We start from the raw sequence: 144,179 nt of genomic DNA, 5'->3' as shown, positions 1-144,179 counted from the left end.
TCCCGTATTTGAATTCCTCGTAGTCCTTCTCAGTCCACTGCCATCTAATGCAGACTCACTTTCCTCACTTCAAATATCTATTTTTTTATATTATGCATACATGGCTTGTGGGCGTCATTGGCTTTTTCCAGCATTTATTTTCCATTCCTAATTGCCCTGGAGAAGGTGGTGGTGAGCTGCCTTCTTGAATCGCTGTAGTCCATGTGGGGTAGGTACATCCAAAGTGCTGTTAGGAAGAGATTTCCAGAATTTTGACCGCGCAGCATTGACGGAACGGCTATATAGTTCTACGTCAGAATGGTTTGTGACTTGGAGAGGAAGTTCCCATGCATGTGCTGACCTCGGCCTTCTAGTTGGTCGAGATTGCCTGTCTGTCAGGTACTGTCAAAGGAGCCTTGGTGCATTGTTGCGGTGCATCTTGTAGATGGTACACACTGCTCTCACTGTGTGTCAATGGTGGAGGAATTGAATGTCTGTGGCTGGAATACCAATCAAGCAGGCTGCTTTCTCCTGGATGGTGGCGAGCTTCTTGAGTGTTGTTGGAGCTGCACCCATCAAAGCAAGTGGAGATTACTTCATCAAACTCTTGACGTGTGCCTTGTAGATGGTGGAACGGATTTGGGGAGTCTGCAGGTGAGTTACTCGCCACCTGATTCCTAGCCTCTACCTGCTCTTGCAGCTATTGTATTTATATGGCTACTCTATTTTACTTTATTGTCAATGGCAAACCCCAGGATGTTGACAGTGGGGGATTAAGCGATCGTAATGCCATTGAATGTCAAGGGGAGATGGTTAGATTCTCTCTTGTTAGAGATGGTCATTGCCTGGCAATTGTGTGGCGTTTATGTTACTAGCCACCGATAACCACAAGGCTGTATATTGCCCATGTCTTCCTGCGTTTCTACACGGGTCGCTTCAGTATCTGAGGAGTTAGGAATGGTGCTGAACATTGTGCAATCATCAGCGAACATCCCCACTTCTGACCTTAGGATTGAAGGAAGGTCATTGATGAAGCAGCTGAACGTGGTTGGGCCGAGGCCACTACCCTGAGGAACTCCTGGAGCTGAGATGATTGACCTCCAACAACCACAACCATTTTTCTTTGCGCTCGTTGTTACTCCAACCAGCGGAGAGTTTTCCCCCGATTCACATTGACTTCACTTTTGCTAGGGCTCCTTGCTGCCATACTCGGTCAAATGCTGCCTTGATGTCAAGGGTAGTCACATTTACCTCACCTCTTGAGTTCAACACTTTTGTCCATGTTAGGACCAAGTGTGTAATGAGGTTAGGAGCTGAGTGGCCCTGGCGGAACCCAAACTGAGCGTCACTGAGCAGGTTATTGCTAAGCAAATGCCGCTTGATAGCTTTGCTGATGACACCTTCCATCACTTTACTGATGATTGAGAACAGACTTGTGGGGCAGTAATTGGCTGTTTGAACTTGTCCTGATTTTTGTGTACAGGATGTACCTGGGCAATTTTCTACTTTTATAGGTAGAGGACAATTTGCAGCAGTACTGGAACAGCTTGGCTAGGGGTGTGGCAAGTTATGGAGGACAGGTCTTCAGTTCTATTGCCGGTATATTGTCAGGGCCTATAGCCTTTGCAGTATCCATAGCCTTCTGTCGTTTCTCCATATCATGCAGAATGAATAAAATTGGCTCAAGTCTGGCATCTGTGATGCTGGGGACTTCATTAGAAGGCCGACATGGATTATCAACTCGGCACTTCTCGCTGGAGATGGTTGCAAATGCTTCAGCCTTATCTTTGCACTGATGTGCTGGGTTCGCCCATCATTACGAATGCTGATATTTGTGGAGCCACCACCTCGGGCTTTTTGTTTATTTGTCCACCATCATTCACAGCTGGATGTGGCAGGACTGCATCTGATCCATTGGTCATGGGATCGCTTAGCTCTGTCTATCGCATGCTGCTTACACAGTTTCGCACACAAGTCGTCCTTTGTTGCAGCTTCACCAGATTGACACCCCATTTTGAGATATGCCTGGTACTGCTCCTGGCACGCCCTCCTGCACTCTTCATTGAACCAGGGTTGGTCTGCTGGCTTGATGGTAATTGTCGATTGGGAATAAGCCAGCCATGAGGTTACAGATTGTGGTAGAGTACAATTCTGCTGCTACTGATGGCCCAAAGCGCATCATGGATGCCCAGTTTTGCACTGCTAGATCTGTTTCAAATCTTTCCCATTTCGGACGGTGTTTGTGCCACACAACACGATGGGGTTTATCCTCAATGTAAAGGCATGCTTTTGTCTCCACAACGACTGTGCGATGGTCAGTCCTACCAATAGTGTCATGGACAGATACATCTGCAGCAGGCAGATTGGTGAGGACAGGTCAAGTATGTTTTTCTTCAAGTTATCCTCATAACTGAAATTCCTCATCACTGGAATCATTCTCATGAATCTTTTCTTTCCTCGCTCCAATGCTCTCATGTCTTTCCTAATGTGCGGCTTCCAGAACTGGACGCAATATTCGAGCTGAGGCTGAACGAGTGTCTTATCCACGTTCAGCATAACTTCCTTCCTCTTGTGCCCTATGCCCGTATTCATGCCCAGGATACTGTATGCTTTATTAACTGCTCTCTCAACCTGCCCTGCCACCTGCAATGACTTATGCACGTATACACCTAGGTCGTTCTGCCCCTGCACACTCTTTAGAATTGTACATTTTATTTAATATTGTCTCCCCATGTTCTACCTACCAGCATGAATCACATCCCATTTCTGTGCATTTCACTTCATCTGCCACCTGTCTTCTCATTCCACCAATGTATCTATCTCCTTTCGGAGTTCTACACAAACCTCCTCAGTTATGTTATGTGTGAACAGTTATTTTAAGACTGCATAAGGTATTTAGTGAGGATCCCCAGTGGTCAGTGTTGGGATGCCTGCTTTTCATGACCTGCATTAATGACCTAGACTTTGTTGTGCAGGGCACAATTTTTCAAAAAAAGTTGAGCATGAAAAAGGACTTGCTAGTATTGTGAACCATGAGGAGGATAGTGATAATCTTCAACAGGATATAAACAGGCTGATGGTATAGGCTGACAAGACAATAACGAGGAGATTTGATATCATGAGGGGTCTGGACAGAATATACACGGGATACGGAGAAATTCAAAGATTGGGTCAAGGATCCAGGACTAGAGGATCGAGAACGTAAGAAAGGCGACTTAATGTGAAGTGCAAAAGATGAAGCAGTGACATGCGGAAAACTTTGTTTTATGGAACAAGTGCTTAGGATCTGGAATTCAGTGACTGGCAGTGCGGTCGAGACAAGTTCAATTGGGGCCTTCAGAAGTGTACTGACTAATTATCTGAAGATTAATAAAAACAATGAAGGGCTACAGAAAAAAAAACAGGGGAGTGGGACTAGGTGAGTTGCTCTTTAAGAAAACGGTCACTGACACGGCTTGCCAAATGCCTCCTTCGATGCTGTAACCATTCTATTATTCTTTGACTGTACCTTAGTCTGTCCCCGTTGACTGTATCAAACATCTCGGAGAGTTCTACAAAAGAAGAGTACATGCCTATGTTGTATTCTCCACTTTTCTCCTGGACCTGTCTCAGCACAAAAATCATACCTAAAGTTCCTTATTGGGTCTGAATCTTCACAGACTCTCACGGATCCTCTCTGCATCTATTGTCGGAAAACGTTTAGTTCGAATCAAAATGGTCAAGATTTTGCCTGCACTAGACAGTAAACTTCCGTAATAAAAGCAAAATACTGCGGATGCTGGAAATCTGAAAAAAAACAAGAAATGCTGGATTCACTCAGCAGGTCTGGCAGCATCTGTGGAAAGAGAAGCAGAGTTAACGTTTCGGGTCAGTGACCCTTCTTCGGAACTGACAAATATTAGAAATGTCACAGATCATAAACAAGTGAGGTGGGGGTTGGGCAAGAGATAACAAAGGAGAAGGTGCAGATTGGACCAGGCCACATAGCTGACCAAAAGGTCACGGAGCAAAGGCAAACAATATGTTAATGGTGTGTTGAAAGACAAAGCATCAGTACAGATTAGGTGTGCATATACTGAATATTGAACATCAGCAAGTGCAAACCTGAAGAAAAACAACCTGAAAAAAAAAGTGGGTAAGCAAACTGAACAAACTAAGATGAAATGAAATAAATGCAAGAAAAGATTGTAAAAAATGTAAAAAGGAATGCAAAAAAAAGGAAGAAAAAATAACTAAAAATGACTAAAAATGAAAGTAAAGTGGGGGGCTGTCATGCTCTGAAATTATTGAACTCAATGTTCAGTCCGGCAGGCTGTAGTGTGCCTAATCGGTAGATGAGATGCTGTTCCTCGAGCTTGCGTTGATGTTCACTGGAACACTGCAGCAATCCCAGGACAGAGATGTGAGAATGAGAGCAGGGGGGAGTGTTGAAATGGCAAGCAACCGGAAGCTCAGGGTCCTGCTTGCGGACTGAGTGGAGATGTTCCGCAAAGCGGTCACCCAGTCTGTGCTTGGTCTCCCCAATGTAGAGGAGACCACACTGTGAGCAGCGAATACAGTATACTACATTGAAAGAAGTACAAGTAAATCGCTGCTTCACCTGAAAGGAGTGTTTGGGGCCTGGGATAGTGAGGAGAGAGGAGGTAAATGGGCAGGTATTACACCTCCTGCGATTGCAAGGGAAGGTGCCCTGGGACGGGGACGAGGTGGTGGGGGTAATGGAGGAGTGGACCAGGGTGTCGCGGAGGGAACGATCCCTTCGGAATGCTGACAGGGGAAGGGAGGGGAAGATGCGACTGGTAGTGGCATCACGCTGGAGGTGGCGAAAATGGCGGAGGATGATCCTTTGGATATGGAGGCTGGTGGGATGAAAAGTGAGGACAAGGGGAACCCTGTCACGGTTCTGGGAGGGAGGGGAAGGGGTGAGGGTAGAGGTGCGGGGAATGGGTCGGACACGGTTGAGGGCCCTGTCAACCACAGTGAGGGGAAATCCTCGGTTGAGGAAAAAGGAGGTCATATCAGAAGCACCGTCATGGAAGGTAGCATCATCAGAGCAGATGCGTCGGAGACGGAGAAACTGGGAGAATGGAATGGTGTCCTTACAGGAGGTAGGGTGTGAAGAAGTGTAGTCGATGTAGCTGTGGGAGTCAGTGGGCTTATAATGGATATTAGTAGACAGCCTATCCCCAGAGATGGAGACAGAGAAGTCGAGGAAGGGAAGGGAAGTGTCAGAGATGGACCATGTAAAGGTGAGAGAAGGGTGGAAATTGGAAGCAAAGTTGATAAAGTTTTCTAGTTCGGGGCGGGAGCAGGAAACGGCACCGATACAGTCATCAATGTACCGGAAAAAGAGTTGGGGGAGGGGGCCTGAGTAGGACTGGAACAAAGAATGCTCGACATATCCCACAAAAAGACAGGCACTCCATTCCATTCTCCCAGTTTCTCCGTCTCCGACGCATCTGCTCTGATGATACTACCTTCCATGACGGTGCTTCTGATATGACCTCCTTTTTCCTCAACCGAGGATTTCCCCTCACTGTGGTTGACAGGGCCCTCAACCCTGTCCGACCCATTCCCCGCACGTCTACCCTCACCCCTTCCCCTCCCTCCCAGAACCGTGACAGGGTTCCCCTTGTCCTCACTTTTCATCCCACCAGCCTCCATATCCAAAGGATCATCCTCCGCCATTTTCGCCACCTCCAGCGTGATGCCACTACCAGTCGCATCTTCCCCTCCCTTCCCCTGTCCAGCCCGCTTCTACCTCCTTCCCAAAATCCACAAACGGGACTGTCCCGGCAGACCCATTGTGTCAGCCTGCTCCTGCCCAACTGAACTTATTTCTTCCTATATAGACTCTATCTTTTCTCCGCTGGTCCAGTCTCTTCCCACCTACATCCGTGACTCTTCTGACGCCCTACGTCATTTTGACAATTTCCAGTTTCCTGGTCCCAACCGCCTCCTCTTCACTATGGACGTCCAATCGCTCTACACCTCCATCCCCCACCAGGATGGTTTGAGGGCTCTCCGCTTCTTCCTGGAACAGAGGCCCAACCAGTCCCCATCCACCAACACCCTCCTCCGCCTGGCTGAACTTGTTCTCACATTGAACAACTTCTCCTTCAACTCCATGTTTTCCTTCAAGTAAAAGGTGTCGCTATGGGTACCCGCATGGGTCCTAGTTATGCCTGTCTTTTTGTGGGATATGTCGAGCATTCTTTGTTCCAGTCCTACTCAGGCCCCCTCCCCCAACTCTTTTTCCGGTACATTGATGACTGTATCGGTGCCGTTTCCTGCTCCCGCCCCGAACTAGAAAACTTTATCAACTTTGCTTCCAATTTCCACCCTTCTCTCACCTTTACATGGTCCATCTCTGACACTTCCCTTCCCTTCCTCGACTTCTCTGTCTCCATCTCTGGGGATAGGTTGTCTACCAATATCCATTATAAGCCCACTGACTCCCACAGCTACCTCGACTACACTTCTTCACACCCTACCTCTTGTAAGGACTCCATTCCATTCTCCCAGTTTCTCCGTCTCCGACGCATCTGTTCTGATGATGCTACCTTCCATGACGGTGCTTCTGATATGACCTCCTTTTTCCTCAACCGAGGATTTCCCCTCACTGTGGTTGACAGGGCCCTCAACCGTGTCCGACCCATTCCCCGCACCTCTACCCTCACCCCTTCCCCTCCCTCCCAGAACCGTGACAGGGTTCCCCTTGTCCTCACTTTTCATCCCACCAGCCTCCATATCCAAAGGATCATCCTCCGCCATTTTCGCCACCTCCAGCGTGATGCCACTACCAGTCGCATCTTCCCCTCCCTTCCCCTGTCAGCATTCCGAAGGGATCGTTCCCTCCGCGACACCCTGGTCCACTCCTCCATTACCCCCACCACCTCGTCCCCGTCCCAGGGCACCTTCCCTTGCAATCGCAGGAGGTGTAATACCTGTCCATTTAACTCCTCTCTCCTCACTATCCCAGGCTCCAAACACTCCTTTCAGGTGAAGCAGCGATTTACTTGTACTTCTTTCAATGTAGTATACTGTATTCGCTGCTCACAGTGTGGTCTCCTCTACATTGGGGAGACCAAGCGCAGACTGGGTGACCGCTTTGCGGAACATCTCCGCTCAGTCCGCAAGCAGGACCCTGAGCTTCCGGTTGCTTGCCATTTCAACACTCCCCCCTGCTCTCATGCTCACATCTCTGTCCTGGGATTGCTGCAGTGTTCCAGTGAACATCAACGCAGCTCGAGGAACAGCATCTCATCTACCGATTAGGCACACTACAGCCTGCCGGACTGAACATTGAGTTCAATAATTTCAGAGCATGACAGCCGCCCACTTTACTTTCATTTTTAGTCATTTTTAGTTATTTTTTCTTCCTTTTTTTTTTGCATTCCTTTTTACATTTTTTACAATTTTTTTTGCATTTATTTCATTTCATCTTAGTTTGTTCAGTTTGCTTACCCACTGTTTTTTTCAGGTTGTTTTTCTTCAGGTTTGCACTTGCTGATGTTCAATATTCAGTATATTCACACCTAATCTGTACTGATGCTTTGTCTTTCAACACACCATTAACATATTGTTTGCCTTTGGTCCGTGACCTTTTGGTCAGCTATGTGGCCTGGTCCAATCTGCACCTTCTCCTTTGTTATCTCTTGCCCAACCCCCACCTCACTTTTTTAAAATCTGTGACTTTTCTAATATTTGTCAGTTCCGAAGAAGGGTCACTGACCCGAAACGTTAACTCTGCTTCTCTTTCCACAGATGCTGCCAGACCTGCTGAGTGAATCCAGCATTTCTTGTTTTTGTGTAGTAAACTTCCGTAGTTTGAATAGTCAGAACTCTCTCCCTTGTTTCTGTTTTTGTTGTTGAGGTAGACAGTCACTGCACCTGGAAGGTTCTGAAGCAATGTACTTTTCTTCCAGCATGCTGAAAGCCCATCTGTAAGCCTATCAAGGTTCACATATCTTCCCTGTTTATAAACCTTGGCTGGAATCCCATCTATTCCAGGGGCTTTAGTGATTTTAATTGTGCTGCAGCGGTCTTGATCTTTTCATGTGTGGTGGTCCATCCAGCTCGCATTTCACTTCCCTCTTCGAGATCATTGCGATGGACGTCTCCTACACCATCTGAGCGTCATCAAATAGGCTCTCATAGTAATCTGACTACTTGTTGCCAAGATAACATCAGTGTCTTTCGGCATTGTTGTTCCATCCGAAGACTTTAATGGTGCCTGCACATGGTGGAAGGTCCATATACAGATCTCAAGGCTTCTGAGTGGAATTTCATATCTCCCGTAGCTGCATACATCTGTGCCTTCTCAATGACCACTGTTCGTGAATTTCTTTGGTTGGCATGGAGGTTGGTTTGCAGAGGGATGCAGGCTTCCCTATATGCAGCTTTTGTAGCCTGCTCATCAGTACATGCAAGTTATCAATTGAGACAGATGTGTTTCTTCTGAAGAAGCTCTTGCATTTCAATATAATTTTTCTCGAAAATAATCTTGGCTTCTTCTGGTTGAGAAGCCAACCAGCTCTGCAGTTTCTTTTCAACCTTAAAGGACGGAGTTCAACTGTCCCCACTGCTTTGCTGGATTAATATCACTATCCAGAGTCGCTTCACTGCAGAGGCTCTGTTCAAACTTGCTCTGGGAACGGTTTTCCTCCTGTAATTAGAATTCATGGACTTGCATTTTCCTTGTTTGTGGCTCTTTTTTTCTTTTGGGCAATGGTCTGATTGTGAAGGCAAGATTGAGTCGAAACAGTATGTGGCTGCTATCGCAGTCAGGACTTGGCATCACACGACTGTGTAGCACGTCCCATATTTTTCGTTGCTGCACCAGAATATAACCCAATAAGTGCTCGTGCTTTGAGCCTGGATGCCTTCAGCTGATTTGAAATCCGGCTTTCTGATGGAATCAGAATTAGTAAATCTGAGTCCGTACTCCATACATAATTCCAGCATAATTCGACCATATTTTCATTACATTTGCCAATACCATATCTTCCCCAGACAGTTTGTCAATGCTCTTGGTCAGGCCCAACTCATGCATTGAAATCTCGAAATCTGGTGAACTTATCATTCGAGTCAAACGTCAGTAGAAGATTATGCAGCTCACGGTAGAAGCTTTCTTTCATCACCATATCGGCTTGTAGGGTAGGTGAATATATGCTGATAATGGTAGCGAATTGATCGTCCTGGACTGATAATCGTGAGGATATGAGGCGTTTAGAAAAGCCCATGGGGAGGTTCTTACACATGCTAGCAATATATGTTTTAGTCACAAATTCCTTAAGAGGGATCACTCAACTTTAATTTTCTCTGCCCAGAAAAGCCTGCGCCATGTTCTGTTATTGATCCCTGCTCTGCAAAGTAAACTTCACAGAATGATGTGATGTCAATGTCCAGATGGGCATGCTCACTGGCTATTCGTGTGGAAGATCTTTCATGGAGTCTGTAATCATCTTAATCTGACATTGTGTGAATAATCCAGCCCGCAAGCTTCAAGATTTTTATTTCTCATTTGCTTTTTTTTTTTGCATTTATATGTGTTACTTCATTCTTTTGCACTGCTATACGAGATGCCCGTTGGCTACGGTTCGCCAACAAGGAGAGTTGAGACAAGGATTGTCTGGGACATCTTTTTAGGCCCATCCCCATTCGGAACAAGCAGTATTATTCCGAGAGAATACTGCTTCGTCACTCAGAGTGTTGCCAGATGATGTTGTTGTCTCAGCTCAACAGTCAAATAACTCATCATGCTGAACCACTTGCATGCAGAATTGAAGCTGAATCTGCCAGTGCCACCTTGCACCTGCCATTGTCGCCTCTCCCCATCGCTGTCTGGTACACTTCCTGACTGTGGTAACTGTTTAAAGTGGAAACCAGCTAGTGCAGCCGAATCCCATTCTTCAGGCTGTGTCATTCTATTCAGTGTCGCAGCAGGCTGAAACAGCTGAAGCAATTGAAACGATGCATTTGCTGTGGCAGAGGTGCATTAGTGTTAAATATGATGGTGGTTTATTGCTGAAACTTGGGTTCAATAGAAATACTTTAGTGCTGATTTTTGGGGGGATTGGGCGGCGGCGGTGGGAGGAAGTGAACAAGTGCTGCAAGATGGCGATGGCAAAGAAGAAGCAAAGTCTGTGGATGTTGCTGTGAGCGGACGAACCACAACCCTACGCAAATCTCAATGGGGCCTGCACTTTACTCCATCAACTAACAGGTAGAGGTTAGCACTGAGATTGTTTCAGCAGAAGGTTATGCCTCAGGTTTGGTGACTGTTCGGATTAAGGTTGTGCTTTGTTTCATAGTTAGTGTTACATTTAGTGTTGCGGTTTGCAGAGAGCTCGATTTAGGGTTAGGTTCAGTTTAGCAATTTGTGTTAAGGTTCTGGTTTGCGACTGGTTCATTTTACAGTATGTGTTGGGTTAGTTATAGCGTTAGGTTTAGATTAGGAATACAATTTGAGTAAGGGCTAGATTTAGCATTCGGGTTAGTTTGGGGTTAGTCTTGCAGTTAGATTTATGGTCAGGTTGACAGTTTGGTTAAGCATTGATTTGAGGTTCAACATTATGGTTGCACTTAGGCTTCGGCATACCGTTAGCATAGAGTTGTTATCTCTGGGTTGTTGCCCGTGCCACGTGCTAGCGAAGCGAGGAATAGGGAGAGAGAGGAGGTGAACACGTGGCTGCAGGGATGGTGTAGGAGGGAGGGTTTTGGTTTCCTGGATAATTGGGGCTCTTTCTGGGGTAGGTGGGACCTCTACAAACGGGGTGGTCTTTACCTAAACCAGAGGGGTACCAATATCCTGAGGGGGACATTTGCTAGTGCTCTTCGGGGGTTTAAACTAATTCAGCAGGAGGTTAGGAACCTAAATTGTAGTTCCAGTGTACAGGATGTTGAGAGTAGTGAGGTAGGGGATAAGGTTACAGGGACGCAAGAGGGCACTGGCAAGCAAGAACTTGGTTGAAAGTGTGTCTGCTTCAACGCCAGGAGCATCCAGAATAAGGTGGGTGAGGTTGCAGCATGGGTTGGCACCTGGGATCTCGATGTTGTGGCCATTTCGGAGACATGGGTAGAGCAGGGACAGGAATGGATGTTGCAGGTTCCGGGATTTAGATGTTTCAGTAAGAACAGAGAAGATGGTAAAAGAGGGGGGGGGGGTGGGGTGAGGGTGTGGCATTGTTCATCAAGGAGAGTATTACGGTGGCAGAAAGGACGTTTGAGGACTCATCTGCTGAGGTAGTATGGGCCGAGGTTAGAAACAGGAGAGGAGAGGTCACCCTGTTGGGAGTTTTCTAGACCTCCGAATAGTTCCAGAGATGTAGAGGAAAGGATAGCGAAGATGATTCTCGACAGGAGCGAGAGTAACAGGATAGTTGTTATGGGGGACTTTAACTTTCCAAATATTGACTGGAAATACTATAGTTCGAGTACTTTAGATGGGTCAGTTTTTGTCCAGTGTGTGCAGGAGGGTTTTCTGACACAGTATGTAGACAAGCCAACCAGGGGCGATGCCACATTGGATTTGGTACTGGGTAATGAACCCGGCCAGGTTTTATATTTAGACGTAGGTGAGCACTTTGGTGACAGTGATCACAATTCGGTTAGGTTTACCTTAGCGATGGGCAGGGACAGGTATATACCGCAGGGAAAGAATTATAGCTGGGGGAAAGGAAATTATGATGCGATTAGGCAAGATTTTGGATGCGTAGGATGGGGAAGGAAACTGCAGGGGATGCGCATAATCGAAATGTGGAGCTTATTCAAGGAGCTGCTACTGCGAGTCCTTGATAAGTATGTACCTGTGAGGCAGGGAGGAAGTTGTCGAGCGAGGGAGCCGTGGTTTACTAAAGAAGTTGAAGCGCTTGTCAAGAGGAAGAAGAAGGCTTATATTAGGATGAGACGTGAAGGCTCAGTTAGGGCGCTTGAGAGTTACAAGCTAGCTAGGAATGATCGAAAGGGAGAGCTTAGAAGAGTGAGGAGAGGACACGAGAAGTCATTGGCGGATCGGATCAAGGAAAAACCTAAGGCTTTCTATAGGTATATCAGGAATAAAAGAATGACTAGAGTTAGATTAGGGCCAATCAAGGATAGTAGTGGGAAGTTGTGTGTGGAATCAGAGGAGATAGGGGAAGCGTTAAATGAATATTTTTCGTCAGTATTTACAAGAGAGAAAGAAAATGTTGTCGAGGAGAATACTGAGATACAGACTACTAGGCTAGATGGGATTGAGTTTCACAAGGAGGAGGTGTTATCAATTTTGGTAAGTGTGACAATAGATAAGTCCCCTGGGCCAGATGGGATTTATCCTAGGATTCTCTGGGAAGCCAGGGAGGAGATTGCAGAGCCTTTGTCCTTGATCTTTCTGTCGTCATTGTCGACAGGAATAGTGCCAGAAGACTGGATGATAGCAAATGTTGTTCCCTTGTTCAAGAAGGGGAGTAGAGACAGCCATGGTAATTTTAGACCTGTGAGCCTTACTTCGGTTGTGGGTAAAATGTTGGAAAAGGTTGTAAGAGATAGGATTTATAATCATCTTGAAAAGAATAATTTCATTAGCGATAGTCAGCACGGTTTTGTGAAGGGTAGGTCGTGCCTCACAAACCTTATTGAGTTTTTTGACAAGGTGACCAAACAGGTGGATGAGGGTAAAGCCGTGGATGTGGTGTATATGGATTTCAGTAAGGCGTTTGATAAGGTTCCCCATGGTAGGCTATTGCAGAAAATACGGATGTATGGGGTTGAAGGTGATTTAGAGCTTTGGATCAGAAATTGCTAGCTGAAAGAAGACAGAGGGTGGTGGTTGATGGCAAATGTTCATCCTGGAGTTTAGTTACTAGTGGTGAACCGCAAGGATCTGTTTTGGGGCCACTGCTGTTTGTCATTTTTATAAATGACCTGGATGAGGGTGTAGAAGGGTGGGTTAGTAAATTTGCGGATGACACGAAGGTTGGTGGAATAGTGGATAGTGTCGAAGGGTGTTGTAGGCAACAGAGGGACATAGATAGGCTGCAAAGCTGGGCTGAGAGATGGCAAATGGAGTTTAATGCGGGGAAGTGTGAGGTGATTCACTTTAGAAGGAGTAACAGCAATGCAGAGTACTGGGCTAATGGGAAGATTCTTGGTAGTGTAGATGAGCAGAGAGATCTTGGTGTCCAGGTACATAAATCCCTGAAAGTTGCTACCCAGGTTAGTAGGGCTGTTAAGAAGGCATATGGTGTGTTAGCTTTTATTAGTAGGGGGATCGAGTTTCGGAGCCACGAGGTCATGATGCAGCTGTACAAAACTCTGGTGAGACCGTACCTTGAGTATTGCGTGCAGTTCTGGTGACCGCATTATAGGAAGGATGTGGAAGCTTTGGAAAGGGTGCAGAGGAGATTTACTGGGATGTTGCCTGGTATGGAGGGAAGGTCTTACGAGGAAAGGCTGAGGGACTTGGGGTTGTTTTCGTTCGAGAGAAGGAGGAGGAGAGGTGACTTAATAGAGACATACAAGATAATCAGAGGGTTAGATAGGGTGGATAGTGATAGTCTTTTTCCTCGGATGAGGATGGCAAACACGAGTGGACATAGCTTTAAGTTGAGGGGTGAAAGATTTAGGACAGATGTCAGAGGTAGTTTCTTTACGCAGAGAGTAGTAGGGGCGTGGAACGCCCTGCCTGCAACAGTAGTAGACTCGCTAACTTTAAGGGCATTTAAGTGGTCATTGGATAGATATATGGATGTAAATGGAATAGTGTAGGTCAGATGATCGGCGCAACATCGAGGGCCGAAGGGCCTGTACTGCGCTGTAATATTCAAAAGAATTCTAATTCTTAATTGCCCCTAGTGTAGGTAGGTGGTAGGAGAATGGTGGGGATGTGGTATGGAATATGGGATTAATGTCGGATTAGTATAAATGGGTGGTTTAATAGTCAGCACAGACTCGGTGGGCCGAAGGGCCTGTTTCAGTGCTGCATCTCCAAGTAAATAAATTGAGCAGCTACATTTCCTGTGATAAATTGAGCAGCGCCATCTTTCATCCTGGCAGCTGCCTGGAACGTCTCAGACAGTGACGTTTCAGTGGAAGAAGCTGCATTTGCGCATGTGCTAGTACTGTGCCACCTAGTGGTTGCGTTGTCAGCAAACGCAGCGGGAAGTTTAAAGTGTTGATGTTTTCTCTGTTCTTGTGATGCTTCCTTTGCTTCAGTCCCTCTGATTTACATCCTTCCTTTTCAACTGGCTCCATTTCACTCACAAAGCACCAAGTACTAATCTTTCTGCTTGTCTACTTTACAAAGCCGCTCCCTCGCAGCTAACCTGTTTCTCTGTCGCCTCCCGTCCACCCCTGGCAGCCCTTCCTCTGAGCAAAGATACTATCCCCATTTGTGTTGTTCCTTCACTATTCTCTGTTTTACTTTGTCTGTGAAGGGAAAGAGCGGAGCTGCTCGACTGGACACGGATGTTGCCCCGACCTGCACCTCTCCCGATCGCTCCCGCATCGCACGCTGACCCTGACGGCGAGAAGCGGGAGGGAGCTGCCTTCGCCACCCCCCGCGGAGGGACTGGGCCGAACACCCCGGCGGAGCCAGCGGCTGGCCCCAGGGATCATTAGCGGGTGTCTCTGACGGTGAGGGGCGACAAGCCCAGCAGCGGCCCCCCTCTCCCTCGCAGGACGACCAGGCTGGAAAACCTGTCAGAGACATTTTGTTTTAAGGCTTTGATTGTGAATCGAGCAGCAAACAAAAAAAAAACAAAAGCTTGGTGGAGATGCCAGCGAGCTGCCGGGACTGTGCTGATAGTATTGCTGGAGGAGGCTGGTGATCTGATCAAGGGGGGACGGAAATAAGGGACAGGGATGTTAAGCAGTCACATCCTAGTCAAACTGCCGCAGAATTGGCAACGCTACACCAATCCTGATAAGGGGCAATGAGATGACTTGGGCCTGTGGTTAAAAAGTGCCAGAACACCCCCCTGGTAGTTGTGGGTGGAAGAGGACAGCACCATAGAACTGGGAGAGTGTGGGGGGAGGGGGGTTGGGGAGTTGGCGGTCTTGTGCAACAGATTTACTATTTCATCAAACAGTAGAAGGTTTCTTCCCCGTGTCCTGATCAATAGTTGTCCCTCGACCAGTAACCTGTAAACTCATGATCACATTATCACATTGCAGTTTCTGGGAACTTGATGTGCCCGAATTTGCTGTCAGGAAGAGAGATGAGGTTCCTCAAAGTGAAAATAGGGAGTTAGGCAGAAGGTTAAAAAGCAGGACCTCTAGGGTTGGAATCTCAGGATTTACTCCCTGTGCCACGTGCCAGTGAGGGTAGAAATAGCAGGATAAGGCAAATGAATGCGGGGCTGAAGAGCTGGTGTAGGCGGGAGGGCTTCAGCTGCTTTGATCATTGGGATCTCTTCTGGTGCAGAGGTGACCTGTACAAGAGGGACGGGTTGCATCTAAACTGGAAGGGGACCAATTTCCTTGTGGGGAGGTTTGCTGGTCCTACTCGGGAGGGTTTAAACTAGTCTTGCGGGGGGCGGGGTCGTGGGACCCAAAGTAGAAGTCTCTCAGATGAGATAGTTGAGGCAAATGGGTTTTTAAAAGGACAATTTGGTAAATTCACCATTACTGTGAGAAACTGTTAATTCCAGATTTATTTCATTAATTGTATTTGAATTCCCCAGCTTCTGTGGTGGGGTTGACATCTGCGTCTCGGGATGAGTCTGGGCCTCTGGATTACTAGCGCCACACTGTTGCTCAAGGTGACCCTCCTCAGACACACTCAATCCCCCTTACTGTCACCAATACTAGCCATCTATGTGGACTGCGGTGGAAAGGGCAGGGTAGTGGGACTAGATAGATAGCTCTTGCAGGAGGGAGCTAGTATGGGTTGGACGGGCAGAATGGCCGCCTTCTGTGCTCTAGATGATTATATTGGACAGTTGCAATACTCAGGGACACTCTCCATTTCGGACTGTGATGCCTTTCTGGATGGTCACTCACTTCCCTCTTTCCACTAAGCCCCTGTCCCTGCACCTTCTTTCTGTGTGAGCTCCAGGTCCTTGACCGAGAGCTGGACATTGATCAGAGCAGAAATTAAATGTTGAAGTATTTTGTTAACGTCCCTGCGTCCATTCACTTTCTTATTCAAGATGTTGCATCTTCTGCCCTGTTTGAACCTTCAGTTGTGGTGGTGACAGGCATTCTCAGATTCTGATGCTCTGTAATAAATAGGAGGATTAGATGGAAATATTAATATGATAAGGAGAGCATTGCTTTGTAAGGCACGTGGTCAGTCCCATCTCCCTCAACAGTATAACAGTTGTTGGCTCGGAGATCAAGCAATTCCCAAGTGCTGCGATCAACCCTCCACATCAGGTTTAACACAGACAGCTGCCCAGGGCAATGCAACAAGTCCTGCTGATCTCGACAACCTAGTTCTGGACGCATTCCCATTGGCTGAGTCTCTACACGGACAGTGCCCATTGGCAAGAGTTATTCAAACAGTGCAGGGCAAATCCAGACTTACTCCTGAAAGAGAGAATATGCAGTTTGGCAACATGAAGCAGGGCAATCATTGGTGAATTAAATGATTCTTCACTCAGGTTTTATTCAGCATGAAAATTCGTTAAAAATATGAGCAAATCTTTCGCTAAATAATTTCGATTTGCTGAGTTTTAATATAAAATTCTGCTACTTTATCAATGAACACAATATCTAGAGAGGTATGATTTCTCTGTTCTCCATCTTCATGCAGATGTGCCCTGGTTAGTGCATCTATTTGAATATATTTATTATATTTCTCACTGTACCAGCACCTGACTAGTGAACACTGCAGGAGCGGAGGATATTTCCCACTGTTCCACTAATATTAACACTCGTGTAATGTTGTGATTATAATAAATTGCAAAAGAGGCACCAAAACCTGCGGAACGGGCATACAATTGCCAAATCAATTTCAACACATATAAAAGTGAGTTATTACATTCACTAAGAAATATTAAGTCACTTATTACTTGTAAAATAAGAATCTAAATGGGGTACAAATACACTAAAAGGTAGAGATGCAAGTTAATAAGGCCAGATAAAAAAAGACAAATCATGCACCAGTGTTTATTTCTAGAGAGACATCATTGAAAAGTCGAGAAGTCATGTGAAGCTTGTATCACACCTTGGTTTGCCCACACTTGGAGTACTGTGCACAGTTCTGGTCACCATATTACGAAAGTGATATAGAGGCACCAGGGAGAGTGCAAGAAAGATTTACAAAAGATAATACCAGAAATGAGAAGTTGTAGCTATCAGGAAAGGATTAATATGTCAGTTCTCTTATTTTGAAAAAAAGAGAAGGGTTGGGGTAACCAAATACTAATAACACAGGAAGAAAAAAGGAAAATCTGCAGGCAGATTTGAGAGAGCTCAGAAATAAATTAACAAGCTGGACTTCAGATGCATAAATTTCCAGAATACTCACAGTGCCAAGCGCTGGTGAATAGGAGGATAGAGCAGATGAATGTGTGGCTGGAGAGAGAGGAGGGAGGGCTTTAGATTCCTGGGACATTGGGACAGGTTCTTGGGGAGATGGGAGCTGTACAGGCCACATTAATGGCACCAGAACAGAGCTGGGACCAATGTCCTTGCGGGACAGTTTGCTAGTGCTATCGGGAGGGTTTAAACTAACAAGAGGGGGAGTGGTGGGAATCAGGAGGTAACATTAGAGAGGAAAAGCAAGGTGCACAAAGAATTGAGAGCGATAGCTAGCACTAGCATAAGAAATAATAAGGCATTAGGTGGGTTCAGAGTGTGAGAGAATGCAGTAAGATCTAAATTAGGTTTACAGTGCATGGATGTGAATGCACAGAGTGTGGTAAATATGATTAGTGAGCTGCAGGTGTCGACAGTCACTTGGGAATATGGCGTTGAGATGATAACGGAGACCTGGTTCAAAATAGGGCAAGACTGGGCACTAACTATTCCTAGATACAAGGTATTGAGGAAAGATTGGGAAGGAAAGAAAGGACAAAGGGTGACATGTGAAAAAAGAGGGAAATATTGACAAATATTGTGAACTGGTGTCCCACATCACCACAGTCCTGTTGTTCATTTGTACATTGCTGTTTCCTCCCTCTGCCCCAGGACAAAGCCCGTCCTGTGCTCATTGTCTCCTCACAGCAGCACCTCAGTTCCCAGCAAACCGCATTGTGTTCTCTAAATCACCAGTTAGTTTACTGCAAAGTCCAGTGCAGGAACTGCCAGCTGTTTATTAGATGGAGCTGAATTCACAGCGACACCACCCAGTCATCCCAGTGATATATTTCCTGTTTATCTTAACACACTGTCCTGTTGAACAAGCAGTTTATGGCACACCATGGTTCTCTGCAGTTGGCAGCAGGAAATCTATTGTTGCACAGAATCACTGAATGGTGACAGCACAGAATGAGGCCATTCAGCCAGTCCATTATGTGCCAGTTCTCTGCAAGAGCAATTTAGCTCCTCCCACTCCCCTGCATGTTCCCTGTACCCCTGCAATTCCTCCCTCACTCCCCCCCCCCTCCTCAAACCCCATTTCAGGTACTTATCCAATTCTCTTTTGAAAGCTATGATTGAATCTATCTCCACATTTTTAGACAGTGCATTCCAGATTATAACCACTCGCTGTGTAAAAGTTTTTCATGTGGCCATGTGTCCTATAGTTCTCGGATCTTCCACCAATGGGAACAGTTTCTCTCTATCTACATTGTCCAGACACCTCATGATTTTGAACACCTCGATCAAATCTCCTCTCAAACTTTCTCTTCACCAAAGAGAACAATTTCAGCTCCTCCAATCTATCCACGCAGCTGAAGTCTGCCATCCCTGGAATCATTCATTTAAATCTTTTGCAACACCTTCTGTAAATCCTTCACATCCTTGCGGGAGTGTGATGCCCTGAATTGGGGCTGAAGGGAGTGGTGTGAGAAAGAGGGGTTCCATTTCATGGGGCATTGGCATCAGTTTTGGAACCGGGGGGATCTGTACCGATGGGACGGTCTCCACCTGAACAGATCTGGAACCAGTGTTCTAGCGAAGCGGATAAATAGGGTGGTCTCTAGGACTTTAAACTAGCGACTCGGGGGGAAGGGAAAGGGAAAGGGAAAACGACAGGGTGTATGATGATAAATAAAAAGGTAAGCAGCAGGCTAACGTGTGCAGGAGGGTTTAAGTTCAAGGCAGACTATGATAGAAGCAGAAAGGAAGGATAACTCAGGAGTTATTATTAGAGATGTTGGGAATCATGAGGGTAAGAAAGCTAGCATAAAGGCACTTTTCCTGAATGTTCGTAGCATTCGTAACAAGGTTGATGAGTTAACGGCACAAATCATCGTGAATGAATATGATTTGGTAGCCATTACGGAGACATGGTTACAGGTTGGTCACGACTGGGAGTTAAATATCCAGGGGTACCAGACTATTCGGAAGGACAGACAGGAAGGTAAGGGAGGTGGTGTAGTTCTGATACTCAAGGACGACATCAGGGCGGTGCTGAGAGATGATATAGGTTCTATGGAGAATGAGGTTGAATCCATTCGGGTGGAAAATAGAAACTCTAAAGAAAAAGGCATTGATAGGCGTAGTCTATAGGCCACCAAATAATATCACATTGGGGCGGGCAACAAACAAAGAAATAACCAATGCCTGTAAAAATGGTATGGCAATTATCATGAGGGATTTTAATCTACATGTAGATTGGTCGAACCAGCTCAGTCAGGGTAGCCTTGAGAAGGAATTCTTTGAGTGTATCCCTAATTGATTTCTTGAACAGTATGTAATGGGAGCAAGCTATCCTAGATCTAGTCCTGTGTAATGAGACATGAATAATTAATGACCTCATAGTTAGGGATCCTCTTGGAAGGAGTGATCACAGTATGGTTGAATTTAGAATACAGATGGAGAGTGTGAAGGTAAAATCCAATACCAGGGTCCTGCACTTGAACAAGGGGGACTACAATAGAATGAGGGAGGACTTGGCTAAAGTAGACTGGAAACAAAGATTTTATGGTGGGACAGTTGACGAGCAGTGGAGGATTTTCAAAGCAATTTTTCAAAGTGCTCAGCAAAAGTATATTCCAGTGAAAAGGAAGGACTGGAAGAAAAGGGGTAATCTGCCATGGGTGTCTAAGGAAATAAGGGAGGCTATCAAATTGAAAAAGAAGGCATACAAAGTGGCCAAAAGCAGCATGAAACTAGAAGATTGGGAAAACTTTAAAGGTCAACAGAAAGCTACAAAAAGAGCTATAAAGAAACGTAAGATGGAACATGAGAAAAATCTAGCACAGAATATAAAGACAGATAGCAAAAGTTTCTATAAATATATAAAACGAAAAAGAGTGGCTAAAGTAAACGTTGGTCCTTTAGAGGATGAGAAGGGGAATTTAGTTATGGGATATGATGAAATGGCCGAGGCATTGAACAGGTATTTTGTATCAGTCTTCACAGTGGAGGACATTAATAACATGCCAGTAATTGACGAAGAGACGAACGTAGGTGAGGACCTGGGAACAATCATTATTATGGAAGAAGTAGTGTTGGGCAAGCTAATGGAGCTAAGGATTGATAAGTCTCCTGGCCCTGATGGAATGCATCCCAGGGTACTAAAAGAGATGGTGGGAGAAATAGCAGGTGCACTGGCGGAAATTTTCCAAAATTTGCTGGACTCTGGGGTAGTCCCAGCTGATTGGAAAACAGCAGATGTGACACCACTGTTTAAAAAGGGAGGTAGACAAAAGATTGGGAATTATAGACCGGTTAGCTTAACTTCTGTAGTGGGGAAGATGCTTGAGTCTATTATCAAGGAAGAAATAGCAGGGCATCTCGATAGAAATTGTCCCGTTTGGCAGACGCAGCACGGGTTCATGAAGGGCAGGTCATGCTTGACAAATCTTTTGGAATTCTATGATGACATTACGAGCAAGGTGGACAATGGGGACCCAGTGGATGTGGTGTACACTAGATTTCCAAAAGGCCTTCGACAAGGTGCTGCACAAGAGGCTGCTGCATAAGATAAGGATGCATGGCGTCAGGTGTAAAGTTATTAGCATGGATAGAGGATTGGTTGACTAACAGGAAGCAGAGAGTGGGGATAAATGAGTGCTATTCTGGTTGGCAATCAGTCACTAGTGGTATGCCTCAGGGATCAGTGTTGGGACCGCAATTATTTACAATTTATATAGATGATTTGGAGTTGGGGGCCACGTGTAGGGTGTCAAAGTTTTCAGATGACACTAAGATGAGTGTGCAGATGACTGTGAAACTTTGCAGAGGAACATAGATACATTGAGTGAGTGGGCAAAGGTCTGGCAGATGGAATGCAATGTTAATAAATGTGAAGTCATTCATTTCGGTAGGAGTAAGATGAAAAAGGATTATTACTGGAATGGTAAAAAGTTGCAGCATGCTGCTATGCAGAGGGACCTCGGTGTCCTTGTGCATGAATCGCAGAAGGTTGGTCTGCAGTACAGCAAGTATTTAGGAAGGCAAATGGAATTTTGTCCTTCATTGCTAAAGGGATTGAGTTTAAAAGCAGAGAGGTTATGTTGCAGCTGTATAAGGTACTGGTGAGGCCGCACCTGGAGTACTGTGTGCAGTTTTGGTCTCCTTACTTGAGAAAGGATGTACTGGCACTGGAGGGGGTGCAGAGGAGGTTCACTAGGTTGATTCCGGAGTTGAGGGGGTTGGCTTATGAGGAGAGACTGAGTAGATTGGGATTATATTCAATGGAATTCAGAAGAATGAGGGGGGATCTTATAGAAACATATAAAATCATGAAGGGAATAGATAAGACACAAGTAGAGAGGATGTTTCCACTGGCAGGTGAAGCTAGGACAAGAGGGCATAGCCTCCAGATTAGAGGGAGCAGATTTAGGACTGAATTAAGAAGGAACTTCTTCACCCAGAGGGTTGTTAATCTATGGAATTCCTTGCCCAGTGAAGTAGTTGACGCTACTTCAGTAAACGTCTTTAAAGCTAAGGTAGATATATTTTTGAACAATAAAGGAAGTAAGGGATGTGGTGGGAGCGCGGGTAAGTGGATCTGAGTCCACGAAAAGATCAGCCATGATCTTATTGAATGGCGGAGTAGGCTCGAGGGGCCGGACAGCCTACTCCTGCTCCTAGTTCTTATGAACCAATGTTTTAGAGAAGGTTCATCATAACTTCTTTGCTTTGTACTCTGTGACTCTCTTTATAAAGCCTAGAACCCCACATATTTATTCAATGACTTTCTCAACCTGCCCAGTCACCTTCAACAATTTGTTCACATACACTCCCAGGTCTTTCTGCTCATGCCGACCCCTGGGGAACACCACTGCATACCTTCATCCAGTCTGAAAAATAATCGTTCACCATTACTCATTGTTTGTCATTCAGCCAACTTGGTATCCATGCTGCCAACGTCCTTTTCATTCCATGGGCTTCAAATTTGCTGATAAAGTCTATTACGTGGCACAGTCTCAGTCTTGAATAAACTCATCTACTGAGTGTCCACAGCAATCTGGGCTAGAGAGTTCCAAAGATTTACAACACTCGGATCGAAGAGGTTTCTGCTCATCTCAGTCCTAATGGACTACCCCTTACCTTGCTACTATGACTACTCGTTCTGAACTCTCCAGCTGGGGGAAACAGTCTCAACTTCTACCCTGTCAAGCCCTCGGAGAATGTTATAAATTTCTACGAGATCACCTTTCATTCTTCTAAACACCAAAGAGCATAGGCCTATTCTACTCAATCACTCCCCATAGGACAGTGCACCCATCACAGGAATCAACCCAGTGAACCTTCAATCCACCCCCTAAGGCTAGTATATCTCGATCCCCCAATCCCTTAGACTACAATGTTTACCAGTCTTTCACCTCTAAAAAAAAGACTGCTTTTCAATTCTTCTGCCCATAGTGAACAATTGCTTGCCCAAACACTTAAGGGGTCTACATTCCTTTGTCGCATCTTTGCGTCCTCTTCAGTTTACATTCCCACCTGGCTTTCTATCGGCAGAACTTGGTCCTCTTGTCCAAGTCATTGATATAGATTGTAAGTAGCTGAGGCCCAAAGACTGATCCTTGCAGTGCTCCCTGAGTTACAGCCAACCCTGAAGTGTTTCACTTACTCTTACTTGGTCTTCAGCCTGTTATGCAATATTCAATCCGTGCTAATATATTCTCCCTAATCCCAGAAGCCCTAATATTGTACAACAATCTCCTGTGTGGTATCGTGTCAAATACCTTCTGAAAATCCAATTAGACTACATCCACTGATCTCCCTTATCCACCCTACCAGTGACACCCTCAAAAAAAAACTTAGTCAAGCATAACGTACGTTCCAAATATCCATGTTTACTTTGCCTCATCATATGATTCTCTCTTTCCCCCCTCCGCACAGTTACAATTGCTACCTTCTAATCTGAGGAAACCATTTTAACTTTTACCCAACTTCTGTCTCAGATTTGCCGCACTTTTGCAACATTTAAAGTAACTTTGCGCAGTCTACTGCCCTCCGCCCACCACTGCTGTGATTGAGACCTCAGTCCCCAGCCTGCTGCAGTTTTCCAGTGGACATCAACGCAAGCTCGAGGAACAGCATTTAATTTACCGATTGGGCACTCTACAGCCTTCCGGACTCAATATTGAGTTCAATAATTTGAGACCATGAGCCCCATTATTTTTTGAGATATACATATATAAACAAAATAATGCAAACTATAAATATATTTAACCATATGCTCGCCAAACTTATTTTTCATGTTTTTGCTTTTGTACAGAGCTGTTCATTATTCTGCCATTAACACTGTCTCTGAACTCGCGCTGTCTTTTTGTACAACTATGTCGCACTCAATTTGCATTCTGTTCCATAAAATCTGTAATTTAATCTCTCTCTCCCCCTCCATCCTTTCACAGTCCTTCCTTCTTGTCCGTCTTGTCTCCTGCTGACTCTGTGGCTGGTCGCTGGCTATACTGGTTTATCAGCTTCAGTCGGATTGTTGGCTGGAATATCACTCACCTGGGTTTTAATGGAGTCCTCCAACTTTGCCATCACCTTTTCATCCTGCAACTGACTCTGTAAACCTCCAGAGGATCTCCATTCCTAGGAAATACCTGTATCTATGCATCCTGATACTCTATCTTCAAACTTGCTTTATCTGTCTCCAAACTCACAGAACAGCTCATTGATGCTCCATGCTGATTCCAACCATTCCAAGTCATCATTATTCCACCACAGGTTCTCAGACTAACTCTGAACTCCTTCCTAATATCCCCATCTAATTCCCCGTTACTATCATGTTTTCATGCAACTAGACTGATTTAACTTGAGCTCTCCCGGTGTCCATTTTAGCTGCCATCCAAATTCAAGCCGATCAATCTATTTCCACTTTGGCTCTTTCCCTTAAACTTCTTTTCTCTTTACCCCTCCAAAAGCTCTTGTATTGCCATCCCTCTTTTCACTTCCCCACTCTCACACACACTGCACTCCCGACCCCAACCCTTCAGGACTCAACGTTCCTGTCGTCCCAGGCTCGAGTCCCATTCCGATAAGCCGGCAGCTCAGCACAGTACTTCTCTTGGCATCCTCTGATGACCTCACTGAGGCATCGGGTGCTTCCTCATTAGAAGCAGCAACCCAAGTGTCCATCCCACTCTCCTCTCCCTTCCCATCCAGTGTGACCACTAGGGACTGATCATACCAATTTTCACCATGTTCAACTCACTGCTGACCCTGTGGACTGACCGTTCTCACCACTCCATCTACACATTTTCCTCCAGAATGTCCGTTCACGTGTCATCCGTGACCTTACTGGCGTCGACATCATGGCCTTAAAGGAAAGCTGGCTGAGGGGTGATGACACCACGCCACTTAATGAAGCCTCCCCGCCTGGTTACATCCTCCATCACCTGCCCCGCTAACACCATCGCTGTGGCTGTGTCGCTCTCATCGCCAGATCACACCTTGGAAGGACACTCCCCGCCCCCCCCCCTCCCAACCACCACCACCACCCCACTCCTCTGGCCCTTTCTCCTCCTTTGAGCATCTCACCTTGTTCCACCCCATCACCTCTCGATCAAAACCATTGTTCTGTACTGCCTTCAATTCCAATAAAGAGTTTTATCATGGAGATACCTTCACTGCTTTTCTCCCTCAGCCTCTGCGCTGAAAGAATTCTCATCCTCAGTGATTTCAATCTCCATCTCAGCTCATCATTTTCTCACTCTCTCCTGAGTTCATGGCCCTCTTATCCTCTCTCAATCTCGCTCTTCACGGAAATAGCCAAACCCGGCCATTTTCACGGCCACCCCCTCGACCTTGCCGACTGACGTGACCTTGCTACTCCCACTGCACAAGTTACAGAAAAGGCCATCTCATGATCACTTCCTTGTCTCACTCTGCACCCACATCCCTTTCCCACACTCCAACTCCACCTCCTTCCGTATCCATCCCTGGATAAATACAATCCCCCTATTTACTTACAACTACACTTTCAAATTCTCAACGATCTACCCTTTGGCCCTCAGACATTTTCGGTAGCTACTGATTTGCACAACTCACCTCCACCTTTGTCCCCAGTAAACAGATCAATCTCTCACCCTGGCCCTGCCCCCTGGTACAGCCCTAATCTCCACTGCCTTATGTCTAAGGGATGCAGACGTGAATGGACATGGCAAACAACTGGTTTAGCCATCCAGCTGGACAACCTAAAACACCATCAGGTCCTGCTCTCATCGACAAAAACTGTTCATCCTGGATTGCAAGGATAACCCCTGGCTTCCTTTCTCTATTACAAACTGTCTTCTTAAACCCCTCTAACCTCACCTCTGACAATAAATGTGAGCAACTCACAGACTTCTTTGTCACTAAGATCAAGACCTGCCTATCAGCTGCCCCTGCCATTTCCTTCTTCTCATTAGCCCAATGGCCAAACTTCCTATAACGCTGCCTCCTTCCCTCGCCCTGAACTCACACCCATCTCCCCTCATGCCCTGTCTGAACTCATCTTGTCTACAAGACCCACCTCCTGTCCCCTCGATCCTATTCCCTACAATCAGGTTTCCACAACCGCCATAGTACTGAAACACTTCCTATCAAGTCACAATGACATCCACTGTGACTGTGACTGTGGTACACGTTCCCTCCTCCTCCATCTCGATCTGACTGCACCCATCCTCCTCTAACACCTCTCCACTGTCGTCCAGCTGGGTGGGACTGCTCTCACTCTTATTTATCTCATTGCAACCAGAGAATCACTTATAATGGCTCTCTTCCTGCTCCTGCACTGTTACCTCTGGTGTCTATCCGATCTATCCTTGGCCCCCCTCCTAATGCTAATCTGCATGCTGCCCCTCGGCGACATCGAAAAGCATAGCTTTAGTTTTCATAACGTATGCTGATGACACCGAGCTCTACCTCGCCAGTTCCCTCCAGTCCGCCACTGTTGCGAAATTATCAAACTCATTCTCAGACATCCAGAATGAGAGAAATGTCCTCCAATCAAATATCAGGAACACTGAAACCGTTGTTGCAAACTCTGTTCATTAGCTACTGACCCTCCCCCTGGTCACAGTCCAAGATTATGCCAGTCTATTCACACCGTTGGTGTCCCATCACGCCACCACTAAGACCACCTATTTCCATTTCGAGAGCATCACCCAACTTTGCCCCCGTCTCAGCACATCTGCTGCTGAAACCCTCATTCTTGCCTTCGTTCCCTCTCGACTTGATTATTCCAACACACTCCTGGCTGGTTTCCCACATTCCACTCTGTAAACCTGAGATTACTACCTTTGAGGTCCGACTTCTTAAATTTATGTCCGAACTCCCTATATTCAGCTCGTAGGACCTCATTCCCTTTTTTAAAAAACCTATGTCGTTGATACCAATATGTACCAAGACAACTGGCTGCTTGCGCTCCCCCCTCAGCATTCCCTGCAGTCGAGACATCCTTGACCCTAGCACCAGGGAGACAACATACCATCCTGGAGTCTCTTTTGTGATCACAGAAACGCCTGACTGTTCCCCTTACGATTGAATCCCCAATCACTAAATCCCTGCCACTCTTCTTCCTTCCCTCTTGTGCGACAGAGCCACACATGGTGCCATGAACTTGTCCGTTGCTGCTATCCCCTGAGCCATCTCCCCCAACAGTATTCAAAGCGGTATATCTGTTAGAGAGAAAAGGTTGGCCACAGGGGACTCCTCCACTAACTGCCTTCCTCTACTCCGCCTGCTGGTCACCCACTTCCTTTCTTCTTTTGCAGCATTTTCCTGCAGTGACCACCTCGCTAAACGTGCTATCCATGACGTTTTAAGCATCGCGGATGCTCCACAGTAAAACCACCCAGAGCTCCAGCTCCGTAATGCTGGTAGCCAGTAGCTGCAGATGGATACACATCCTGCACACACGGACATCAGGGACACTGGAAGCGTCCCTGATTTCCCACATAGCGGAGGAGGAGCAGATCACGGGGCTGAGCTCTCCTGTCATGACTTACCCTCAGATTGATTAGTTAATCCCTGAATTAAAAAATACTAATCACGCTAGGGGCCTTGTTCTACTCCAAACATTACCCACTACAATCTAAAGTCCTTACCTTTACTTTTGAAGTTGCTGATAAATCCTACTAAAAATTAATATAGTTCACTAGTTAACATAAATCTCACTCAAAAAACGTTACTCACTTGTTCCTTATTATTAAACTTTTTACTGCACGAACCCGGCTATTTAGGAGTTATTCCCACAGCATTTACTCAGCAATCACCCTGCATCTTTCCTGTTACATCACTGCTCACTTTGTTTTCCAACTCTGGCGTGCTTGGACTCCTCTCCCGGAAGGCAAGTGCTCCAGAAACCTCCAACATATCTGTGCTGCCCAAATTCTGGCCTCTTATGCATCCCTGATTTTAATCGCTCCACCATTGCTGGCTATGTTTTCAGTTGCCTCAGACCCAAGCTCTGGAAGCGCCTCCCTGCATCTCTTCAACTCTCTGCTTTGCTCTTTTAAGACACTTTTTAAAAAACCTACCTCCTTGACCAAGCTTTTTGTCATTTAACCCTCCTTTTGTGGCTTGGTGTTATCCTTTGTTTTATAATGCTCCGGTGAAACACCTTGGGATGTTTTATGAAATTAAAGGCGCTGGAAAATACAAGTTGTTGTTGGAAGTCTGGAAGATCAAAACCTGTGTGTCCACGATCACTGCAGCAAGCTCCTTGAATCCAGCAGGGGACAGGCCCTCTGGTCCAGGGCATGTGTCAGCTTCCATTAGTACCCCAGACTGTATTCTTACCCGGTTCGGTCCGTTCACTGGAGTTTCTATCCCAGACCAGCCCCTGTATTCTGACCCGGTTCGGTCCATTCCCTGGGGTTTCTATCCTGGTGCAGCCTCTGTATTCTGACCCAGTTCAGTCCATTGGCTGGAGTTTCTATCCCGGACCATCCACTGTATTCTTACCCGGTTCGGTCCGTTCCCTGGGGTTTCTATCCTGGTGCAGCCCCTGTATTCTGACCCGGTTCGGTCCATTCCCTGGGGTTTCTATCCCGGACCAGCCCCTGTATTCTGACCCGGTTCAGACCATTCCCTGGGGTTTCTATCCCGGACCATCCCTCGTATTCTGATCCGGTTCAATCCATTCCCTGGGGTTTCTATCCCGTACCAGCCCCTGTATTCTGACCCGGTTCAGTCCATTCCCTGGGGTTTCTATCCCGGACCATCCCCTGAATTCTGATCCGGTTCAGTCCATTCCCTGGGGTTTCTAACCTGTACCAGCCCCTGTATTCTGACCCGGTTCAGTCTATTCCCTGGGGTTTCTATCCCGGACCATTCCCTGTATTCTGATCCAGTTCAGTCCATTCCCTGGGGTTTCTATCAAGGACCATCCCCTGTATTCTGATCCAGTTCAGTCCATTCCCTGGGGTTTCTATCCCGGAGCAGTTCCTGTATTCTGACCCGGTTTGGTCCATTCCCTGGGGTTTCTATCCCGGACCATCCCCTGCATTCTAACCCAGTTTGGTCCATTCCCTGGGGTTTCTAACCCGGACAATCCCCTGTATTATCATCCAGTTCAATCCATTCCCTGGGGTTTCTATCCCGTACCAGCCCCTGTATTCTGATCCGGTTCAGTCCATTCCCTGGGGTTTCTATCCCGGACCATCCCCTGTATTCTGATCCGGTTCAGTCCATTCCCTGGGGTTTCTATCCCGTACCAGCCCCTGTATTCTGACCCAGTTCAGTCTATTCCCTGGGGTTTCTATCCCGGACCATCCCCTGTATTCTGATCCAGTTCAGTCCATTCCCTGGGGTTTCTATCCCGGACCATCCCCTGTAATCTGATCCAGTTCAGTCCATTCCCTGGGGTTTCTATCCCGGAGCAGTTCCTGTATTCTGACCCGGTTTGGTCAATTCCCTGGGGTTTCTATTCCGGACCATCCCCTGCATTCTAACCCAGTTTGGTCCATTCCCTGGGGTTTCTAACCCGGACAATCCCCTGTATTCTGACCCAGTTCAGTCATTCCCTGGGGTTTCTATCCCGGAGCAGTTCCTCTATTCTGACCCAGTTCAGTCCATTCCCTGGGGTTTCTAGACTGGACCGGACCCTGTAATCTGACCCGGTTCGGTCCATTGCCTGGGGTTGCTATTCTGGACCAGCCCCTGTATTCTGACCTGGTTCGGTCCATTGCAAAGGATTGCTATTCTGGACCAGCCCCTGTATTTTGACCCAGTTCTGTCCATTCCCTTGGGTTACTATCCTGGACCAGCCCCTGTCTTCTGACCCAGTTCAGTCCATTCCCTGGGGTTACTATCTTGGACCAGCCCCTGTATTATGACCCAGTTCAGTTCAGTCCATTCCCTGGGCTTACTAACCTGGACCAGCCCCTGTATTCTGATCAAGTTCAGTCCATTCCATGGGGTTACTATCCTGGACCAGCCCCTGTATTCTGACACAGTTCAGTTCAGTCCATTCCCTGGGGTTACTATCCTGGATCATCCCCTGTATTCTGACCCAGTTCAGTTCAGTCCATTCCCTGGGTTTACTATCCTGGACCAGCCTCTGTATTCTGACGCAGTTCAGTTCAGTCCATTCACTGGGGTTACTATCCTGGACCAGTCCCCGTATTCTGAACCAGTTCAGTCCATTCCCTGGGGTTACTATCCTGGACCAGCCCCAGTATTCTGACCCAGTTCAGTCCATTCCCTGGGGTTACTATCCTGGACCAGTCCCTGTATTCTGACCCAGTTCGGTCCATTCCCTGTGATTACTATCCCGGACCAGCCCCTGTATTCTGATCCAGTTCGGTCCATTCCCTGGGGTTACTATCCAGGACCAGCCCCTGTATTCTGACCCAGTTCGGTCCATTCCCTGGTGTTACTATCCTGGAGCAGCCCCTGTATTCTGACCCAGTTCGGTCCATTCCCTGGGGTTACTATCCAGGACCAGCCCCTGTATTCTGACCCTGTTCGGTCCATTCCCTGGGGTTACTATCCTGGACCAGCCCCTGTATTCTGACCCAGTTTGGTCCATTCCCTGGGGTTACTATCCTGGAGCAGCCCCTGTATTCTGACCCAGTTCGGTCCATTCCCTGGGGTTACTATCCTGGACCAGCCCCTGTATTCTGACCCAGTTCAGTCCATTCCCTGGGGTTACTATCCTGGACCAGCCCCTGTATTCTGACCCAGTACAGTCCATTCCCTGGGGTTACTATCCTGGACCCGCCCCTGTATTCTGACCCAGTTCAGTCCATTCCCTGGGGTTACTATCCTGGACCATCCCCTGTATTCTGACCCAGTTCAGTTCAGTCCATTCCCTGAGGTTACTATCCTGGACCAGCATCTGTATTCTGACGCAGTTCAGTTCAGTCCATTCCCTGGGGTTACTATCCTGGACCAGTCCCCGTATTCTGAACCAGTTCAGTCCATTCCCTGGGGTTACTATCCTGGACCAGCCCCAGTATTCTGACCCAGTTCACTACATTCCCTGGGGTTACTATCCTGGACCAGCCCCTGTATTCTGACCCAGTTCGGTCCATTCCCTGGGGTTACTATCCTGGACCAGTCCCTGTATTCTGACCCAGTTCGGTCCATTCCCTGGGATTTCTATCCCGGACCAGCCCCTGTATTCTGATCCAGTTCGGTCCATTCCCTGGGGTTACTCTCCCGGAGCAGCCCCTGTATTCTGACCCAGTTCGGTCCATTCCCTGGGGTTACTATCCAGGACCAGCCCCTGTATTCTGACCCAGTTCGGTCCATTCCCTGGGGTTACTATCCTGGAGCAGCCCCTGTATTCTGTCCCAGTTCAGTCCATTCCCTGGGGTTACTATCCAGGACCAGCCCCTGTATTCTGACCCAGTTCGGTCCATTCCCTGGGGTTACTATCCTGGACCAGCCCCTGTATTCAGACCCAGTTCGGTCCATTCCCTGGGGTTACTATCCTGGAGCAGCCCCTGTATTCTGTCCCAGTTCGGTCCATTCCCTGGCGTTACTATCCTGGACCAGTCCCTGTATTCTGACCCAGTTCAGTCCATTCCCTGGGGTTACTATCCTGGACCAGCCCCTGTATTCTGGACCAGTACAGTCCATTCCCTGGGGTTACTATCCTGGACCCGCCCCTGTATTCTGACCCAGTTCAGTCCATTCCCTGGGGTTACTATCCTGGTCCCGCCCCTGTATTCTGATCCAGTTCAGTCCATTCCCTGGTGTTACTACCCTGGACGAGCCCCTGTATTCTGACACAGTTCAGTTCAGTCCATTCCCTGGGGTTACTATCCTGGATCATCCCCTGTATTCTGACCCAGTTCAGTTCAGTCCATTCCCTGGGTTTACTATCCTGGACCAGCCTCTGTATTCTGACGCAGTTCAGTTCAGTCCATTCACTGGGGTTACTATCCTGGACCAGTCCCCGTATTCTGAACCAGTTCAGTCCATTCCCTGGGGTTACTATCCTGGACCAGCCCCAGTATTCTGACCCAGTTCAGTCCATTCCCTGGGGTTACTATCCTGGACCAGTCCCTGTATTCTGACCCAGTTCGGTCCATTCCCTGTGATTACTATCCCGGACCAGCCCCTGTATTCTGATCCAGTTCGGTCCATTCCCTGGGGTTACTATCCAGGACCAGCCCCTGTATTCTGACCCAGTTCGGTCCATTCCCTGGTGTTACTATCCTGGAGCAGCCCCTGTATTCTGACCCAGTTCGGTCCATTCCCTGGGGTTACTATCCAGGACCAGCCCCTGTATTCTGACCCTGTTCGGTCCATTCCCTGGGGTTACTATCCTGGACCAGCCCCTGTATTCTGACCCAGTTTGGTCCATTCCCTGGGGTTACTATCCTGGAGCAGCCCCTGTATTCTGACCCAGTTCGGTCCATTCCCTGGGGTTACTATCCTGGACCAGCCCCTGTATTCTGACCCAGTTCAGTCCATTCCCTGGGGTTACTATCCTGGACCAGCCCCTGTATTCTGACCCAGTACAGTCCATTCCCTGGGGTTACTATCCTGGACCCGCCCCTGTATTCTGACCCAGTTCAGTCCATTCCCTGGGGTTACTATCCTGGACCATCCCCTGTATTCTGACCCAGTTCAGTTCAGTCCATTCCCTGAGGTTACTATCCTGGACCAGCATCTGTATTCTGACGCAGTTCAGTTCAGTCCATTCCCTGGGGTTACTATCCTGGACCAGTCCCCGTATTCTGAACCAGTTCAGTCCATTCCCTGGGGTTACTATCCTGGACCAGCCCCAGTATTCTGACCCAGTTCACTACATTCCCTGGGGTTACTATCCTGGACCAGCCCCTGTATTCTGACCCAGTTCGGTCCATTCCCTGGGGTTACTATCCTGGACCAGTCCCTGTATTCTGACCCAGTTCGGTCCATTCCCTGGGATTTCTATCCCGGACCAGCCCCTGTATTCTGATCCAGTTCGGTCCATTCCCTGGGGTTACTCTCCCGGAGCAGCCCCTGTATTCTGACCCAGTTCGGTCCATTCCCTGGGGTTACTATCCAGGACCAGCCCCTGTATTCTGACCCAGTTCGGTCCATTCCCTGGGGTTACTATCCTGGAGCAGCCCCTGTATTCTGTCCCAGTTCAGTCCATTCCCTGGGGTTACTATCCAGGACCAGCCCCTGTATTCTGACCCAGTTCGGTCCATTCCCTGGGGTTACTATCCTGGACCAGCCCCTGTATTCAGACCCAGTTCGGTCCATTCCCTGGGGTTACTATCCTGGAGCAGCCCCTGTATTCTGTCCCAGTTCGGTCCATTCCCTGGCGTTACTATCCTGGACCAGTCCCTGTATTCTGACCCAGTTCAGTCCATTCCCTGGGGTTACTATCCTGGACCAGCCCCTGTATTCTGGACCAGTACAGTCCATTCCCTGGGGTTACTATCCTGGACCCGCCCCTGTATTCTGACCCAGTTCAGTCCATTCCCTGGGGTTACTATCCTGGTCCCGCCCCTGTATTCTGATCCAGTTCAGTCCATTCCCTGGTGTTACTACCCTGGACGAGCCCCTGTATTCTGACACAGTTCAGTCCATTCCCTGGGGTTACTATCCTGGACCAGCCCCTGTGTTCTGATCCAGGTCAGTCCATTCCCTGGGGTTACTATCCTGACCAGCCCCTGTATTCTGACCCAGTTCAGTCCATTCCCTGGTGTTACTATCCAGGACCAGCCCCTGTGTTCTGATCCAGTTCAGTCCATTCCCTGGGGTTTACTATCCTGGACCAGCCCCTGTTTTCTGTTCCAGTTCAGTCCATTCCCTGGGGTTACTATCCTGGACCAGCCCCTGTATTCTGACCCAGTTCGGTCCATTCCCTGGGGTTACTATCCAGGACCAGCCCCTGTATTCTGACCCAGTTCGGTCCATTCCCTGGGGTTACCTTCCTGGACCAGCCCCTGTATTCTGACCCAGTTCAGTCCATTCCCTGGGGTTACTATCCTGGAGCAGCCCCTGTATTCTGACGCAGTTCGGTCCATTCCCTGGGGTTACTATCCTGGAGCAGCCCCTGTATTCTGACCCGGTTTGGTCCATTCCCTGTGGTTTCTATCCCGGACCATCCCCTGTATTCTGACCCGGTTTGGTCCATTCCCTGGGGTTTCTATCCCGGACAATCCCCTGTATTCTGACCCAGTTCAGTCCATTCCCTGGGGTTTCTATCCCGGAGCAGTTCCTGTATTCTGACCCAGTTCAGTCAACTCCCCTTTTCAGGCAGTGACTTTCAGACCATCACCATCCTCTGGGTGAAAAGGTTTTTCCTCATCTCACCTCTAATCTTTCTTCCGATTACTTTAAATCTATGCTCCCACCTCCCCCATCACTGACCTCTCTGCTAAGGTGAATAGACCCTTCACCTCCACTCTATCCATGTCCCTCACAATTTTGTACATTTCAATCTGATCTCTCCTCAGCCTTCTCTGTTCCAAGGAGAACAACCCCAGCTTATCCAATCTTTCCTCATAGCTGCATTTTCCAGTCCAGACAACATCCTGGTAAATATCCTCTGCACCCTCTCTGGTGCAATTCCATCATTTCTGTAATGAGGTGACCAGAATTACACACAGTACTCAAGTTGTGGCCCAACCAATGAGTTATACAGTTCCAGCAGAACCTCCCTGCTCTTGTATTCGAGACCTCAGTTAATAAAGGAAAGGATTCTATATGCCTTCTTCACCACCTTACCGACCTGTCCTGCTACCTTCAGGGATCTGTGGACATTCACTCCAAGGTCCCTCACCTCCTCTACACTTATCAGTATTTTCCCATTAATCGTGTATTCCTTTGCCTTGTTTGACCTCCCCAAATGCATCACCTCACACTTCTCCAGGTTGAATTCCATTTACCACTTTTCTGCACATCTGACCACACCATCAGTATCTTCCTGTAGCCTACAGCTATCCTCCTCGCTATCTACCACACAGCCAATCTTTGCGTCATCTGCAAACTTCTTAATCATGCCCCCAACATTTACGTCCAAATCGATAATATATACCACAAAAAGCAGGGGACCCAGTACTGAGCCCTGTGGAACGTCACTGGAAACAGCTGTCCAGTTACAAACAAACCCATCAACAATTACTTTTTGTTTCCTGCCATTGAGCCAATTTTGTATCCACCTTGCTGCATTTCCCTAGATACCATGGGATTTTATTTTTTTAACCAGTCTGCCATGTGGGACCTTGTCAAAAGCCTTGCTAAATTCCGTGTATACCACATCAACTGCATAACCCCCATCTATCTTCCTTGTTACTTCTTCAAAACATTTGATCAAGTTGGTCAAACAAAATCTTCCCTTAACAAATCCATGCTGACTATCCATGATTCATCTGTGCCTTTCTAAGTGACAGTTTACCCTGTCTCTCAGAATAGATTCCAATAATTTGCCCACTACTGAGGTTAGACTGACTGGCCTGTAATTATTCGGTCTATCCTTCGATCCCTTTTTAAACAGAGGTACAACGTTAGCAATTCTCCGACACCACACCTGTGTCCAGTGAGGACTGGAAAATGATGGTCAGACCCTCTGCTATTTCCTCTCTTGCTGCTTTTAACAGTCTAGGATACATTTCATCTGGCTCTGGTGGTTTATCAACTTTCAAGGATGCTACTCCTATTAATACTTCCCCTCTCCCTATGTTTATCTCATCCAATGCTTCACACTCTTCCTCCTTAACTATAATATCTGCAACGCACCCCTGTTTTGTGAAGACAGACGCAAAGTATTCATTATGAACCATACCAATATCTTCCACTCCTACACATAGGTTACCTTTTTGGTCTTTTATGGGCCCTACTCTCCCCTTAGTTACTCTTAATGTATTGATAAAACATCTTTGGGTTCATCTTGATTTTGCTTGCCAATATTCTTTCATGCCCTCTGTTTGCTTTTCTAATTTCCTTTTTGATTTCACCCCTCCACTTTTTATCCTCCTGCCGGCTTTCTGTAGTATTGAGTTCTCGGTGTTGGACATAAGCTTTCCTTTTCTGCCTTATCTTACCCTGTAGGCTCCTTGCCATCCATAGGGCTCTAGATTTGGCCGCCTCACCCTTTTTCTTTGTAGGAACATGTTTACCCTGAACCCCTTGAATCTCCCCTTTGAATGCCTCCCACTGTTCTGACACTGATTTACCTTCAAGTATCTGATTCGGTCCACTTTCACTAAATCACTCCTCAGTTTAGTCAAATTGGATTTGCCCAATTGAGAACTCTAACTCCTGTTCTATCTGTGTCCTTTTCCACAATTATGTTGAAACTGACTGAATTATGATCACTATCACCAAAATGCTCTCTCTCCCACTGCCAATCCTGCCATCTGCCCATCTTCATTTCCTAAAACTAAGTCTCAAACTGCGCCCTCTCTTGTTGGACTTACTACATACTGGGCAAAAAAGTTCTCCTGAAAGAATTCTGCTCCCTCAATTCCTTTCACATTAAAACTATCCCGGTTAATATTGGGGGAGTTAAAATCGCCTACTATTACTGCCCTATTGATCTTGAACTTCTCAGAGATTTGCCTACATATCTGCTCTTCTATCTCCCTCTGACTGGGGGTCTATAGTACACTCCTAGCAGTGTCATTGCCCCTTTTTTGTTCTTTCGCTCAATCCATATGGTCTCATTTGATGAACCTTCCAACATATTATCCCTCCTCACAATAGTTTCTTTGACCTAAAATGCCACTCCTCCTCCTTTCTTATCCCCCTCCCTATCGCATCTGAAAAGCCTGTAACTATCAGCTGCCATTCCTGTCCCTCCTTAAGCCATGTTTCTGTAATAGCTATGATATCATGCTGCCACTTGTCTATTTCTGCCCTCAGCTCATCTGCTTTATTTGCTATACTTCTTGCATTGAAGTAGATACCCTGAGCACTGCCAAATTTATTTATTTTCTAACCCTCATTTCCTCTGTCTTCCAGACCCATCCATTAATTTTCCACCTTCCATTTTCATTTCTGATTTTGTCCCAACTGAGTCGACCCTCAGGTCCCCGTCCCCCTGCCAAACTAGTTTAAACCCTCCCCAACAGCACTGGCAAAACGTCCCGTAAGGAACTCAGTCCCGGCTCTGTTCAGGTGCAACCCGTCCAGCCTGTACAGGTCTGATCTCCCCCCACAGCCGGTCCTATTGTCCCAGGAATCTGAAGCCCTCCCTTATGCACCATCTTTCCAGCTACGCATTCATCTGTCTTATCCTTCTATTTCTATACTCACTAGCACGTGGCACTGGGAGTAATCTGGGGTTTACTACTTTTGAGGTCCTGCTTGCTAATTTCTTACCAAGCTCCCTAAATTCTGACTGCAGGACCACATCCCTCTTTCTACCTGTGTCGTTGCTTCCGATGTGGGCCATGACTGCTGGCTGTTTACCCTCCCCCTTCAGAATTCTCAGTGACCCTAGCACCAGGGAAGCAACACACCATCCTGGATTCATGTTTGCGGCCACAGAAACGCTGGTCTGTTCCCCTGACTATTGAATCACCTATCACTATGGCTCTTCTAGTCTTCCCTGTACCCCCCTGTGCAGCTGAGCCACCCATGGTGCCATGGACTTGATTCTGGCTGCACTCCCCAGGTGAAGCATCACTTTCCTCAGTTTTCAGAACTGAATACCTGTTGGAGAGCGAGATGAACTCAGGGGTTTCCTGCACTACCTGCCTGATTCTTTTTGACTGTCTGGTGGTCACCCATTCCCTCTCTCCCTGCAAACTCATGGCTGTGGGGTGACCACATCTATAAAAGTGCGATCCACGTAGATCTCATCCTCATGAATACACTGCGGTGTCGCTAGCTGCTGCTCATGTTCCAAAACCCGGAGCTCAAGCTGCTTCAATTGACGAGACTTCCTGCACAAATGTTTCTCCAGGATATGGGAACCGTCATGGAGCTCCCACATAGCACAGGAGGTGCACTCTTGAGGTTGTAGCAACCCTGCCATACCTTTTATTTATAAGTTGACCCTTTACTATTGCTTAAAAAAAACCTTGCTAATACTATAACAGCTTAGAATTATTAATAAACCTTACGAGAACTGATAAATCCTACTAAAAATCAATGCAATTCACTAGTTAAAATAAACCGAACTCAAAAAAAGAAGCAGCTACTCACATGTTCCTTATTATTAAGTTATTTACACACACACACCTGAACAGTAGTGTCCTATCCCAACTAGTTCGAGTTATTCCCACAGCAGTTGCTCACCTTGCAGCTTTCCTGCAACGTCACTGCTCACTTTGTTTTCAAACTCTGATGTGCCTGGACTCCTCTCCACTGCTCTCCCGGAAGGTAAGTTCTCTCGGCCGCAATCCTCAGACTCTATTTATTGGCTCCCCATTCCGTGCTCTTCCCGCAGGCCCGCTGCTCTCCCGGAAGGTAAGTGCTCGAGGCCACGATCCTCAGGCTGTATTTATCGGCTCCCTCCTCGTGCTCTCCTGGAAGGTATGTGCTTTCTATTATTAGGGGATGCTTTTAGTGTGTTCCACTGTGAAGACAGATACAAAGTATTTGTTCAAAGTCTCTGCCATTTCCTTCTTCCCATTACTTATTCCCCAGTCTCAATCTTTATCATGACCAGGTCCACATTTCCCTGCAGAATATTCTCTACCTCAGGCTGCATTGTGTTAATAAATCTCATCAATGAATGCTCCCAGTGCGGAGTCTCGGCCAATGGGATCCTGTCTGCAAATGGGTTCAAGAGATCAGCAGGTTCACTAGATTTCACTGAGCAGCCTCTGATGTGGAGAGTTGATCATAACACCTGGGAAAGGCTTGGCCTCAGAACTAACAGCTGCTGTGCTGATGGAGGGCGAAGGACTGATACCATATTTAACAAGGCAACGGTCTCCTTCTAATATTGCCGTTCCACCCTCTTATTAATATTGTATTTATTACAGAACGTCAGGATCTTGGAACGTCTGTCACCACCATGGCCGAAGGTCCAAGCGGAGGAGCAGATCTAACACCTTCAAGAATGAGATTGAGCACAGGTAAGTTCACAAATCTGTTCAAATACAAACTCTGCCCTGACAAATGGTCCTACGCTCCTTGAAGAATCTTCAGCTCATACAAGCAGAGCACACAGTACAGGGGTTTAATAGGAAGAGGGGCATCACACAGCTGGAGGGAACCCCTGAGCACCAGAACAGAGCAATAGATATCTGGTACTGGGGACTGTAAACTGGGTAGAGGCAGTCATTCAGTGAAGAATATGTTTCTGAGCAAAAGTGTGACCGCAAAGAGCAGGAAGCCACCCAACGCTGGACAGGATGAGAAAAAGGTGAGGCACAGGAATAGGTGAAAGATCAAGGTGAGATATTGTGTATTCGGTGGAACAGAAAATATCCTCTGTTGCCCTGAGCAGGCCCTGAATGGGATGTTGAGTTGCTGGTGCCAGAGGGAAGAGGCTGTTGATGAAAGTAACAGTCAGTAAGATCAATGTTCAGATCCACTCTGAAACCCCATACACTCCTGGCAGGATCCTGATACACTGTGAAAGCCCATACACACCTGGCAGGATCCTGATCCACTGTGAAACCCCATACACACCTGGCAGATCCTGACACACTGTGAAACCCCCATACACACCTGGCAGGATCCTGATCCACTGTGAAACCCCATACACACCTGGCAGATCCTGATACACTGTGAAACCCTCAAATACACCTGGCAGATCCTGATACACTGTTAAACCCCCATACACACCTGGCAGGATCATGATCCACTGTGAAACCCCACACACACCTGGCAGATCATGATACACTGTTAAACCCCCATACACACCTGGCAGGATCATAATCCACTGCGAAACCCCATAAACACCTGGAAGATCCTGATACACTGTGAAAACCCATACACACCAGGCAGGATCCTGATACACTGTGAAAACCCCAGACACACCTGGAAGATCCTGTTACACTGTGAAAACCCCCGACACACCTGGCAGGATCCTGTTACACTGTGAAAACCCCAGACACACCTGGAAGGATCCTGATACACTGTGAAAAACCCATACACACCTGGCAGGATACTGATACACTGTGAAAACCCCATTCAAACCTGGCAGATCCTGTTGCACTGTGAAACCCCCATACACACCTGGCAGGATCCTGATACACTGTGAAACACCCACAAACACCTGGCAGGATCCTGATACACTGTGAAACCCCCATGCACATCTGGCAGGATCCTGATACACTGTTAAACCCCCAAACACATCTGGCAGGATCCTGATCCACTGTGAAACCCCATACACACCTGGCTGATCCTGATACACTGTGAAACCCCCATACACACCTGGCAGGATCCTGATACACTGTGAAACCCCATACACACCTGGCAGGATCCTGATGCACTGTGAAAACCCCAGACACACCTGGCAGGATACTGATTAACTGTGAAAACCCCATTCACACCTGGCAGATCCTGTTGCACTGTGAAACCCCCATACACACCTGGCAGGATCCTGATACACTGTGAAAACCCCATACACACCTGGCAGATCCTGTTACACTGTGAAAACCCATACACACCCGGCAGGATCCTGAGACACTGTGAAAACCCCATACACATCTGGCAGGATCCTGAGACACTGTGAAAACCCCATACACACCCGGCAGGATCCTGATACACTGGGAAAAACCATACACACCCGGCAGGATCCTGATACATTGTGAAAACCCCATACACCCGGCAGGATCCTGATCCACTGGGAAAAACCATACACACCCGGCAGGATCCTGATACATTGTGAAAACCCCATACACCTGGCAGGATCCTGATACACTGTGAAACCCATGCACACCTGGCAGGATACTGATACATTGTGAAAACCCCATACACAGGATGCTCCGGTTTCCTCCCACATGCCAAAGACTTGCAGGTTGATATGTTAATTGGCCATCATAAATTGCCCCTAGTATAGGTAGGTGGTACGGAAATATATAGGGATAGGTGGGGATGTGATAGGAATACGGGATTAGTGTAGGATTAGTATAAATGGGTGGTTGATGGTCGGCACAGACTCGGTGGGCCGAAGGGCCTGTTTAAGTGCTGTATCTCTCAACTAAACTAAATACGGACACCTAGTGTCACTGACACCCAGTGACACAAACAAACACACACTGACACCCAGTCGCACAGAGAAACATTGATACACTGACACCAAGTAACACAGACACACACTGACACCCAGTAACAAAGACATACACTGATACCAAGTCACAAAGACATACACTGATACCCAGTAACACAAACAAACACACACTGACAACCAGTAGCACAGAGAAACACTGATACACAGTAACAATGACATACACTGACACCAAGTAACACAGACACACACTGACACCCAGTAAAAAAGACATACACTGACACCAAGTCACAAAGACATACACTGATACCAAGTCACAAAGACATACACTGATACCCAGTAACACAGACACACACTGACACCAAGTAACAAAGACATACACTGACACCAAGTAAAAAGACAGACAATTACACCAAGTAACAAAGACATACACTTACACGAAGTATTTTGACATACACTGACACCAAGTAACAAAGACATACACTGATACCCAGTAACGCAGACACACACTTACACCAAGTAACAATGACATACACTGACACCAAGTAACAAAGACATACACTGATACCCAGTAACGCAGACACACACTTACACCAAGTAACAATGACATACACTGACATCAAGTAACAAAGACATGCACTGACACCAAGTCACAAAGACATACACTGACACCCAGTAACACAAACAAACACACACTGACACCCTGTAACACAGAGAAACACTAATAAACAGTAACAAAGACATACACTGACACCAACTAACACATTCACACACTGACAACCAGTAACAAAGACATACACTGACACCAAGTCAAAAAGACATACACTGATACCAAGTCACAAAGACATACACTGATATCCAGTAACACAGACACACACTGACACCAAGTAACAAAGACATACACTGACACCAAGTAACAAAGACATACACTTACACCAAGTAACAAAGACAGACAATTACACCAAGTATGTTGACATACACTGACAACAAGTAACAAAGGCATACATGATACCCATTAACACAGACACACACTTACACCAAGTAACACAGACATACACTGACACCAAGTAACAAAGACATGCACTGATACCCTGTAACACTGACACACACTTACACCAAGTAACAAAGACAGACACTGATACCCAGTAACACAGACACACACTTACACCAAGTAACAAAGACATACACTGACACCAAGTAACAAAGACATACACTGACACCCAGTAAAACAGACACACACGGACACCGAGTAACAAAGACATACACTTACACCAAGTAACACAGACACACACTGACACCCGGTAACAATGACATACACTGATACCAAGTCACAAAGACATACACTGACACCAAGTAACAAAGAGATACACTGATACCCAGGAACACAGACACACACTTACACCAAGTAACAAAGACATACACTTACACCAAGTAACACAGACATACACTGACACCAAGTAACAAAGACATACAATTACACCAAGTAACAAAGACACACACTTACACCAAATAACAATGACATACACTGACACCAAGTAACAAAGACAGACACTGACACCCAGTAACAAAGACATGCACTGACACCAAGTCACAAAGACATACACTGACACCCAGTAACACAAACAAACACACACTGACAACCAGTAGCACAGAGAAACACTGATACACAGTAACAATGACATACACTGACACCAAGTAACACAGACACACACTGACACCCAGTAAAAAAGACATACACTGACACCAAGTCACAAAGACATACACTGATACCAAGTCACAAAGACATACACTGATACCCAGTAACACAGACACACATTGACACCAAGTAACAAAGACATACACTGACACCAAGTAAAAAGACATACACTGACACCAAGTCACAAAGACAGACACTGATACCAAGTCACAAAGACATACACTGATACCCAGTAACACAGACACACAATTACACCAAGTAACAAAGACATACACTTACACGAAGTATTTTGACATACACTGACACCAAGTAACAAAGACATACACTGATACCCAGTAACGCAGACACACACTTACACCAAGTAACAATGACATACACTGACACCAAGTAACAAAGACATACACTGATACCCAGTAACGCAGACACACACTGACACCAAATAACAATGACATACACTGACATCCAGTAACAAAGACATGCACTGACACCAAGTCACAAAGACATACACTGACACCCAGTAACACAAAGAAACACACACTGACACCCTGTAACACGGAGAAACAGTAATAAACAGTAACAAAGACATACACTGACACCAACTAACACATTCACACACTGACAACCAGTAACAAAGACATACACTGAGACCCAGTAACACAGACACACACTGACACCAAGTAACAAAGACAGACACTGACACCAAGTAACAAAGACATACACTTACACCAAGTAACAAAGACTGACAATTACACCAAGTATGTTGACATACACTGACACCAAGTAACAAAGACATACATGATACCCATTAACACAGACACACACTTACACCAAGTAACACAGACATACACTGACACCAAGTAACAAAGACAGACACTGATACCCAGTAACACAGACACACACTTACACCAAGTAACAAAGACATACACTGACACCAAGTAACACAGACACACACTGACACCCGGTAACAATGACATACACTGATTCCAAGTCACAAAGACATACACTGACACCAAGTAACAAAGAGATACCCTGATACCCAGGAACACAGACACACACTTACACCAAGTAACAAAGACATACACTTACACCAAGTAACACTGACATACACTGACACCAAGTAACAAAGACATACAATTACACCAAGTAACAAAGACACACACTTACACCAAATAACAATGACATACACTGACACCAAGTAACAAAGACATACACTGACACCCAGTAACACAGACACGCACGGACACCAAGTAACAAAGACATACACTTACACCAAGTAACACAGACTCACACTGACACCCGGTAACAATGACATACACTGATACCAAGTCACAAAGACATACACTGACACCAAGTAACAAAGAGATACCCTGATACCCAGGAACACAGACACACACTTACACCAAGTAACAAAGACATACACTTACACCAAGTAACACTGACATACACTGACACCAAGTAACAAAGACATACAATTACACCAAGTAACAAAGACACACACTTACACCAAATAACAATGACATACACTGACACCAAGTAACAAAGACAGACACTGACACCCAGTAACAAAGACATGCACTGACACCAAGTCACAAAGACATACACTGACACCCAGTAACACAAACAAACACACACTGACACCCTGTAACACCGAGAAACACTAATATCCAGTAACAAAGACATACACTGACTCCAACTAACACATTCACACACTGACACCCTGTAACAAAGACATACACTGACACCAAGTCACAAAGACATACACTGATACCAAGTCACAAAGACATACACTGATACCCAGTAACACAGACACACACTGACACCAAGTAACAAAGACATACACAGACACCAAGTAACAAAGACATACACTTACACCAAGGAACAAAGACAGACAATTACACCAAGTATTTTGACATACACTGACACCAAGTAACAAAGACATACATGATACCCATTAACACAGACACACACTTACACCAAGTAACACAGACATACACTGACACCAAGTAACAAAGACATGCACTGATACCCTGTAACACTGACACACACTTACACCAAGTAACAAAGACAGACACTGATACCCAGTAACACAGACACACACTTACACCAAGTAACAAAGACATACACTGACACCAAGTAACAAAGACATACACTGACACCCAGTAACACAGACACACCGACACCAAGTAACAAAGACATACACTTACACCAAGTAACACAGACACACACTGACACCCGGTATCAATGACATACACTGATACCAAGTCACAAAGACATACACTGACACCAAGTAACAAAGAGATACACTGATACCCAGGAACACAGACATACACTGACACCAAGTAACAAAGACATACAATTACACCAAGGAACAAAGACACACACTTACACCAAGTAACACAGATATGCACTGACACCAAGTAACAAAGACATGCACTGACACCCAGTAATACAGAGACACACGAACACCAAGTAACAAAGGCACTCACTTACACCAAGTAACACAGACACACACTGACACCCAGGAACACAGACACACACTTACACCAAGTAACACAGACACACACTTACACCAAGTAACAAAGACAGACACTGATACCCAGAAACACAGACACACACTTACACCAAGTAACAAAGACATACACTGACACCCAGTAACACAAACAAACACACACTGACACCCAGTAACACAGAGAAACACTAATAAACAGTAACACAGACATACACTGACACCAAGTCACAAAGACACACACTGACACCCAGTAACAAAGATATACACTGACACCAAGTCACAAAGACATACACTGATACCCATGAACACAGACACACACTGACACCCAGTAACAAAGACATACTCTGATACCAAGTCACAAAGACATACACTGATACCCAGTAACACAGACACACACTGACACCCAGCAACAAAGACATACGCTGATACCAAGTCACAAAGAAATACACTGATACCCAGTCACACAGACACACGCTGACAACCAGTAACACAGACATACACTGATACCAAGTCACAAAGACATACACTGATACCCAGTAACACAGACACACACTGACACCAAGTAACAAAGACACACACTGACACCAAGTAACAAAGACATACACTTACAACAAGTAAGAAAGACACACAATTACACCAAGTCACAAAGACATACAATTACACCAAGTAACAAAGACAGACAATTACACCAAGTAACAAAGACATACACTTACACCAAGTATTTTGACATACACTGACACCAAGTAACAAAGACATACAATGATACCCAGTAACACAGACACACACTTACAACAAGTAACAAAGACATACACTGACACCAAGTCACAAAGACACACTCTGACACCCAGTAACAAAGACATACACTGATACCAAGTCACAAAGACATGCACTGAGATCCAGTAACACAGACACACACTTACACCAAGTAACACAGCCATACACTGTCACCAAGTAACAAAGACATACACTGATACTCAGTAACACAGAAACACACTTACACCAAGTAACAAAGACAGAAACTGACACCCAGTAACACAGACACACACTTACACCAAGTAACAATGACATACACTGACACCCGGTAACAAAGACATACATTGACACCCAGTAACACAGACAAACATTTACACCAAGTAACACAGACACACACTTACACAAAGTAACAAAGACATACACTTACACCAAGTAACACAGACATACACTGACAGCAAGTAACAAAGACATGCACTTCCACCAGGTAACACAGACACACACTGACACCCAGTAACACAGACACAAACTTACAAAAAGTAACACAGACATGCACTGACACCAAGTAACAAAGACATACACTGATACCCAGTAACACAGACAAACACTCACACCAAGTAACACAGACATACACTGACACCAAGTAACAAAGACATACACTGATACCCAGGAACACAGACACACAGTTACACCAAGTAACACAGACACACACTTGCACCAAGTAACAAAGACATACACTTACACCAAGTAACACAGACATACACAGACACCAAGTAACAAAGACATACACTGATACCCAGGAACACAGACACACAGTTACACCAAGTAACACAGACACACACTTGCACCAAGTAACAAAGACACACACTTACACCAAGTAACAAAGACAGACACTGATACCCAGTAACACAGACACAAACTTACACCTAGTAACAAAGACATACACTGACACCCAGTAACACAAAAAAACACACGGACACCCAGTAACACAGAGAAACACGAATAAACAGTAACAAAGACATACACTGACACCAGGTAACACAATCACACACTGACACCCAGTAACAAAGACATACACTGACACCAAGTCACAAAGACATACACTGATACCAAGTCACAAAGAAATACACTGATACCCAGTAACACAGACACACACTGAAACCAAGTAACAAAGACATACACTGACACCAAGTAACAAAGACATACACTTACACCAAGTAACAAAGACAGACAATTACACCAAGTAACACAGACATACACTGACACCAAGTAACAAAGACATACACTGATAATCAGTAACACAGAAACACACTTACACCAAGTAACAGAGACAGACACTGATACCCAGTAACACAGACACACATTTACACCAAGCAACAAAGACATACACTGACACCCGGTAACAAAGACATACACTGACACCCAGTAACACAGACACACACTTACACCAAGTAACAAAGACATACACTTACACCAAGTAACAAAGACATACACTGACAGCAAGTAACAAATACATACAATTACACCAAGTAACAAAGACACTCACTTACACCAAGTAACACAGATATACACTGACACCAAGTAACAAAGACATGCACTGAAACCCAGTAACACAGACACACACTTGCAACAAGTAACACAGACATACACTGACAAGAAGTAACAAAGACATACACTGATAACCAGGATCACAGACACACACTTACACCAAGTAACAAAGACATACACTGACACCAGGTAACAAAGACATACACTGATACCCAGGAACACAGACACACACTTGCACCAAGTAACACAGACACACACTTGCACCAAGTAACAAAGACATACACTAACACCAAGTAACACAGACATACACTGACACCAAGTATCAAAGACATTCAATTACACCAAGTAACAAAGACACACACTTACACCAAGTCACAAAGACATACACTGACACCCAGTAACACAAAAAAACACACACGGACACCCAGTAACACAGAGAAACACTAATAAACAGTAACAAAGACATACACTGACACCAAGTAACACAGTCACACACTGACACCCTGTAACAAAGACATACACTGACACCAAGTCACAAAGACATACACTGATACCAAGTCACAAAGACATACACTGATACCCAGAAACACAGACACACACTGACACCCAGTAACAAAGACATACACTGACACCAAGTAACAAAGACATACAGTTACACCAAGTAACAAAGACAGACAATTACACCAAGTAACAAAGACATCCACTTGCACCAAATATTTTGCCATACACTGACACCAAGTAACAAAGACATACACTGATACCCAGTAACACAGACACACACTTGCACCAAGTAACAAAGACATACACTGACACCAAGTCACAAAGACACACACTGACACCGAGTAACAAAGACATACACTGACACCAAGTCACAAAGACATACACTGATACCCAGTAGCACAGACACACACTTACACCAAGTAACACAGACATACACTGACACCCAGTAACACAGACACACACTTACACCAAGAAACAAAGACATACACTTACACCAAGTAACACAGACATACACTGACAACAAGTAACAAAGACATTCAATTACACCAAGTAACAAAGGCACACACTTACAACAAGTAACACAGATATACACTGACACCAAGTAACAAAGACATGCACTGACACCCAGTAACACAGACACACACGGAAACCAAGCAACAAAGACACACACTTACACCAAGTAACACAGACACCCACTGACACCCAGTAACAAAGACACACACTTACACCAAGTAACACAGACATACACTGACACCTAGTAACAAAGAAATACACTGATACCCAGGAACACAGACACACACTTACACCAAGTAACACAGCCACACACTTACACCAAGTAACAAAGACATACACTTACACCAAGTAACAAAGACATACACTGATACCCAGGAACACAGACACACACCTCCACCAAGTAACACAGACACACACTTGCACCAAGTAACAAAGACATACACTAACACCAAGTAACACATACATACACTGACACCAAGTATCAAAGACATACAATTACACCAAGTAACAAAGACACACACTTACACCAAGAAACAAAGAAACACACGGAAACCCAGTAACACAGAGAAACACTAATAAACAGTAACAAAGACATACACTGACAACAAGTAACACAGTCACACACTGATACCAAGTCACAAAGACATACACTGATACCCAGAAACACAGACACACACTGACACCCAGTAACAAAGACGTATACTGACACCAAGTAACAAAGACATCCACTTACACCAAGTAACAAAGACAGACAATTACACCAAGTAACAAAGACATCCACTTGCACCAAATATTTTGCCATACACTGACACCAAGTAACAAAGACATACACTGATACCCAGTAACACCGACACACACTTACACCAAGTAACAAAGACATACACTGACACCAAGTCACAAAGACACACACTGACACACAGTAACAAAGACATACACTGACACCAAGTCACAAAGACATACACTGATACCAAGTAGCACAGACACACACTTACACCAAGTAACACAGACATACACTGACACCCAGTAACACAGACACACACTTGCACCAAGAAACAAAGACATACACTTACACCAAGTAACACAGACATACACTGACAACAAGTAACAAAGACATTCAATTACACCAAGTAACAAAGACACACACTTACAACAAGTAACACAGATATACACTGACACCAAGTAACAAAGACATGCACTGACACCCAGTAACACAGACACACACGGACACCAAGGAACAAAGACACACACTTACACCAAGTAACACAGACACACACTGACACCCAGTAACAAAGACACACACTTACACCAAGTAACACAGACATACACTGACACCAAGTAACAAAGACATACACTGATACCCAGGAACACAGACACACACTTATTCCATGTAACGCAGACACACACTGACACCAAGTAACAAAGACATACACTGATACCCAGTAACACAGACACACACTTACACCAAGTAACACAGACATACACTGACACCAAGTAACAAAGACACACACTTACACCAAGAAACAAAGAAACACACGGAAACCCAGTAACACAGAGAAACACTAATAAACAGTAACAAAGACATACACTGACAACAAGTAACACAGTCACACACTGATACCAAGTCACAAAGACATACACTGATACCCAGAAACACAGACACACACTGACACCCAGTAACAAAGACGTATACTGACACCAAGTAACAAAGACATCCACTTACACCAAGTAACAAAGACAGACAATTACACCAAGTAACAAAGACATCCACTTGCACCAAATATTTTGCCATACACTGACACCAAGTAACAAAGACATACACTGATACCCAGTAAGACCGACACACACTTACACCAAGTAACAAAGACATACACTGACACCAAGTCACAAAGACACACACTGACACACAGTAACAAAGACATACACTGACACCAAGTCACAAAGACATACACTGATACCAAGTAGCACAGACACACACTTACACCAAGTAACACAGACATACACTGACACCCAGTAACACAGACACACACTTGCACCAAGAAACAAAGACATACACTTACACCAAGTAACACAGACATACACTGACAACAAGTAACAAAGACATTCAATTACACCAAGTAACAAAGACACACACTTACAACAAGTAACACAGATATACACTGACACCAAGTAACAAAGACATGCACTGACACCCAGTAACACAGACACACACGGACACCAAGGAACAAAGACACACACTTACACCAAGTAACACAGACACACACTGACACCCAGTAACAAAGACACACACTTACACCAAGTAACACAGACATACACTGACACCAAGTAACAAAGACATACACTGATACCCAGGAACACAGACACACACTTATTCCATGTAACGCAGACACACACTGACACCAAGTAACAAAGACATACACTGATACCCAGTAACACAGACACACACTTACACCAAGTAACACAGACATACACTGACAACAAGTAACAAAGACATACACTGATACCCAGGAACACAGACACACACTTACACCAAGTAACACAGACACACACTTACACCAAGTAACAAAGTCAGACACTTACACCAAGTAACAAAGACACACACATACACCAAGTAACAAAGACAGACACTGATACCCAGTAACACAGACACACACTTACACCAAGTAACAAAGACATACACTGACACCCAGTAACACAAACAAACACACACTGACACCCATTAACACAGAGAAACACTAATAAACAGTAACAAAGACATGCACTGACACCAAATACCGCAGACACACAGTGACACCCAGTAACAAAGACATACACTGACACCAAGTCACAAAGACATACACTGATACCAAGTCACAAAGACATACACTGATACCCAGTAACACAGACACACACTATCACCAAGTAACAAAGACAAACACTTACACCAAGTATTTTGACATGCACTGACACCAAGTAACAAAGACATGCACTGACACCCAGTAACACAGACACACACGGACACCAAGTAACAAAGACACACACTTACACCAAGTAACACAGACAAACACTGACACCCAGTAACAAAGACACACATTTGCACCAAGTAACAAAGTCAGACACTGACACCAAGGAACAAAGACATACACTGATACCCAGTAACACAGACCCACACTTACACCAAGTAACACAGACATACACTGACACCAAGTAACAAAGACATACACTGATACCCAGGAACACAGACACACACTTACACCAAGTAACACAGACACACACTTACACCAAGTAACAAAGACATACACTTCCACCAAGTAACAAAGACACACACTTACACCAAGTAACAAAGACAGACACTGATTCCCAGTAACACAGACACACACTTACACCAAGTAACAAAGACATACACTGACACCCAGTAACACAAACAAACACACACTGGCACCCAGCAACACAGGGAAACACTAATAAACAGTAACAAAGACATACACTGACACCAAATATCGCAAACACACCCTGACGCCCAGTAACAAAGACATACACTGACACCAAGTCACAAAGACATACACTGATACCAAGTCACAAAGACATACACTAATACCCAGTAACACAGACACACACTGACACCAAGTAACAAAGACATACACTGACACCAAGTAAAAAAGACATACACTGATACCCAGTAACACAGATACACCCTTACACCTTGTAACAAAGACATACATTGACACCAAGTCACAAAGTCAGACACTGACACCAAGGAACAAAGACATACACTGACACCCAGTAACACAGACACACAGAGACACCAAGAAACAAGGACACCGACTTACACCACGTAACACAGACACAAACTGACACCCAGTAACACAGACGCACACTTACACCAAGTAACAAAGACATACACTGATACCCAGTCACACAGACACACACGTACGCCAGGTAACAAAGACATACACTGACACCCAGTAACAAAGACATACACTGACAGCCAGTAACACAGACACACACGGACACCAAGTAACAAAGACACAGACTTACACCAAGTAACACAGACACAAACTGACACCCAGTAACACAGACACACACTTACACGAAGTAACAATGACATACACTGACACCAAGTCACAAAGACACACACTGACACCCAGTAACAAAGACATACACTGACATCAAGTCACAAAGACATACACTGATACCCAGTAACACAGACACACATTTACACCAAGCAACAAAGACAGACACTGATACCCAGTAACACAGACACACACTTACACCAAGTAACAAACACATACACTGACACCAAGTAACAAAGACATACACTGACACCCAGTAACACAGACACACACGGACAGCAAGTAACATAGACAAACACTGACACCCAGTAACAAAGACATACACTGATACCAAGTCACAAATACATACACTGATACCCAGTAACAGACATACACTGACACCCAGTAACAAAGACATACACTGATACCAAGTCACAAAGACATACACTGATACCCAGTAACACAGACACACACAGACACCAAGTAACAAAGACATACACTTACACCAAGTATTTTGACATACCCTGACACCAAGTAACAAAGACATACACTGATACCCAGTAGCACAGACACACACTTACAACAAGTAACAAAGACAGACACTGACACCAAGTCACAAAGACACACACTGATACCCAGTAACAAAGACATACACTGACACCAAGTCACAAAGACATACACATACACCCATTAACACAGACACACACTTACACCAAGTAACAAAGACATACACTGATACCAAGTCACAAAGACATACACTGACACCCTGTAACACAGACACACACTGACACCAGTAACAAAGACATACACTGATACCAAGTCACAAAGACATACACTGATACCCAGCAACACAGACACACACTGACACCAAGTCACAAAGACATACACTGATACCCAGTAACACAGTGATACACTTACACCAAGTAACAAAGGCAGTCAATTACACCAAGACACAAAGACACACACTTACACCAAGTATATTGACATACACTGACACCATGTGACAAAGACATACACTGATACCCAGTAACACAGCCGCACACTTACAACAAGTAACAGAGACATATACTGACACCAAGTCACAAAGACACACACTGTCACCCAGTAACAAAGACATACACTGATACCAAGTCACAAAGACATACACTGACACCCAGTAACACAGACACACACTTGCACCAAGTAACAAAGACATACACTGACACCAAGTAACAAAGACATACATTGATACCGTGTAACACAGACACACACTGACACCAAGTCACATAGACATACACTGATACCCAGTAACACAGTGATACACTTACACCAAGTAACAAAGGCAGTCAATTACACCAAGACACAAAGACACACACTTACACCAAGTATATTGACATACACTGACACCATGTAACAAAGACATACACTGATACCCAGTAACACAGCCGCACACTTACAACAAGTAACAAAGACATATACTGACACCAAGTCACAAAGACACACACTGTCACCCAGTAACAAAGACATACACTGACACCAAGTCACAAAGACATACACTGACGCCCAGTAACACAGACACACACTTGCACCAAGTAACAAAGACATACACTGACACCAAGTAACAAAGACAAACATTGATACCGTGTAACACAGACACACACTTACACCAAGTAACAAAGTCAGACACTGATACCCAGTAACACAGACACACACTTACACCAAGTAACAAAGACATACACTGACACCCAGTAACAAAGACATACACTGACACCCAGTAACACAGACACACACGGACACCAAGTAACATGGACACACACTTACACCAAGTAACACAGACACACACTGACACCCAGTAACAGAGACACACATTTACACCAAGCAACACAGACATGCAATGACACCAAGTCACAAAGACGTACACTGATACCCAGTAACACAGACATACACTGATACCCAGTAACACAGTGATACAATTACACCAAGTAACAAAGACAGGGAGTTACACCAACGAATAAAGTCATACACTTACACCAAGTACTTTGACACACACTTACAACAAGTAACAAAGACATACACTGACACCAATTCACAAAGACACACACTGACACCCAGTAAGAAAGACATACACTGACACCAAGTCACAAAGACATACACTGACAGCCAGTAACACAGACACACACTTAAACTAAGTAACAAAGACAAACACTGACACCAAGTAAAAAAGACAGACACTGATACCCAGTAATACAGACACAGACTTACACCAAGTAACAAAAACATACACTGACACCCAGAAACAAAGACGTACACAGACAACCAGTAACACAGACACACACGGACACCAAGTAACAACGACACACACTAGCACCAAGGGACACAGACACACACTGACACGCAGTAACACAGACACACACTTACACCAAGCAACACAGACATACAATGACACCAAGTAACCAAGACAAACACTGACACCCAGTAACAAAGACATACACTGATACCCAGTAACACAGACACACACTTACAACAAGTAACAAAGACATACACTGACACCAAGTAAAAAAGACAGACACTGATACCCAGTAACACAGACACAGACTTACACCAAGTAACAAAAACATACACTGACACCCAGAAACAAAGACATACACTGACAGCCAGTAACACAGACACACACTTAAACCAAGTAACAAGGACAAACACTGACACCAAGTAAAAAAGACAGACACTGATACCCAGTAATACAGACACAGACTTACACCAAGTAACAAAAACATACACTGACACCCAGAAACAAAGACGTACACAGACAACCAGTAACACAGACACACACGGACACCAAGTAACAACGACACACACTAGCACCAAGGGACAGAGACACATACTGACACCCAGTAACACAGACACACACTTACACCAAGCAACACAGACATACAATGACACCAAGTAACCAAGACAAACACTGACACCCAGTAACAAAGACATACACTGATACCCAGTAACACAGACACACACTTACAACAAGTAACAAAGACATACACTGACACCAAGTCACAAAGACACACACTGACACCCAGAAACAAAGACATACACTGACACCAAGTCACAAAGACATACACTGACAACCAGTAACACAGACACACACTTAAACCAAGTAACAAAGACATACACTGACACCAAGTAACAAATACAGACACTGATACCCAGTAACACAGACACAGACTTACACCAAGTAACAAAAACATACACTGACACCAAGTCACAAAGACACACACTGACACCCAGTAACAAAGGCATACACAGATACCAAGTCACAAAGACATACACTGATACCCAGTAACACAGACACACACTTACACCAAGAAACACAGACATACACTGACACCAAGTAACAAAGGCATCCACTGATACCCAGTAACACAGACATACACTTACACCAAGTAACAAAGACAGACACAGATACCCAGTAACACAGACACACACTTACACCAAGTAACAAAGACATGCACTGACACCCAGTAACAAACACATACACTGACACCCAGTAACACAGACACACAAGGACACAAAGTAACAAAGACACGCACTTACATCAAGTAACACAGACACACACTGACACCCAGTAACACAGACATACACTGATACCCAGTAACACAGACACACACTTAGACCAAGTAACAAGGCAGACACTGATACCCAGTAACACAGACACACACTTACACCAAGCAACACAGACATACACTGACACCAAGTAACAAAGACATACACTGACACCAAGTAACAAAGACACATACTGACACCAAGTAAAAAGACAGACAATTACACCAAGTAACAAAGACATACACTTACACCAAGTATTTTGACATACACTGACACCAAATAACAAAGACATACACTGATACCCATTAACGCAGACACACACTTACACCAAGTAACAAAGACACACACTGACACCAAGTCACAAAGACACACACTGACACCCAGTAACAAAGACATACACTGACACCAAGTCACAAAGACATACATTGATACCCAGTAACACAGACATACACTTACACCAAGTAACACAGACAGACACTGACATCCAGTAACAAAGACATACACTGACACCCAGTAACGCAGACACACACGGACACCAAGTAACAAAGACACAAACTTACACCAAGGAACACAGACACAAACTGACACCCAGTAACACAAACAAACACACTGACACCAGGTAACGCAGACATACACAGACACCAAGTAACACAGACTCACACTTACACCAAGCAACACAGACATACACTGACACCAAGTAACAAAGACATACACTGATACCCAGTAACACAGACACACACTTACACCAAGTAACACAGACATGCACTGACACCAAGTAACAAAGACACACACTGATACCCAGGAACACAGACACACTCTTACCCCAAGTAACACAGACACACACTTACACCAAGTAACAAAGACATACAATTTCACCAAGTAACACAGACACACACTTACAGCAAGTCACACAGACACACACTGACACCAAGTAACAAAGACACACACTTACACCAAGTAACACAGACATACACTGACAACAAGTAACAAAAACATACACTGATACCCAGTAACACAGACACACAATTACACCAAGTAACAAAGACAGACACTGATACCCAGTAACACAGACACACACTTACACCAAGCAGCACAGACATACACTGACACCAAGTAACAAAGACATACACTGATACCCTGTAACACAGACGCACACTTACACCAAGTAACACAGACATACACTGACACCAAGTAACAAAGACATACACTTACACCAAGTAACACAGACATACACTGACACCAAGTAACAAAGACATACAATTAAACCAAGTAACAAAGACACACACTTACACCAAGTAACAAAGACACACACTTACACCAAGTAACAAAGACAGACACTGATACCCAGTAACACAGACACACACTTACACCAAGCAACACAGACATACACTGACACCAAGTAACACAGACATGCACTGATACCCAGTAACACAGACACACACTTACACCAAGTAACACAGACATGCACTGACACCAAGTAACAAAGACATACACTGATACCCAGGAACATAGACACACACTGACACCAAGTAACACAGACACACACTTGCACCAAGTAACAAAGACATACAATTACACCAAGTAACACAGACACACACTTACACCAAGTCACACAGACACACACTGACACCAAGTAAAAAAGACACACACTTACACCAAGTAACACAGACACACACTGACACCCAGTAACACAGACACACACTTACACCAAGTAAGACAGACATACACTGACACCAAGTAACAAAGACATACACTGACACCCAGTAAAACAGACACACACTTACAGCACTAACAAAGACAGACACTGATACCCAGTAACAGAGACACACACTTGCAGCAAGCAACACAGACATTCACTGACACCAAGTAACAAAGAGATACAATTACACCAAGTAACAAAGACACACACTTACACCAAGTAACACAGACATACACTGACACCAAGTAACAAAGACATACAATTACACCAAGTAACACAGACACACGCTTACACCAAGTCACACAGACACACACGGAAACCAAGTAACAAAGACACACACTTACACCAAGTAACACAGACACACACTGACACCAAGTAACAGAGACATACACTGATACCCAGTAACACAGACACAAACTTACACCAAGTAACACAGACATATACTGACACCAAGTAACAAAGACATACACTGATACCCAGGAACACAGACACACATTTACACCAAGTAACACAGACATACACTGACACCAAGTAACAAAGACAGACAATTACACCAAGTAACAAAGACATACACCTACACCAAGTATTTTGACATACACTGACACCAAGTAACAAAGACATACACAGATACCCAGTAACACAGACACACACTTACACCAAGTAACAAAGACATACACTGACACCCAGTAACAAAGACATACACTGACACCAAGTAACAAGGACATACACTGATACCCAGTAACACAGACACACACTTACACCAAGTAACACAGACACACACTTGCACCAAGTAACAGAGACATACACTAACACCAATTAACACAGACAGACACTGCCACCAAGTAACAAAGACATACAATTACACCAAGTAACAAAGACACACACTTACACCAAGTAACAAAGACAGACACTGATACCCAGTAACACAGACACACACTTACACCAAGTAACAAAGACATACACTGACACCAACTAACACAGTCACACACTGACACCCAGTAACAAAGACATACACTGACACCAAGTCACAAAGACATACACTGATACCAAGTCACAAAGACATATACTGATACCCAGTAACACAGACACACACTGACACCAAGTAACAAAGACATACACTGACACAAAGTAACAAAAACATACACTTAAACCAAGTAACAAAGACAGACAATTACACCAAGTAACAAAGACACCCAGTTACACCAAGTAATTTGACATACACTGACACCAAGTAACAAAGGCATACATGATACCCATTAACACAGACACACACTTACACCAAGTAACACAGACATACACTGACACCAAGTAGCAAAGACATGCACTGATACCCTGTAACACAGGCACACACTTGCACCAAGTAACAAAGACAGACACTGATACCCAGTAACACAGACACACACTTACACCAAGTAACAAAGACATACACTGACACCAAGTAACAAAGACATACACTGACACCCATTAACACAGACACACACTTACAACAAGTAACAAAGACATACACTTACAACAAGTAACACAGACACACACTGACACCCAGTAACAATGACATACACTGATACCAAGTCACAAAGACATATACTGATACCCAGTAACACAGACACACACTGACACCCAGTAACAAAGACATACACTGATACCAAGTCACAAAGACATACACTGATACCCAGTAACACAGACACAGACTTACACCAAGTTACAAAAACATGCACTGACACCCAGTAACAAAGACATACACAGACACCCAGAAACACAGACACACACGGACACCCAGTAACACAGACATACACTGATACCCAGTAACACAGACACACACTTGCACCAAGTAACAAAGACAGACACTGATACCCAGTAACACAGACACACACTTACACCAAGCAACACAGACATACACTGACACCAAGTAACAAAGACATACACTGATATCCAGTAACACAGACACACACTGACACCATGTAACACAGACACACACTTACACCAAGTAACAAAGACATACACATACACCAAGTAACACAGACATACACTGACACCAAGTAACAAAGACATAAAATTACACCAAGTAACAAAGACACACACTTACACCAAGGAACACAGACATACACTGACACCAAGTAACAAAGACATAGAATTACACAAAGTAACACAGACACACACTTACACCAAGTCACACAGACACACACGGACACCAAGTAACAAAATCACACACTTACACCAAGTAACACAGACACACACTGACACCCAGTAACACAGACACACAATTACACCAAGTAACACAGACAAACACTGACACCAAGTAAAAAAGACATACACTGATACCCAGTAACACAGACACACACTTACACCAAGTAACAAAGACAGACACTGACACCCGGTAACACAGACACACACTTACAACAAGCAACACCGACATACACAGACACCAAGGAACAAAGACATACACTGATACCCAGTAACACAGACACACACTTACACCAAGTAACACATACATACACTGACACCAAGCAACAAAGACATACACTGATACCCAGGAACACAGACACACACTGACACCATGTAACACAGACACACACTTAAACCAAGTAACAAAGACATACACTTACACCAAGTAACACAGACATACACTGACACCAAGTAACAAAGACATAAAATTACACCAAGTAACAAAGACACACACTTACACCAAGTAACACAGACATACACTGACACCAAGTAACAAAGACATAGAATTACACAAAGTAACACAGACACACACTTACACCAAGTCACACAGACACACACGGACACCAAGTAACAAAGACACACACTTACACCAAGTAACACAGACACACACTGACACCAAGTAAAAAAGACATACACTGATGCCCAGTAACACAGACACACACTTACACCAAGTAACAAAGACAGACACTGACACCCGGTAACACAGACACACACTTACAACAAGCAACACAGACATACACTGACACCAAGTAACAAAGACAAACACTGATACCTAGTAACACAGACGCACACTTACACCAAGTAACACAGACATACACTGACACCAAGTAACAAAGACATACACTTACACCAAGTAACACAGACATACACTGACACCAAGTAACAAAGACATACAATTACACCAAGTAACAAAGACACAAACTTACACCAAGTCACACAGACACACACGGACACCAAGTAACAAAGACACACACTTACACCAAGTAACACAGACACACACTGACACCCAGTAACACAGACACACAATTACACCAAGTAACACAGACATACACTGACACCAAGTAAAAAAGACATACACTGATACCCAGTAACACAGACACACACTTACACCAAGTAAGAAAGTCAGACACTGATACACAGTAACACAGACACACACTTACACCAAGTAACAAAGACATACACTGACACCAACTAACACAGTCACACACTGACACCCAGTCACAAAGACATACACTGATACCAAGTCACAAAGACATATACTGATACCCAGTAACACAGACACACACTGACACCATGTAACAAAGACATACAATTACACCAGGTAACAAAGACGTACACTTACACCAAGTAACAAAGACAGACAATTACACCAAGTAACAAAGACACCCACTTACGCCAAGTATTTTGACATACTCTGACACCAAGTAGCAAAGGCATACATGATACCCATTAACACAGACGCACACTTACACCAAGTAACACAGACATACACTGACACCAACTAACAAAGACATGCACTGATACCCTGTAACACAGGCACACACTTACACCAAGTATCAAAGACAGACACTGATACCCAGTAACACAGACACACACGTACACCAAGTAACAAAGACATACACTGACACCAAGTAACGAAGACATACACTGACACCAAGTAACACAGACACACACGGACACCAAGTAACAAAGACATACACTTACACCAAGTAACACAGACACACACTGACACCCAGTAACAAAGACATACACTGTTACCAAGTCACAAAGACATACACTGATACCCACGAACACAAACAAACACACACTGACTCCCAGTAACACAGAGACACACTGACACCCAGTAAAGAAGACAGACACTGACACCAAGTCACAAAGACACACACTGCGGGGGGGGGGGGGGGGGGGGTGGGGGTTGGGGGGGGGGGAACATTGGCGCATTGGTTAGCACCGCAGCCTCACAGCTCCAGGGACCCGGGTTCGATTCTGGGTACTGCCTGTGCGGAGTTTGCAAGTTCTCCCTGTGTCTGCGTGGGTTTCCTCCGGGTGCTCCGGTTTCCTCCCAATTGCTAAAGACTTGCAGGTTGATATGTTAATTGGCCATCATAAATTGCCCCTAGTAGAGGTAGGTGGAAGGGAAATATATAGTTGATAGGTGGGGATGTGATAGGAATACGGGATTCGTGTAGGATTAGTATAAATGGGTGGTTGATGGTCGGCACAGACTCGGCGGGCCGAAGGGCCTGTTTAAGTGCTCTATCTCTAAGCTAAACTAAATACTGACACCTAGTGTCACTGACACCCAGTAAAACAAACAAACACACACTGACACCCAGTCACACAGAGAAACACTGATACACTGATACCCAGTAACACAGACACACACTGACACCAAGTAACAAAGACATACACTGACTGCAAGCAACAAAGGCATACACTGACACCAAGTATTTTGACAGACACTGACACCAAGTAACAAAGACATACACTGATACCCAGTAACGCAGACACACACTGACACCAAGTCACAAAGACACACACTGACACCCAGTAACAAAGACATACACTGACACCAAGTCACAAAGACATACACTGATACCCAGTAACACAGACACACACATACTCCAAGTAACACAGTCATACATTGACACCCAGAAACAAAGACATACACTGACACCCAGTAACGCAGACACATACGGACACCAAGTAACAAAGACACAGACTTAAACCAAGTAACACAGACACACAATGACACCCAGTAACTCAAACAAACACACTGACACCAGGTAACACAGACGTACACTGACACCAAGTAACAAAGACAGACAATTACACCAAGTAACAAAGACATACACTTACACCAAGTATTTTGACAGACACTGACACCAAGTAACAAAGACATACACTGATACCCGGTAACATAGACACACACTGTCACCCATTAACACAGACACACACTTACACCAAGTAACACAGTCATACACTGACACCAAGTAACAAAGACATACACTGATCCCCAGTAACACAGACACACACTTACACCAAGTAACAAAGACATATACTGACACCAAGTAACAAAGACATACACTGATACCCAGGAACACAGACACACACTGACAACAATTAACACAGACACACACTTACACCAAGTAGCAAAGACATACACTAACACCAAGTAACACAGACATACACTGACACCAAGTAACAAAGATATACAATTACACCAAGTAACAAAGACACACACTTACACCAAGTAACAAAGACAGACACTGATACCCAGTAACACAGACACACACTGACACCCAGTAACAAAGACATACACTGACACCAAGTCACAAAGACATACACTGATACCAAGTCACAAAGACATATACTGATACCCAGTAACAAAGACACACACTGACACCAAGTAACAAAGACATACAATTACACCAAGTAACAAAGACGTACACTTACACCAAGTAACACAGACAGACAATTACACCAAGTAACAAAGACACCCACTTACACCAAGTATTTTGACAGACACTGACACCAAGTAACAAAGACATACACTGATACCCAGTAACATAGACAAACACTGTCACCCAATAACACAGACACACACTTACACCAAGTAACACAGACATACACTGACACCAAGTAACAAAGACATACACTGATACCCAGTAACACAGACACACACTTACACCAAGTAACAAAGACATATACTGACACCAAGTAACAAAGACATACACTGATACCCAGGAACACAGACACACACTGACAACAAGTAACACAGACACACACTTACACCAAGTAGCAAAGACATACACTAACACCAAGTAACACAGACATACACTGACACCAAGTAACAAAGACATACAATTACACCAAGTAACAAAGACACACACTTACACCAAGTAACAAAGACAGACACTGATACCCAGTAACACAGACACACACTTACACCAAGTAACAAAGACATACACTGACACCAACTAACACAGTCACACAGTGACACCCAGTAACAAAGACATACACTGACACCAAGTCACAAAGACATACACTGACACCAAGTAACAAAGGCAGACACTGGTAACCAGTAACACAGACACACACTTACACCAAGCAACAAAGACATCCACTGACACCAAGTAACAAAGACATCCACTTACACCAAGTAACACAGACATACACTGACACCAAGTAACAAAGACAGACAATTACACCAAATAACAAAGACACACACTTACACCAAGTAACACAGACCTACACTGACACCAACTAACAAAGACATGCACTGTTACCCAGTAACACAGACACACACTTACACCAAGTAACACAGACATACACTGATTCCAAGTAACACAGACACACACTTACACCAAGTAACACAAACACTCACTTGCACCAAGTAACAAAGACACACACTGACACCAAGTCACAAAGACATACACTGACACCCAGCAACAAAGACATACACTGACACCAAGTCACAAACACATACACTGATCCCCAGTAACACAGACACACACTGACACCAAGTAACAAAGACATACAATAACACCAAGTAACAAAGACACACACTTACACCAAGTAACACAGACATACACTGACACCATGTAACAAAGACATGCGCTGAAACCCAGCAACACAGACATACACTGACACCAAGTAACAAAGACATACACTGACACCAAGAAACAAAGACATACACTGATACCCAGTAACACAGACACACACTTACAACAAGTAACAAAGACATACATTGACACCCAGTAACAAAGACATACACTGACACCAAGTAACAAAGACAAACACTGACACCAAGTAACAAAGACATCCACTGACACCAAGAAACAAAGACGTACACTTACACCAAGTAACACAGGCACACACTGGCACCCAGTAACACAAACAAACACACACTGACACCCAGTAACATAGAGAAACACTGACACACAGTAACAAAGACATACACAGACAGACACTGACACAAAGTAACAAAGACTAACAGAGACACACTCTGACACAAAGTCACAAAGACATACACTGACACCCAGTAACATAGTCATACACTGACTCCATGTCACAAAGACATACACTGATACCCAGTAACACAGACACACACTTCCACAATGTAACAAAGACAAACACTGACACCAAGTAACAAAGACAAACACTTACACAAAGTAACACAGACATACACTGACACCAAGTAACAAAGACATACACTTACACCAAGTAACAAAGACACACACTTACACTATGCAACACAGACATACACTGACACCAAGTAACAAAGATATACACTGACACCCAGTAACACAGACACAAACATACACCAAGTAACAACGACATACACTTACACCAAGTAACAAAGACATACACTGATACCCAGGAACACAGACACACTCTTACACCAAGTAACAAAGACACACACTTACACCAAGTAACACAGATAAACACTGACACCAAGTAAGAGAGACATACACTGACACCAAGTAACAAAGTCATAAACTGACACCCCGTAACAAAAACATACACTGAGACAAAGTTACAAAGACATACAGTGACACCCAGTAACAAAGACATACACTGACACCAATTCACAAAGACATACACTGACACCAAGTAACAAAGGCAGACACTGGTAACCAGTAACACAGATACACACTTACACCAAGCAACAAAGACATCCACTGACACCAAGTAACAAAGACATCCACTTACACCAAGTAACACAGGCATACACTGACACCAAGTAACAAAGACAGACAATTACACCAAATAACAAAGACACACACTTACACCAAGTAACACAGACATACACTGACACCAAGTAACAAAGACATGCACTGTTACCCAGTAACACAGACACACACTTACACCAAGTAACACAGACATACACTGATTCCAAGTAACACAGACACACACTTACACCAAGTAACACAAACACTCACTTGCACCAAGTAACAAAGACACACACTGACACCAAGTCACAAAGACATACACTGACACCCAGTAACAAAGACATACGCTGACACCAAGTCACAAAGACCTACTCTGATACCCAGAAACACAGACACACACTTACACCAAGTAACAAAGACATACACTGACACCCAGTAACAAAGACATGCACTGAAACCAAGTCACAAACACATACACTGATCCCCAGTAACACAGACACACACTTACACCAAGTAACAAAGATATACAATAACACCAAGTAACAAAGACACACACTTACACCAAGTAACACAGACATACACTGACACCATGTAACAAAGACATGCGCTGATACCCAGCAACACAGACATACACTGACACCAAGTAACAAAGACATACACTGACACCAAGAAACAAAGACATACACTGATACCCAGTAACACAGACACACACTTACAACAAGTAACAAAGACATACATTGACACCCAGTAACAAAGACATACACTGACACCAAGTAACAAAGACAAACACTGACACCAAGTAACAAAGACATCCACTGACACCAAGAAACAAAGACGTACACTTACACCAAGTAACACAGGCACACACTGGCACCCAGTAACACAAACAAACACACACTGACACCCAGTAACATAGAGAAACACTGACACACAGTAACAAAGACATACACAGACAGACACTGACACAAAGTAACAAAGACTAACAGAGACACACTCTGACACCAAGTCACAAAGACATACAATGACACCCAGTAACATAGACATACACTGACTCCATGTCACAAAGACATACACTGATACCCAGTAACACAGACACACACTTCCACAATGTAACAAAGACAAACACTGACACCAAGTAACAAAGACAAGCACTTACACAAAGTAACACAGACATACACTGACACCAAGTAACAAAGACATAAACTTACACCAAGTAACAAAGACACACACTTACACTATGCAACACAGACATACACTGACACCAAGTAACAAAGACATACACTGACACCCAGTAACACAGACACACACATACACCAAGTAACAACGACATACACTGACACCAAGTAACAAAGACATACACTGATACCCAGTAACACAGACACACTCTTACACCAAGTAACAAAGACACACACTTACACCAAGTAACACAGAGAAACACTGACACCAAGTAACAGAGACATACACTGACACCAAGTAACAAAGTCATAAACTGACACCCAGTTACAAAAACATACACTGAGACAAAGTTACAAAGACATACAGTGACACCCAGTAACAAAGACATACACTGACACCAAGTCACAAAGACATACACTGACACCAAGTAACAAAGACATCCAGTAACACAGACACATACTTACACCAAGCAACAAAGACATCCACTGACACCAAGTAACAAAGACATCCACTTACACCAAGTAACACAGACATACACTGACACCAAGTAACAAAGACAGACAATTACACCAAATAACAAAGACACACACTTACACCAAGTAACACAGACATACACTGACACCAAGTAACAAAGACGTGCACTGTTACAAAGTAACACAGACACACACTTACACCAAGTAACACAGACATACACTGATTCCAAGTAACACAGACACACACTGAAACCAAGTAACACAAACACTCACTTGCACCAAGTAACAAAGACATACACTGACACCAAGTAACAAAGACATACAATTACACCAAGTAACAAAGACACACATTTACACCAAGGAACACAGACATAAACTGACACCAAGTAACAAAGACATACACTGTTACCCAGTAACACAGAGAAACACTAATAAACAGTAACAAAGACATGCACTGACACCAAATATCGCAGACACACAGTGACACCCAGTAACAAAGACATACACTGACACCAAGTCACAAAGACATACAATGATACCAAGTCACAAAGACATACACTTACACCAAGTATTTTGACATACACTGACACCAAGTAACAAAGACATGCACTGACACCCAGTAACACAGACACACACGGACACCAAGTAACAAAGACACACACTTACACCAAGTAACACAGACAAACACTGACACCCAGTAACAAAGACACACATTTGCACCAAGTAACAAAGTCAGACACTGACACCAAGGAACAAAGACATACACTGATACCCAGTAACACAGACCCACACTTACACCATGTAACACAGACATACACTGACACCAAGTAACAAAGACATACACTTCCACCAAGTAACAAAGACACACACTTACACCAAGTAACAAAGACAGACACTGATTCCCAGTAACACAGACACACACTTACACCAAGTAACAAAGACATACACTGACACCCAGTAACACAAACAAACACACACTGGCACCCAGCAACACAGAGAAACACTAATACACAGTAACAAAGACATACACTGACACCAAATATCGCAAACACACCCTGACACCCAGTAACAAAGACACACACTGACACCAAGTCACAAAGACATACACTGATACCAAGTCACAAAGACATACACTAATACCCAGTAGCACAGACACACACTGACACCAAGTAACAAAGACATACACTGACACCAAGTAAAAAAGACATACACTGATACCCAGTAACACAGATACACCCTTACACCTTGTAACAAAGACATACACCGACACCAATTCACAAAGACACACACTGACACCCAGTAACAAAGACATACACTGACACCCAGTAACACAGACACACAGAGACACCAAGTAACAAGGACACCGACTTACACCAAGTAACACAGACACAAACTGACACCCAGTAACACAGACACACACTTACACCAAGTAACAAAGACAGACACTGATACCCAGTAACACAGACACACACTTACGCCAGGTAACAAAGACATACACTGACACCCAGTAACAAAGACATACACTGACACCCAGTAACACAGACACACACGGACACCAAGTAACAAAGACACAGACTTATACCAAGTAACACAGACACAAACTGACACCCAGTAACACAGACACACACTTACACCAAGTAACAAAGACATACACTGATACCCAGTAACACAGACACACACTTACACCAAGTAACAATGACATACACAGGCACCAAGTCACAACGACACACACTGACACCCAGTAACAAAGACATACACTGATACCCAGTAACACAGACACACATTTACACCAAGCAACAAAGACATGCACTGATACCCAGTAACACAGACACACACTTACACCAAGTAACAAACACATACACTGACACCAAGTAACAAAGACATACACTGACACCCAGTAACACAGACACACACGGACAGCAAGTAACAAAGACACACACTTACACCAAGTAACACAGACACACACTGACACCCAGTAACACAGACACACACTTACAACAAGTAACACAGACATACACTGACAAGAAGTAACAAAGACATACACTGATACCCAGTTACACAGACACACACTTACACCAAGTAGCACAGACATACACTGACACCAAGTAACAAAGACATACACTGATACCCAGGAACACAGACACACACTTACAACAAGTTACACAGACACACACTTGCACCAAGTAACAAAGACATACACTAACACCAAGTAACACAGACATACACTGACACCAAGTATCAAAGACATACACTTACACCAAGTAACAAAGACAGACAATTACACCAAGTAACAAAGACATCCACTTGCAGCAAATATTTTGAGATACACTGACACCAAGTAACAAAGACATACACTGATACCCAGTAACAAAGACACACACTTACACCAAGTGACAAAGTCATACACTGACACCAAGTCACAAAGACACACACTGACACCCAGTAACAAAGACATACACTGACACCAAGTAACACAGACATACACTGACACCCAGTAACACAGATACACACTTACACCAAGAAACAAAGACATACACTTACACCAAGTAACACAGACATACACTGACAACAAGTAACAAAGACATTCAATTACACCAAGTAACAAAGACACACACTTACAACAAGTAACACGGATATACACTGACACCAAGTAACAAAGACATGCACTGACACCCAGTAACACAGACACACACTTACACCAAGTAACAAAGACATGCACTGATACCCTGTAACACAGACTCACACTAACACCAAGTAACAAAGACAGACACTGATACCCAGCCACACAGACACACACTTAAACCAAGTAACAAAGACATACACTTACACCAAGTAACAAAGGCCTACACTGACACCCAGTAACACAGACACACACGGACAGCAAGTAACAAAGACACACATTTACACCAAGTAACACAGAAACACACTGACACCCAGTAACAAAGACATACACTGATACCAAGTCACAAAGACATACACTGATGCCCAGTAAGACAGACACACACTGACACCAAGTAACAAAGGCACACACTGCGGGGGGCACATTGGCGCATTGGTTAGCACCGCAGCCTCACAGCTCCAGGGACCCGGGTTCGATTCAGGGTACTGCTTGTGCGGAGTTTGCAAGTTCTCCCAGTGTCTGCGTGTGTTTCCTCCAGTTGCTCCGGTTTCCTCCCACATGCCAAAGACTTGCAGGTTGATAGGTTAATTGGCCATCATAAATTGCCCCGAGTATAGGTAGGTGGTAGGGAAATATATAGGGATAGGTGGGGATGTGATAGGAATACGGGATTAGTGTAGGATTAGTATAAATGGGTGGTTGATGGTCGGCACAGAGTGCTGCATCTCTAAACAAAACTATTTAATGACACCTAGTGTCACAGACACACACTGACACCCAGCAACACAGAGAAACACTGACAAACAGTAACAAAGACAAACACTGACACCAAGTAACATAGACATACACTGAAACCCAGTAACAAAGACATACACTGATACCAAGTCACAAAGACATACACTGATACCCAGTAACAGACATACACTGACACCCAGTAACAAAGACATACACTGATACCAAGTCACAAAGACATACACTGATACCCAGTAACACAGACACACACTGACACCAAGTAACAAAGACATACACTTACACCAAGTATTTTGACATACCCTGACACCAAGTAACAAAGACATACACTGATACCCAGTAGCACAGACACACACTTTCAACAAGTAACAAAGACAGACACTGACACCAAGTCACAAAGACACACACTGACACCCAGTAACAAAGACATACACTGACACCAAGTCACAAAGACATACACTTACACCCAGTAACACAGGCACACACTGACACCAGTAACAAAGACATACACTGATACCAAGTCACAAAGACATACACTGATACCCAGTAACACAGACACACACTGACACAAAGTCACAAAGACATACACTGATACCCAGTAACACAGTGATACACTTACACCAAGTAACAAAGGCAGTCAATTACACCAAGACACAAAGACACACACTTACACCAAGTATATTGACATACACTGACACCATGTAACAAAGACATACACTGATACCCAGTAACACAGCCGCACACTTACATCAAGTAACAAAGACATATACTGACACCAAGTCACAAAGACACACACTGTCACCCAGTAACAAAGACATACACTGACACCAAGTCACAAAGACATACACTGACACCCAGTAACACAGACACACATTTGCACCAAGTAACAAAGACATATACTGACACCAAGTAACAAAGACATACATTGATACCGTGTAACACAGACACACACTTACACCAAGTAACAAAGACAGACACTGATACCCAGTAACACAGACACACACTTACACCAAGTAACAAAGACATAAACTGACACCCAGTAACAAAGACATACACTGACACCCAGTAACACAGACACACACTTACACCAAGTAACAAAGACATACACTGACACCCAGTAACACAGACACACACGGACACCAAGTAACAAGGACACACACTTACACTGAGTAACACAGACACACACTGACACCCAGTAACAGAGACACACATTTACACCAAGCAACACAGACATGCAATGACACAAAGTCACAAAGACATACACTGATACCCAGTAACACAGACATACACTGATACCCAGTAACACAGTGATACAATTACACCAAGTAACAAAGACAGGGAGTTACACCAACGAATAAAGTCATACACTTACACCAAGTACTTTGACATGCACTGACACCAAGTAACAAAGACATACACTGATACCCAGTAACACAGACACACACTTACAACAAGTAACAAAGACATACACTGACACCAATTCACAAAGACACACACTGACACCCAGTAAGAAAGACATACACTGACACCAAGTCACAAAGACATACACTGACAACCAGTAACACAGACACACACTTCAACCAAGTAACAAAGACAAACACTGACACCAAGTAAAAAAGACAGACACTGATACCCAGTAACACAGACACAGACTTATACCAAGTAACAAAAACATACACTGACACCCAGAAACAAAGACGTACACAGACAACCAGTAACACAGACACACACGGACACCAAGTAACAACGACACACACTAGCACCAAGGGACACAGACACACACTGACACCCAGTAACACAGACACACACTTACACCAAGCAACACAGACATACAATGACACCAAGTAACCAAGACAAACACTGACACCCAGTAACAAAGACATACACTGATACCCAGTAACACAGACACACACTTACAACAAGTAACAAAGACATACACTGATACCAAGTCACAAAGACACACACTGACACCCAGAAACAAAGACATACACTGACACCAAGTCACAAAGACATACACTGACAACCAGTAACACAGACACACACTTAAACCAAGTAACAAAGACATACACTGACACCAAGTAACAAATACAGACACTGATACCCAGTAACACAGACACAGACTTACACCAAGTAACAAAAACATACACTGACACCCAGTAACAAAGACATACACAGACACCCAGTAACACAGACACACACGGACACCAAGTAACAACGGCACACACTAGCACCAAGGGACACAGACACACACTGATACCGTGTAACACAGACACACTCTTACACCAAGTAACAAAGACAGACACTGATACCCAGTAACACAGACACAGACTTACACCAAGTTACAAAAACATGCACTGACACCCAGTAACAAAGACATACACAGACACCCAGAAACACAGACACACACGGACACCAAGCAACAACGACACACACTAGCACCAAGGAACACAGACACACTCTGACACCCAGTAACACAGACACATACTTACACCAAGTAACATAGATACACACTTACACCAAGCAACGCAAACATACAATGACACAAAGTAACCAAGACATACAGTGATACCCAGTAACACAGACACACACTTACACCAAGTAACACAGACATACACTGACACCAAGTAACAAAGACATACACTGATACCCAGGAACACAGACACACACCTACACCAAGTAACACAGACACACACTTACACCAAGTAACAAAGACATACAAATACACCAAGTAACAAAGACACACACTTACACCAAGTAACACAGATATGCACTGACACAAAGTAACAAAGACATGCACTGACACCCAGTAACAGAGACACACACGGACACCAAGTAACAAAGACACACACTTACACCAAGTAACACAGACACACACTGACACCCAGTAACACAGACACACACTTATACCAAGTAACACAGACATACACTGACACCAAGTAACAAAGACATACACAGATATCCAGTAACACAGACACACACTTGCACCAAGTAACACAGACACACACTTACACCGAGTAACAAAGACATACACTGACACCACGTAACACAGACATACACTGACACCAAGTAACAAAGACATACAATTACACCAAGTATCAAAGACACACACATACACCAAGTAACAAAGACATACACTGACACCACGTAACACAAACAAACACACACTGACACCCAGTAACACAGAGAAGCACTAATAAACAGTAACACAGACATGCACAGACACCAAGTCACAAAGACAGACACTGACACCCAGTAACACAGACACACACTTACACCAAGTAACAAAGACATACACTGACACCCAGTAACACAAACAAACACACACTGACACCCAGTTACACAGAGAAGCACTAATAAACAGTAACACAGACATACACTGACACCAAGTCACAATGACATACACTGACACCAAGTAGCAAACACATACACTGACACCAAGTAACAAAGACATATACTTACACCAACTAACAAAGACAGACAATTACACCAAGTAACAAAGACATACACTTTCACCAAGTATTTTGACATACACTGACAACAAGTAACAAAGACATACACTGATACCCAGTAACACAGACACACACTTACACCAAGTAACAAAGACATACACTGACACCAAGTCACAAAGACACACACTGACACCCAGTAACAAAGGCATACACAGATACCAAGTCACAAAGACATACACTGATACCCAGTAACACAGACACACACTTACACCAAGAAACACAGACATACACTGACACCAAGTAACAAAGACATACACTGATACCCAGTAACACAGACATACACTTACACCAAGTAACAAAGACAGACACAGATACCCAGTAACACAGACACACACTTACACCAAGTAACAAAGACATGCACTGACACCCAGTAACAAACACATACACTGACACCCAGTAACACAGACACACAAGGACACAAAGTAACAAAGACACGCACTTACACCAAGTAACACAGACACACACTGACACCCAGTAACACAGACATACACTGATACCCAGTAACACAGACACACACTTATTCCAAGCAACAAGGCAGACACTGATACCCAGTAACACAGACACACACTTACACCAAGCAACACAGACATACACTGACACCAAGTAACAAAGACATACACTGACACCAAGTAACAAAGACACATACAGACACCAAGTAAAAAGACAGACAATTACACCAAGTAACAAAGACATACACTTACACCAAGTATTTTGACATACACTGACACCAAATAACAAAGACATACACTGATACCCATTAACGCAGACACACACTTACACCAAGTAACAAAGACACACACTGACACCAAGTCACAAAGACACACACTGACACCCAGTAACAAAGACATACACTGACACCAAGTCACAAAGACATACATTGATACCCAGTAACACAGACATACACTTACACCAAGTAACACAGACATACACTGACATCCAGTAACAAAGACATACACTGACACCCAGTAACGCAGACACTCACGGACACCAAGTAACAAAGACACAAACTTACACCAAGGAACACAGACACAAACTGACACCCAGTAACACAAACAAACACACTGACACCAGGTAACGCAGACATACACAGACACCAGGTAACACAGACACACACTTACACCAAGCAACACAGACATACACTGACACCAAGTAACAAAGACATACACTGATACCCAGTAACACAGACACACACTTACACCAAGTAACACAGACATGCACTGACACCAAGTAACAAAGACACACACTGATACCCAGGAACACAGACACACTCTTACCCCAAGTAACACAGACACACACTTAAACCAAGTAACAAAGACATACAATTTCACCAAGTAACACAGACACACACTTACAGCAAGTCACACAGACACACACTGACACCAAGTAACAAAGACACACACTTACACCAAGTAACACAGACATACACTGACAACAAGTAACAAAGACATACACTGATACCCAGTAACACAGACACACAATTACACCAAGTAACAAAGACAAACACTGATACCCAGTAACACAGACACACACTTACACCAAGCAGCACAGACATACACTGACACCAAGTAACAAAGACATACACTGATACCCTGTAACACAGACGCACACTTACACCAAGTAACACAGACATACACTGACACCAAGTAACAAAGACATACACTTACACCAAGTAACACAGACATACACTGACACCAAGTAACAAAGACATACAATTAAACCAAGTAACAAAGACACACACTTACACCAAGTAACAAAGACACACACTTACACCAAGTAACAAAGACAGACACTGATACCCAGTAACACAGACACACACTTACACCAAGCAACACAAACATACACTGACACCAAATAACAAAGACATGCACTGATACCCAGTAACACAGACACACACTTACACCAAGTAACACAGACATGCACTGACACCAAGTAACAAAGACATACACTGATACCCAGGAACACAGACACACACTGACACCAAGTAATACAGACACACACTTGCACCAAGTAACAAAGACATACAATTACACCAAGTAACACAGACACACACTTACACCAAGTCACACAGACACACACTGACACCAAGTAAAAAAGACACACACTTACACCAAGTAACACAGACACACACTGACACCCAGTAACACAGACACACTTACACCAAGTAAGACAGACATACACTGACACCAAGTAACAAAGACATACACTGACACCCAGTAAAACAGATACACACTTACAGCAAGTAACAAAGACAGACACTGATACCCAGTAACAGAGACACACACTTGCAGCAAGCAACACAGACATACACTGACACCAAGTAACAAAGAGATACAATTACACCAAGTAACAAAGACACACACTTACACCAAGTAACACAGACATACACTGACACCAAGTAACAAAGACATACAATTACACCAAGTAATACATATACACGCTTACACCACGTCACACAGACACACACAGAAACCAAGTAACAAAGACACACACTTACACCAAGTAACACAGACACACACTGACACCAAGTAACAGAGACATACACTGATACCCAGTAACACAGACACAAACTTACACCAAGTAACACAGACATATACTGACACCAAGTAACAAAGACATACACTGATACCCAGGAACACAGACACACATTTACACCAAGTAACACAGACATACACTGACACCAAGTAACAAAGACAGACAATTACACCAAGTAACAAAGACATACACCTACACCAAGTATTTTGACATACACTGACACCAAGTAACAAAGACATACACAGATACCCAGTAACACAGACACACACTTACAACAAGTAACAAAGACATACACTGACACCCAGTAACAAAGACATACACTGACACCAAGTAACAAGGACATACACTGATACCCAGTAACACAGACACACACTTACACCAAGTAACACAGACATATACTGACACCAAGTAACAAAGACATACACTGATACCCAGGAACACAGACACACACTTACACCAAGTAACACAGACACACACTTGCACCAAGTAACAGAGACATACACTAACACCAATTAACACAGACAGACACTGCCACCAAGTAACAAAGACATACAATTACACCAAGTAACAAAGACACACACTTACACCAAGTAACAAAGACAGACACTGATACCCAGTAACACAGACACACACTTACACCAAGTAACAAAGACATACACTGACACCAACTAACACAGTCACACACTGACACCCAGTAACAAAGACATACACTGACACCAAGTCACAAAGACATACACTGATACCAAGTCACAAAGACATATACTGATACCCAGTAACACAGACACACACTGACACCAAGTAACAAAGACATACACTGACACCAAGTAACAAAAACATACAGTTAAACCAAGTAACAAAGACAGACAATTACACCAAGTAACAAAGACACCCAGTTACACCAAGTAATTTGACATACACTGACACCAAGTAACAAAGGCATACATGATACCCATTAACACAGACACACACTTACACCAAGTAACACAGACATACACTGACACCAAGTAGCAAAGACATGCACTGATACCCTGTAACACAGGCACACACTTACACCAAGTAACAAAGACAGACACTGATACCCAGTAACACAGACAAACACTTACACCAAGTAACAAAGACATACACTGACACCAAGTAACAAAGACATACACTGACACCCAGTAACACAGACACACACTTACAACAAGTAACAAAGACATACACTTAGACCAAGTAACACAGACACACACTGACACCCAGTAACAATGACATACACTGATACCAAGTCACAAAGACATATACTGACACCCAGTAACACAGACACACACTGACACCCAGTAACAAAGACATACACTGATACCAAGTCACAAAGACATACACTGATACCCAGTAACACAGACACAGACTTACACCAAGTTACAAAAACATGCACTGACACCCAGTAACAAAGACATACACAGACACCCAGAAACACAGACACACACGGACACCCAGTAACACAGACATACACTGATACCCAGTAACACAGACACACACTTGCACCAAGTAACAAAGACAGACACTGATACCCAGTAACACAGACACACACTTACACCAAGCAACACAGACATACACTGACACCAAGTAACAAAGACATACACTGATATCCAGTAACACAGACACACACTGACACCATGTAACACAGACACACACTTACACCAAGTAACAAAGACATACACATACACCAAGTAACACAGACATACACTGACACCAAGTAACAAAGACATAAAATTACACCAAGTAACAAAGACACACAGTTACACCAAGGAACACAGACATACACTGACACCAAGTAACAAAGACATAGAATTACACAAAGTAACACAGACACACACTTACACCAAGTCACACAGACACACACGGACACCAAGTAACAAAATCACACACTTACACCAAGTAACACAGACACACACTGACACCCAGTAACACAGACACACAATTACACCAAGTAACACAGACAAACACTGACACCAAGTAAAAAAGACATAAACTGATACCCAGTAACACAGACACACACTTACACCAAGTAACAAAGACAGACACTGACACCCGGTAACACAGACACACACTTACAACAAGCAACACCGACATACACAGACACCAAGTAACAAAGACATACACTGATACCCAGTAACACAGACACACACTTACACCAAGTAACACATACATACACTGACACCAAGCAACAAAGACATACACTGATACCCAGGAACACAGACACACACTGACACCATGTAACACAGACACACACTTACACCAAGTAACAAAGACACACACTTACACCAAGTAACACAGACATACACTGACACCAAGTAACAAAGACATAGAATTACACAAAGTAACACAGACACACACTTACACCAAGTCACACAGACACACACGGACACCAAGTAACAAAGACACACACTTACACCAAGTAACACAGACACACACTGACACCCAGTAACACAGACACACAATTACACCAAGTAACACAGACAAACACTGACACCAAGTAAAAAAGACATACACTGATGCCCAGTAACACAGACACACACTTACACCAAGTAACAAAGACAGACACTGACACCCGGTAACACAGACACACACTTACAACAAGCAACACAGACATACACTGACACCAAGTAACAAAGACAAACACTGATACCCAGTAACACAGACGCACACTTACACCAAGTAACACAGACATACACTGACACCAAGTAACAAAGACATACACTTACACCAAGTAACACAGACATACACTGACACCAAGTAACAAAGACATACACTGACACCAAGTAACAAAGACACAAACTTACACCAAGTCACACAGACACACACGGACACCAAGTAACAAAGACACACACTTACACCAAGTAACACAGACACACTCTGACACCCAGGAACACAGACACACAATTACACCAAGTAACACAGACATACACTGACACCAAGTAAAAAAGACATACACTGATACCCAGTAACACAGACACACACTTACACCAAGTAAGAAAGACAGACACTGATACACAGTAACACAGACACACACTTACACCAAGTAACAAAGACATACACTGACACCAACTAACACAGTCACACACTGACACCCAGTAACAATGACTTACACTGACACCAAGTCACAAAGACATACACTGATTCCAAGTCACAAAGACATATACTGATACCCAGTAACACAGACACACACTGACACCAAGTAACAAAGACATACAATTACACCAGGTTACAAAGACGTACACTTACACCAAGTAACAAAGACAGACAATTACACCAAGTAACAAAGACACCCACTTACGCCAAGTATTTTGACATACACTGACACCAAGTAACAAAGGCATACATGATACCCATTAACACAGACGCACACTTACACCAAGTAACACAGACATACACTGACACCAAGTAACAAAGACATGCACTGATACCCTGTAACACAGGCACACACTTACACCAAGTATCAAAGACAGACACTGATACCCAGTAACACAGACACACACTTAGACCAAGCAACAAAGACATACACTGACACCAAGTAACGAAGACATACACTGACACCAAGTAACACAGACACACACGGACACCAAGTAACAAAGACATACACTTACACCAAGTAACACAGACACACACTGACACCCAGTAACAAAGACATACACTGATACCAAGTCACAAAGACATACACTGATACCCACGAACACAAACAAACACACACTGACTCCCAGTAACACAGAGACACACTGACACCCAGTAAAGAAGACAGACACTGACACCAAGTCACAAAGACATACACTGATGCCCAGTAACACAGGCACACACTGACACCAAGTAACAAAGGCACACACTGCGGGGGTGGGGTGGGGTGGGTGGGGGGGGGAACATTGGCGCATTGGTTAGCACCGCAGCCTCACAGCTCCAGGGACCCGGGTTCGATTCTGGGTACTGCCTGTGCGGAGTTTGCAAGTTCTCCCTGTGTCTGCGTGGGTTTCCTCCGGGTGCTCCGGTTTCCTCCCACATGCTAAAGACTTGCAGGTTGATATGTTAATTGGCCATCATAAATTGCCCCTAGTATAGGTAGGTGGAAGGGAACTATATAGTTGATAGGTGGGGATGTGATAGGAATACGGGATTCGTGTAGGATTAGTATAAATGGGTGGTTGATGGTCGGCACAGACACGGCGGGCCGAAGGGCCTGTTTACGTGCTGTATCTCTAAACTAAACTAAATACTGACACCTAGTGTCACTGACACCCAGTAACACAAACAAACACACACTGACACCCAGTCACACAGAGAAACACTGATACAATGACACCAAGTAACACAGACACACACTGACACCCAGTCACAAAGACATACACTGACACCAAGTCACAAAGACATACACTGATACCCAGTAACACAGACACACACTGACACCAAGTAACAAAGACATACACTGACTGCAAGCAACAAAGGCATACACTGACACCAAGTATTTTGACAGACACTGACACCAAGTAACAAAGACATACACTGATACCCAGTAACGCAGACACACACTGACACCAAGTCACAAAGACACACACTGACACCCAGTAACAAAGACATACACTGACACCAAGTCACAAAGACATACACTGATACCCAGTAACACAGACACACACTTACTCCAAGTAACACAGTCATACATTGACACCCAGAAACAAAGACATACACTGACACCCAGTAACGCAGACACATACGGACACCAAGTAACAAAGACACAGACTTAAACCAAGTAACACAGACACACAATGACACCCAGTAACACAAACAAACACACTGACACCAGGTAACACAGACGTACACTGACACCAAGTAACAAAGACAGACAATTACACCAAGTAACAAAGACATACACTTACACCAAGTATTTTGACAGACACTGACACCAAGTAACAAAGACATACACTGATACCCAGTAACATAGACACACACTGTCACCCAGTAACACAGACACACACTTACACCAAGTAACACAGTCATACACTGACACCAAGAAACAAAGACATACACTGATCCCCAGTAACACAGGCACACACTTACACCAAGTAACAAAGACATATACTGACACCAAGTAACAAAGACATACACTGATACCCAGGAACACAGACACACACTGACAACAATTAACACATACACACACTTACACCAAGTAGCAAAGACATACACTAACACCAAGTAACACAGACATACACTGACACCAAGTAACAAAGATATACAATTACACCAAGTAACAAAGACACACATTTACACCAAGTAACAAAGACAGACACTGATACCCAGTAACACAGACACACACTTACACCAAGTAACAAAGACATACACTGACACCAACTAACACAGTCACACACTGACACCCAGTAACAAAGACATACACTGACACCAAGTCACAAAGACATACACTGATACCAAGTCACAAAGACATATACTGATACCCAGTAACAAAGACACACACTGACACCAAGTAACAAAGACATACAATTACACCAAGTAACAAAGACGTACACTTACACCAAGTAACACAGACAGACAATTACACCAAGTAACAAAGACACCCACTTACACCAAGTATTTTGACAGACACCGACACCAAGTAACAAAGACATACACTGATACCCAGTAACATAGACAAACACTGTCACCCAGTAACACAGACACACACTTACACCAAGTAACACAGACATACACTGACACCAAGTAACAAAGACATACACTGATACCCAGTAACACAGACACACACTTACACCAAGTAACAAAGACATATACTGACACCAAGTAACAAAGACATACACTGATACCCAGGAATACAGGCACACACTGACAACAAGTAACACAGACACACACTTACACCAAGTAGCAAAGACATACACTAACACCAAGTAACACAGACATACACTGACACCAAGTAACAAAGACATACAATTACACCAAGTAACAAAGACACACACTTACACCAAGTAACAAAGACAGACACTGATACCCAGTAACACAGACACACACTTACACCAAGTAACAAAGACATACACTGACACCAACTAACACAGTCACACACTGACACCCAGTAACAAAGACATACACTGACACCAAGTCACAAAGACATACACTGACACCAAGTAACAAAGGCAGACACTGGTAACCAGTAACACAGACACACACTTACACCAAGCAACAAAGACATCCACTGACACCAAGTAACAAAGACATCCACTTACACCAAGTAACACAGACATACACTGACACCAAGTAACAAAGACAGACAATTACACCAAATAACAAAGACACACACTTACACCAAGTAACACAGACATACACTGACACCAACTAACAAAGACATGCACTGTTACCCAGTAACACAGACACACACTTACACCAAGTAACACAGACATACACTGATTCCACTAAACACAGACACACACTTACACCAAGTAACACAAACACTCACATGCACCAAGTAACAAAGACACACACTGACACCAAGTCACAAAGACATACACTGACACCCAGTAACAAAGACATACACTGACACCAAGTCACAAAGACCTACACTGATACCCAGAAACACAGACACACACTTACACCAAGTAACAAAGACATACACTGACACCAAGTAACAAAGACATACACTGACACCCAGTAACACAGACACACACTTACAACAAGTAACAAAGACATACACTTACACCAAGTAACACAGACACACACTGACACCCAGTAACAATGACATACACTGATACCAAGTCACAAAGACATGTACTGATACCCAGTAACACAGACACACACTGACACCCAGTAACAAAGACATACACTGATACCAAGTCACAAAGACATACACTGATACCCAGTAACACAGACACAGACTTACACCAAGTTACAAAAACATGCACTGACACCCAGTAACAAAGACATACACAGACACCCAGAAACACAGACACACACGGACACCCAGTAACACAGACATACACTGATACCCAGTAACACAGACACACACTTGCACCAAGTAACAAAGACAGACACTGATACCCAGTAACACAGACACACACTTACACCAAGCAACACAGACATACACTGACACCAAGTAACAAAGACATACACTGATATCCAGTAACACAGACACACACTGACACCATGTAACACAGACACACACTTACACCAAGTAACAAAGACATACACATACACCAAGTAACACAGACATACACTGACACCAAGTATCAAAGACATAAAATTACACCAAGTAACAAAGACACACAGTTACACCAAGGAACACAGACATACACTGACACCATGTAACAAAGACATAGAATTACACAAAGTAACACAGACACACACTTACACCAAGTCACACAGACACACACGGACACCAAGTAACAAAATCACACACTTACACCAAGTAACACAGACACACACTGACACCCAGTAACACAGACACACAATTACACCAAGTAACACAGACAAACACTGACACCAAGTAAAAAAGACATACACTGATACCCAGTAACACAGACACACACTTACACCAAGTAACAAAGACAGACACTGACACCCGGTAACACAGACACACACTTACAACAAGCAACACCGACATACACAGACACCAAGTAACAAAGACATACACTGATACCCAGTAACACAGACACACACTTACACCAAGTAACACATACATACACTGACACCAAGCAACAAAGACATACACTGATACCCAGGAACACAGACACACACTGACACCATGTAACACAGACACACACTTACACCAAGTAACAAAGACACACACTTACACCAAGTAACACAGACATACACTGACACCAAGTAACAAAGACATAGAATTACACAAAGTAACACAGACACACACTTACACCAAGTCACACAGACACACACGGACACCAAGTAACAAAGACACACACTTACACCAAGTAACACAGACACACACTGACACCCAGAAACACAGACACACAATTACACCAAGTAACACAGACAAACACTGACACCAAGTAAAAAAGACATACACTGATGCCCAGTAACACAGGCACACACTTACACCAAGTAACAAAGACAGACACTGACACCCGGTAACACAGACACACACTTACAACAAGCAACACAGACATACACTGACACCAAGTAACAAAGACAAACACTGATACCCAGTAACACAGACGCACACTTACACCAAGTAACACAGACATACACTGACACCAAGTAACAAAGACATACACTTACACCAAGTAACACAGACATACACTGACACCAAGTAACAAAGACATACACTGACACCAAGTAACAAAGACACAAACTTACACCAAGTCACACAGACACACACGGACACCAAGTAACAAAGACACACACTTACACCAAGTAACACAGACACACACTGACACCCAGTAACACAGACACACAATTACACCAAGTAACACAGACATACACTGACACCAAGTAAAAAAGACATACACTGATACCCAGTAACACAGACACACACTTACACCAAGTAAGAAAGACAGACACTGATACACAGTAACACAGACACACACTTACACCAAGTAACAAAGACATACACTGACACCAACTAACACAGTCACACACTGACACCCAGTAACAAAGACTTACACTGACAACAAGTCACAAAGACATACACTGATACCAAGTCACAAAGACATATACTGATACCCAGTAACACAGACACACACTGACACCAAGTAACAAAGACATACAATTACACCAGGTTACAAAGACGTACACTTACACCAAGTAACAAAGACAGACAATTACACCAAGTAACAAAGACACCCACTTACGCCAAGTATTTTGACATACACTGACACCAAGTAACAAAGGCATACATGATACCCATTAACTCAGACGCACACTTACACCAAGTAACACAGACATACACTGACACCAAGTAACAAAGACATGCACTGATACCCTGTAACACAGGCACACACTTACACCAAGTATCAAAGACAGACACTGATACCCAGTAACACAGACACACACTTACACCAAGTAACAAAGACATACACTGACACCAAGTAACGAAGACATACACTGACACCAAGTAACACAGACACACACGGACACCAAGTAACAAAGACATACACTTACACCAAGTAACACAGACACACACTGACACCCAGTAACAAAGACATACACTGATACCAAGTCACAAAGACATACACTGATACCCACGAACACAAACAAACACACACTGACTCCCAGTAACACAGAGACACACTGACACCCAGTAAAGAAGACAGACACTGACACCAAGTCACAAAGACATACACTGATGCCCAGTAACACAGGCACACACTGACACCAAGTAACAAAGGCACACACTGCGGGAGTGGGGTGGGGAACATTGGCGCATTGGTTAGCACCGCAGCCTCACAGCTCCAGGGACCAGGGTTCGATTCTGGGTACTGCCTGTGCGGAGTTTGCAAGTTCTCCCTGTGTCTGCGTGGGTTTCCTCCGGGTGCTCCGGTTTCCTCCCACATGCTAAAGACTTGCAGGTTGATATGTTAATTGGCCATCATAAATTGCCCCTAGTATAGGTAGGTGGAAGGGAACTATATAGTTGATAGGTGGGGATGTGATAGGAATACGGGATTCGTGTAGGATTAGTATAAATGGGTGGTTGATGGTCGGCACAGACACGGCGGGCCGAAGGGCCTGTTTAAGTGCTGTATCTCTAAACTAAACTAAATACTGACACCTAGTGTCACTGACACCCAGTAACACAAACAAACACACACTGACACCCAGTCACACAGAGAAACACTGATACACTGACACCAAGTAACACAGACACACACTGACACCCAGTCACAAAGACATAAACTGACACCAAGTCACAAAGACATACACTGATACCCAGTAACACAGACACACACTGACACCAAGTAACAAAGACATACACTGACTGCAAGCAACAAAGGCATACACTGACACCAAGTATTTTGACAGACACTGACACCAAGTAACAAAGACATACACTGATACCCAGTAACGCAGACACACACTGACACCAAGTCACAAAGACACACACTGACACCCAGTAACACAGACACACACTTACTCCAAGTAACACAGTCATACATTGACACCCAGAAACAAAGACATACACTGACACCCAGTAACGCAGACACATACGGACACCAAGTAACACAGATAAACACTGACACCAAGTAACAAAGACATACACTGACTGCAAGCAACAAAGGCATACACTGACACCAAGTATTTTGACAGACACTGACACCAAGTAACAAAGACATACACTGATACCCAGTAACGCAGACATACACTGACACCAAGTCACAAAGACATACACTGATACCCAGTAACACAGACACACACTTACTCCAAGTAACACAGTCATACATTGAGACCCAGAAACAAAGACATACACTGACACCCAGTAACGCAGACACATACGGACACCAAGTAACAAAGACACAGACTTAAACCAAGTAACACAGACACACAATGACACCCAGTAACACAAACAAACACACTGACACCAGGTAACACAGACGTACACTGACACCAAGTAACAAAGACAGACAATTACACCAAGTAACAAAGACATACACTTACACCAAGTATTTTGACAGACACTGACACCAAGTAACAAAGACATACACTGATACCCAGTAACATAGACACACACTGTCACCCAGTAACACAGACACACACTTACACCAAGTAACACAGTCATACACTGACACCAAGAAACAAAGACATACACAGATCCCCAGTAACACAGACACACACTTACACCAAGTAACAAAGACATATACTGACACCAAGTAACAAAGACATACACTGATACCCAGGAACACAGACACACACTGACAACAATTAACACAGACACACACTTACACCAAGTAGCAAAGACATACACTAACACCAAGTAACACAGACATACACTGACACCAAGTAACAAAGATATACAATTACACCAAGTAACAAAGACACACATTTACACCAAGTAACAAAGACAGACACTGATACCCAGTAACACAGACACACACTTACACCAAGTAACAAAGACATACACTGACACCAACTAACACAGTCACACACTGACACCCAGTAACAAAGACATACACTGACACCAAGTCACAAAGACATACACTGATACCAAGTCACAAAGACATATACTGATACCCAGTAACAAAGACACACACTGACACCAAGTAACAAAGACATACAATTACACCAAGTAACAAAGACGTACACTTACACCAAGTAACACAGACAGACAATTACACCAAGTAACAAAGACACCCACTTACACCAAGTATTTTGACAGACACCGACACCAAGTAACAAAGACATACACTGATACCCAGTAACATAGACAAACACTGTCACCCAGTAACACAGACACACACTTACACCAAGTAACACAGACATACACTGACACCAAGTAACAAAGACATACACTGATACCCAGTAACACAGACACACACTTACACCAAGTAACAAAGACATATACTGACACCAAGTAACAAAGACATACACTGATACCCAGGAACACAGACACACACTGACAACAAGTAACACAGACACACACTTACACCAAGTAGCAAAGACATACACTAACACCAAGTAACACAGACATACACTGACACCAAGTAACAAAGACATACAATTACACCAAGTTACAAAGACACACACTTACACCAAGTAACAAAGACAGACACTGATACCCAGTAACACAGACACACACTTACACCAAGTAACAAAGACATACACTGACACCAACTAACACAGTCACACACTGACACCCAGTAACAAAGACATACACTGACACCAAGTCACAAAGACATACACTGACACCAAGTAACAAAGGCAGACACTGGTAACCAGTAACACAGACACACACTTACACCAAGCAACAAAGACATCCACTGACACCAAGTAACAAAGACATCCACTTACACCAAGTAACACAGACATACACTGACACCAAGTAACAAAGACAGACAATTACACCAAATAACAAAGACACACACTTACACCAAGTAACACAGACATACACTGACACCAACTAACAAAGACATGCACTGTTACCCAGTAACACAGACACACACTTACACCAAGTAACACAGACATACACTGATTCCAAGTAACACAGACACACACTTACACCAAGTAACACAAACACTCACATGCACCAAGTAACAAAGACACACACTGACACCAAGTCACAAAGACATACACTGACACCCAGTAACAAAGACATACACTGACACCAAGTCACAAAGACCTACACTGATACCCAGAAACACAGACACACACTTACACCAAGTAACAAAGACATCCACTGACACATAGTAACAATGACATGCACTGAGACCAAGTCACAAACACATACACTGATCCCCAGTAACACAGACACACACTTACACCAAGTAACAAAGACATACAATAACACCAAGTAACAAAGACACACACTTACACCAAGTAACACAGACATACACTGACACCATGTAACAAAGACATGCGCTGAAACCCAGCAACACAGACATACACTGACACCAAGTAACAAAGACATACACTGACACCAAGAAACAAAGACATACACTGATACCCAGTAACACAGACACACACTTACAACAAGTAACAAAGACATACATTGACACCCAGTAACAAAGACATACACTGACACCAAGTAACAAAGACAAACACTGACACCAAGTAACAAAGACATCCACTGACACCAAGAAACAAAGACGTACACTTACACCAAGTAACACAGGCACACACTGGCACCCAGTAACACAAACCATCACACACTGACACCCAGTAACATAGAGAAACACTGACACACAGTAACAAAGACATACACAGACAGACACTGACACAAAGTAACAAAGACTAACAGAGACACACTCTGACACCAAGTCACAAAGACATACACTGATACCCAGTAACACAGACACACACTTCCACAATGTAACAAAGACAAACACTGACACCAAGTAACAAAGACAAACACTTACACAAAGTAACACAGACATACACTGACACCAAGTAACAAAGACATACACTTACACCAAGTAACAAAGACACACACTTACACTATGCAACACGGACATACACTGACACCAAGTAACAAAGACATACACTGACACCCAGTAACACAGACACACACATACACCAAGTAACAACGACATACACTTACACCAAGTAACAAAGACATACACTGATACCCAGGAACACAGACACACTCTTACACCAAGTAACAAAGACACACACTTACACCAAGTAACACAGATAAACACTGACACCAAGTAACAGAGACATACACTGACACCAAGTAACAAAGTCATAAACTGACACACAGTAACAAAAACATACACTGAGACAAAGTTACAAAGACATACAGTGACACCCAGTAACAAAGACATACACTGACACCAAGTCACAAAGACATACACTGACACCAAGTAACAAAGGCAGACACTGGTAACCAGTAACACAGACACACACTTACACCAAGCAACAAAGACATCCACTTACACCAAGTAACACAGGCATACACTGACACCAAGTAACAAAGACAGACAATTACACCAAATAACAAAGACACACACTTACACCAAGTAACACAGACATACACTGACACCAAGTAACAAAGACATGCACTGTTACCCAGTAACACAGACACACACTTACACCAAGTAACACAGACATACACTGATTGCAAGTAACACAGACACACACTTACACCAAGTAACACAAACACTCACTTGCACCAAGTAACAAAGACACACACTGACACCAAGTCACAAAGACATACACTGACACCCAGTAACAAAGACATACACTGACACCAAGTCACAAAGACCTACACTGATACCCAGAAACACAGACACACACTTACACCAAGTAACAAAGACATACACTGACACCCAGTAACAAAGACATGCACTGAAACCAAGTCACAAACACATACACTGATCCCCAGTAACACAGACACACACTTACACCAAGTAACAAAGATATTCAATAACACCAAGTAACAAAGACACACACTGACACCAAGTAACACAGACATACACTGACACCATGTAACAAAGACATGCGCTGATACCCAGCAACACAGACATACACTGACACCAAGTAACAAAGACATACACTGACACCAAGAAACAAAGACATACACTGATACCCAGTAACACAGACACACACTTACAACAAGTAACAAAGACATACATTGACACCCAGTAACAAAGACATACACTGACACCAAGTAACAAAGACAAACACTGACACCAAGTAACAAAGACATCCACTGACACCAAGAAACAAAGACGTACACTTACACCAAGTAACACAGGCACACACTGGCACCCAGTAACACAAACAAACACACACTGACACCCAGTAACATAGAGAAACACTGACACACAGTAACAAAGACATACACAGACAGACACTGACACAAAGTAACAAAGACTAACAGAGACACACTCTGACACCAAGTCACAAAGACATACACTGATACCAAGTAGCGCAGACACACACTTACACCAAGTAACAAAAACATACACTGATACCAAGTAGCGCAGACACACACTTACACCAAGTAACAAAGACATACACTGATACCCAGTGACACAGACACACACATACACCAAGTAACAAAGACACACACTTGCACCAAGTAACACAGACATACACTGACACCAAGTAACAAAGACACACACTTACACCAAGTAACAAAGACATACACTGACACCAAGTAGCAAAGACATACACTTACACCAAGTAACACAGAGATACACTAACCCCAAGTAACAAAGACATACAATTACACCAAGTAACAAAGACAAACACTTACACAAAGTAACACAGACATACACTGACACCAAGTAACAAAGACATACACTTACACCAAGTAACAAAGACACACACTTACACTATGCAACACAGACATACACTGACACCAAGTAACAAAGACATACACTGACACCCAGTAACACAGACACACACATACACCAAGTAACAACGACATACACTTACACCAAGTAACAAAGACATACACTGATACCCAGGAACACAGACACACTCTTACACCAAGTAACAAAGACACACACTTACACCAAGTAACACAGATAAACACTGACACCAAGTAACAGAGACATACACTGACACCAAGTAACAAAGTCATAAACTGACACACAGTAACAAAAACATACACTGAGACAAAGTTACAAAGACATACAGTGACACCCAGTAACAAAGACATACACTGACACCAAGTCACAAAGACATACACTGACACCAAGTAACAAAGGCAGACACTGGTAACCAGTAACACAGACACACACTTACACCAAGCAACAAAGACATCCACTGACACCAAGTAACAAAGACATCCACTTACACCAAGTAACACAGGCATACACTGACACCAAGTAACAAAGACAGACAATTACACCAAATAACAAAGACACACACTTACACCAAGTAACACAGACATACACTGACACCAAGTAACAAAGACATGCACTGTTACCCAGTAACACAGACACACACTTACACCAAGTAACACAGACATACACTGATTGCAAGTAACACAGACACACACTTACACCAAGTAACACAAACACTCACTTGCACCAAGTAACAAAGACACACACTGACACCAAGTCACAAAGACATACACTGACACCCAGTAACAAAGACATACACTGACACCAAGTCACAAAGACCTACACTGATACCCAGAAACACAGACACACACTTACACCAAGTAACAAAGACATACACTGACACCCAGTAACAAAGACATGCACTGAAACCAAGTCACAAACACATACACTGATCCCCAGTAACACAGACACACACTTACACCAAGTAACAAAGATATTCAATAACACCAAGTAACAAAGACACACACTGACACCAAGTAACACAGACATACACTGACACCATGTAACAAAGACATGCGCTGATACCCAGCAACACAGACATACACTGACACCAAGTAACAAAGACATACACTGACACCAAGAAACAAAGACATACACTGATACCCAGTAACACAGACACACACTTACAACAAGTAACAAAGACATACATTGACACCCAGTAACAAAGACATACACTGACACCAAGTAACAAAGACAAACACTGACACCAAGTAACAAAGACATCCACTGACACCAAGAAACAAAGACGTACACTTACACCAAGTAACACAGGCACACACTGGCACCCAGTAACACAAACAAACACACACTGACACCCAGTAACATAGAGAAACACTGACACACAGTAACAAAGACATACACAGACAGACACTGACACAAAGTAACAAAGACTAACAGAGACACACTCTGACACCAAGTCACAAAGACATACACCGATACCAAGTAGCGCAGACACACACTTACACCAAGTAACAAAAACATACACTGATACCAAGTAGCGCAGACACACACTTACACCAAGTAACAAAGACATACACTGATACCCAGTGACACAGACACACACATACACCAAGTAACAAAGACACACACTTGCACCAAGTAACACAGACATACACTGACACCAAGTAACAAAGACACACACTTACACCAAGTAACAAAGACATACACTGACACCAAGTAGCAAAGACATACACTTACACCAAGTAACACAGAGATACACTAACCCCAAGTAACAAAGACATACAATTACACCAAGTAACAAAGACAAACACTTACACAAAGTAACACAGACATACACTGACACCAAGTAACAAAGACATACACTTACACCAAGTAACAAAGACACACACTTACACTATGCAACACAGACATACACTGACACCAAGTAACAAAGACATACACTGACACCCAGTAACACAGATAAACACTGACACCAAGTAACAGAGACATACACTGACACCAAGTAACAAAGTCATAAACTGACACCCAGTAACAAAACATACACTGAGACAAAGTTACAAAGATATACAGTGACACCCAGTAACAAAGACATACACTGACACCAAGTCACAAAGACATACACTGACACCAAGTAACAAAGGCAGACACTGGTAACCAGTAACACAGACACACACTTACACCAAGCAACAAAGACATCCACTGACACCAAGTAACAGAGACATCCACTTACACCAAGTAACACAGGCATACACTGACACCAAGTAACAAAGACAGACAATTACACCAAATAACAAAGACACACACTTATACCAAGTAATACAGACATACACTGACACCAAGTAACAAAGACATGCACTGTTACCCAGTAACACAGACACACACTTACACCAAGTAACAGAGACATACACTGATTACAAGTAACACAGACACACACTTACACCAAGTAACACAAACACTCACTTGCACCAAGTAACAAAGACACACACTGACACCAAGTCACAAAGACATACACTGACACCCAGTAACAAAGACATACACTGACACCAAGTCACAAAGACCTACACTGATACCCAGAAACACAGACACACACTTACACCAAGTAACAAAGACATACACTGACACCCAGTAACAAAGACATGCACTGAAACCAAGTCACAAACACATACACTGATCCCCAGTAACACAGACACACACTTACACCAAGTAACAAAGATATTCAATAACACCAAGTAACAAAGACACACACTTACACCAAGTAACACAGACATACACTGACACCATGTAACAAAGACATGCGCTGATACCCAGCAACACAGACATACACTGACACCAAGTAACAAAGACAAACACTGACACCAAGAAACAAAGACATACACTGATACCCAGTAACACAGACACACACTTACAACAAGTAACAAAGACATACATTGACACCCAGTAACAAAGACATCCACTGACACCAAGAAACAAAGACGTACACTTACACCAAGTAACACAGGCACACACTGGCACCCAGTAACACAAACAAACACACACTGACACCCAGTAACATAGAGAAACACTGACACACAGTAACAAAGACATACACAGACAGACACTGACACAAAGTAACAAAGACTAACAGAGACACACTCTGACACCAAGTCACAAAGACATACAATGACACCCAGTAACATAGACATACACTGACTCCATGTCACAAAGACATACACTGATACCCAGTAACACAGACACACACTTCCACAATGTAACAAAGACAAACACTGACACCAAGTAACAAAGACAAACACTGACACCAAGTAACAACGACATAAACGTACACCAAGTAACAAAGACACACACTTACACTATGCAACACAGACATACACTGACACCAAGTAACAAAGACATACACTGACACCCAGTAACAAAGACACACACATACACCAAGTAACAACGACATACACTGACACCAAGTAACAAAGACATACACTGATACCCAGTAACACAGACACACTCTTACACCAAGTAACAAAGACACACACTTACACCAAGTAACACAGAGAAACACTGACACCAAGTAACAGAGATATAAACTGACACCAAGTAACAAAGTCATAAACTGACACCCAGTTACAAAAACATACACTGAGACAAAGTTACAAAGACATACAGTGACACCCAGTAACAAAGACATACACTGACACCAAGTCACAAAGACATACACTGACACCAAGTAACAAAGACATCCAGTAACACAGACACACACTTACACCAAGCAACAAAGACATCCACTGACACCAAGTAACAAAGACATCCACTTACACCAAGTAACACAGACATACACTGACACCAAGTAACAAAGACAGACAATTACACCAAATAACAAAGACACACACTTACACCAAGTAACACAGACATACACTGACACCAAGTAACAAAGACATGCACTGTTACAAAGTAACACAGGCACACACTTACACCAAGTAACACAGACATACACTGATTCCAAGTAACACAGACACAAACGTACACCAAGTAACACAAACACTCACTTGCACCAAGTAACAAAGACATACACTGACACCAAGTAACAAAGACATACAATTACACCAAGTAACAAAGACACACATTTACACCAAGGAACACAGACATAAACTGACACCAAGTAACAAAGACATACACTGTTACCCAGTGACACAGACACACACTTACAACAATTATCAAAGACATACACTGATACCAAGTAACACAGACACACACTTACACCAAGTAACACAGACACACACTTACACCAAGTAACAAAGACATACACTGACACCAAGTAGCAAAGACATACACTTACACCAAGTAACACAGAGATACACTAACCGCAAGTAACAAAGACATACAATTACACCAAGTAACAAAGACACACAATTACACCAAGTAACATAGACATACACTGTCACCATGTAGCAAAGACATTCAATAATACCCAGTAACACAGACACACACTTACACCAAGTAACAAAGATATACACTGATACCCAGTAACACAAACACACACTTACACCAAGTAACAAAGACAGACACTGACACTAAGTAACAAAGACAGACACTGACACCAAGTAACAAAGACATACACTGACACCAAGTCACTAAGACAGACACTGACAAACGGTAACAAAGACAAACACTGACACCAAGTAACGAAGACAGACACTGACACCCAGTAACAAAGACAGACACTGACAACAAGTTACAAAGACATACACTGACACCAAGTAACAAAGACATACACTTACACCAAGTAACACAGACATACAATGACACCAAGTAACAAAGACATACAATTACACCAAGTAACAAAGACACACACTTACACCAAGTAACACAGACATACACTGACACCAAGTAACAAAGACGTACACTGTTACCCAGTAACACAGACACACACTTACACCAAGTAACAAAAACATACACTGATACCAAGTAGCGCAGACACACACTCACACCAAGTAACAACGACATACACTGACACCAAGTAACAAAGACATACACTGATACCCAGTGACACAGACACACACATACACCAAGTAACAAAGACACACACTTGCACCAAGTAACACAGACATACACTGACACCAAGTAACAAAGACACACACTTACACCAAGTAACAAAGACATACACTGACACCAAGTAGCAAAGACATACACTTACACCAAGTAACAAACACAGACAATTACACCAAGTAACAAAGACATACACTGACACCCAGTAACACAGACACACACATACACCAAGTAACAACGACATACACTTACACCAAGTAACAAAGACATACACTGATACCCAGGAACACAGACACACTCTTACACCAAGTAACAAAGACACACACTTACACCAAGTAACACAGATAAACACTGACACCAAGTAACAGAGACATACACTGACACCAAGTAACAAAGTCATAAACTGACACCCAGTAACAAAAACATACACTGAGACAAAGTTACAAAGACATACAGTGACACCCAGTAACAAAGACATACACTGACACCAAGTCACAAAGACATACACTGACACCAAGTAACAAAGGCAGACACTGGTATCCAGTAACACAGACACACACTTACACCAAGCAACAAAGACATCCACTGACACCAAGTAACAAAGACATCCACTTACACCAAGTAACACAGGCATACACTGACACCAAGTAACAAAGACAGACAATTACACCAAATAACAAAGACACACACTTACACCAAGTAACACAGACATACACTGACACCAAGTAACAAAGACATGCACTGTTACCCAGTAACACAGACACACACTTACACCAAGTAACACAGACATACACTGATTCCAAGTAACACAGACACACACTTACACCAAGTAACACAAACACTCACTTGCACCAAGTAACAAAGACACACACTGACACCAAGTCACAAAGACATACACTGACACCCAGTAACAAAGACATACACTGACACCAAGTCACAAAGACCTACACTGATACCTAGAAACACAGACACACACTTACACCAAGTAACAAAGACATACACTGACACCCAGTAACAAAGACATGCACTGAAACCAAGTCACAAACACATACACTGATCCCCAGTAACACAGACACACACTTACACCAAGTAACAAAGATATTCAATAACACCAAGTAACAAAGACACACACTTACACCAAGTAACACAGACATACACTGACACCATGTAACAAAGACATGCGCTGATACCCAGCAACACAGACATACACTGACACCAAGTAACAAAGACAAACACTGACACCAAGAAACAAAGACATACACTGATACCCAGTAACACAGACACACACTTACAACAAGTAACAAAGACATACATTGACACCCAGTAACAAAGACATACACTGACACCAAGTAACAAAGACAAACACTGACACCAAGTAACAAAGACATCCACTGACACCAAGAAACAAAGACGTACACTTACACCAAGTAACACAGGCACACACTGGCACCCAGTAACACAAACAAACACACACTGACACCCAGTAACATAGAGAAACACTGACACACAGTAACAAAGACATACACAGACAGACACTGACACAAAGCAACAAAGACTAACAGAGACACACTCTGACACCAAGTCACAAAGACATACAATGACACCCAGTAACATAGACATACACTGACTCCATGTCACAAAGACATACACTGATACCCAGTAACACAGACACACACTTCCACAATGTAACAAAGACAAACACAGACACCAAGTAACAAAGACAAACACTGACACCAAGTAACAACGACATAAACTTACACCAAGTAACAAAGACACACACTTACACTATGCAACACAGACATACACTGACACCAAGTAACAAAGACATACACAGACACCCAGTAACAAAGACACACACATACACCAAGTAACAACGACATACACTGACACCAAGTAACAAAGACATACACTGATACCCAGTAACACAGACACACTCTTACACCAAGTAACACAGACACACACTTACACCAAGTAACACAAACACTCACTTGCACCAAGTAACAAAGACACACACTGACACCAAGTCACAAAGACATACACAGACACCCAGTAACAAAGACATACACTGACACCAAGTCACAAAGACCTACACTGATACCCAGAAACACAGACACACACTTACACCAAGTAACAAAGACATACACTGACACCCAGTAACAAAGACATGCACTGAAACCAAGTCACAAACACATACACTGATCCCCAGTAACACAGACACACACTTACACCAAGTAACAAAGATATTCAATAACACCAAGTAACAAAGACACACACTGACACCAAGTAACACAGACATACACTGACACCATGTAACAAAGACATGCGCTGATACCCAGCAACACAGACATACACTGACACCAAGTAACAAAGACATACACTGACACCAAGAAACAAAGACATACACTGATACCCAGTAACACAGACACACACTTACAACAAGTAACAAAGACATACATTGACACCCAGTAACAAAGACATACACTGACACCAAGTAACAAAGACAAACACTGACACCAAGTAACAAAGACATCCACTGACACCAAGAAACAAAGACGTACACTTACACCAAGTAACACAGGCACACACTGGCACCCAGTAACACAAACAAACACACACTGACACCCAGTAACATAGAGAAACACTGACACACAGTAACAAAGACATACACAGACAGACACTGACACAAAGTAACAAAGACTAACAGAGACACACTCTGACACCAAGTCACAAAGACATACACTGATACCAAGTAGCGCAGACACACACTTACACCAAGTAACAAAAACATACACTGATACCAAGTAGCGCAGACACACACTTACACCAAGTAACAACGACATACACTGACACCAAGTAACAAAGACATACACTGATACCCAGTGACACAGACACACACATACACCAAGTAACAAAGACACACACTTGCACCAAGTAACACAGACATACACTGACACCAAGTAACAAAGACACACACTTACACCAAGTAACAAAGACATACACTGACACCAAGTAGCAAAGACATACACTTACACCAAGTAACACAGAGATACACTAACCCCAAGTAACAAAGACATACAATTACACCAAGTAACAAAGACAAACACTTACACAAAGTAACACAGACATACACTGACACCAAGTAACAAAGACATACACTTACACCAAGTAACAAAGACACACACTTACACTATGCAACACAGACATACACTGACACCAAGTAACAAAGACATACACTGACACCCAGTAACACAGACACACACATACACCAAGTAACAACGACATACACTTACACCAAGTAACAAAGACATACACTGATACCCAGGAACACAGACACACTCTTACACCAAGTAACAAAGACACACACTTACACCAAGTAACACAGATAAACACTGACACCAAGTAACAGAGACATACACTGACACCAAGTAACAAAGTCATAAACTGACACCCAGTAACAAAAACATACACTGAGACAAAGTTACAAAGACATACAGTGACACCCAGTAACAAAGACATACACTGACACCAAGTCACAAAGACATACACTGACACCAAGTAACAAAGGCAGACACTGGTAACCAGTAACACAGACACACAGTTACACCAAGCAACAAAGACATCCACTGACACCAAGTAACAAAGACATCCACTTACACCAAGTAACACAGGCATACACTGACACCAAGTAACAAAGACAGACAATTACACCAAATAACAAAGACACACACTTATACCAAGTAACACAGACATACACTGACACCAAGTAACAAAGACATGCACTGTTACCCAGTAACACAGACACACACTTACACCAAGTAACAGAGACATACACTGATTGCAAGTAACACAGACACGCACTTACACCAAGTAACACAAACACTCACTTGCACCAAGTAACAAAGACACACACTGACACCAAGTCACAAAGACATACACTGACACCCAGTAACAAAGACATACACTGACACCAAGTCACAAAGACCTACACTGATACCCAGAAACACAGACACACACTTACACCAAGTAACAAAGACATACACTGACACCCAGTAACAAAGACATGCACTGAAACCAAGTCACAAACACATACACTGATCCCCAGTAACACAGACACACACTTACACCAAGTAACAAAGATATTCAATAACACCAAGTAACAAAGACACACACTTACACCAAGTAACACAGACATACACTGACACCATGTAACAAAGACATGCGCTGATACCCAGCAACACAGACATACACTGACACCAAGTAACAAAGACAAACACTGACACCAAGAAACAAAGACATACACTGATACCCAGTAACACAGACACACACTTACAACAAGTAACAAAGACATACATTGACACCCAGTAACAAAGACATACACTGACACCAAGTAACAAAGACAAACACTGACACCAAGTAACAAAGACATCCACTGACACCAAGAAACAAAGACGTACACTTACACCAAGTAACACAGGCACACACTGGCACCCAGTAACACAAACAAACACACACTGACACCCAGTAACATAGAGAAACACTGACACACAGTAACAAAGACATACACAGACAGACACTGTCTCAAAGTAACAAAGACTAACAGAGACACACTCTGACACCAAGTCACAAAGACATACAATGACACCCAGTAACATAGACATACACTGACTCCATGTCACAAAGACATACACTGATACCCAGTAACACAGACACACACTTCCACAATGTAACAAAGACAAACACTGACACCAAGTAACAAAGACAAACACTGACACCAAGTAACAACGACATAAACTTACACCAAGTAACAAAGACACACACTTACACTATGCAACACAGACATACACTGACACCAAGTAACAAAGACATACACTGACACCCAGTAACAAAGACACACACATACACCAAGTAACAACGACATACACTGACACCAAGTAACAAAGACATACACTGATACCCAGTAACACAGACACACTCTTACACCAAGTAACACAGACACACACTTACACCAAGTAACACAAACACTCACTTGCACCAAGTAACAAAGACACACACTGACACCAAGTCACAAAGACATACACTGACACCCAGTAACAAAGACATACACTGACACCAAGTCACAAAGACCTACACTGATACCCAGAAACACAGACACACACTTACACCAAGTAACAAAGACATACACTGACACCCAGTAACAAAGACATGCACTGAAACCAAGTCACAAACACATACACTGATCCCCAGTAACACAGACACACACTTACACCAAGTAACAAAGATATTCAATAACACCAAGTAACAAAGACACACACTGACACCAAGTAACACAGACATACACTGACACCATGTAACAAAGACATGCGCTGATACCCAGCAACACAGACATACACTGACACCAAGTAACAAAGACATACACTGACACCAAGAAACAAAGACATACACTGATACCCAGTAACACAGACACACACTTACAACAAGTAACAAAGACATACATTGACACCCAGTAACAAAGACATACACTGACACCAAGTAACAAAGACAAACACTGACACCAAGTAACAAAGACATCCACTGACACCAAGAAACAAAGACGTACACTTACACCAAGTAACACAGGCACACACTGGCACCCAGTAACACAAACAAACACACACTGACACCCAGTAACATAGAGAAACACTGACACACAGTAACAAAGACATACACAGACAGACACTGACACAAAGTAACAAAGACTAACAGAGACACACTCTGACACCAAGTCACAAAGACATACACTGATACCAAGTAGCGCAGACACACACTTACACCAAGTAACAAAAACATACACTGATACCAAGTAGCGCGGACACACACTTACACCAAGTAACAACGACATACACTGACACCAAGTAACAAAGACATACACTGATACCCAGTGACACTGACACACACATACACCAAGTAACAAAGACACACACTTGCACCAAGTAACACAGACATACACTGACACCAAGTAACAAAGACACACACTTACACCAAGTAACAAAGACATACACTGACACCAAGTAGCAAAGACATACACTTACACCAAGTAACACAGAGATACACTAACCCCAAGTAACAAAGACATACAATTACACCAAGTAACAAAGACAAACACTTACACAAAGTAACACAGACATACACTGACACCAAGTAACAAAGACATACACTTACACCAAGTAACAAAGACACACACTTACACTATGCAACACAGACATACACTGACACCAAGTAACAAAGACATACACTGACACCCAGTAACACAGACACACACATACACCAAGTAACAACGACATACACTTACACCAAGTAACAACTGGCTTTCAAGATGGCTCCTGGGCTGGAAGCTCCCTAGGAAGCTCCCTTGCTGTTCAACTCTATCCATGGCCATCTGCTCCCATCCCTAACGTTTTCTCCCCCAATCTGCCCTCTTAAACTGTTTAAATTCCCCTGGCTCTTTAAATCAGTTCATTTTAGCCCTATCTAAAAGTTAACAGTTAGTTTAGTGTATGTTACCTGGGCCCACTGCCCTCCCCCAGCCACACCTGCTCTTTGTTTTCTCAATGAAATTGATCCGGATGAAACTGACGAGCACAGCTGCCGATACTTTAATCTCCGATCCTGCTGTCTTCACAGTCCAGAGTGTCTGCAGCCACGGCATGCGGTAAGTCCATTGAGGTGAAGAAGGAGCTGCGGGACCCGAGAGAAGTCCTGTGAAAAGGTGCCCCGAACACCCAAAACATCCACGAACGGCCCCCCCGGCCGCAACTTCAAAGCGCCCGCGGGAGATGGCTCGGAGAGCATCTGCAGCGCACTGTCGGCAATGCTGCATGCCTTTATTTAAACCACTGCAAAAAAAAAACCCTTAGCAAATGTAATCACCTCGAAGTCTGCCAAATGATGCTTCACCTCCCGAAGGACGTGGATGAGCTTTCCGGACGTCGATGGTGGGCACTGAGGAAATGGCTTATTACCTGCACCAGATTCCACCCCCCCTCCCCCCCCTTTACCCCCCTTCCACCCCCCCCCACCCCCGTCCCCTTCCCTGCTCCACCCTCTCAGCTCACCCCCTCACAACCCCGTCCCAGCCCGCCCCCCCCCGCACCATCTTCACCCCGCACCCCCTTCCCCTGCACCCCCCCCCCACCCCCTCCCTCTACCCCTCCCCCTTGCATCCCCTCCTCCCACCGGCACCATCCTACACCTGTGTAGGGGCCCCAACAACCCCACTGCCTTGTGGGCGTCTCGGGAGAGACCAAGGCTAAGGGAGTAAACCCTAACAGAAAATCCGGAGCGGAACCCCGTAGGCGGTCATGTGTCACCTTTGGCATGTTTCCGGCAGTTCCTGCAGCCATACTGGTGCCAAACGTCGTGTCCTGCACTCCTTTGGACCCCACCAGAAAGGCCGAGAGGGGGGCTTTGACGACTGGGCAACTCTCAACCTCCATAAATTTGCCCAGGCATGCGCCATGGAGAGGTCACTCCATAGTTGCCTCACAGCGACTGAAACAACACGGAAGGCAGCAGTTACGGGTTATAAGTCCAGATAAATTGGCGTAGAAACTGGGCGCCACGGGTTGCCTTTGTCGGTGGGAGAGGTCATTGCACCTCACTGGACAGCTACCGCCCGCCTCAAACCGGGCAGCCCCCGGTCAATAAGGTTCTGTCCCGCCACAGTCTGCCTGCTTCAATGGGTGCTTGGAGCTCAGGGTCATTGCCCGAAAGGTGGACTGATACACCGCACCAAACAACATGAAAAAAGGAAAGAAGGTACCAGCCCTTCGCTTTGCAAGCTGGAACGTCAGAACTATGTGTCCTGGCCTGTCGGAAGACCTTACACAAATCAACGATTCTCGGAAGACCGCCATCATTAACAACGAGCTCAGTAGACTCAATGTGGACATTGCAGCACTTCAGGAGACTCGCCTCCCCGCGAGTGGCTCTCTAGCAGAGCAAGACTACACCTTCTTCTGGCAGGGCAGGGATCCTGAAGAACCAAGACAGCATGGAGTGGGCTTCGCCATCAGAAACTCCTTGCTCAGCATGATAGAGCCTCCCTCAAATGGCTCGGAACGCATACTGTCCATCCGACTGCTCACCACCTCTGGTCCAGTACACCTACTCAGCATCTATGCTCCAACACTCTGTTCCGCACCTGAAGCTAAAGACCAGTTCTATGAACAACTCCATAACATCATTAGCAGCATCCCCAACACCGAACACCTATTCCTGCTGGGGGACTTTAATGCCAGGGTTGGGGCCGACCATGACTCATGGCCCTCCTGCCTTGGGCGCTATGGCGTTGGAAGGATGAATGAGAACGGGCAGAGACTGCTTGAGTTGTGTACCTATCATAACCTCTGCATCACCAACTCGTTCTTTCACAGTAAACCCTGTCACCGGGTTTCATGGAGGCACCCAAGATCACGTCGTTGGCACCAGCTAGACCTCATTGTCACAAGGCGAGCCGCCTTAAACAGTGTTCAAATCACACGCAGCTTCCACAGTGCGGACTGCGACACCGACCACTCCCTGGTGTGCAGCAAGGTTAGACTCAGACCAAAGCAGTTGCATCATTCCAAGCAGAAGGGCCACCCGCGCATCAACACGAGCAGAATTTCTCACCCACAGCTGTTACAAAAATTTCTAAATTCACTTGTAACAGCCCTTCAAAACACTCCCACAGGGGATGCTGAGACCAAGTGGGCCCACATCAGAGACGCCATCTATGAGTCAGCTTTGACCACCTACGGCAAAAGTGCGAAGAGAAATGCAGACTGGTTTCAATCTCATAATGAAGAGCTGGAACCTGTCATAGCCGCTAAGCGCATTGCACTGTTGAACTACAAGAAAGCCCCCAGCGATTTAACATCCGCAGCACTTAAAGCAGCCAGAAGTACTGCACAAAGAACAGCTAGGCGTTGCGCAAACGACTACTGGCAACACCTATGCAGTCATATTCAGCTGGCCTCAGACACCGGAAACATCAGAGGAATGTATGATGGCATGAAGAGAGCTCTTGGGCCAACCATCAAGAAGATCACCCCCCTCAAATCTAAATCGGGGGACATAATCACTGACCAACGCAAACAGATGGACCGCTGGGTTGAGCACTACCTAGAACTGTACTCCAGGGAGAATGCTGTCACTGAGACTGCCCTCAATGCAGCCCAGCCTCTACCAGTCATGGATGAGCTGGACATACAGCCAACCAAATCGGAACTCAGTGATGCCATTGATTCCCTAGCCAGCGGAAAAGCCCCTGGGAAGGACAGCATTACCCCTGAAATAATCAAGAGTGCCAAGCCTGCTATACTCTCAGCACTACATGAACTGCTATGCCTGTGCTGGGACGAGGGAGCAGTACCCCAGGACATGCGCGATGCCAACATCATCACCCTCTATAAAAACAAAGGTGACCGCGGTGACTGCAACAACTACCGTGGAATCTCCCTGCTCAGCATAGTCGGGAAAGTCTTTGCTCGAGTCGCTCTGAACAGGCTCCAGAAGCTGGCCGAGCGCGTCTACCCTGAGGCACAGTGTGGCTTTCGTGCAGAGAGATCGACTATTGACATGCTGTTCTCCCTTCGTCAGATACAAGAGAAATGCCGTGAACAACAGATGCCCCTCTACATTGCTTTCATTGATCTCACCAAAGCCTTTGACCTCGTCAGCAGACGTGGTCTCTTCAGACTACTAGAAAAGATCGGATGTCCACCAAAGCTACTAAGTATCATCACCTCATTCCATGACAATATGAAAGGCACAATTCAACATGGTGGCTCCTCATCAGAGCCCTTTCCTATCCTGAGTGGTGTGAAACAGGGCTGTGTTCTCGCACCCACACTTTTTGGGATTTTCTTCTCCCTGCTGCTTTCACATGCGTTCAAATCCTCTGAAGAAGGAATTTTCCTCCACACAAGATCAGGGGGCAGGTTGTTCAACCTTGCCCGTCTAAGAGCGAAGTCCAAAGTACGGAAAGTCCTCATCAGAGAACTCCTCTTTGCTGACGATGCTGCTTTAACATCTCACACTGAAGAATGCCTGCAGAGTCTCATCAACAGGTTTGCGTCTGCCTGCAATGAATTTGGCCTAACCATCAGCCTCAAGAAAACGAACATCATGGGGCAGGATGTCAGAAATGCTCCATCCATCAATATTGGCGACCACGCTCTGGAAGTGGTTCAAGAGTTCACCTACCTAGGCTCAACTATCACCAGTAACCTGTCTCTAGATGCAGAAATCAACAAGCGCATGGGTAAGGCTTCCACTGCTATGTCCAGACTGGCCAAGAGAGTGTGGAAAATGGCGCACTGACACGGAACACAAAAGTCCGAGTGTATCAGGCCTGTGTCCTCAGTACCTTGCTCTACGGCAGCGAGGCCTGGACAACGTATGCCAGCCAAGAGCGACGTCTCAATTCATTCCATCTTCGCTGCCTTCGGAGAATACTTGGCATCAGGTGGCAGGACTATATCTCCAACACAGAAGTCCTTGAAGCGGCCAACACCCCCAGCTTATACACACTACTGAGTCAGAGGCGCTTGAGATGGCTTGGCCATGTGAGCCGCATGGAAGATGGCAGGATCCCCAAAGACACATTGTACAGCGAGCTCGCCACTGGTATCAGACCCACCGGCCGTCCATGTCTCCGTTATAAAGACGTCTGCAAACGCGACATGAAATCGTGTGACATTGATCACAAGTCGTGGGAGTCAGTTGCCAGCATTCGCCAGAGCTGGCGGGCAGCCATAAAGACAGGGCTAAATTGTGGCGAGTCGAAGAGACTTAGTAGTTGGCAGGAAAAAAGACAGAGGCGCAAGGGGAGAGCCAACTGTGCAACAGCCCCAACAAACAAATTTCTCTGCAGCACCTGTGGAAGAGCCTGTCACTCCAGAATTGGCCTTTATAGCCACTCCAGGCGCTGCTTCACAAACCACTGACCACCTCCAGGCGCGTATCCATTGTCTCTCGAGATAAGGAGGCCCAAAAGAAGTAACAAAGACATACACTGATACCCAGGAACACAGACACACTCTTACACCAAGTAACAAAGACACATACTTACACCAAGTAACACAGATAAACACTGACACCAAGTAACAGAGACATACACTGACACCAAGTAACAAAGTCATAAACTGACACCCAGTAACAAAAACATACACTGAGACAAAGTTACAAAGACATACAGTGACACCCAGTAACAAAGACATACACTGACACCAAGTCACAAAGACATACACTGACACCAAGTAACAAAGGCAGACACTGGTAACCAGTAACACAGACACACACTTACACCAAGCAACAAAGACATCCACTGACACCAAGTAACAAAGACATCCACTTACACCAAGTAACACAGGCATACACTGACACCAAGTAACAAAGACAGACAATTACACCAAATAACAAAGACACACACTTATACCAAGTAACACAGACATACACTGACACCAAGTAACAAAGACATGCACTGTTACCCAGTAACACAGACACACACTTACACCAAGTAACAGAGACATACACTGATTGCAAGTAACACAGACACACACTTACACCAAGTAACACAAACACTCACTTGCACCAAGTAACAAAGACACACACTGACACCAAGTCACAAAGACATACACTGACACCCAGTAACAAAGACATACACTGACACCAAGTCACAAAGACCTACACTGATACCCAGAAACACAGACACACACTTACACCAAGTAACAAAGACATACACTGACACCCAGTAACAAAGACATGCACTGAAACCAAGTCACAAACACATACACTGATCCCCAGTAACACAGACACACACTTACACCAAGTAACAAAGATATTCAATAACACCAAGTAACAAAGACACACACTTACACTAAGTAACACAGACATACACTGACACCATGTAACAAAGACATGCGCTGATACCCAGCAACACAGACATACACTGACACCAAGTAACAAAGACAAACACTGACACCAAGAAACAAAGACATACACTGATACCCAGTAACACAGACACACACTTACAACAAGTAACAAAGACATACATTGACACCCAGTAACAAAGACATACACTGACACCAAGTAACAAAGACAAACACTGACACCAAGTAACAAAGACATCCACTGACACCAAGAAACAAAGACGTACACTTACACCAAGTAACACAGGCACACACTGGCACCCAGTAACACAAACAAACACACACTGACACCCAGTAACATAGAGAAACACTGACACACAGTAACAAAGACATACACAGACAGACACTGACACAAAGTAACAAAGACTAACAGAGACACACTCTGACACCAAGTCACAAAGACATACAATGACACCCAGTAACATAGACATACACTGACTCCATGTCACAAAGACATACACTGATACCCAGTAACACAGACACACACTTCCACAATGTAACAAAGACAAACACTGACACCAAGTAACAAAGACAAACACTGACACCAAGTAACAACGACATAAACTTACACCAAGTAACAAAGACACACACTTACACTATGCAACACAGACATACACTGACACCAAGTAACAAAGACATACACTGACACCCAGTAACAAAGACACACACATACATCAAGTAACAACGACATACACTGACACCAAGTAACAAAGACATACACTGATACCCAGTAACACAGACACACTCTTACACCAAGTAACAAAGACACACACTTACACCAAGTAACACAGAGAAACACTGACACCAAGTAACAGAGACATACACTGACACCAAGTAACAAAGTCATAAACTGACACCCAGTTACAAAAACATACACTGAGACAAAGTTACAAAGACATACAGTGACACCCAGTAACAAAGACATACACTGACACCAAGTCACAAAGACATACACTGACACCAAGTAACAAAGACATCCAGTAACACAGACACACACTTACACCAAGCAACAAAGACATCCACTGACACCAAGTAACAAAGACATCCACTTACACCAAGTAACACAGACATACACTGACACCAAGTAACAAAGACAGACAATTACACCAAATAACAAAGACACACACTTACACCAAGTAACACAGACATACACTGACACCAAGTAACAAAGACATGCACTGTTACAAAGTAACACAGGCACACACTTACACCAAGTAACACAGACATACACTGATTCCAAGTAACACAGACACAAACGTACACCAAGTAACACAAACACTCACTTGCACCAAGTAACAAAGACATACACTGACACCAAGTAACAAAGACATACAATTACACCAAGTAACAAAGACACACATTTACACCAAGGAACACAGACATAAACTGACACCAAGTAACAAAGACATACACTGTTACCCAGTGACACAGACACACACTTACAACAATTATCAAAGACATACACTGATACCAAGTAACACAGACACACACTTACACCAAGTAACACAGACACACACTTACACCAAGTAACAAAGACATACACTGACACCAAGTAGCAAAGACATACACTTACACCAAGTAACACAGAGATACACTAACCCCAAGTAACAAAGACATACAATTACACCAAGTAACAAAGACACACAATTACACCAAGTAACATAGACATACACTGTCACCATGTAGCAAAGACATTCAATAATACCCAGTAACACAGACACACACTTACACCAAGTAACAAAGATATACACTGATACCCAGTAACACAAACACACACTTACACCAAGTAACAAAGACAGACACTGACACTAAGTAACAAAGACAGACACTGACACCAAGTAACAAAGACATACACTGACACCAAGTCACTAAGACAGACACTGACAAACGGTAACAAAGACAAACACTGACACCAAGTAACGAAGACAGACACTGACACCCAGTAACAAAGACAGACACTGACAACAAGTTACAAAGACATACACTGACACCAAGTAACAAAGACATACACTTACACCAAGTAACACAGACATACAATGACACCAAGTAACAAAGACATACAATTACACCAAGTAACAAAGACACACACTTACACCAAGTAACACAGACATACACTGACACCAAGTAACAAAGACGTACACTGTTACCCAGTAACACAGACACACACTTACACCAAGTAACAAAAACATACACTGATACCAAGTAGCGCAGACACACACTTACACCAAGTAACAACGACATACACTGACACCAAGTAACAAAGACATACACTGATACCCAGTGACACAGACACACACATACACCAAGTAACAAAGACACACACTTGCACCAAGTAACACAGACATACACTGACACCAAGTAACAAAGACACACACTTACACCAAGTAACAAAGACATACACTGACACCAAGTAGCAAAGACATACACTTACACCAAGTAACACAGAGATACACTAACCCCAAGTAACAAAGACATACAATTACACCAAGTAACAAAGACAAACACTTACACAAAGTAACACAGACATACACTGACACCAAGTAACAAAGACATACACTTACACCAAGTAACAAAGACACACACTTACACTATGCAACACAGACATACACTGACACCAAGTAACAAAGACATACACTGACACCCAGTAACACAGACACACACATACACCAAGTAACAACGACATACACTTACACCAAGTAACAAAGACATACACTGATACCCAGGAACACAGACACACTCTTACACCAAGTAACAAAGACACACACTTACACCAAGTAACACAGATAAACACTGACACCAAGTAACAGAGAAATACACTGACACCAAGTAACAAAGTCATAAACTGACACCCATAACAAAAACATACACTGAGACAAAGTTACAAAGACATACAGTGACACCCAGTAACAAAGACATACACTGACACCAAGTCACAAAGACATACACTGACACCAAGTAACAAAGGCAGACACTGGTAACCAGTAACACAGACACACACTTACACCAAGCAACAAAGACATCCACTGACACCAAGTAACAAAGACATCCACTTACACCAAGTAACACAGGCATACACTGACACCAAGTAACAAAGACAGACAATTACACCAAATAACAAAGACACACACTTACACCAAGTAACACAGACATACACTGACACCAAGTAACAAAGACATGCACTGTTACCCAGTAACACAGACACACACTTACACCAAGTAACACAGCCATACACTGATTGCAAGTAACACAGACACACACTTGCACCAAGTAACACAAACACTCACTTGCACCAAGTAACAAAGACACACACTGAGACCAAGTCACAAAGACATACACTGACACCCAGTAACAAAGACATACACTGACACCAAGTCACAAAGACCTACACTGATACCCAGAAACACAGACACACACTTACACCAAGTAACAAAGACATACACTGACACCCAGTAACAAAGACATGCACTGAAACCAAGTCACAAACACATACACTGATCCCCAGTAACACAGACACACACTTACACCAAGTAACAAAGATATTCAATAACACCAAGTAACAAAGACACACACTTACACCAAGTAACACAGACATACACTGACACCATGTAACAAAGACATGCGCTGATACCCAGCAACACAGACATACACTGACACCAAGTAACAAAGACATACACTGACACCAAGAAACAAAGACATACACTGATACCCAGTAACACAGACACACACTTACAACAAGTAACAAAGACATACATTGACACCCAGTAACAAAGACATACACTGACACCAAGTAACAAAGACAAACACTGACACCAAGTAACAAAGACATCCACTGACACCAAGAAACAAAGACGTACACTTACACCAAGTAACACAGGCACACACTGGCACCCAGTAACACAAACAAACACACACTGACACCCAGTAACATAGAGAAACACTGACACACAGTAACAAAGACATACACAGACAGACACTGACACAAAGTAACAAAGACTAACAGAGACACACTCTGACACCAAGTCACAAAGACATACAATGACACCCAGTAACATAGACATACACTGACTCCATGTCACAAAGACATACACTGATACCCAGTAACACAGACACACACTTCCACAATGTAACAACGACAAACACTGACACCAAGTAACAAAGACAAACACTTACACAAAGTAACACAGACATACACTGACACCAAGTAACAAAGACATAAACTTACACCAAGTAACAAAGACACACACTTACACTATGCAACACAGACATACACTGACACCAAGTAACAAAGACATACACTGACACCCAGTAACAAAGACACACACATACACCAAGTAACAACGACATACACTGACACCAAGTAACAAAGACATACACTGATACCCAGTAACACAGAAACACTCTTACACCAAGTAACAAAGACACACACTTACACCAAGTAACACAGAGAAACACTGACACCAAGTAACAGAGACATACACTGACACCAAGTAACAAAGTCATAAACTGACACCCAGTTACAAAAACATACACTGAGACAAAGTTACAAAGACATACAGTGACACCCAGTAACAAAGACATACACTGACACCAATTCACAAAGACATACACTGACACCAAGTAACAAAGACATCCAGTAACACAGACACACACTTACACCAAGCAACAAAGACATCCACTGACACCAAGTAAAAAAGACATCCACTTACACCAAGTAACACAGACATACACTGACACCAAGTAACAAAGACAGACAATTACACCAAATAACAAAGACACACACTTACACCAAGTAACACAGACATACACTGACACCAAGTAACAAAGACATGCACTGTTACAAAGTAACACAGGCACACACTTACACCAAGTAACACAGACATACACTGACACCAAGTAACAAAGACAGACAATTACACCAAGTAACAAAGACACACATTTACACCAAGGAACACAGACATAAACTGACACCAAGTAACAAAGACATACACTGTTACCCAGTGACACAGACACACACTTACAACAATTATCAAAGACATACACTGATACCAAGTAACACAGACACACACTTACACCAAGTAACAAAGACATACACTGACACCAAGTAGCAAAGACATACACTTACACCAAGTAACACAGAGATACACTAACCCCAAGTAACAAAGAATTACAATTACACCAAGTAACAAAGACACACAATTACACCAAGTAACACAGACATACACTGTCACCATGTAGCAAAGACATTCAATAATACCCAGTAACACAGACACACACTTACACCAAGTAACAAAGACATACACTGACACCAAGTAGAAAAGACATACACTTACACCAAGTAACACAGAGATACACTAACCCCAAGTAACAAAGACATACAATTACACCAAGTAACAAAGACACACAATTACACCAAGTAACAACGACATACACTGACACCAAGTAACAAAGACATACACTGATACCCAGTGACACAGACACACACATACACCAAGTAACAAAGACACACACTTGCACCAAGTAACACAGACATACACTGACACCAAGTAACAAAGACATACACTGACACCAAGTAACAAAGACATAACCTGACACCCAGTAACCAAGATCTACACTGACACAAAGTCACAAAGACATACAGTGACACCCAGTAACAAAGACATACACTGACACCAATTCACAAAGACATACACTGACACCAAAGAACAAAGACATACACTGATACCCAGTAACACAGACTCACACTTACACCAAGCAACAAAGACATGCACTGACACCAAGTAACAAAGACATACACTTCACCAAGTAACACAGAGATACACTGACACCAAGTAACACAGACACACACTGACACCCAGTAAAAAAGACATACACTTACACCAAGTCACAAAGACATACACTTACACCAAGTAACAAAGACACACACATACACCACGTAACACAGACATACACTGACACCAGGTACTAAAGACAGACAATTACACCAAGTAACAAAGACATAAACTTACACCAACTATTTTTACATACACTGACACCAAGTAACAAAGACATGCACTGATACCAAGTAACATAGACATACACTTACACCAAGTAGCAAAGACATACACTGACACCAAGTCACAAAGACAAACACTGACACCCAGTAACAAAGACATACACTGACACCAAGTCACAAACACATACACTGATACCCAGTAACACAGACACACACATACACCAAGTAACAAAGACATACACTGATACCAAGTAACACAGACCCAAACTTACACCAAGTAACAAAGACATACACTGACACCAAGTCACAAGGACACACACTGACACCCAGTAACACAGACATACACTGACACCAAGTCACAAACACATACACTGATACCAAGTAACAAAGACATACAATTACAGTAAGTAACAAAGACACACACTTACACCAATGAACACAGACATACACTGACACCAAGTAACAAAGACATACAATGTTACCCAGTAACACAGACACACACTTACACCAAGTAACAAAGACATACACTGACACCAAGTAACAAATACATACACTCACACCAAGTAACAAAGACATACACTTACACCACGCAACACAGACATACACTGACACCAAGTAACAAAGACATAAACTGACTCCCAGTAACAAAGACATACACTGACACAAAGTCACAAAGACATACAGTGACACCCAGTAACAAAGACATACACTGACACCAATTCACAAAGACATACACTGACACCAAGTAACAAAGACATACACTGGTACCCAGTAACACAGACACACACTTACACCAAGCAACAAAGATTTGCACTGACACCAAGTAACAAAGACATACACTTCACCAAGTAACACAGAGATACACTGACACCAAGTAACACAGACACACACTGACACCCAGTAAAAAAGACATACACTTACACCAAGTCACAAAGACATACACTTACACCAAGTAACAAAGACACACACTTACTCCAAGTCACAAGGACACACACTGACACCCAGTAACACAGACATACACTGACACCAAGTCACAAACACATACACTGATACCAAGTAACAAAGACATACAATTACAGTAAGTAACAAAGACACACACTTACACCAATGAAGACAGACATACACTGACACCAAGTAACAAAGACATACAATGTTACCCAGTAACACAGACACACACTTACACCAAATAACAAAGACATACACTGACACCAAGTAACAAATACATACACTCACACCAAGTAACAAAGACATACACTTACACCACGCAACACAGACATACACTGACACCAAGTAACAAAGACATAAACTGACTCCCAGTAACAAAGACATACACTGACACAAAGTCACAAAGACATACAGTGACACCCAGTAACAAAGACATACACTGACACCAATTCACAAAGACATACACTGACACCAAGTAACAAAGACATACACTGATACCCAGTAACACAGACACACACTTACACCAAGCAACAAAGATTTGCACTGACCCCAAGTAACAAAGACATACACTTCACCAAGTAACACAGAGATACACTGACACCAAGTAACACAGACACACACTTACACCAAGTAACACAGACATACACTGATTCCAAGTAACACAGACACACACTTACACCAAGTAACACAAACACTCACTTGCACCAAGTAACAAAGACATGCACTGACACCAAGTAACAAAGACATACAATTACACCAAGTAACAAAGACACACATTTACACCAAGTAACACAGACATAAACTGACACCAAGTAACAAAGACATACACTGTTACCCAGTAACACAGACACACACTTGCAGCAATTATCAAAGACATACACTGATACCAAGTAACACAGACACACACTTACACCAAGTATCACAGACACACACTTACACCAAGTAACAAAGACATACACTGACACCAAGTAGCAAAGACATACACTTACACCAAGTAACACAGAGATACACTAACCCCAAGTAACAAAGACATACAATTACACCAAGTAACAAAGACACACAATTACACCAAGTAACACAGACATACACTGTCACCATGTAGCAAAGACATTCAATAATACCCAGTAACACAGACACACACTTACACCAAGTAACAAAGATATACACTGATACCCAGTAACACAAACACACACTTACACCAAGTAACAAAGACAGACACTGACACCAAGTCATGAAGACAGACACTGACAAACGGTAACAAAGACAAACACTGACACCAAGTAACGAAGACAGACACTGACACCCAGTAACAAAGACAGACACTGACAACAAGTTACAAAGACATACACTGACACCAAGTAACAAAGACATACACTTACACCAAGTAACACAGACATACAATGACACCAAGTAACAAAGACATACAATTACACCAAGTAACAAAGACACACACTTACACCCAGTAACACAGACATACACTGACACCAAGTAACAAAGACGTACACTGTTACCCAGTAACACAGACACACACTTACAACAAGCAACACCGACATACACAGACACCAAGTAACAAAGACATACACTGATACCCAGTAACACAGACACACACTTACACCAAGTAACACATACATACACTGACACCAAGCAACAAAGACATACACTGATACCCAGGAACACAGACACACACTGACACCATGTAACACAGACACACAATTACACCAAGTAACAAAGACACACACTTACACCAAGTAACACAGACATACACTGACACCAAGTAACAAAGACATAGAATTACACAAAGTAACACAGACACACACTTACACCAAGTCACACAGACACACACGGACACCAAGTAACAAAGACACACACTTACACCAAGTAACACAGACACACACTGACACCCAGTAACACAGACACACAATTACACCAAGTAACACAGACAAACACTGACACCAAGTAAAAAAGACATACACTGATGCCCAGTAACACAGGCACACACTTACACCAAGTAACAAAGACAGACACTGACACCCGGTAACACAGACACACACTTACAACAAGCAACACAGACATACACTGACACCAAGTAACAAAGACAAACACTGATACCCAGTAACACAGACGCACACTTACACCAAGTAACACAGACATACACTGACACCAAGTAACAAAGACATACACTTACACCAAGTAACACAGACATACACTGACACCAAGTAACAAAGACATACACTGACACCAAGTAACAAAGACACAAACTTACACCAAGTCACACAGACACACACGGACACCAAGTAACAAAGACACACACTTACACCAAGTAACACAGACACACACTGACACCCAGTAACACAGACACACAATTACACCAAGTAACACAGACATACACTGACACCAAGTAAAAAAGACATACACTGATACCCAGTAACACAGACACACACTTACACCAAGTAAGAAAGACAGACACTGATACACAGTAACACAGACACACACTTACACCAAGTAACAAAGACATACACTGACACCAACTAACACAGTCACACACTGACACCCAGTAACAAAGACTTACACTGACAACAAGTCACAAAGACATACACTGATACCAAGTCACAAAGACATATACTGATACCCAGTAACACAGACACACACTGACACCAAGTAACAAAGACATACAATTACACCAGGTTACAAAGACGTACACTTACACCAAGTAACAAAGACAGACAATTACACCAAGTAACAAAGACACCCACTTACGCCAAGTATTTTGACATACACTGACACCAAGTAACAAAGGCATACATGATACCCATTAACTCAGACGCACACTTACACCAAGTAACACAGACATACACTGACACCAAGTAACAAAGACATGCACTGATACCCTGTAACACAGGCACACACTTACACCAAGTATCAAAGACAGACACTGATACCCAGTAACACAGACACACACTTACACCAAGTAACAAAGACATACACTGACACCAAGTAACGAAGACATACACTGACACCAAGTAACACAGACACACACGGACACCAAGTAACAAAGACATACACTTACACCAAGTAACACAGACACACACTGACACCCAGTAACAAAGACATACACTGATACCAAGTCACAAAGACATACACTGATACCCACGAACACAAACAAACACACACTGACTCCCAGTAACACAGAGACACACTGACACCCAGTAAAGAAGACAGACACTGACACCAAGTCACAAAGACATACACTGATGCCCAGTAACACAGGCACACACTGACACCAAGTAACAAAGGCACACACTGCGGGAGTGGGGTGGGGAACATTGGCGCATTGGTTAGCACCGCAGCCTCACAGCTCCAGGGACCAGGGTTCGATTCTGGGTACTGCCTGTGCGGAGTTTGCAAGTTCTCCCTGTGTCTGCGTGGGTTTCCTCCGGGTGCTCCGGTTTCCTCCCACATGCTAAAGACTTGCAGGTTGATATGTTAATTGGCCATCATAAATTGCCCCTAGTATAGGTAGGTGGAAGGGAACTATATAGTTGATAGGTGGGGATGTGATAGGAATACGGGATTCGTGTAGGATTAGTATAAATGGGTGGTTGATGGTCGGCACAGACACGGCGGGCCGAAGGGCCTGTTTAAGTGCTGTATCTCTAAACTAAACTAAATACTGACACCTAGTGTCACTGACACCCAGTAACACAAACAAACACACACTGACACCCAGTCACACAGAGAAACACTGATACACTGACACCAAGTAACACAGACACACACTGACACCCAGTCACAAAGACATAAACTGACACCAAGTCACAAAGACATACACTGATACCCAGTAACACAGACACACACTGACACCAAGTAACAAAGACATACACTGACTGCAAGCAACAAAGGCATACACTGACACCAAGTATTTTGACAGACACTGACACCAAGTAACAAAGACATACACTGATACCCAGTAACGCAGACACACACTGACACCAAGTCACAAAGACACACACTGACACCCAGTAACACAGACACACACTTACTCCAAGTAACACAGTCATACATTGACACCCAGAAACAAAGACATACACTGACACCCAGTAACGCAGACACATACGGACACCAAGTAACACAGATAAACACTGACACCAAGTAACAAAGACATACACTGACTGCAAGCAACAAAGGCATACACTGACACCAAGTATTTTGACAGACACTGACACCAAGTAACAAAGACATACACTGATACCCAGTAACGCAGACATACACTGACACCAAGTCACAAAGACATACACTGATACCCAGTAACACAGACACACACTTACTCCAAGTAACACAGTCATACATTGAGACCCAGAAACAAAGACATACACTGACACCCAGTAACGCAGACACATACGGACACCAAGTAACAAAGACACAGACTTAAACCAAGTAACACAGACACACAATGACACCCAGTAACACAAACAAACACACTGACACCAGGTAACACAGACGTACACTGACACCAAGTAACAAAGACAGACAATTACACCAAGTAACAAAGACATACACTTACACCAAGTATTTTGACAGACACTGACACCAAGTAACAAAGACATACACTGATACCCAGTAACATAGACACACACTGTCACCCAGTAACACAGACACACACTTACACCAAGTAACACAGTCATACACTGACACCAAGAAACAAAGACATACACAGATCCCCAGTAACACAGACACACACTTACACCAAGTAACAAAGACATATACTGACACCAAGTAACAAAGACATACACTGATACCCAGGAACACAGACACACACTGACAACAATTAACACAGACACACACTTACACCAAGTAGCAAAGACATACACTAACACCAAGTAACACAGACATACACTGACACCAAGTAACAAAGATATACAATTACACCAAGTAACAAAGACACACATTTACACCAAGTAACAAAGACAGACACTGATACCCAGTAACACAGACACACACTTACACCAAGTAACAAAGACATACACTGACACCAACTAACACAGTCACACACTGACACCCAGTAACAAAGACATACACTGACACCAAGTCACAAAGACATACACTGATACCAAGTCACAAAGACATATACTGATACCCAGTAACAAAGACACACACTGACACCAAGTAACAAAGACATACAATTACACCAAGTAACAAAGACGTACACTTACACCAAGTAACACAGACAGACAATTACACCAAGTAACAAAGACACCCACTTACACCAAGTATTTTGACAGACACCGACACCAAGTAACAAAGACATACACTGATACCCAGTAACATAGACAAACACTGTCACCCAGTAACACAGACACACACTTACACCAAGTAACACAGACATACACTGACACCAAGTAACAAAGACATACACTGATACCCAGTAACACAGACACACACTTACACCAAGTAACAAAGACATATACTGACACCAAGTAACAAAGACATACACTGATACCCAGGAACACAGACACACACTGACAACAAGTAACACAGACACACACTTACACCAAGTAGCAAAGACATACACTAACACCAAGTAACACAGACATACACTGACACCAAGTAACAAAGACATACAATTACACCAAGTAACAAAGACACACACTTACACCAAGTAACAAAGACAGACACTGATACCCAGTAACACAGACACACACTTACACCAAGTAACAAAGACATACACTGACACCAACTAACACAGTCACACACTGACACCCAGTAACAAAGACATACACTGACACCAAGTCACAAAGACATACACTGACACCAAGTAACAAAGGCAGACACTGGTAACCAGTAACACAGACACACACTTACACCAAGCAACAAAGACATCCACTGACACCAAGTAACAAAGACATCCACTTACACCAAGTAACACAGACATACACTGACACCAAGTAACAAAGACAGACAATTACACCAAATAACAAAGACACACACTTACACCAAGTAACACAGACATACACTGACACCAACTAACAAAGACATGCACTGTTACCCAGTAACACAGACACACACTTACACCAAGTAACACAGACATACACTGATTCCAAGTAACACAGACACACACTTACACCAAGTAACACAAACACTCACATGCACCAAGTAACAAAGACACACACTGACACCAAGTCACAAAGACATACACTGACACCCAGTAACAAAGACATACACTGACACCAAGTCACAAAGACCTACACTGATACCCAGAAACACAGACACACACTTACACCAAGTAACAAAGACATCCACTGACACATAGTAACAATGACATGCACTGAGACCAAGTCACAAACACATACACTGATCCCCAGTAACACAGACACACACTTACACCAAGTAACAAAGACATACAATAACACCAAGTAACAAAGACACACACTTACACCAAGTAACACAGACATACACTGACACCATGTAACAAAGACATGCGCTGAAACCCAGCAACACAGACATACACTGACACCAAGTAACAAAGACATACACTGACACCAAGAAACAAAGACATACACTGATACCCAGTAACACAGACACACACTTACAACAAGTAACAAAGACATACATTGACACCCAGTAACAAAGACATACACTGACACCAAGTAACAAAGACAAACACTGACACCAAGTAACAAAGACATCCACTGACACCAAGAAACAAAGACGTACACTTACACCAAGTAACACAGGCACACACTGGCACCCAGTAACACAAACCATCACACACTGACACCCAGTAACATAGAGAAACACTGACACACAGTAACAAAGACATACACAGACAGACACTGACACAAAGTAACAAAGACTAACAGAGACACACTCTGACACCAAGTCACAAAGACATACACTGATACCCAGTAACACAGACACACACTTCCACAATGTAACAAAGACAAACACTGACACCAAGTAACAAAGACAAACACTTACACAAAGTAACACAGACATACACTGACACCAAGTAACAAAGACATACACTTACACCAAGTAACAAAGACACACACTTACACTATGCAACACGGACATACACTGACACCAAGTAACAAAGACATACACTGACACCCAGTAACACAGACACACACATACACCAAGTAACAACGACATACACTTACACCAAGTAACAAAGACATACACTGATACCCAGGAACACAGACACACTCTTACACCAAGTAACAAAGACACACACTTACACCAAGTAACACAGATAAACACTGACACCAAGTAACAGAGACATACACTGACACCAAGTAACAAAGTCATAAACTGACACACAGTAACAAAAACATACACTGAGACAAAGTTACAAAGACATACAGTGACACCCAGTAACAAAGACATACACTGACACCAAGTCACAAAGACATACACTGACACCAAGTAACAAAGGCAGACACTGGTAACCAGTAACACAGACACACACTTACACCAAGCAACAAAGACATCCACTTACACCAAGTAACACAGGCATACACTGACACCAAGTAACAAAGACAGACAATTACACCAAATAACAAAGACACACACTTACACCAAGTAACACAGACATACACTGACACCCAGTAACAAAGACATGCACTGTTACCCAGTAACACAGACACACACTTACACCAAGTAACACAGACATACACTGATTGCAAGTAACACAGACACACACTTACACCAAGTAACACAAACACTCACTTGCACCAAGTAACAAAGACACACACTGACACCAAGTCACAAAGACATACACTGACACCCAGTAACAAAGACATACACTGACACCAAGTCACAAAGACCTACACTGATACCCAGAAACACAGACACACACTTACACCAAGTAACAAAGACATACACTGACACCCAGTAACAAAGACATGCACTGAAACCAAGTCACAAACACATACACTGATCCCCAGTAACACAGACACACACTTACACCAAGTAACAAAGATATTCAATAACACCAAGTAACAAAGACACACACTGACACCAAGTAACACAGACATACACTGACACCATGTAACAAAGACATGCGCTGATACCCAGCAACACAGACATACACTGACACCAAGTAACAAAGACATACACTGACACCAAGAAACAAAGACATACACTGATACCCAGTAACACAGACACACACTTACAACAAGTAACAAAGACATACATTGACACCCAGTAACAAAGACATACACTGACACCAAGTAACAAAGACAAACACTGACACCAAGTAACAAAGACATCCACTGACACCAAGAAACAAAGACGTACACTTACACCAAGTAACACAGGCACACACTGGCACCCAGTAACACAAACAAACACACACTGACACCCAGTAACATAGAGAAACACTGACACACAGTAACAAAGACATACACAGACAGACACTGACACAAAGTAACAAAGACTAACAGAGACACACTCTGACACCAAGTCACAAAGACATACACTGATACCAAGTAGCGCAGACACACACTTACACCAAGTAACAAAAACATACACTGATACCAAGTAGCGCAGACACACACTTACACCAAGTAACAAAGACATACACTGATACCCAGTGACACAGACACACACATACACCAAGTAACAAAGACACACACTTGCACCAAGTAACACAGACATACACTGACACCAAGTAACAAAGACACACACTTACACCAAGTAACAAAGACATACACTGACACCAAGTAGCAAAGACATACACTTACACCAAGTAACACAGAGATACACTAACCCCAAGTAACAAAGACATACAATTACACCAAGTAACAAAGACAAACACTTACACAAAGTAACACAGACATACACTGACACCAAGTAACAAAGACATACACTTACACCAAGTAACAAAGACACACACTTACACTATGCAACACAGACATACACTGACACCAAGTAACAAAGACATACACTGACACCCAGTAACACAGACACACACATACACCAAGTAACAACGACATACACTTACACCAAGTAACAAAGACATACACTGATACCCAGGAACACAGACACACTCTTACACCAAGTAACAAAGACACACACTTACACCAAGTAACACAGATAAACACTGACACCAAGTAACAGAGACATACACTGACACCAAGTAACAAAGTCATAAACTGACACACAGTAACAAAAACATACACTGAGACAAAGTTACAAAGACATACAGTGACACCCAGTAACAAAGACATACACTGACACCAAGTCACAAAGACATACACTGACACCAAGTAACAAAGGCAGACACTGGTAACCAGTAACACAGACACACACTTACACCAAGCAACAAAGACATCCACTGACACCAAGTAACAAAGACATCCACTTACACCAAGTAACACAGGCATACACTGACACCAAGTAACAAAGACAGACAATTACACCAAATAACAAAGACACACACTTACACCAAGTAACACAGACATACACTGACACCAAGTAACAAAGACATGCACTGTTACCCAGTAACACAGACACACACTTACACCAAGTAACACAGACATACACTGATTGCAAGTAACACAGACACACACTTACACCAAGTAACACAAACACTCACTTGCACCAAGTAACAAAGACACACACTGACACCAAGTCACAAAGACATACACTGACACCCAGTAACAAAGACATACACTGACACCAAGTCACAAAGACCTACACTGATACCCAGAAACACAGACACACACTTACACCAAGTAACAAAGACATACACTGACACCCAGTAACAAAGACATGCACTGAAACCAAGTCACAAACACATACACTGATCCCCAGTAACACAGACACACACTTACACCAAGTAACAAAGATATTCAATAACACCAAGTAACAAAGACACACACTGACACCAAGTAACACAGACATACACTGACACCATGTAACAAAGACATGCGCTGATACCCAGCAACACAGACATACACTGACACCAAGTAACAAAGACATACACTGACACCAAGAAACAAAGACATACACTGATACCCAGTAACACAGACACACACTTACAACAAGTAACAAAGACATACATTGACACCCAGTAACAAAGACATACACTGACACCAAGTAACAAAGACAAACACTGACACCAAGTAACAAAGACATCCACTGACACCAAGAAACAAAGACGTACACTTACACCAAGTAACACAGGCACACACTGGCACCCAGTAACACAAACAAACACACACTGACACCCAGTAACATAGAGAAACACTGACACACAGTAACAAAGACATACACAGACAGACACTGACACAAAGTAACAAAGACTAACAGAGACACACTCTGACACCAAGTCACAAAGACATACACCGATACCAAGTAGCGCAGACACACACTTACACCAAGTAACAAAAACATACACTGATACCAAGTAGCGCAGACACACACTTACACCAAGTAACAAAGACATACACTGATACCCAGTGACACAGACACACACATACACCAAGTAACAAAGACACACACTTGCACCAAGTAACACAGACATACACTGACACCAAGTAACAAAGACATACACTGACACCAAGTAGCAAAGACATACACTTACACCAAGTAACACAGAGATACACTAACCCCAAGTAACAAAGACATACAATTACACCAAGTAACAAAGACAAACACTTACACAAAGTAACACAGACATACACTGACACCAAGTAACAAAGACATACACTTACACCAAGTAACAAAGACACACACTTACACTATGCAACACAGACATACACTGACACCAAGTAACAAAGACATACACTGACACCCAGTAACACAGATAAACACTGACACCAAGTAACAGAGACATACACTGACACCAAGTAACAAAGTCATAAACTGACACCCAGTAACAAAACATACACTGAGACAAAGTTACAAAGATATACAGTGACACCCAGTAACAAAGACATACACTGACACCAAGTCACAAAGACATACACTGACACCAAGTAACAAAGGCAGACACTGGTAACCAGTAACACAGACACACACTTACACCAAGCAACAAAGACATCCACTGACACCAAGTAACAGAGACATCCACTTACACCAAGTAACACAGGCATACACTGACACCAAGTAACAAAGACAGACAATTACACCAAATAACAAAGACACACACTTATACCAAGTAATACAGACATACACTGACACCAAGTAACAAAGACATGCACTGTTACCCAGTAACACAGACACACACTTACACCAAGTAACAGAGACATACACTGATTACAAGTAACACAGACACACACTTACACCAAGTAACACAAACACTCACTTGCACCAAGTAACAAAGACACACACTGACACCAAGTCACAAAGACATACACTGACACCCAGTAACAAAGACATACACTGACACCAAGTCACAAAGACCTACACTGATACCCAGAAACACAGACACACACTTACACCAAGTAACAAAGACATACACTGACACCCAGTAACAAAGACATGCACTGAAACCAAGTCACAAACACATACACTGATCCCCAGTAACACAGACACACACTTACACCAAGTAACAAAGATATTCAATAACACCAAGTAACAAAGACACACACTTACACCAAGTAACACAGACATACACTGACACCATGTAACAAAGACATGCGCTGATACCCAGCAACACAGACATACACTGACACCAAGTAACAAAGACAAACACTGACACCAAGAAACAAAGACATACACTGATACCCAGTAACACAGACACACACTTACAACAAGTAACAAAGACATACATTGACACCCAGTAACAAAGACATCCACTGACACCAAGAAACAAAGACGTACACTTACACCAAGTAACACAGGCACACACTGGCACCCAGTAACACAAACAAACACACACTGACACCCAGTAACATAGAGAAACACTGACACACAGTAACAAAGACATACACAGACAGACACTGACACAAAGTAACAAAGACTAACAGAGACACACTCTGACACCAAGTCACAAAGACATACAATGACACCCAGTAACATAGACATACACTGACTCCATGTCACAAAGACATACACTGATACCCAGTAACACAGACACACACTTCCACAATGTAACAAAGACAAACACTGACACCAAGTAACAAAGACAAACACTGACACCAAGTAACAACGACATAAACTTACACCAAGTAACAAAGACACACACTTACACTATGCAACACAGACATACACTGACACCAAGTAACAAAGACATACACTGACACCCAGTAACAAAGACACACACATACACCAAGTAACAACGACATACACTGACACCAAGTAACAAAGACATACACTGATACCCAGTAACACAGACACACTCTTACACCAAGTAACAAAGACACACACTTACACCAAGTAACACAGAGAAACACTGACACCAAGTAACAGAGATATAAACTGACACCAAGTAACAAAGTCATAAACTGACACCCAGTTACAAAAACATACACTGAGACAAAGTTACAAAGACATACAGTGACACCCAGTAACAAAGACATACACTGACACCAAGTCACAAAGACATACACTGACACCAAGTAACAAAGACATCCAGTAACACAGACACACACTTACACCAAGCAACAAAGACATCCACTGACACCAAGTAACAAAGACATCCACTTACACCAAGTAACACAGACATACACTGACACCAAGTAACAAAGACAGACAATTACACCAAATAACAAAGACACACACTTACACCAAGTAACACAGACATACACTGACACCAAGTAACAAAGACATGCACTGTTACAAAGTAACACAGGCACACACTTACACCAAGTAACACAGACATACACTGATTCCAAGTAACACAGACACAAACGTACACCAAGTAACACAAACACTCACTTGCACCAAGTAACAAAGACATACACTGACACCAAGTAACAAAGACATACAATTACACCAAGTAACAAAGACACACATTTACACCAAGGAACACAGACATAAACTGACACCAAGTAACAAAGACATACACTGTTACCCAGTGACACAGACACACACTTACAACAATTATCAAAGACATACACTGATACCAAGTAACACAGACACACACTTACACCAAGTAACACAGACACACACTTACACCAAGTAACAAAGACATACACTGACACCAAGTAGCAAAGACATACACTTACACCAAGTAACACAGAGATACACTAACCCCAAGTAACAAAGACATACAATTACACCAAGTAACAAAGACACACAATTACACCAAGTAACATAGACATACACTGTCACCATGTAGCAAAGACATTCAATAATACCCAGTAACACAGACACACACTTACACCAAGTAACAAAGATATACACTGATACCCAGTAACACAAACACACACTTACACCAAGTAACAAAGACAGACACTGACACTAAGTAACAAAGACAGACACTGACACCAAGTAACAAAGACATACACTGACACCAAGTCACTAAGACAGACACTGACAAACGGTAACAAAGACAAACACTGACACCAAGTAACGAAGACAGACACTGACACCCAGTAACAAAGACAGACACTGACAACAAGTTACAAAGACATACACTGACACCAAGTAACAAAGACATACACTTACACCAAGTAACACAGACATACAATGACACCAAGTAACAAAGACATACAATTACACCAAGTAACAAAGACACACACTTACACCAAGTAACACAGACATACACTGACACCAAGTAACAAAAACATACACTGATACCAAGTAGCGCAGACACACACTCACACCAAGTAACAACGACATACACTGACACCAAGTAACAAAGACATACACTGATACCCAGTGACACAGACACACACATACACCAAGTAACAAAGACACACACTTGCACCAAGTAACACAGACATACACTGACACCAAGTAACAAAGACACACACTTACACCAAGTAACAAAGACATACACTGACACCAAGTAGCAAAGACATACACTTACACCAAGTAACAAACACAGACAATTACACCAAGTAACAAAGACATACACTGACACCCAGTAACACAGACACACACATACACCAAGTAACAACGACATACACTTACACCAAGTAACAAAGACATACACTGATACCCAGGAACACAGACACACTCTTACACCAAGTAACAAAGACACACACTTACACCAAGTAACACAGATAAACACTGACACCAAGTAACAGAGACATACACTGACACCAAGTAACAAAGTCATAAACTGACACCCAGTAACAAAAACATACACTGAGACAAAGTTACAAAGACATACAGTGACACCCAGTAACAAAGACATACACTGACACCAAGTCACAAAGACATACACTGACACCAAGTAACAAAGGCAGACACTGGTATCCAGTAACACAGACACACACTTACACCAAGCAACAAAGACATCCACTGACACCAAGTAACAAAGACATCCACTTACACCAAGTAACACAGGCATACACTGACACCAAGTAACAAAGACAGACAATTACACCAAATAACAAAGACACACACTTACACCAAGTAACACAGACATACACTGACACCAAGTAACAAAGACATGCACTGTTACCCAGTAACACAGACACACACTTACACCAAGTAACACAGACATACACTGATTCCAAGTAACACAGACACACACTTACACCAAGTAACACAAACACTCACTTGCACCAAGTAACAAAGACACACACTGACACCAAGTCACAAAGACATACACTGACACCCAGTAACAAAGACATACACTGACACCAAGTCACAAAGACCTACACTGATACCTAGAAACACAGACACACACTTACACCAAGTAACAAAGACATACACTGACACCCAGTAACAAAGACATGCACTGAAACCAAGTAACAAACACATACACTGATCCCCAGTAACACAGACACACACTTACACCAAGTAACAAAGATATTCAATAACACCAAGTAATAAAGACACACACTGACACCAAGTAACACAGACATACACTGACACCATGTAACAAAGACATGCGCTGATACCCAGCAACACAGACATACACTGACACCAAGTAACAAAGACATACACTGACACCAAGAAACAAAGACATACACTGATACCCAGTAACACAGACACACACTTACAACAAGTAACAAAGACATACATTGACACCCAGTAACAAAGACATACACTGACACCAAGTAACAAAGACAAACACTGACACCAAGTAACAAAGACATCCACTGACACCAAGAAACAAAGACGTACACTTACACCAAGTAACACAGGCACACACTGGCACCCAGTAACACAAACAAACACACACTGACACCCAGTAACATAGAGAAACACTGACACACAGTAACAAAGACATACACAGACAGACACTGACACAAAGTAACAAAGACTAACAGAGACACACTCTGACACCAAGTCACAAAGACATACACTGATACCAAGTAGCGCAGACACACACTTACACCAAGTAACAAAAACATACACTGATACCAAGTAGCGCAGACACACACTTACACCAAGTAACAACGACATACACTGACACCAAGTAACAAAGACATACACTGATACCCAGTGACACAGACACACACATACACCAAGTAACAAAGACACACACTTGCACCAAGTAACACAGACATACACTGACACCAAGTAACAAAGACACACACTTACACCAAGTAACAAAGACATACACTGACACCAAGTAGCAAAGACATACACTTACACCAAGTAACACAGAGATACACTAACCCCAAGTAACAAAGACATACAATTACACCAAGTAACAAAGACAAACACTTACACAAAGTAACACAGACATACACTGACACCAAGTAACAAAGACATACACTTACACCAAGTAACAAAGACACACACTTACACTATGCAACACAGACATACACTGACACCAAGTAACAAAGACATACACTGACACCCAGTAACACAGACACACACATACACCAAGTAACAACGACATACACTTACACCAAGTAACAAAGACATACACTGATACCCAGGAACACAGACACACTCTTACACCAAGTAACAAAGACACACACTTACACCAAGTAACACAGATAAACACTGACACCAAGTAACAGAGACATACACTGACACCAAGTAACAAAGTCATAAACTGACACCCAGTAACAAAAACATACACTGAGACAAAGTTACAAAGACATACAGTGACACCCAGTAACAAAGACATACACTGACACCAAGTCACAAAGACATACACTGACACCAAGTAACAAAGGCAGACACTGGTAACCAGTAACACAGACACACAGTTACACCAAGCAACAAAGACATCCACTGACACCAAGTAACAAAGACATCCACTTACACCAAGTAACACAGGCATACACTGACACCAAGTAACAAAGACAGACAATTACACCAAATAACAAAGACACACACTTATACCAAGTAACACAGACATACACTGACACCAAGTAACAAAGACATGCACTGTTACCCAGTAACACAGACACACACTTACACCAAGTAACAGAGACATACACTGATTGCAAGTAACACAGACACACACTTACACCAAGTAACACAAACACTCACTTGCACCAAGTAACAAAGACACACACTGACACCAAGTCACAAAGACATACACTGACACCCAGTAACAAAGACATACACTGACACCAAGTCACAAAGACCTACACTGATACCCAGAAACACAGACACACACTTACACCAAGTAACAAAGACATACACTGACACCCAGTAACAAAGACATGCACTGAAACCAAGTCACAAACACATACACTGATCCCCAGTAACACAGACACACACTTACACCAAGTAACAAAGATATTCAATAACACCAAGTAACAAAGACACACACTTACACCAAGTAACACAGACATACACTGACACCATGTAACAAAGACATGCGCTGATACCCAGCAACACAGACATACACTGACACCAAGTAACAAAGACAAACACTGACACCAAGAAACAAAGACATACACTGATACCCAGTAACACAGACACACACTTACAACAAGTAACAAAGACATACATTGACACCCAGTAACAAAGACATACACTGACACCAAGTAACAAAGACAAACACTGACACCAAGTAACAAAGACATCCACTGACACCAAGAAACAAAGACGTACACTTACACCAAGTAACACAGGCACACACTGGCACCCAGTAACACAAACAAACACACACTGACACCCAGTAACATAGAGAAACACTGACACACAGTAACAAAGACATACACAGACAGACACTGACACAAAGTAACAAAGACTAACAGAGACACACTCTGACACCAAGTCACAAAGACATACAATGACACCCAGTAACATAGACATACACTGACTCCATGTCACAAAGACATACACTGATACCCAGTAACACAGACACACACTTCCACAATGTAACAAAGACAAACACAGACACCAAGTAACAAAGACAAACACTGACACCAAGTAACAACGACATAAACTTACACCAAGTAACAAAGACACACACTTACACTATGCAACACAGACATACACTGACACCAAGTAACAAAGACATACACTGACACCCAGTAACAAAGACACACACATACACCAAGTAACAACGACATACACTGACACCAAGTAACAAAGACATACACTGATACCCAGTAACACAGACACACTCTTACACCAAGTAACACAGACACACACTTACACCAAGTAACACAAACACTCACTTGCACCAAGTAACAAAGACACACACTGACACCAAGTCACAAAGACATACACAGACACCCAGTAACAAAGACATACACTGACACCAAGTCACAAAGACCTACACTGATACCCAGAAACACAGACACACACTTACACCAAGTAACAAAGACATACACTGACACCCAGTAACAAAGACATGCACTGAAACCAAGTCACAAACACATACACTGATCCCCAGTAACACAGACACACACTTACACCAAGTAACAAAGATATTCAATAACACCAAGTAACAAAGACACACACTGACACCAAGTAACACAGACATACACTGACACCATGTAACAAAGACATGCGCTGATACCCAGCAACACAGACATACACTGACACCAAGTAACAAAGACATACACTGACACCAAGAAACAAAGACATACACTGATACCCAGTAACACAGACACACACTTACAACAAGTAACAAAGACATACATTGACACCCAGTAACAAAGACATACACTGACACCAAGTAACAAAGACAAACACTGACACCAAGTAACAAAGACATCCACTGACACCAAGAAACAAAGACGTACACTTACACCAAGTAACACAGGCACACACTGGCACCCAGTAACACAAACAAACACACACTGACACCCAGTAACATAGAGAAACACTGACACACAGTAACAAAGACATACACAGACAGACACTGACACAAAGTAACAAAGACTAACAGAGACACACTCTGACACCAAGTCACAAAGACATACACTGATACCAAGTAGCGCAGACACACACTTACACCAAGTAACAAAAACATACACTGATACCAAGTAGCGCAGACACACACTTACACCAAGTAACAACGACATACACTGATACCAAGTAACAAAGACATACACTGATACCCAGTGACACAGACACACACATACACCAAGTAACAAAGACACACACTTGCACCAAGTAACACAGACATACACTGACACCAAGTAACAAAGACACACACTTACACCAAGTAACAAAGACATACACTGACACCAAGTAGCAAAGACATACACTTACACCAAGTAACACAGAGATACACTAACCCCAAGTAACAAAGACATACAATTACACCAAGTAACAAAGACAAACACTTACACAAAGTAACACAGACATACACTGACACCAAGTAACAAAGACATACACTTACACCAAGTAACAAAGACACACACTTACACTATGCAACACAGACATACACTGACACCAAGTAACAAAGACATACACTGACACCCAGTAACACAGACACACACATACACCAAGTAACAACGACATACACTTACACCAAGTAACAAAGACATACACTGATACCCAGGAACACAGACACACTCTTACACCAAGTAACAAAGACACACACTTACACCAAGTAACACAGATAAACACTGACACCAAGTAACAGAGACATACACTGACACCAAGTAACAAAGTCATAAACTGACACCCAGTAACAAAAACATACACTGAGACAAAGTTACAAAGACATACAGTGACACCCAGTAACAAAGACATACACTGACACCAAGTCACAAAGACATACACTGACACCAAGTAACAAAGGCAGACACTGGTAACCAGTAACACAGACACACAGTTACACCAAGCAACAAAGACATCCACTGACACCAAGTAACAAAGACATCCACTTACACCAAGTAACACAGGCATACACTGACACCAAGTAACAAAGACAGACAATTACACCAAATAACAAAGACACACACTTATACCAAGTAACACAGACATACACTGACACCAAGTAACAAAGACATGCACTGTTACCCAGTAACACAGACACACACTTACACCAAGTAACAGAGACATACACTGATTGCAAGTAACACAGACACACACTTACACCAAGTAACACAAACACTCACTTGCACCAAGTAACAAAGACACACACTGACACCAAGTCACAAAGACATACACTGACACCCAGTAACAAAGACATACACTGACACCAAGTCACAAAGACCTACACTGATACCCAGAAACACAGACACACACTTACACCAAGTAACAAAGACATACACTGACACCCAGTAACAAAGACATGCACTGAAACCAAGTCACAAACACATACACTGATCCCCAGTAACACAGACACACACTTACACCAAGTAACAAAGATATTCAATAACACCAAGTAACAAAGACACACACTTACACCAAGTAACACAGACATACACTGACACCATGTAACAAAGACATGCGCTGATACCCAGCAACACAGACATACACTGACACCAAGTAACAAAGACAAACACTGACACCAAGAAACAAAGACATACACTGATACCCAGTAACACAGACACACACTTACAACAAGTAACAAAGACATACATTGACACCCAGTAACAAAGACATACACTGACACCAAGTAACAAAGACAAACACTGACACCAAGTAACAAAGACATCCACTGACACCAAGAAACAAAGACGTACACTTACACCAAGTAACACAGGCACACACTGGCACCCAGTAACACAAACAAACACACACTGACACCCAGTAACATAGAGAAACACTGACACACAGTAACAAAGACATACACAGACAGACACTGTCACAAAGTAACAAAGACTAACAGAGACACACTCTGACACCAAGTCACAAAGACATACAATGACACCCAGTAACATAGACATACACTGACTCCATGTCACAAAGACATACACTGATACCCAGTAACACAGACACACACTTCCACAATGTAACAAAGACAAACACTGACACCAAGTAACAAAGACAAACACTGACACCAAGTAACAACGACATAAACTTACACCAAGTAACAAAGACACACACTTACACTATGCAACACAGACATACACTGACACCAAGTAACAAAGACATACACTGACACCCAGTAACAAAGACACACACATACACCAAGTAACAACGACATACACTGACACCAAGTAACAAAGACATACACTGATACCCAGTAACACAGACACACTCTTACACCAAGTAACACAGACACACACTTACACCAAGTAACACAAACACTCACTTGCACCAAGTAACAAAGACACACACTGACACCAAGTCACAAAGACATACACTGACACCCAGTAACAAAGACATACACTGACACCAAGTCACAAAGACCTACACTGATACCCAGAAACACAGACACACACTTACACCAAGTAACAAAGACATACACTGACACCCAGTAACAAAGACATGCACTGAAACCAAGTCACAAACACATACACTGATCCCCAGTAACACAGACACACACTTACACCAAGTAACAAAGATATTCAATAACACCAAGTAACAAAGACACACACTGACACCAAGTAACACAGACATACACTGACACCATGTAACAAAGACATGCGCTGATACCCAGCAACACAGACATACACTGACACCAAGTAACAAAGACATACACTGACACCAAGAAACAAAGACATACACTGATACCCAGTAACACAGACACACACTTACAACAAGTAACAAAGACATACATTGACACCCAGTAACAAAGACATACACTGACACCAAGTAAGAAAGACAAACACTGACACCAAGTAACAAAGACATCCACTGACACCAAGAAACAAAGACGTACACTTACACCAAGTAACACAGGCACACACTGGCACCCAGTAACACAAACAAACACACACTGACACCCAGTAACATAGAGAAACACTGACACACAGTAACAAAGACATACACAGACAGACACTGACACAAAGTAACAAAGACTAACAGAGACACACTCTGACACCAAGTCACAAAGACATACACTGATACCAAGTAGCGCAGACACACACTTACACCAAGTAACAAAAACATACACTGATACCAAGTAGCGCAGACACACACTTACACCAAGTAACAACGACATACACTGACACCAAGTAACAAAGACATACACTGATACCCAGTGACACTGACACACACATACACCAAGTAACAAAGACACACACTTGCACCAAGTAACACAGACATACACTGACACCAAGTAACAAAGACACACACTTACACCAAGTAACAAAGACATACACTGACACCAAGTAGCAAAGACATACACTTACACCAAGTAACACAGAGATACACTAACCCCAAGTAACAAAGACATACAATTACACCAAGTAACAAAGACAAACACTTACACAAAGTAACACAGACATACACTGACACCAAGTAACAAAGACATACACTTACACCAAGTAACAAAGACACACACTTACACTATGCAACACAGACATACACTGACACCAAGTAACAAAGACATACACTGACACCCAGTAACACAGACACACACATACACCAAGTAACAACGACATACACTTACACCAAGTAACAACTGGCTTTCAAGATGGCTCCTGGGCTGGAAGCTCCCTAGGAAGCTCCCTTGCTGTTCAACTCTATCCATGGCCATCTGCTCCCATCCCTAACGTTTTCTCCCCCAATCTGCCCTCTTAAACTGTTTAAATTCCCCTGGCTCTTTAAATCAGTTCATTTTAGCCCTATCTAAAAGTTAACAGTTAGTTTAGTGTATGTTACCTGGGCCCACTGCCCTCCCCCAGCCACACCTGCTCTTTGTTTTCTCAATGAAATTGATCCGGATGAAACTGACGAGCACAGCTGCCGATACTTTAATCTCCGATCCTGCTGTCTTCACAGTCCAGAGTGTCTGCAGCCACGGCATGCGGTAAGTCCATTGAGGTGAAGAAGGAGCTGCGGGACCCGAGAGAAGTCCTGTGAAAAGGTGCCCCGAACACCCAAAACATCCACGAACGGCCCCCCCGGCCGCAACTTCAAAGCGCCCGCGGGAGATGGCTCGGAGAGCATCTGCAGCGCACTGTCGGCAATGCTGCATGCCTTTATTTAAACCACTGCAAAAAAAAAACCCTTAGCAAATGTAATCACCTCGAAGTCTGCCAAATGATGCTTCACCTCCCGAAGGACGTGGATGAGCTTTCCGGACGTCGATGGTGGGCACTGAGGAAATGGCTTATTACCTGCACCAGATTCCACCCCCCCTCCCCCCCCTTTACCCCCCTTCCACCCCCCCCCACCCCCGTCCCCTTCCCTGCTCCACCCTCTCAGCTCACCCCCTCACAACCCCGTCCCAGCCCGCCCCCCCCTCGCACCATCTTCACCCCGCACCCCCTTCCCCTGCACCCCCCCCCACCCCCTCCCTCTACCCCTCCCCCTTGCATCCCCTCCTCCCACCGGCACCATCCTACACCTGTGTAGGGGCCCCAACAACCCCACTGCCTTGTGGGCGTCTCGGGAGAGACCAAGGCTAAGGGAGTAAACCCTAACAGAAAATCCGGAGCGGAACCCCGTAGGCGGTCATGTGTCACCTTTGGCATGTTTCCGGCAGTTCCTGCAGCCATACTGGTGCCAAACGTCGTGTCCTGCACTCCTTTGGACCCCACCAGAAAGGCCGAGAGGGGGGCTTTGACGACTGGGCAACTCTCAACCTCCATAAATTTGCCCAGGCATGCGCCATGGAGAGGTCACTCCATAGTTGCCTCACAGCGACTGAAACAACACGGAAGGCAGCAGTTACGGGTTATAAGTCCAGATAAATTGGCGTAGAAACTGGGCGCCACGGGTTGCCTTTGTCGGTGGGAGAGGTCATTGCACCTCACTGGACAGCTACCGCCCGCCTCAAACCGGGCAGCCCCCGGTCAATAAGGTTCTGTCCCGCCACAGTCTGCCTGCTTCAATGGGTGCTTGGAGCTCAGGGTCATTGCCCGAAAGGTGGACTGATACACCGCACCAAACAACATGAAAAAAGGAAAGAAGGTACCAGCCCTTCGCTTTGCAAGCTGGAACGTCAGAACTATGTGTCCTGGCCTGTCGGAAGACCTTACACAAATCAACGATTCTCGGAAGACCGCCATCATTAACAACGAGCTCAGTAGACTCAATGTGGACATTGCAGCACTTCAGGAGACTCGCCTCCCCGCGAGTGGCTCTCTAGCAGAGCAAGACTACACCTTCTTCTGGCAGGGCAGGGATCCTGAAGAACCAAGACAGCATGGAGTGGGCTTCGCCATCAGAAACTCCTTGCTCAGCATGATAGAGCCTCCCTCAAATGGCTCGGAACGCATACTGTCCATCCGACTGCTCACCACCTCTGGTCCAGTACACCTACTCAGCATCTATGCTCCAACACTCTGTTCCGCACCTGAAGCTAAAGACCAGTTCTATGAACAACTCCATAACATCATTAGCAGCATCCCCAACACCGAACACCTATTCCTGCTGGGGGACTTTAATGCCAGGGTTGGGGCCGACCATGACTCATGGCCCTCCTGCCTTGGGCGCTATGGCGTTGGAAGGATGAATGAGAACGGGCAGAGACTGCTTGAGTTGTGTACCTATCATAACCTCTGCATCACCAACTCGTTCTTTCACAGTAAACCCTGTCACCGGGTTTCATGGAGGCACCCAAGATCACGTCGTTGGCACCAGCTAGACCTCATTGTCACAAGGCGAGCCGCCTTAAACAGTGTTCAAATCACACGCAGCTTCCACAGTGCGGACTGCGACACCGACCACTCCCTGGTGTGCAGCAAGGTTAGACTCAGACCAAAGCAGTTGCATCATTCCAAGCAGAAGGGCCACCCGCGCATCAACACGAGCAGAATTTCTCACCCACAGCTGTTACAAAAATTTCTAAATTCACTTGTAACAGCCCTTCAAAACACTCCCACAGGGGATGCTGAGACCAAGTGGGCCCACATCAGAGACGCCATCTATGAGTCAGCTTTGACCACCTACGGCAAAAGTGCGAAGAGAAATGCAGACTGGTTTCAATCTCATAATGAAGAGCTGGAACCTGTCATAGCCGCTAAGCGCATTGCACTGTTGAACTACAAGAAAGCCCCCAGCGATTTAACATCCGCAGCACTTAAAGCAGCCAGAAGTACTGCACAAAGAACAGCTAGGCGTTGCGCAAACGACTACTGGCAACACCTATGCAGTCATATTCAGCTGGCCTCAGACACCGGAAACATCAGAGGAATGTATGATGGCATGAAGAGAGCTCTTGGGCCAACCATCAAGAAGATCACCCCCCTCAAATCTAAATCGGGGGACATAATCACTGACCAACGCAAACAGATGGACCGCTGGGTTGAGCACTACCTAGAACTGTACTCCAGGGAGAATGCTGTCACTGAGACTGCCCTCAATGCAGCCCAGCCTCTACCAGTCATGGATGAGCTGGACATACAGCCAACCAAATCGGAACTCAGTGATGCCATTGATTCCCTAGCCAGCGGAAAAGCCCCTGGGAAGGACAGCATTACCCCTGAAATAATCAAGAGTGCCAAGCCTGCTATACTCTCAGCACTACATGAACTGCTATGCCTGTGCTGGGACGAGGGAGCAGTACCCCAGGACATGCGCGATGCCAACATCATCACCCTCTATAAAAACAAAGGTGACCGCGGTGACTGCAACAACTACCGTGGAATCTCCCTGCTCAGCATAGTCGGGAAAGTCTTTGCTCGAGTCGCTCTGAACAGGCTCCAGAAGCTGGCCGAGCGCGTCTACCCTGAGGCACAGTGTGGCTTTCGTGCAGAGAGATCGACTATTGACATGCTGTTCTCCCTTCGTCAGATACAAGAGAAATGCCGTGAACAACAGATGCCCCTCTACATTGCTTTCATTGATCTCACCAAAGCCTTTGACCTCGTCAGCAGACGTGGTCTCTTCAGACTACTAGAAAAGATCGGATGTCCACCAAAGCTACTAAGTATCATCACCTCATTCCATGACAATATGAAAGGCACAATTCAACATGGTGGCTCCTCATCAGAGCCCTTTCCTATCCTGAGTGGTGTGAAACAGGGCTGTGTTCTCGCACCCACACTTTTTGGGATTTTCTTCTCCCTGCTGCTTTCACATGCGTTCAAATCCTCTGAAGAAGGAATTTTCCTCCACACAAGATCAGGGGGCAGGTTGTTCAACCTTGCCCGTCTAAGAGCGAAGTCCAAAGTACGGAAAGTCCTCATCAGAGAACTCCTCTTTGCTGACGATGCTGCTTTAACATCTCACACTGAAGAATGCCTGCAGAGTCTCATCAACAGGTTTGCGTCTGCCTGCAATGAATTTGGCCTAACCATCAGCCTCAAGAAAACGAACATCATGGGGCAGGATGTCAGAAATGCTCCATCCATCAATATTGGCGACCACGCTCTGGAAGTGGTTCAAGAGTTCACCTACCTAGGCTCAACTATCACCAGTAACCTGTCTCTAGATGCAGAAATCAACAAGCGCATGGGTAAGGCTTCCACTGCTATGTCCAGACTGGCCAAGAGAGTGTGGAAAATGGCGCACTGACACGGAACACAAAAGTCCGAGTGTATCAGGCCTGTGTCCTCAGTACCTTGCTCTACGGCAGCGAGGCCTGGACAACGTATGCCAGCCAAGAGCGACGTCTCAATTCATTCCATCTTCGCTGCCTTCGGAGAATACTTGGCATCAGGTGGCAGGACTATATCTCCAACACAGAAGTCCTTGAAGCGGCCAACACCCCCAGCTTATACACACTACTGAGTCAGAGGCGCTTGAGATGGCTTGGCCATGTGAGCCGCATGGAAGATGGCAGGATCCCCAAAGACACATTGTACAGCGAGCTCGCCACTGGTATCAGACCCACCGGCCGTCCATGTCTCCGTTATAAAGACGTCTGCAAACGCGACATGAAATCGTGTGACATTGATCACAAGTCGTGGGAGTCAGTTGCCAGCATTCGCCAGAGCTGGCGGGCAGCCATAAAGACAGGGCTAAATTGTGGCGAGTCGAAGAGACTTAGTAGTTGGCAGGAAAAAAGACAGAGGCGCAAGGGGAGAGCCAACTGTGCAACAGCCCCAACAAACAAATTTCTCTGCAGCACCTGTGGAAGAGCCTGTCACTCCAGAATTGGCCTTTATAGCCACTCCAGGCGCTGCTTCACAAACCACTGACCACCTCCAGGCGCGTATCCATTGTCTCTCGAGATAAGGAGGCCCAAAAGAAGTAACAAAGACATACACTGATACCCAGGAACACAGACACACTCTTACACCAAGTAACAAAGACACATACTTACACCAAGTAACACAGATAAACACTGACACCAAGTAACAGAGACATACACTGACACCAAGTAACAAAGTCATAAACTGACACCCAGTAACAAAAACATACACTGAGACAAAGTTACAAAGACATACAGTGACACCCAGTAACAAAGACATACACTGACACCAAGTCACAAAGACATACACTGACACCAAGTAACAAAGGCAGACACTGGTAACCAGTAACACAGACACACACTTACACCAAGCAACAAAGACATCCACTGACACCAAGTAACAAAGACATCCACTTACACCAAGTAACACAGGCATACACTGACACCAAGTAACAAAGACAGACAATTACACCAAATAACAAAGACACACACTTATACCAAGTAACACAGACATACACTGACACCAAGTAACAAAGACATGCACTGTTACCCAGTAACACAGACACACACTTACACCAAGTAACAGAGACATACACTGATTGCAAGTAACACAGACACACACTTACACCAAGTAACACAAACACTCACTTGCACCAAGTAACAAAGACACACACTGACACCAAGTCACAAAGACATACACTGACACCCAGTAACAAAGACATACACTGACACCAAGTCACAAAGACCTACACTGATACCCAGAAACACAGACACACACTTACACCAAGTAACAAAGACATACACTGACACCCAGTAACAAAGACATGCACTGAAACCAAGTCACAAACACATACACTGATCCCCAGTAACACAGACACACACTTACACCAAGTAACAAAGATATTCAATAACACCAAGTAACAAAGACACACACTTACACCAAGTAACACAGACATACACTGACACCATGTAACAAAGACATGCGCTGATACCCAGCAACACAGACATACACTGACACCAAGTAACAAAGACAAACACTGACACCAAGAAACAAAGACATACACTGATACCCAGTAACACAGACACACACTTACAACAAGTAACAAAGACATACATTGACACCCAGTAACAAAGACATACACTGACACCAAGTAACAAAGACAAACACTGACACCAAGTAACAAAGACATCCACTGACACCAAGAAACAAAGACGTACACTTACACCAAGTAACACAGGCACACACTGGCACCCAGTAACACAAACAAACACACACTGACACCCAGTAACATAGAGAAACACTGACACACAGTAACAAAGACATACACAGACAGACACTGACACAAAGTAACAAAGACTAACAGAGACACACTCTGACACCAAGTCACAAAGACATACAATGACACCCAGTAACATAGACATACACTGACTCCATGTCACAAAGACATACACTGATACCCAGTAACACAGACACACACTTCCACAATGTAACAAAGACAAACACTGACACCAAGTAACAAAGACAAACACTGACACCAAGTAACAACGACATAAACTTACACCAAGTAACAAAGACACACACTTACACTATGCAACACAGACATACACTGACACCAAGTAACAAAGACATACACTGACACCCAGTAACAAAGACACACACATACATCAAGTAACAACGACATACACTGACACCAAGTAACAAAGACATACACTGATACCCAGTAACACAGACACACTCTTACACCAAGTAACAAAGACACACACTTACACCAAGTAACACAGAGAAACACTGACACCAAGTAACAGA

The sequence above is a fragment of the Heterodontus francisci genome, unplaced genomic scaffold (genome assembly GCF_036365525.1).
Source record: "Heterodontus francisci isolate sHetFra1 unplaced genomic scaffold, sHetFra1.hap1 HAP1_SCAFFOLD_53, whole genome shotgun sequence".
NCBI lineage: Eukaryota > Metazoa > Chordata > Chondrichthyes > Heterodontiformes > Heterodontidae > Heterodontus > Heterodontus francisci.
Note: the sequence above shows the minus strand (reverse complement) of the source record.